General features: G+C 38.7%; 1 protein-coding gene across 4 annotated transcripts; it reads right to left on the bottom strand.

Annotated features, from left to right (window-relative positions):
* Nucleotides 1-1,534: 1,534 nt before the first annotated feature.
* FAM13C (family with sequence similarity 13 member C) lies at nucleotides 1,535-114,837 on the bottom strand (the record flags this gene model as incomplete). Of its 4 annotated transcripts, none has more annotated exons than XM_084246291.1 (14): nucleotides 1,535-1,658; nucleotides 5,075-5,176; nucleotides 6,626-6,822; nucleotides 7,515-7,610; nucleotides 15,348-15,556; nucleotides 16,865-16,946; nucleotides 21,552-21,690; nucleotides 22,879-23,089; nucleotides 38,417-38,564; nucleotides 55,477-55,540; nucleotides 74,562-74,680; nucleotides 103,581-103,782; nucleotides 108,144-108,200; nucleotides 114,776-114,837. In XM_084246291.1, the coding sequence occupies 14 exons, from the start codon at nucleotides 114,835-114,837 to the stop codon at nucleotides 1,535-1,537; spliced, it is 1,812 nt and encodes a 603-aa protein (XP_084102417.1). The 4 variants fall into 4 exon arrangements, with proteins under 4 accessions (XP_084102417.1, XP_084102418.1, XP_084102419.1 ...); XM_084246292.1 differs by having other exon boundaries at nucleotides 6,626-6,819; XM_084246293.1 differs by having other exon boundaries at nucleotides 38,417-38,501.
* Nucleotides 114,838-119,278: the final 4,441 nt, after the last annotated feature.

Raw genomic sequence — 119,278 nt, 5'->3', positions numbered from 1 at the left:
AGTGTTATTTATGTTATTTATATTAGCTAACAGGAAACAACTACTGTGTTCCAACATAATAAATACAATAGAAAAATATTTTATTTGTATTGTTGTATAAAATATTTACAGTCATATAGAATATATAGTTACATTTTAATAGCAATTGTATACATGTCACGAAACCATTTTCCTTATCAAAGATGTAGTTTGTAAACCTCAAATAGCTGTGTATCTGTCCTGTTACAAGTAGATGACTTCAATTAAACAAATATATGAAGGATATTATTCTGATTCATAAAAGTTACAAAATATCAGGTAAATACAGAGAAAACAATAAGCCTCTGAAATAGTCCACATCTGAAATAGTCAGTATTCTTTCTATCCAAATTATACGAAAATGTGAATTCTTCAACATCATGCTTAAACATTACAAAAAATAGAAATACAAACATGGTTGGTACAAGAGAGAAAATGTCAACCTTATTTTTACAAAAGCAAAATTAATAACATGTGTTTTAGTACAAAATAAGACAAAACAATATTCACTAAAACTGATGAAGCAAATAAAATATGCTGGCCTCTTTTCTAAGTATCATGGCAAACAATCTTCAAACCTTTTATTTTGACACAGAATGAAGAATAACTACAGCTCATGAGAAAGCTTTTTGACTTTACAAAGTATAGACCTTGGAACATTAAGAAAAACATGTATTCCCAATGGAAAAATAGTTATATAATCTTAGTTTTAATAAACAAAAAATTTAGCAATCATAACTCTGGTCACATTAGATTATATACTACAGACATGTATCTATCCAAAATACCTATTTTCAAATTTTAATACAATATTTTAATATAAACATCTGTCAATTTTAGACAAAGATAATTCACAAAGTACATGCTACCAGAATGAACTTTGGTAATCAGAAATGTAAAATTTCAAATAACATAAAACAATGTGCTGTTTTTATAAAGAAATAAAAAATTAGCGGGGACACATTCTAGTATATTTTAGGGTATTGAAAGCCTAGCAGACTTAAGGGACAAGGTAAGTTTTTTTTAATCACTTAAAAATCTAGTAGAAGTTTCAAATAAATTATGTTCTTGCTAGCTGCATCCTTTTCTACATAAAAATGCAGTTTCTTTTTCTCCTCTAACTGAATTTTTAAAATCATGCCCTTTTCCTTACATCAATTTAAGCAATCTTTGGACACTAAACAGACTTCCCTAACATTGAACAAGTGGATGCTATTTATTAAGCTTGCTAAAATATTAGATACTTCCTGAAATAATTATATTGACTGAGTTTTCTCCTTGGCCTGGAAGAAGCTGAATTTTTTTTTCCCAGTTGCACTCTTATTTGTTGTCCATCCCCCATTTAAATCCCTCCTGCTCATTTATAATTATACTTACCATTCCTTCTTAAAAACAGATAATACTACCACTAAAGTGCTTCCATTTTCTGTATGTCAACACTACTTAGCAAGAATAGAAGAGGAAAATTAACTTCAGTTTATCTTGGTTGAAAGTGATCACAAACAGTTCCTGAACCTCAAATAGTTTTGGCCACATCTTGTTTGCTGATAAGGACCTCTAATAGTCTCAGTTTGGCTTTTATATGCTTGTATTCATAGTACTCATCTGCCATTGGTATCCTGTCTTCCTTTTGTGGACTTCTGCAAAGCAGAAAATACAGAAAATTCATAATGAATTAAGTCATTAAAAATCCTGTTATAATTCTTACATGAAAAAATACGTGGTAGCAATTTCTTGATTTTTGCATCATATCACTTTACCATCTCTTTACCTTCATTCACTCCCTTTTTCATGTGTTCTTAAGTTTCTATATAATAGTGCATTTTGACAACTTGGAGTTCACAGGTGTTTTGCATATATATGAATCCGTGAAGATATTTAACACTGGGGCAACTGAAAGGATGTGATGAGAAAAACAAAAACCAGAACCTTCAAGTTATTCTCCCATTACTTACCATAGTTCTATGCCTAGGAGAATGTTCACTCTTTATAATGACAGTTATTTAAAAATATCAAAAAAACTATAAAAATTATGTTATAGAAATAATTTATGAATTTATGATAGAGGAAATAAATACAACAACTACCTTATAAACATGAAACATTTCCAAATTTTCTTCAAATGTGTCTCTACTAATGTGTAACAGAATTACTGAGAAGTTTCCTGATTACTTTACGGATGTAAATTGCAATGAGTCTCTCCATATTAGTCCTACCAGACGTATGACAATGCATAGATTTTTATACATATGCATTACAACCACTACATGCTTTTTCCATTTACTTTGAAAAATAATTGGGTACTTCTGTAGTTGAAGCCATTTTCCTTCCCACAAAACTATGTTCCCAGGATATGCTTTCTAAAAGGCAATATTGCCTCAGGGTCTCAGACTTGTCTTCTTTTGGTTGGTAAGATGGTCAGTTGCTTTCAAAATAGTTCCATTCATGACTTGGAAATTTAGGCATGAAAAATATGAATTGAATCACCATAGTTTTTATTGAATATAAAGAAAAATACTATCCAGTAATAGTAAGCTGAACATGGGTAAATAGCATTTAATGTTTTACATGTACCTCTTTCTATTTCCCAATACTGATAAATATCTCTCTTACAAATAAAAATAACTAATCTATAAGGATTCTCTAAGAACATATTTCTCAGCTTGAGTTGTACCACTATACATTGCCCTGTGGTTTCCAGTAAAGAACTCAAAATAGTAGACCAATCTACAGAATTCTTATTAATTTATATAATTTATATAATTCCTTTGCCTCCATTCTGCATTATGAGCTAAACTTATTACTGAGTATCTAAATACTCACCTTAATTTTTGTAAACAGTGATAAGTGAAGAAATAGTCTAATTTACAAGGAAACAATGATCAACATAATTTTCTCTGTTCCTGCATACTAATCCATTTTGACTAACAAGAATATGTTGACTAGAATGAACATTTTTGCTAATTATTTTTTTGAAGTTGGTTTCCCACTTTATAAAACATGGTAAGTTGCTTAGTATAGTTCCTGGCTCATACTTTTTAATAATATATAATACCTATATGACTGTCGTGCCTCTTGTATGGTAAATATTACCAAGAAATCACCATGCCTTCCAATTTCTAGTGAAATCATACCCATGATTATTTTATCATATGGATAGTTAAACCTTCCCAATAAAATGTCTTAAGAAAACAAGATTAAGATTCATATTTCTAGGGGAGGGGGAAAAAAGATTCATAATTTCTTAGCCATTCAACTATTTGATTTTAGTTGTAATATATCACCAATTTTGCATTTAGTTTAAATATACTACCACAAGAAGCATACAACCTCAATGAAATATAAGTATGTCTGAAGTGGGTTTAGGACTCACAGGTGCAGTAGACTACTCTTATGTAGAACATAACTAGCTTCTCTATATAGGAAACTGTATGTCGAGTACCACTGTAGATCCATTAGGCAAGACTACTGGCACTTTGGGAAGTTCTCAAACTCTTTAAAATAGACTCTTGGATTCAAATAACTAAAAATGTAAAAGTAAAATCTGTATGGAAATTTTGTTAAATAAAAAAAATGAAAGTGGAAGAGGAAAACAAATTATGTTTTATATTCTAAATTTAGCAACCACATAACAGTTCTCACTAAATTAAGTAAGAACAACAGAAACAGGAGTTTAGCTGAGCCAATCAACTTGAAAGGGAAATTCTAGTAGAGAACTAGGTGGGTTACATCTGTTATTTTGCCGAATGCCAAATGGTTTTGACTTCATAGGATCAGTCTTAGTGAATGGCCCTGGGGGACTAAGCCCTGGAAATGTTGCTAAGAGGTGAGTAGAACAAGCTTTCAAGTGGTTTTAGAAAACTTTCCTTCTCTATCAGGGCAATCCTGAGACTACTGAAATGAAAGCAGTTTAGGAAAGACATATGCCTAGATGTAGAGGAATACCAAGGAGTTAATATAGCACTAATCCCCACCTTTGCCAGTTAATAACTTTGTGATTTTTGGAAAGTTATACTTTTTAAAAAAAGACTTGCAATCCTATATGATTTGCAATCCGTCATATACCTTCCCCCAAAGTAGCCCAATCATTTCATCTTACGACATGGAAACTGAGGCACAGGATAACTGTCTTGTTTTTGTCTCTTCTAAAAGTAGATCAATAACCCTTATCTCATAATTATTTCATTTTTTTAAGATTTATTTTTATTTATTTATGCATGGATCTAGGCCAGAGGTACAGGGTATGAGAGGATTCACCAGAGACAAAATGGGGAGAATAGGAAGATCTACTGAAATACACTGCTGAAGGGAGCAAAAGGAGAGACAGGAGAGGTCTGCTGTGCCATTTGGGTTAGCTCCCTGGCTAACCCACATTGAACTCATGCTGCAGTGGCTGGTGATAGCTTGATAGCACTGTGACTTAAGCCCTTGTGCCACCAGGGAGGCCCTATCTCATAATTTTTTCAAAAAATTAGAAGAAACTAGCCGAGTGCATCAGAGACTTAGGTTGACATTGAAAAACAAAGGACAAATAGAGGCTATAGCTAAACATTTATCTAAGGGGTAGAAAGAGTACATATGAACTTTTGACCAAATCCTGAAATAAAAAAGTAAGGGACAATCCTGAAGTTTAGAACATATATTTAAAGCAAAGGAAGAACTGTGTACTGAAATAGGAAATAAGTTGTGGAACTAAGTAACCACCAACAAAAATATTATACTGTTTGGAAAATCAAATCGATTTATTAAAGGTTTAGATAAATTAAAAAGTTATCAGGAGATTTATTATGCAAAGTTAGGAATTTCTGTAAGTTATCCATAATTTTTTAAAGTTTGATATTTTATTTGATAGTATAACTTAAGTTATACTACCCACATACTATTTTTATATTCCATAAAAATCTCTAATGAGAATATTACATTAGATAAATCCTAAGACTGAATCACAGTGGAAATGGTATCTTGTATAAAGTCACTGTTACTGCAAAAAAAAATGTAGTCTAAACAATTGTTTCCTTGGAAATGTTAGCCTAAAAAGATCTCTGCCCACACTTACCTTCCTGTTTGTTTAAAAAACTGTTCTTCAAATTCTCGTAAGGCTTTCCGAAGTCTCTTCTTATCAGCCCTAGTTTCTCGGAGATGGTCAAGAAGTACAGGCCTATATCAGGTAAAATATATTTGTCATTACTGAGCTCTGGTGTAACTGATAAGTCATCATGAATAGATTTATCTGCTCAGCAAATCATTTATAATAGTATTCTATCTAAAAGACTAGCTATTGAATAAGTATGAAATACACACACATACACAGCCTGACTATAGGGAAGCATATAAGCAGAGGAAATAAAACAAGCCATAGGAATGAAGAAAGAACAAATTAAGCCCATTATTAACAATGGTGAGGGCAGTGGCATATGAATAGATGAGTAACAGGCATTATGAAGGATACTCATCAGTATTTGTTGAGGCACAAGAGGAAGAGAGTATATTGACAATGGAAAAACGCAGGGGAATAAAATTAAGACTCAAAAGAACCTATAGTTACACTGAAATTCTTCTTACTTTACTAACAGTGAAAAGTCACAATGTTAGAGTAGAAATTTTTATCTGGGAAACTTGTTTATGGTTTGAGAGACTGTAAATGCCTTAAAATTATATATGGGCACTTTCTTTAAAAAAATTCCATTACTTTAGAAAAAAATACAATGCCCCCCCCCAAGTTAATAGCTGCTTTAGAACAACCAATAAATGAATAAATAAATGAAGGGAGGGAGGGATAGAAAGAGAGAGGGAAGAAAGAAAAGGAAAATAGATTGATTTTCTGCACTCTTCTATGAGCTTGAACTGAGGTACCAAATGATTCTACAAGCACATTAAAACTCAACTCACAACTTAGTCCTTGATTTCACCTCATCTATTTGTGAGGATTCTATCCCTGTCTTGAAGCATTCATTCTCCACACTATAATACACATTAAAAGAAAATCTCATAATCTGGCCAGTAATATACAAACCAAAGAAGGCCAAATGATCCAGAGGAATTTCAACTACTAGCTAATGATACTGATAGCAGTAATGCTACTAATGAAAATCCAAATGGCTCCTCCCTGAGAAGCTATTAGGGGCCAAAGGGCAGCTCATTTACTTAAGGGCAAGGGGATTCCCAGTCTAAAGGAACCATCTCACTAAATGGAATAGACCAAAATGATCCCCCTGACAACTCTTAACCCATACAGGATCCCAATTCCTTTGGTAAGCATTTTCAAAGGCCTGCTCTACTTCACACGCTGCCAAGGTTGGGTCCTGCTGAAAAGATAAGTGACGACAGCAAACTGCACATTAGCATTTATGGCATCTTTAGGACCCTCTTGGGAGCCTTGGTTCCTCATGATTTTGTCTTCTCAATTCTCCAGTTAAGAAAACCACTAGATTATACTTTTAGGACTACTGTGATGGATTTTTTTAGTCAAAAAAGCTCTTTTAAATTTCTTTATATATAGTCTCTATATTTTTTTTATTTCTTTATATATCCTTTGAATTTATTTTGTGTGGTACCCCAAACAAAAAGGAGTGAACAGGAGACTCCTCACTTTAGGTTTCACACTCACATGGTGGCCTCATGTAAATTGGACATGGAGAGGGCTGGTTGTTTGATTTCCTTCTTTTCATCTGGTAGCAGGACCCTAACAGGCTCACTCTCGTTAGAGTAGGTGAGGTGGTCAGCAACAGGAAGGTGAGATGTTGGATCCGGCAAAGGTTGTTGACTTCCCTTTGGACACTCTTCATCAGAATCCTCTTCCTCCTGCTTACCACAGGCAGATTTAAATAAAGTCACAAAATACTAAGCACCCCTTGAAGCAAAAACAGGAAGGGGAGTCATAAATAGATACCATGAAAGTATACTTAAGTTTAATACTTCTTTCTTTTTATATGAATATCCTGGCCAAGTGACTGTTTCAATATCTATGGAGTAAGGGTTTATGGAGCTTTTCTATTTCTATATTCCTGTAAGTCATTCTTTATTAAAAGAAGTTTAATTCAATTTCAGTATTCACATTTTCTATTGAAATAAATCTACCTATAATGGTATAAAAACAATGTTGTATTATATCAAGCAACATACTGTCAATTTTCATATGAAAGGAAAAAAACAGACTAGAAAGGTTTGGTTTGATCTAGCTGCATTATAAATTAGACAATACCAAAGTGAAATACATCATTTCTTCTCATCCAAGCTATGACAGCAAATGTTAAAATTGGCTTCAAAATACAATTGTGAAATATTCTCACTATGCAATAGCTTTAATTATCAGCCACTGTTAAGTATAGTACTGGGGTTGAGGGAAACATATTTCCACTTTTAAAAAATAACAACTAGTTTTGCTAGAAGCAGAGATTTCCAAGAAGATTGCTTTATAACTCACAGCACTGCCTCCCTAAAAAATAAAAATAAAGCACAAGTGCAGATTTCTACTTAATATAAGCATTGTGACTTACAATTGTTGGAATAAGGGAAGGTGTTGACAAGATTTGCTTGATAATTCTGTATCGGTCATAAAGAGGCTTTATGAGATTCTTGTCTTGCTTAGTTTCCTGAAAAACATGATATTCATTATTGTTTCTTTCTCAGACAAGAATAAAACATGTCACTATTTTTAGCAGGTTAAAAAAAATGTTTTGAAGCTTCGAAGTAAGGCATTATAATATATAATAAAACAGTAATTAGAGCACATGCCAGTTTTCTTCTAGGAAAAGTTTCTTAAAGGATAGATCCAAGTTTAGAAAGATATTTTTAAAACTGGCTGAAGGAGTTCGTGATGTATAAATGATAATACCATATTCCTCACTTTGTTCTGAAAAAATCCAGTTAATAATCAAGACCTATTGGTATTTCTTCTGGAACATATACATATTTTATAATTATATTTACAAACACCAATCCTATCCCGGTCTTCACCACATGCTTGGGTTTTATACCTGTTTACTAGCTAGCTCTAACTATTTTGAATAAAATAATCAACTCTGAATTCACAATTTCCTACCTAACAAGGTAGTTGGAATTACAAAGTTTGTTCCAACTAAAATATTTCATAATTTCTTATTCCTCCAGTACATTCAATACCCCTCTGCTGTATGACTGGTCCCTAAGCTTTATTTTCAACAGATCACAATATCGTCTGCTTGCTTTGGTTTTCCTTCCTGCTACATGCCCTGTGTTAGTTTTCCATATTATCTACTACACACAACCCCCCTTTCACTCTAGTCCAATAGTTCTCACTTGACAGGTAGTGGAAGGAAAATGGTGGAAAGCTGCACATAGAATAATGACCCTGTTATCTTCTCAAGGTAAATATTCCCAAGTGTGCTAGCCAGCTCTGCCTCCCAAGTCCCCTATTGATAATCTCAAGGGAAGAGAAAATGGCTCCAATATGTATATTTTTAAGCTTCAGAATAATTCCTATGCTACCCTATCCCCATACCAGTTGAGAACCATTCTGTTCCAGTCTGTCTTCCTTTCTCCAAAAATCTCTTATCTTGTTATCTGGCCCTTCATTGTTTTTCTGTGTTTCAATTTCGTCTGTCCAAATAAAGTTGAAGTTTCTTGAGGACACAGATTATGTCAAATTTCTTTGAAGTCTCTCAGTTCACAACATATCCCAAATTTATACGCAAAATGACTCCAATTTTTAACAATTTTCATATAAATTCCACATTCTATAAGCTACAGCGCTCTTATTTTCAGTAGGAAGATCTCTGTAGATGCCTTCTAAGAATTGGTTAAGTAACCTCAAGAGTCTTTTGCTTCTAGCCCGATCATTCCTTAAACATTTTCTTAGTCATGACACCTTTCCATGAAAATTAAGTCCTTTCATGTATCCCAAGGGGATTTAATAGGTAATAGGAAAAAACCCTAAGTTCAGAAAATGTTGAAGTAATGTTTTTTATTGGTGCTTCTATTTCTTAGAAAATACTTCAACAAACAATGCATTTCACTATTATTGGCATCTGTCACAAAAATTTGATTTTTGTGATTTTATTCATTTTTGGTATATTCTCTGGATTCTACCAAAGCTAAATTTAGTCTAAACAAGAAAAACAGAGTAGCCAAAAAACAAGTTAGAATGAGGAATGCCATTATAGAAAATTATCTTCCACAGATGCTAGATGAAAACCAGGGAACATGTACAGTGTTTACATTCATCTTTCACTCTGATGATTTCCTTGTTTTACTCTTAGCATCATTACCAGACTGATACCCAAAGACAGCATTCAATGGTCTTAAGTATAAGACACTGTCAAAACTCTAGTTTCAGAACTGTTTATCCTCAAACAGACTTGGAAGGAAGGCTGCCTGAAAAAGTAGGGGTGAGACCGTGTCCAGGAGCTTTCCTCTACTTATAGGCCTGTGAAGAGAAGCTCTACAAGGCATGCAAAGTCAGCTCATGAAGGATACTGAGTCAAGAGATAGCTGGGCTCTGCTGAATAGGTACCCCAAAACAAAAGGGCAGATATACATTAGACTTTATTGTTCCTCTCCACTTTCTGGTAAAAATCAGTTTTCTGAATTCAACAGCTTTCAATTTCCGAAATGCCTCTTCCCTCCCTAATCCTACATATTGGTAATTGTTTTATATTCAATATATCTAACCTTTGATTTTTGTTATGAGAATGGAGGAAACAAGTACCATGTTGAATAACCTAAAATTGCCAGAGAGAGATCCAGATGACCAACTGATTGACAAGTGTGAAAGATAAACAAGGTACTAAACCTCTAAAAATACTTACTTTTCACTCCTCTATATTCTATGGTATCAGAAGGAGTGAAAATAAAAGGTATCTGAGCAACAGGGGATTGGGCATTTAACATGATTTGATATAATTTGCTGATAGCTTGACATCTTTGCCAAAGGAAAAAGAATCTTGATCCTCTATCTTGCAGGTTATTTGAATCAACAAGGTTTGAAATAGTAGCCTAAAACAACCTAGCTTTCAAGAGGCAGACTGCTTTCTGCTGAGTGGCCAGACTAAGTATATTTCTTCCTTGGAACTGCTCAGAAAATTGTTTGGGGGAAAAACTGCCATATGTCATAGCTTACATTGCCCTCTCCACCAATCCTCATGCCACTGGTCCCATGTATTCTTCCATAGTAAACCACAGAAATTTGAAATAAAATTAACAAACCATTCCCATAAATGTACTCTTCCTGAAAAAGACATAAAAGTGATTCTCTATTCTCTGGGCAGTGAGTGATGAGACTATTAGTTTTTAGTTTTAGGGACTCAAAACCTGCCAGTTGGATCCTATGTTTCCCGTATTGAGGGAGACAGTATATGTGGACTAAATCTATTTGAAATAACTGGTCAGCCAAACAGCATGAAAGTCTGTAATGAATATCATCATACAAAACAACTGCTGAAAAGAATGGTTTGGTCAGTTTAGACTTCCAAGCAGGGATTAATAATGGCCTTGAAACCAGAGACATGAATTCAGATAATTACCTTCAAAGTTTACAAGCCATTTTTGACATAGGAAATGGTGTAATCTCTGAAGCTTGGATTTTTTTTTTTAAGATTGACTTATTTTATGTATACAAGAGCTGGGGTACAGGCCAGAGGTGCAGGGGTGGTGGTGAAAGGATTCACCATAGACAGAGTGGGGGGCAGAACAGGCAGATTGACTGAAAATACACTGCTGAAGGGAGCAGCAGGCTAAACAGGAGGAGAGGTCTGCTGCACAATGTGGGTCAGCTCCCTGGCCGGGGATCCAACTTGTGCTGCAGTGGCTGTGGATAGCTTCATAATACTGAGACTTAACCCCTTGTGTCACCAGGGAGGCCGTGAAGCTTGGATGAGGATAAATTTTAATGTTACCATATGTAAGTATCCCACACAAAGTCAGGAGTACTTGAGGTTATTTAGCTATCAAACTGGTTAACTTGAGATTACTATCAATGTATAACACTAATAACAGAATGCCATGGTGCTACTACAGAATATTTTTTTTTTTTTTAATGAGAAGCTCCCTGGTGGTACAGGGGTTAAAGTCTCAGCACCATCAAGCTTTCGCCAGGCACTGCTGCATGAGTTAAATCCCAGGCCAGGGAGCTAACCCACATGGCGCAGCAGACCTCTCCTGTCTTGCCTACTACTTCCCTCAGCAGTGCATTTCAGCAGATCTGCATGTTCTGCTCCCCACTGTCTCTGGTGAATCTTCTCACCCCTTGCACCTCTGGCCTAGATCCCTATTCTTGTATGCATAAATAAAAAAAAATTTAAAAATGAGACATTATTTTTTGATATAAAAAACTATCCAAATATAAAAAGTGAAAAAATGATACATAATTGCAGAAACTGCTATCATTTACTTAAAGGAGGCAGTTAAGCATGTGTATTAATACTTTCCTATATATGCTTTATTTAGAAATTCCAAAAGGGGCCTCTCCTGATGGTGCAGCGGTTGAGTGCTGGGCTGCCTGCAGCCTCTGCAGCGCCAGTTCAATCCCCGGCCACCGGTGAGGGTCCCACATGGCGCAACAGACCTCTCCTGCTGTGCCCGCTGCTCCCCTTAGCAGTGTATTTCTTCATCTGCCTGTTCTGTTCCCCGCTCTGGCTCTGGTGAATTCTCTCACCCTCCCGTGCTTCTGACTGTACCCAGTGCTTGTATAAATAAATAAATAAAATCTTAAAAAAAAAAAAAAGAAATTCCAAAGGACACATAAATCATTAATATAATAGTTACCTGCTAGTGAATGGGAGAGCTTAGAGATGGATCTGCCAGATGAGGTTAAGGAGTCTTTTTACTGCCTTTTGCATTTTCTTATTAAACTATATGAGAAATTATCGCCTATTCAAACTAAATCTTTTTTCTTTAAAAAAAAGGGATAAGTAAGCAGAAGAATATAAAAGGATTTTTCTTTCAGTACTCTTACTTAAAAGTCTTTCTTCAACACAAACAACTCACTATTCAGTTATTAAATTTTTATTTGATATAAAAAGATAAAATGGGTAATTTTGCCTTTTAAAAAACTTGCTTCCCTCCTCAAAGATCCTACAGTTGGTGAAGGACTAGAAGTAAGTGCCATTACTCACCCACTTGTTAATTTATGTTGTGCACCTGACTCCAAACTACAGTTCCTAGAAAGGGCAAAAACATGGGTGTATGTTCCAGTGCTAATTTGGGATTTTTAAGAGAAAAGAGGACACAGATAGCTACTACAATCAGGGGATGATTCATTCATTTCCAGTGCTCTATGGATATTCCTGTGACCCAGTAATGATTATTTTCAAAAATCATCCATAGATGAGAGAAGAAAATTGCTCAGTAGCAATATCTGAACTGAGAAGGCACTGCTGTCAGATTTATCAGATTTAATATGATTTCTGACTAAATATCAAATGCAAATATTTCAGAAAGTCATAATAAAAGTCTCTCTAGAAAAGAACGAATTCTTCATTCCGGAAGTTTTAATATTTAATGAATCTTCAGCAGTAAAGCAAGGACCCCAAATGGATATCATCTGTCAATTTGAGTTTAAAGAAATGCGACCTAATAAGATCATCTCACATGCTAATGAGCTCACTGGGGAGCCAGGAATAATATGGCTCTTTTGGAAATTTACACTCCTCATTGATTCTGTTGTGATTTCTGGAATCCCTCTTAAGACTCATCTTATATCCACTTCATGGTTTCCTCTGTTAAGCTCTCTGAGGAATAATACTGCAGCTTTAGGTACTGAGGCCTGCATTTCTACTTTAGATGCTGTCTATTTAAAGGCTTTAACTTCAGCCTCCTAGAGAAATACTAAGTTTATTTGAAGGAGTTTCTGACACTTATTAAACAGTTCAACAAATACTTCATCTAAAACACAGTTGGCAGTTATATAAAGATGACTTCTAAAGAATGCAATTTGTCTCTGATCTCCAGACACTGGTTTTTATATTCCTATTTGATTCAGATGCCTCATTAGAGTGACCAACTATGCCAGTTTCCTCAGGAATAAGGCATTTTAGAAGACATTGAATTTTCAGTGATAAAACCAGAAAAGCCCAGAGAAAGTAGAATAGTCAGTCACCCTATTCCTCAAAGATCCTGAAATTAACAGACCTTCTGAGTTTTTAGCCCCGACATCTGCTCATCTAGTGTTACCCATCTCAGTAAATGTTTCCTCATTATTTTAGATTCTCCCTGTCCTCCCATTCAATGATTCAGTCCTTTGATTCTATATCTAAAATATACTTTGCATATGTCTACTTCTTTCCATTTCCCAGCTGGTCATTTCATCATCTCTTTTCCACTTTTTTTCCTTATGATTTATTCTCCATACAACCTTTTAAATGTAAATCACACCATGTCACTTTCTTGCTTATAATACTTCCATGGACTAAAGCCTCTGTGTGATGGGCCCCAAGGTATCTTCCTGACTTCATCTCCTGCCATCCTATGCTCCAGCCCTTAGACTTCCAAGTACATATAAGCTCTTCCTTAAAGACCTTTATACTTGCAGTTCATCTGTCTAGAATGCTCTTTGCTGTTCTCTTGGCCTACTGATTCTTCTTCATATATGTCACCTTATCAGCCTTCCTAATAACCCTAAAGAAAGTAGAAACCACATCCATCACTTTAATTCTTTGTATAGTACTTACTAAATTCTCTGAAGATTTTATTTATTAAGCTGTTTGTTGTATCCCCTCTCCCATGAGGGCAGTAACTCCCATGACTTCTCTATCTTATTTTTTGTATCCAGCATGTATCATAGGTTATAATATAAAGTAGCTGCTTAAATCATTTTGCAAATGAATGCCCACCAATCACCAGGCATCTCACTTTACTGTCATAATAATTATATAAGTAGATATGATCTATGTTTTATATATGAGAAAATTGAATCTCAAGCATTAATTCACTTGCCAAGTATACCGGGTTAGACAGCGGCACATTCAAGTGCTCAGTGCTGCTCTAAGTCTTACACCAATCCCAAGTGATTCCTCACTGTCCTTGTCTATTGACTAAAACATAGAATTAGGTTTTCGGTACTGGCCCTTGGGCATTATAATCAAAGTAGCTATAAAATATAGGAAATACAGCAGGATGGAAAAACCACAGTGTGCCATATGTGTGTGTGTGCATGCGCACATATGCACACTCATACATAGAAGTTATCCACTTACCCACTGGCTTTCACAAAAGTCCAGAATCTTTCAGAGGGGGAGGGGTGAATTGATCAAGTGAATAAAAATCTTATATTTACTCATCACAATGAATATTGACTATTTTCAAATCTAAAGATATTTCATAATGATGGCCAAGGACCTATTTCTACGTATACACAAATCCCAATGTAAATGACCAGTCCATGAGGCTATGAGCCTTTTATGAATTGACATATGTTGCTGCTAAGACCAGAAAATGTACAATAGAACAAGGGAAAGCAGCATTCTCCCTAAGAAAATTTCACCCCAAAGTTAAATATACTCATTTGTCTATTCATCCAGCAAACATTTATTCAGTATCTACTATGTACAGTCACTGCAAGATGATGTGCAACAAATAATCCTTCCACTCAAGAAATTTAAAGTATAGCATGAGATGGAAAATGGCATACAGCAGAGGGCAATGATAGGTTAACTACAACTCTTATTTCAGGCAAGCATACCACTCTTGCCTGGTCACTTACAGGATTACAAGGAGGTATTCTTCACGTAAGTGAAATATAAGGACAAGTATATGCAAGATGGAGGCTCACCAGGTACAGATTAATTGCCCTCACCTTCCTCCTTGTAAAATATAATATTTTCTTTGTGATCAGGGCTTATATATCTAAAATGCCTACTGACAACTCTTTCTGGGTGTCATGCAGATTTCAAAACAAAGATGTGTAAAGCTGAAGTTTTTACTTAATACTCTTCAAGAAACCCTATCTCTCTATTCTTGTCATATAAAATACTAGGCTAACTTCATTACTATTTAAACTTTAACCTTGCTTTATTATTTTTATTAAAATATATGGTAAAATAGGCTTGTAATGCTAGTCCTAATTCATTTACTAATTTATGGGATGAAAATGGGGGGAAAAGAATATGACATACCCTATTATCTTTGCCATTTGCTTCCCATCAATAGATCACACTAACCCCTAGAATGGCAACATAGCCTAGAATCGTGAGGCAATACCCCCAGGTCATGAATAACAGACCACTATGAACTAATGTGATGGAAATTTCAGAGCCAGTATCCTAAAGATGTGTATGTCACACCAGATTACTCTGACAAATTGGTCAAAACCACAATCTCTGGCAGTGTGTGGAGTATTGGGCCCTCTGGTGAGGTACCTTAGAATCCTCCTGACAGGGAAGCTGTTCTCTCTTCTTCATGCATGTCAACACCATGTCTGCAGTCTCCTCTCCAGAGGAGTTTGGCTCAGAGCCCACAGCTTCAGGCTTCCCATTCTCTCTGGGCACTGTGGGTTGCTCACAGGATAGGTTTCTAGGTGGGCCTTTGGCAGCACTCCCTTGTTCTTCTGACAGCTTCAGCTTTAGTTCTAGGAGAAAGGCATGAGTTACATGAGCATGAAGAATTCACTGATCTTAGTACAAGCAGAGAATTATTCCTTTCAGGAATCCTCTCCCCTGAGGTCAAGTCAGTAGAAATGAACACAGCTAATGATGACTTTCCATGGGGCAATGGCAGCCTTAGTAACCAGGATAAACAGGTGTGGAAACAGAGGCTCTAGAGGCTGAGGATCATGGAGGAGGAGGATCATGTGTGGGAGTAACTCAGTGGTTAAGATTTTGGAGCAGAAATTATGGAGGAAGACCACTGCTACCTGGCACTGAAATTTCCACCGCAACCAGAAAGTCTACCCTCAAAGATTCATTCACTTGAGCTTTGAAAGTTTTGCAGTCTTTAGGAGCCTCTGTGAAAAGGCAAGTACTTCTGAGAAAATACAGGAAGAATAGGAAAGAGGAGATAGGAAAGCTAGTCCCAATTGGACAGATTTCACAATTTTGTCTAATGCCAGTTTTTAAAATCCAAGATTAAGCATTATTGCAATTTGACTTTATAGAAGCCAACAAAATTAAAAATAAAAAAGTCATTGGGGACTTTTAAGGGAATTACATTTCAGAATATGCTAGGGCACTGGTCATTTGAGTGAAATAATTTATACATTGGTGTGATATTTAAACACTGCTCATTTTATAAACCTGCTACATCATTACAAAGCTATACCAGTGAATTAACATTCCCTTCCAGTTCCTTAATCATCATCCTTCTAGAAATGTGGAAAAACTCCCAAGTCTCTATGTACATAGAGATATACTGAAATGTGAGTTTGGAGAGAGGAAAATAAATTTTTATTGGTAAGCAACCAGTCTTTTTAATTGAGCTTCTGAGTTAATTAATCTCCAGAAGAGAAGTAACCCTGGATTAGGAGGCAAAAGATGGAGTTTTATATCTAGATCACCACCTCCTAGTTATGTAATCTTTCCCTCTGTCTGGGCATAAGTCCTCATCTATGTGATGGGGTACATGGAGTATTAAATGATTGCTCAGGCCACTTCTGTTTTTGACATCCAAGAATCCAGAACCCAGGGAAATTAATGCTCCACTTGTTGAAATGTTCCTGATGCTGTAGTGAATCATTCCACTGGCAAGTTGGGAGTTCCTCAATCCTTTTCTTCAAAAGTTTACTAAATAATGAAGGGAACCCAGGATCCTTTATATCAAAATGGGACCTCCAATCTAGGCAGAAAATAGTGCTAAAAGGGACACATGTGGCAAAGAATCAAATACTCTAGAGAACATTATCATTATTTTAACTGCTCTCTTCCTTAGAAAAGGCATTTACCTTTGAGTTGTTTACGACCTTTAGCTAAATCATTCATCCATTTCAGGACTTCAGGATCAGATGTCTTGTCAACATGTGAAGGCTGTAAAGGGAAGAAACGTGGGGGTGGAAGAGAGAAAAGGAGAGAGAGAATAAAGTAAAAACAAAAGTGTAACAATCAAAGCACACAAAGATAATTCAGGCACATATATAACTTGGAGAGAAATTCAAGCATTAAAACCCCAGCTGATGTAGATGCTTCTGAAAAATAGAGCAAATATTCTTGACCACCTCCCCACTGTCATCTTGTCATGGGCAATGTTTATAAACACAACAGGCAAACAGCATTTTTAACATAGCCCTGACTATGCTAGTGCCCCCAAAGCCTAAACCTCATTGACCTTTGAGCACCTCACACCTCATTTCCAGGACATTCTTGGCATTAGTGTAGATGACTGCACTGATATGAACCTGCACTTGCTCCCTTGCCTCTGCTCACATATAAGGTTTATGACCATAACCTGTCTGGGGAAAACTGGAAGATTAATTCCTATCGTCATATCCTCCAAACTAAAGAAAGGCTATCCCAGGATCTTGAAAATGTGACAGAACTCAGTATGTCAGGGGAATACCCAGATCTCCTTGCACTGTTTCAATACCCTACTGGATTAGCATTAAAATAAAACTTAATCATGTGTGTGACCTTAGGCATGTTATTTAGCTTCTCTCTCTCCGTCTCATCTATCAAGTGAAGACTGTAATATAGCAACTCCCAGTGTGAGATAAATTAATATATGTAAAACATCGAAAAGCAGTCCACACACATGCTAAACACTCTAGATGTATTAGCTAGAAAAACAAATATTATTGTTATTTTTACTGGCAGTACAGAAGATCGTAGTAGTGTAGTATACAAAGGAATATTGATTATGTCTACACTGACAACAGATGTGGAAGGGTATGTAGGTTCTGTCAAGTAGTTAATTACACTTGACTATAGCAATAAGAATATATAATTTTTATTTTAGAAGGACATGACTGCTCACATAAATGTTTCACCTTGATTTCTGTATTTATTCTCAGAGCATAAAAGTAGATTTTCTATTGAAAAAAAAAAAAAAAAAACCTAGGAACAAGTGGCAAGTATATCCCCATAAATCAGTAACAAACTTTCTTAAATGAATCAAGGCCACATTAGTGCAGGTTCAAGAAAACTACTGATTCCTTTGAATTGAGCATACTCTATAGTGTATGCTCAAGATGATATGATTATAAACATTATAATAACAGCCAGAAAATGTGTGCTTTGTTAGTGACCAAGTCCAGTGGCTCTGCCACATTTCTTTCAAGATCCTGTAAATTCATATGATGTCAGCAGGTTGTTAGTGAGAAAGAGGAATAGGAAGAGGAATGTGTTCCTCTCAAGTTCAAAACAAAATGTAGTGTTTATATGAAAGGATTTTTAATTGCCCTTGGGATTAGATTTGTTTATTGTGAAGCATAAGGCAAGGTTCCGTTGCTTCTAGAGTGATATAAAAACAATACATTTTAAAATTCTGATGGAAAAGAAGAATGAAGGAAAATAAAGAGTGCTCTTTGTCCTAGAGGCACTCAGACAAAATATTATGATTTCCACTAGGGAAACCCTCATTTCAAGAATGCGGACAGTGACACATGGGTGTGCCTCCCAAACAGCTAGCCTGGGCCTACCCAGGGGATGCTGGAATGACGGACACACTATGCGTGGTCTGGTCTACTACTCTGGCTCTTGGTAACAGTCTTGTTATATGGACAGTCAGTGTTTTACATTTGGTCTCTCAAAATCATCACAGAATTCTCTGCTCTGATCTGAAAATAAATCTTGTTCTCTGGAATACATCTTTTTCACTGGATATATGCCACATGTCATATATCATACCATCTTTTGAAATACTGTTTTAGAAAAATACCCAAACTGAGATCCTAATCCTATGAGTACCAATGAAATTCATCTTCACCATTGCCAATATGACTTAGGAGAAATTTAAGGCTGAATTTTATGAAGTGATTTTTTTTTATTTCCCTACTCTTAGGGGAGTTTTCAAACAAGGTTAAGTCCAGCTCACAAGGATGGCAGCTCTCAAGCCACATGAAAAGTTTTCATATACTAGCTATGGATCTTCAAGCTTTATAACTTCAGAACAGAAATATTTCTGTTTAATAGACCCCAAGGGCCACACACCCATAAATTACAGTGTAGATTTTGTTCAGTGCAGTAAAAATGGGCGCCTGAGTCACATAACCGATGGCAAAACTGGACCAAATTTATGGTACGCCACAAAGATTTCTTGATTAGGAATGAAAAGACCCGAGTTGTTTTCTTAGCTAAATGATCCTTTGCTGTATGATCCTAATGAAGTCACTTCCCTTCTTTGGGCCTCAGTTTCTCTCATGGTCAAAAAAGAAATAAGACTGGCTGATCCCTTCCAATTATAACATTCTCTAATTCCATGAATTGGGCCATCTCACTTTTCAATGTCCATTAATCTAACTATAGTTAAATATAAAATCAATTGTATGGAAAAACATGGTTTGGACAGAAATGTGAAGTGGTTGCATTCAAAAACAGAGGGAAAGAGGTAAGTAGTACATAAGCATCAGATTATCACAGAGGCCCAGATGGAGTATGGATTCAAAAATTAGCAGTGGGTGCCATTAGTTCCACAGTTAGGCTGCCAGGAAGGAGAGTCTTATACATAATAACCAATTAAAGGTCACTGGCATATCAAACCTCTAACCACAGCCTGGCACTCTGACAGGAAGGGCAAGGGGAAGCCCAGTTTCCTGAAACACAGAAGGTTCTGATCACACCAGACTTTTATACATTCTGAGGCTGCAGTGACCATGAAGCTTTCTTCCCCTGTTGTTCCTGAATCCATTTGTCTACATGTATGAGTGTTTCAGTGTGCGGGCATGTGTCTGCTCTGGCACTAAAGCTTCTCTGGACAAGGGCAAAAGGTTCCAGGAGAAATTCTCTTCCAAAATAGCCAACTGCCAGGAGACTGTTATAACTGAGAGAAATAATCCAGGGTCTGGGGCTACAAATAGAAAAGTCCAATGGAAAATTAGTATGTATAATTTTCTGGCAAGACAGAGACTGCTGCAGAATATCCTATTCAAATACCACTCAGATTCTAAAGTCAATCATCTCTAAACATGGGAATAAGCATTATACATGCACTCCCTCATTTAATAATCACCAATTTCAGAAAGATCTACTAATATTGACTCCCATTGAGACTCAGAAAGATAAAGTTTAAACAATCCACAGTCACAAGTTCCTTAGTGACAACTGGATTCAAATCCAGATCAGTCTGATTCCAGAAGTGCCAGTTAAGAAATAATTGACAGGTACTGGGAATGGAGCCCATAGATGCTGCTCTGCAGTTGCAAATGTGAGAGCATCACTGATGCAGTAAGATTCCACTGGCACACAGAGAAAATCAACTTCTCTTGGCTATCTGGAGTTTTCAAAATGTGGATATTAATAAATTTTACTTCCATTCTTTCTCTGAAAAACCTACTCATCTTTAATCTACCAGCCCAAGCCTGAGCTGATAGGACACAACTACCTTAGACAGTTATAAATCTTTGCCAAATATCAGTTTCCTTTTCTGAAGTCCTGGGTGGAACACCATCCCACCTATAATAAATGACCCAAATTTGGTGACTGCCTAATGAAAGGAAGACAAGAATCTTCAAAAATTTGAAGGTTGTCTTGAAAACCAATATGATACATCTTCCATTTTGCAACACTTAAAACCCCTCTTTTAGTGGAAAACACAAACAGGAAAAACGGGAGAGTAGACTATTACCCACTCTCACCTCCCTCTCGAAAACTTATCCCACACTTATACAGACCTGCCAATTGCTGCTATACCAAGTGCTTTGTGAGCCTTTAAATATTTCAAGATGTATGAGACATTATTCCTTGTTCTCTTTGATTCTAATAACAAGCTGTTCTGGGCCCTATGCCAAAGACCTGATATCTTTGTGCAATTCTACATGAATATATTTTTTCTCTATGCCATGGTCACCATTAGAGAAAATAAATAAAACTAGCATTGGTCATGAGGACACTTACCTGTGACTCTATATTGGTCTTAAATAAGACAATAAGAGCTTCCGCACAACAGCACAAAAACTGATGGAAAGGACGGATCAGGATTTGTTCTTATGAGTGACCTGAACCGATGTCACTGGGAGCACCTCATCCATCAAAAGGAAGTACTTTAGTGTTGAAAAAAACTCTCTCCCTCATTCTGTTCCACAATTAGAGATTCTGCCTTTGGGTCTTTAATTGGTTCTTATTAGAGGGTTATTAGAGAGCAAAAGAAAAAAATGAAGGCCATCATTTAAAAGTTTTCCAAAGTTGGTCCTAGGAAACACTAGTGAAGGTAAAATTTCTTGGTGAGAAAATGGGAATCAATAATCAGTTTGGAAATAAGAGCTGTAAACCGTCACTAGATTATACCTTACTGGTGATCCACTGACATGCTGTGAGATAACAACACAGTCCAGGATGGGCTCTCAATTCATGATAGATCCTAGTTTGCTGATCAAACAGAGCTGTCCACTGGCACAGAGGGGTACCCAAAAAAGGACAGAAAAGCCCACACACTTAGTATCTGACACAATCCTCTGTTGTATTCGAACTCCAGCTCCTTACCCGGTATTTCTTTTCTTGTTCAAATTTTTCTTCAAATTTCCGAATTTTCCGTTTGAGGCTCTGGATATGCTTGGTGAGTTGAGTAATGGTCTGTGGCTCCTTGCCATCACCACAGCTGCACCGTGAAGAACTTCTGGGCCTATGATGATCATAGGGAGGAGAAGATTCATCAAAAATAATCATCTTCCAGCAGTGAACACTGCTGCTGGATGACAAACCAAGCTCCCTAGATTTTCAGAGAAGTCTGGAGACATTTGGTCTATAAACCAAGCTTCCTAGACTTTCAGAGATGTTAGGAGTCAACTACAGTAGTATCTGTTCATCAATGGAGACCCACTGTTCACAGAACTCCAATTGGACAGATGTCCTCAGGGATTTTGGTATATAAATACCAGAGTATTAGCACAGGAAATGCACTAGTTAAATCTTGGGAGAAATCAATTTAGGACTGAAAACAGACAACCCTGTTATGGTGATTTCATCAATGGGTTGCATGAACTACCAACATCTTTAAGGAAAATTTAGATGACTAATAAGTTTTTCTTGACATGAAAGAGCCTCTGGGGATCTGATGACATAAAAGAGCCTCTGGGGATCTGATGACATAAAAGAGCCTCTGGGGATCTTGACATAAAAGAGCCTCTTCAGACAATGTGTACACCTCCTCACATGACACACACTTTATAAGCATTAGCAATAATTCACTAACTCCCTCAGGTCCATCAGTAGTCCAAGAGCCCAGATTTAGATAAATTCATGAATAGCAGTAGGACCTAGCTATCAAGGGGAAACTAGGAATTCCCCACACATATTTTTTTGCCAAAGCAATCTCATTTAGCTACAGATCAAAATTATTCATTAAACTTTAAAGGAAAAGAACATATACATCCACACCTTTTGGTGAGATGGAGCAGCAATTGAAAACTACTACTCTTCTCAAATCTAAGAAACTAAGGTGACCAGCTCCCAAGTATAGCAAAAATCTGTTTACTGGGGCTAAAAACAGAAAGTATATTGAGCTCATCAAGAATGATATCTGCAGGTCCATATACTAATCAGGACTCTGGTCATTTCATCAAAAATGTTCAAACATGTGAACTCTTGAGTAGCCTGTATCTCATGAGCATTTTCTACTGACACAGGAGGGGTGGAAACAGCATTCCCAACTACTGTACACTGAGTTTTGCCACTGACCTATTCAGGTCTCACAGATGCATTTGGTAGGCAAGTTTGCACTATTTCAGATACATGCTTCACTGTAGTTTATAAATGTAGTATTTGAAAGGCTGTGTGAAATGAAGATAATAGCAAAACAAGGCTTGCTTACATCATAAACTGTTGAGTACTGGGCGGAGAAGGGGCTGATTCTGGATCTAAGTTGAATCTCTGGCTTTGGCTGAAGATGGAGCACCGTGGTGACAGGAGCGGGTTGTCACCATCAGTGATGTGATAGAGCAGCCTGCTGGTCCCAACAGACTGGAGGTCTTCTGGCACGCTGTCTGCTTCATTCTGCCCATCCCTGTGGTCAGGAGCAGGGTCTGAGGAAACAAGATAAATCATCAAGACTTAGAAGTGACAGAGGGCTTGAGACTGTCATGTTTCTAAATAAATATCATAAACATTTATTATAGTGTCTGGCCTCTTTGTCATTGCTTCTTTCCGGGAATATGGAAGGCTTTCAAAATAGTGTCATGTTTGTTCTCACAGAACCTGGATAGAAAATATTACAAAGCTACTACCACTAACAACATCAACAACAAAACGGAAATATAAACTATTTTAGTATGAGTTATAAGTCAGCAGAGCCCCAAACCACCAAAATCTTGTGTTTATTCAATGCCACTGGCATTTGTTCAAGGGTTTGTTACAAAATATAAGAGCAGATAAAAAGAAAACAATAAAATGGAGCTGAAGCAAAAGATGACAGATTATGAGGAAGAAAATGGATAACAGAATTGCCAGTGGAGTGGGAAGGAAAAGAGGGGAGAGGAGTCCCCAGAGAGAAAATTATTCAGCAGTCATTAAAAATGATGGAGAACTCTGCTTATCAAAATGGAATGGTGTTCACAACAGGCTCAATGAAAAGCATAGATTTCAAAACAAAACTAATGATTCCATTTTATATAAAAAAGAACACGTTTATATGTAACAACAATTACACCGCAAGGTCAAAGAGGCTACATAGTAACTTCAAAGCATGGTAGAATTAGGAATGATTCAAACTTCACATAGCATTCTATTTTGAACAAAAACAGAAAATATAAACAAAACCTGCTCCAAACCCTCTGCCCAGCTAGGCGGCTGGCTTTGTGCCTAATTCTCATTATGCTGATTTCTCTTAAAAATCAGCTCTTAGCTCCCCAACCCAGGGTCTGTCCAGAAGGTGGGCACCCCTGTGGTACAGGTGTGGGCAGCAGAGTGAGTACCATGAGGACAGGGAGTCAGGGTGGACTAGGGAAGGGTCTCTCCGTCCTAAAGCTCTGCACTTATTCAAGAGGCAGCCAAAACAGTCCTTCCTCAATTTTTTTCCAGAAGACAAGTCAAGACAACCCTAGGCTTTCTCTTACCCCTAAAGTAAGAGGAAAACTGGTTTTCTGGGTGGACAAACATAATCTAGAAATACTCACATCTACTTTTCCAAAATAAACATTTATCATAATTGGGTACCGGATGAATTGTAATCAGGTTTACAATGGCTCATGTTCTCTAGAGCTTGAAATGCAATTTGCTTTGTGTAACATCAAAGGCCTGATTTGGTCCCTATGTGTTTTCAGTTGACTTCTTCCCTTTTGGGTTGCAGACTGGGAGGGTAGGTTACGCCTCCTATTGTGCCTCTAAAGCTCAGGGACAGCACTTCTGTCAGTGGTTGAGACTAGTCAGGAAGCATGGGGTGGTGACTGGGGAAGAGTTGGAACCAGATGAATGTCACTGCCTCGTGCCCCAGCCAGGTGTGCTGGAGTGACAGACAGCTCCCCACAGCAACACCCTTGCTATGAATAATAATCCAGGAAACACTGTGGCAGCAGCCCTCAGGAGTAACAGGAACAAGAGCTATTAACTAACCAGTCACAAATAAAGTAACAATCACTTTCCAAATTGACTAGGCTGTGTCTGGGTTCCTCATCCATGTCTTTTTCTTAAACCAGTAGGCTCTAAGAAGAAATGGATTAATTCATGTTACCTGTTTCTTGGCAGTATCTTTTGGGAAGAATGATGAAGAAAAGAATCCTTAGCAAGCACCTGGGAAGAGGATATTTATGTAGAAATAGGAAAGATCTGAGGCCTTAAACCCTTCAGCTCAGCTATGGCCCCAGGTCAAAATGAATGTGAATCCGCTGGAGCTGATTTTCAATGCCAGAAAGGAGGCACTTTGGTTCCTGGCCACCTGACTGAAGAGGAGGTGAGGAAAGAGTTCAGTTTCTGAAACTCACAGAGTCCAAAGATCTAACTTCACAGAATCACAGACCACTACGAGACCACTTCACAGACTCACAGGACCTACCTTACAGTAGTGTGCAGTGCACCGCAAACCTCCACTTACATGGCATCTGTTTTCTGTGGGTGCTCCCATAATTTACCAGTGCTGCCTAATTAACATCCTGGCCCCTCTTCACCCCCAATTCACCACTGACAGAAGCAGTAAGCTAGAATGATCCCAATGCAACCAAGTGAAAACCAACAGTCAAAACCCAGTAATTTGGTAGCTCTCCAGTTCTTTATCCAAACTCACCATCTGAATTAAGTGGTTGAATTAAATCAACAGAAACGTGTTATGTGTGTGTGTGCATTTGAACAGACAGAATTACTGACATTCTTGATCAGAACAGGCCAGTGAGTTTCAGAGCCAGCCGTCCTTGCTGCCACACTGGGAACAGAGCCCAGGCCACCTTGGACAGACCCTGTTCCCAGACAGGGAGAAGCAATATTGACCTCCAGTGGCTTTTGATGGTTCCCTGGGGGCACAAGACTTTTTTTTTCCAAAGGAAGAGGCAGCTTGCCAGGGGCTCTCATGTGCCCAGTATGTTTGAGAGGAAGGGAACCAAGGAGTCATGCGTGCCTAAACTTTCCTGTAGAGCTCAAGAGAACTCCCTGGCCTCTGTCAGTGTCCCAGTCTTACAGGGCTGCGACAGAGAAGTAAAAGGACACTGCAGTACAATATTGTACCTATAGTTAATGAAACAGTGTTCTACACTGAAAAGGTTAAGAGGGTGCATCTCATACTGTGTTCTTACCACAACAAAAAAAAATTGTTCTCCCTCTTCCTTTTTGTATTTGCTAAAATTTCTGTAACAAATGTCTTAGTTTTATGGCAAGGAAAATAAAAATTAATATAAAAATTTGGAAAAAAGAAAAAGAAAAAGCATTCTTGAGAGGGCAAGTAAGAAACAATGCCAGCTCAGCACTCTAGAGAGCAAAGGCTGTGAGACGGAATCCCAGGTCTATCACTGAACAAGAGGCAATTCAGAAACAATGGATCTTTCTAGACTTCAATTTCTTCATCAGTAAAATAGTAAGAATAATAGTGACAGCCTCACAAGGCTGTGAGGATAAAAGGAAACAACCTTTTTACAAATTTTGCCATATCTATTTTGCATAGACCTATTTTTAAAAAAATATGTACATATATGTACAGCAAACAAGTATATCATATGTATAAGTTTATATTTTTTCTACATATATTTATTAATATATATATGGATAGATACACTTCAATTTAGTTTAATTTCAGTTCCATTCTAGGCAAGGTGGCCAAGAAATCATGAATTTGATACTACATTTTTTAACTAAAGCACATTACCATAAATTGCTATTAAAACAAAAATGATCACCTGTGCTTCCTTTGTATAGCATATTTGGTGAAACACTAAGATGGAGTATAAAAACTACTAAACACGGTAATCATGAAAACCTCATTTTAATAATTATTATAATCAAATAAGGAAATAAAACATCTTTGCTTACGAGCACCAACCACACTAGAGTCCCTGTGGGGTTACTGTGGAAAATGAGAAACAATATACGCCCCCTATATTTATAAATAAGGACTGATAGGACAGAAAGTAATAATAATCATCTATCATATCTAATATTTATGGACTGGTTCACTATGTCCTCAGGGTTTATACTTGTATTTCATCTTCATAACAACTATATGAGACTGGTAGTAATAGGATATTCACTTTAAATTTAGTAGGGAAAGTGGTATGACTGTGTGAACTCCACCCAAAGAGGGCTTGCCCAGGGCCCATGGCACATCTCTGGCCCTAGGAGCTTACGAGGGTTTTCCACAGTCACTCAATGAGCAGTAGGGAATACACAGAAGAGAAATATTCATCATCCTTGGTGTGTGAGGCCATGAGACCACTTCTGAGCTCGCTATACCTCTAGGCAGAAGCAGATGCTGCACTATGGCTGTTAAATAAGTCAGTTATATTGAAAATGATATCTTCTGATGTGAATTTTTAAAGCAATTCAATATTTAAATAAGTATCACTACTTGAGCTGGACTGCTGAGATCTGAGTAATAAATAACCACCGTCTTATGGACTTAAGTTTTGCTTGAGTTTGACATCATAGTAGACTCCTAAGTGGCATTCAACATCCAAAAAGTCAAACATCAGCCTTTGTTGATTTTAAAAATGAAATGAGCCAAAAGCCTGTTGTGATTCCAATGAAGCTCAAGTCTCAGAGTTCTCAGCCTCCCTATCTGGACAGGTAACGGAAAGTTTAATAGTGACACACACAAAAGAAGCTGTGAAAACAAAAATAAAATGCAACCAACAATCATGTGGTGGATACAAGATGGGTTTGGTTTTAAGTATTTTTGACTAAGAGGTTAGCTATGGGGTCACAAAAGAACAGACATGAATAAGCCTGAAGTGATCCCGGTAACAAAGCTGGGGAAATAGATGAGCTTGCTTGAGGAGAGACCACTGTGAGGCGAGACATGACATGGCCAATGTAGCATGGGCAGGGTAGGAATGAGGGCAGATGAGGAAAAAGTCAGGTTGGCATCGATAATGAGAAACTAAGTGGGGAGAGGTAGGCACTCCAAGCAGGCTTCTGCATGCCAGCTTCTGTGGATGGGCACCTGAAATATTAGGGAGCTTGAGGGGTAGGAAACTATTTTGTGAAAACAGGCATTGAGACAGACACCCTGCCAATTCCAAGAGGTAGTTTACCAACATGAATCAAAACATGTGCTACAGTCTCAGAAACACCTAGATTCAGGCCCCACTGATGTGTGACGTGGACAAACTAATCTTTTTCAGTATCAGTGCTCTCATCTGTCACATGGAAATTCATTCATCCATTATTCAACAATGTTATTGACCATCTACTGAATGCCATGTCCTGTTTTAGGTGAGAAGGATACTAGTATCTACTTCATAAATTGTGGGGAGGATTAAACAAGATAAGGACCCTCATGCTTAGGACAGTGCTGAGGGGAATATAAAGTCTATCAACAATTGTTAATTGTAGCTTTGTATTTATGCTGGTATCTCTGACCTAGTTAGGGAACTTAGGAAGGGAGCCAGCTATGGGAAGAAAGGTAAGCTCAGTTCCGATGCACTGAGTTAAGAGACATTTTTGGTCATCCAGGTAGAGATTGTCCAACATGCCCTGGATATGTATGGTTGGGGAGCTCACAAGATCAGCTAACTAGAATCTGTTTTAGAAGCAGTTCCCCCCACCCTGCTTCTGAGTAGAAGGTAGAGCAACGAACCTCAACTTACTTTGAGAGAATCAATGAAATTCAGTGAAAATGAAAGGCAATAGATTAGGATCCTTGGTTAGTTGAGCACTGAGCAATTCCAAAACTCTTTCTGAAAACCAAAAGCTACATGGATCAAGAAACCTCCCCTCAGATCTAAACCTATTCCTTGCCTATACATTTTTTGGCTAAAATCTGTTGGGTTTCTGTCTGTAAATACAGATCCAGGTTTCAAAGTAGATCTTAAAGTAGACTTAATCCCATCATTACTGTTCCCTAGAAAATTACAAGAGGATAATGTTAGCATAGTTTTTGCCGTTATACTTAACATATGCAACATTTTTTACCAAGTAAATAAAACATTTAAATTGCAGAAATAAATAAATATTAAGTCTTCATGGTATATTGTCATTGATTATTTTAAAAGTCCAATAGTAACTTACATACACATTCCAAAAATTTGATTAGTATTTTCATTGCCTTTATATATCTGCAAAGAATAAATGACTTCCGGTTTTAAAAAAAGGTCACAGCAACAGAGGCCCAACCAAAGTAAAATCACAATGTCATTTAGCTAAAATGCTTGTTACAATATAATTCTGGGAGGTGAAAACAGTTTTAACTCACCCAACTTTTCAGTGAACTCTACCCTAAATCAGATCTGTACTGTGGGTCAAGGTAACATGACCCATGCTGAGCATAGGTAACCTGTGAGATACACAAAGGTCTGTTGTATTGGGAAAGGAAAGAATTCAATAAATTTGTGTCTAGGTAAAATTCAATAAATACCTTAAATATACTTCCATTTCACACCAAAACTAACTGTGGCAGCCTCTGCCCCTGCGGCAGCATCTGCCCCTGTGGCAGCTCCTGCTGCTGAATGCCAGTGAGTATGCTGGACAAAGGGTGGCTGTAACTCAGACACATAAAGTCAGAGTACATAAGACCCCCTTCCCCTGTGGGATGGACTGGACAGCCAATGACAGGTAAGATTGGGGGCAGACAACAGAAGGCACTGGCTGCACATGTGTCTGCGACTCCTGACAACCTAAGACAGGCACAGTCCCCGAGGGGATTCAGAAAAACCCCTTCTCAGGCCTTATAAGAAAATGGCTGCTATAGAGTAATGCCATTGTATTCCAGCTAACAATGCCCAGTTTGCTGAGACCACACCGCTAATCTTTAACTTACAATTCAATAGCTTTGTGCTTCACTGCCCAGTTGCTACTTTAAACTGGTTTGACTACTTACAGAAAATGCTTGAGAATTTAATCAAGAAAAATAGTTGTTGTGATTTTATAATAGTAAATTTAAACAACAGAACAAGTTATAAGTAATAGTAAAGAAATATCTATGTTATAAATAATACACAATGAAGATGGAAAATTAATAGTTGAATCAATGTTTAAACTAAGGTTAATAACAAAGACCTGAGGGTCAAAAAATGGTTTAGGATGAAGGAGACCTCTTGCTGAGGTCTCGGTATGTACTTGATTTATTGATGATTGTACATGATTGAAATCTAGAAACGGTGCATACTGTTTTTTGTTATGTTTCACTGCATGTAATAATTTGATGTATGATTAACCACATACTGTGAAAAATAATCTTATGTAATGGTAAAAAGATGTATAAAAAGAGAAGGTTGATTCCAGCAAATTACACTCAGATTTTCACTCCCTTAGAGTGTGTCTGGGTGTCATTTCTTTCTTTCTCTTCCACCCGAATCCTTTGACCACCTCGTGCTCGTTCTCGCTCAATCCCGGAGATTGCCTCGATCTCCCCGCCGCTGCTGGGCTGGTCCCCAGCAACTAACAAAGGATTCTTAGCAAAGGATGATTCCAAAGGGTGAAAAAGGAGGATGTAAAGACCACTAGATTGAATGGAGACAGGAAGACAAAGCAGCTAGGTAGTGGGTGAGAAAGAGAAGCAGCCAGAAAGCTGTGGGAGCAGAAGAAAAACAGAAAGACACCATGGTGGAGGGGGTGGGTGAGAAGAAAGGCAAGGCAGGATGACAAAGGTTAAGTTCGTGCAGTGGGGGTAAACTCCTCAGACCTGAGGCCTTCAGCTGTCTGTGATCTCCACCCTAGATCAGAGCTGTTCAGTGGGCTACAGTAACATCACTCACACTGAGGACAGGTGAGCTTGCCGTATTGGGAAAAGGAAGAAATCTTTTCTTTGTATTGTTTTGCAGTTGAACATCTGAGGCAAGGATAATTCATATTTTTGGAAGCACCACGCCAGAAATCCAATCTGGGGGGAAAAAAGCAATAATCTTATAGACAAATCTACAAGATTATCTGAATAATCAGAAGAAAAAGGGAAAGAATTGAGATTTATTCCTTTTTTTATATACACATTGACAAAAAATCAGCTGAGAAACAAGCAAGGGAAATAGACAGTGAGTAGTATCTAACCTCTGAAAATACCCTTTCCCCTCCCCTTATCATAAAAGTGAAGCCAAATGCTAAGAATACAGAACTCTGCCTCAGTCGTGGAGCAAGCGTCATCTGTGATCCTGTACAGGATTCAGATACATCCCCTTGGTATAAAGAGAGAGCTAATACTGTGATTCTCAGCATTTTTCAGCCTAAAGGACGCTCTAGGTGTTCTAATCAATTCCTGCACAATTGATCACCTCCCTGTACAGCTGACAGAAGTCTGCTAGTCAGATAACAAAAGCCATTTTCAAAAGGGAGCTTAATTTATGAGTAGATACATTTTGCAGAGCAGAAGGAAAATTAAATATACAATGTAAACAGGAAGACTACAGAAGGGAATTTCAAACTACAATAGGAGCTCAATCTTTATTCGGCTTATCCAATGTCAGTTAGTAAAACAAAATAAACAAAGATTTTTAAATGACCATAATAAGTGGGAATCTATGCACAGGGAAAAGGAATGCATGAGAACTCACTCTACTCTCTGCCCAAGTTCCTATAACCTTAAAACTGTATTTTGAAATAAAGTCTTAATTAAAACCACATGCACACAACTTTAATTCCATTGGTTAAAAGCCTGGGTTCTGGTCTGAGATGTCACTTCCTAGTAGATGTTATGTCCTTGGCCAGGTGAGGATTTTTAAACTCAGAATCCTGCATATGATTGCTATTACACTAGTTCACTTAAGCAAAAGGTATTTTATTTTTATTTTTTTACATCATTGTTCATTTTTTAAAAATATTTGCTTCCCCCCATCCCCTCGGGTGTAGTCCCCATAGAGTTTCCTTCACCAATGCACCCGGGCACCATCACCTCAGTCCCCTATGCTCCTCCTTCCCTTCCCCTGATTCCTCTCCCTCCTCCCCACAGGATGTCTCTGATTTATAATTCTCTGTTTTTGTTTTGTTGTGTTTGGTATTGTGATTATTTTTTTACATTGATGTCTTATTTGGCTCCCCTATATACCTCATATAAGTGAAACCATCTGATATGTTTCTTTTTCCTTCTGGCTTATTTCACTGAGCATAATTTCTTCTAGCTCCATCCATGTTGCTGAGAATGGCATGAGTTTATCTTTTTTGATAAGCAAAAGGTATTTATAACAGCAATAGTCTATTAAGCTAGTAGTTGGATAATTACATCATATTATAATTTCAGAATCCTTTCTTTAGAAAACAAGGGGTTAATGTGATATTCCCTCTTTTCAAAGACTATGAAGATGATTATAAAAGCATCATAGAAAAATTATTAACTATAAAGATCTTTTCCAGCCAAGTAATGTCATAGGTTTAGCACAGGATAGATTTTATGGTAACAAATGTAGTTTTAATTTTAATAGGAGGTAATTATCTGACCACCAGCTTTATAGACTATTATTATAAAATACCTTTTGCTTAAGGGAACTAGTATAATGTCAATCACATGCAAGGATCTTGAGATGATCTACAGAATGAACAGTACTAAATGTCATTTCTATACCTTGAAAGTAGTTTAGTAATTATGATAGAGTAGATATTTAAAAACAAAGGCAAACAATATCAACTGAAGGAAAGGCAACAGAAGCTTTGGATATGGTAAGGAAACCCAGCTTTTTAAATAATGATAGTTGACATTTATTGAGCATTTACCACAGGTGATATGCTAAGAGCATCACATATAATATGCTATGTCCCTCTCACCAGAACCTTAAAAGTAAATACTATCTTTTCCTCTATTTTGAAGAAAAGAAAACTGAGGTAGAGATAGGTCACATAAACTATCCAAGATTGCCCAACTAGCATATCAAGTTCTACAAAGAGCTATGTTTCTAAACAAGGCAGACCCAATTAATATAATTTATTTGTGTTTTCAAGAGTTTATGGCATGGTTTCCATACAAAAAGTTGTTTAAAAACAAAACCAAATGATGATTACACTAAATGTTTTGCAATCAATACAAAGTACACTTAACAATATGCAGCAAAGGGCAGGGTTGAATTAGTGTTCTTATGACGAATATGCCAGTACTAATCCTTGCAAATGGATCCTGTAGTAATCTTATTTTACATTTCAAAATGACATTGAAGAGGAAGTAGAGTTGTGAGCCTGAGTTTGCAGATGATGTTGATATTTTTCAAACAGTAAAACACTAAGCAACCACAGAAGTCACAGACCATAAGGTGGCTCCATAGTGGTAGATGACCTTCATTGGGACTCAGTAGGCAATGCAACAGGAGAAAAATTCATCTATCAATTCTTAATAATAAGCACTAAACAACTAATTTGATAAGGAATAGAATTTGGAAAACCTTATAGAACACAGTGATCTGACCAAAAGCGCCAAGAGCATGCATTTCTAGGTAGAGTTTGAAAAACAATCTTACAAACATAATATTTTTTGACTGTTTTCTAAATAAATCTTGTGCCTATATTTTCAAGTCTAATTAATTTTATTAAGATCATTGTAGTTTCACATGTAGTAGTAAGAAATTATACAGAAAAATCCCTGTGGCCCTTCCTGGTGGTGCAAGGGTTTAAGACGCAACCTATGAAGCTGTCCACAGCCTCTGTAGCAGGAGTTCGACCCCCAGCTGGCCAGGGAGCAACAAATATGGTGCAGCAGACCTCCCGCTGCTCCCCTCAGCAGGGTACTTTGGTCAATCTGCCTTTTCTGTTCCCTACTCTGTCTCTGGTGAATCCTCTCACTGCCTCCCCCCCCCACCTCTGGCCTGTATCCCAGCTCTTGTATGCATAAATAAATTGAATCTGTAAAAAAAAGAAAGAAAGATCCCTTGTACATTTGTCTAAGTTTCCCATTGGTAACACTTTATAAAACTGTAATACCTGTGCTTATAGTTAAAAAAAAATTCTGTTTGATTCTATCATGTAGGTCAGGTAAATTCATGTCAAGAAAGGTACAGGGGCCTAGAAATAATTTAGACCAGAGGAGTTGAAGTGATTGTAGGACAAAAAGGCTGTCATAAGTTAATCAATTCTAAATCTAGATCTCTTTAATGTGAAAAAGTCAGGAGTGGATAAGAAAATCATTTTCACTCTATGTATAATATACATAATGTCCAGTGTATATAGGATGGCTATGAATTTAATTTTAAATTCCAGAATAGTAAAGCAATGGAGATAAAATATTTAGGCTTGATGGCAAGTAGCATAGTGTTGAAGCACTTAGTTTATGGAGTCCTACTGAGAAAAATGCACCACTCCTCCCTTTTCCTCCCAACCCCCACCATTCAGTAGCAGCCAGTCCTTTCGCAAGTTACGTGACTCTCCAAACTTATTTCCTCATCCTAATCTGGGGATAATAAGCTTATTATTATAATCATGAAGTTCTTATGAAGGTAAGAAAATCCATGTCACAATGCCTAGTACAAATGAAAAGGTCATTGTTAGTTAATGTTATTCTTTTAAAAAAATTTCCTTAAAATCTTTCCAAATCTCAGTACTATGACATTTTGGACCAGGTAATTCTTTGGTGGAGCCATATAGTGGAAGGGTTTCCTGCATTGCCGAATGTTCTGCAGCATCCCTGGCTCCTACCAGATGCCAATAGGACTCACCCTATAACTGTGATACCAAAACTGTGCCAAAGGGTGCAAAAAAACCACTGCTTTAAAGGAACCAATGAAGGAAAAATAGCTAAAGTACTACTTTCCACAGTGGTAGCCATTAGTCAAAGCAACAGATCATTCATACTGAAAATATTAAAGTTCAAGGATTTAGAAATCATACACATAGAGAGAGACACAGACCCATAATGAATAATGTTTCCAGAAGACATCTGGAATTCTTTGCACTGCTGAGGTAGAAGTAATGGAGACTGCATTTTCTGACTTCCAAACTGTCTGGGACTACTGCCATCAAGTTGGATGAAACATCAAGTTATTGGGAGAATCAAACCCACCAAGAGGATACCTGAGATGTTCCCGTCCCTGAAATCCAATTATAAACTGTACCTGCAGCAAGAACATATTTTATGGCACTCCTAGAGGGCCACTGTGTTCCAGAAAATATTCCTGAACCTCCCTGAATATCATCCTGATATTCTGATATTCTGATATTCATGGAAATTCTTATCTCTACAATTTATTTTTCCATTGTAGGGTGGGGATCCAAGACATCTGTAAGTTTAATAAGCACTCCTAAGTAAATGGTGACTTCTGGTCAAGTGGACAGTGTCTGCAAATGAGAGAAAAGGTCAAGTTCTCTTTGACTCAGCCCCACCTGCCTCAAATTCTACATTTGAAAGAGACCTACTATGGACTATGCAGAATTCTTTAATAGGATAATTACAGATTGTAAATATGTATATTATGTTAGGGTACTGTAATAATCAACACTAGTAACAAGGCTTTTACCCAAATGGAAAGTTCAATTTGAAAATCAAGATTTTAGAATAAAAGAATTAATTAGGTACTGCTGTGGAACTATTATTTCTAGTAATAAGTCTTCATGTATCCCCAGTGACAGCTTATGCTAAAACTCCATCCCATCTATCTCTGTTCAGACAGAACAAGGGCTACTCTGCCTGTTCATGTGGAATGTCAAATGGTCCTTCTGTAACCTTTGAGAATGACAAGCAGTAGAAAAGATAATCATCGTTCCTTTTTTCCATTCCACACCAGAATAAATACTATTCCCATGAAGGAATCATCTGTTTCATCAGTAAGAGGCTGCTGATTAATGTAGAAGGATTCTGAGCCTAAGTACTCTGTGGTTTCCATTTTACTTTATGCAGTTGCAACCTACAGGTAACCTGGTCAGCTACCCTGGGTTGCCTAGGACTGAGAGCTTTCCAGAATGTTACACTTTTAGGGCTAACCTGGGATAGTCCTGGGCAAACCAGGGGAATTGGTTACCCTGTGTACAGTCCTGAGGCAGCCTAGCAGCTGGTTCTCTCTCTGTCACTTTTCCCTAAGGGCTTCTATATCCCACAAATCTGTCCTTGTCTCTGCCCCTTGTCCATGTCCCCATCTCTCCCACCCCCAGTGGACTTGGGTTCTTGAGCACCTTTCTCCTCCTAAGTAAATGGAATAATCCAACTGGCCACAGACCCTGAGTTCTAAGTCCTTAAAGTCTATGAGCTTCTTCTAAATGACAACTGAGGTGAAGTAAAATAAAAAAGATCCTGACCTTTTCTTTCCTAATCTGAGAAATTTTCCACTTAAATTGAAATTCCCAGTACTCAGGAATTTTATGAAATATACAGATTCCAGAACTGCTGCCCCAGAAACTCTAGAGACGAGGTATGAGAGATCTTGTCTAAAAAGCTTCCAGGTAATTACAATGCATAGAAATACTCAGGGGCACTTTCTAGACAATCATTTGCAAAAGTTAAGTAACTTTAATCTAATTCATATCCTAATCAAGCCTAATGTAAATTTAAAACTTCAAGTGATATAAATGTATATTTGTTTGTTTGTTTTTAATGGTTATTCAGTAGCATATTGCATATAGATATTCCTGTAAAAATCAACTTTTGTTGGCTTTTGTCCTTTTTATATTAATTAATAACATTGGCAATTAGCAATTGACTACATGATACATGTAAGACTCACAGGTAGATCCTAGGCTTTAAGGGAGAGAAACCTTTTTAAATATACAATCCTTTGTAGAATTATGGCTAACCATGTATAGTCACATTCTCATCAGGAATTCATACACCCATAAAAACTACAGTTTCAAGATGTTCAACGATCATTCTAGAAATCCATTCACAGGTCTTAAGAACTGCTAATCTAATATGAGCAAATATACCTTTCTTCAAAGGACATACTATTTTGAAATGCACAGGCTTCTTGTAAGAGTGTGTCTGGGGAACCAAGAAGACCAAACTATCTTAAAACTTAAATTGCAAAAGCCTCTTTGAAATGCCTGTCACTTTGGCAATATCCCTGCTAAATGAAGACATTCCTCACTGAAAACAATGGGTGGTTCCAAGATTGTGTCGAAGGGTTTTATTGGGAAACTAGAGAGACACATGTGTCAGTCAAAACAATACAGGTCCTATATAGGGTACTGGGCCTATATATCACATCCAAAGCAGCCATGTTAGCCAAATAAGACTCCTTATTCATAAGTTCTACAAAGGATAATGAAAACTTGCAAGAACTGTTACACAAACACACACAAACACATACACACACACACACATACACACACAGATAGAGAGAGAGAGAGCCCTCTCTTTCCCATAGACTTCCTTGATGAAGAATGATAGATTGCAAAACTATTCTTGACCTTTGGAAAAAGTCACACACACACACACACAGTCAAGATAAAAAAATACAGGTATATATATCCATATCCAAAATGCAACAAATACTTTTTTCAGCATTCTACTAGATACTTGAGTAACTATATAAAAAATCAAATAACTTCAAAGTTTGTTTTTTATTTGACTTAAGACTTCCTTACGTATTTTGTATGTTGTCTGTTTGCAGGGGGTGGGATATGGGGTTGGTAGAAGAACAAGGGCATTGTCCAGTTATAACTTAAACTCCTAGTTGGCTTGACATTGGCTTCTGTCCAATTTTCCTTGCATATCATCCAAAAACAATGGCCAACAGAGCAGACAGTGCACCAGGCAAAAAGGATAGCCAATTGTCCATCTACATCCATAGGGAAATAATTTACCACTTACCAGCTGGGACACACTAGTTCAGCATCCTTACTATGAGTAGTATTTCACAGTTTAAGGAATTAAAAGAATATACATAAAGTGCTTATAATAGTGCCTAGATCATAGAAAATCTTCAGTAGTAACTACTACTATCAGTAACAATAGCCACTACTATTGATATATAGTCAAACACTGGCCATGACTGATTAGTCTGCTTAAAACATTTGGGTCTGTTTTAAACAGCAATATATTCTGTACTATTGCTAATAGTACTGAAAAATACTTTTGTAAATCTCTCTAAGATCCCTCGATACAAAGAACATTTCATGAAGTAAACTCACCTAAGCCCATTTCTACCACCTATTCAGAAACCAGTCTGCAAACCTCTGATTCATTTGTGTTAGAAAAGAGAAACTGGCTCTCATTTCTACTCATGCAAATTGGTGTTTCTCTCCTGGCTAAGTCTTCCTGGAAGCATTAGTTTGCCTTCTGCTTGCTAGACAGCCTACCAACCCCAGGATTAAAATGAGAGAAACTAACAGACTAATGAGACCCAATTTTGAGTTTTATACATGGAAATTAATGCTAAAAGAGTGACACAGAATACGATAAAATAAGATCAGAATGAGCTACACCACTCACCTCCACTTTCCCTGTGCTAATGGATCATCTAATAAGCAGTTAATAGAAGAGAGGAATAGCAATGTAAAAAATTCCCCACCCCTAAATATGTCAAAAATGTTAAGTTTCAGGATAACAGATTATCCAGATTCAGTGATAACAAAAAAAAAAAGCACACTACTCAGTGTTCATAAGAGACCAACTAGAAAAATGAACATTTAGGAGTTATGCTTTTCACCTGACACCCACTTATATAAGTGTTACTCTCAAGCTCCAGCTAGAGATAAGGCTCTACGTTATAACACATCTTAATTCCTCCTGCTCCCTTACAACGACCCCAGTATAACTCCAGTACCTCTTTAGCTGTCTTGCTGCACCAGAGACTTTCCCTTGCCAGGTTCAGGATGAAGCAGCAAAAGATCGAGCTATCTGAAGAGTATAAATGAGGACCTTCCCCAGCCCAACCTCTTACCTGCAGCATCTGCCCCTTCAGCAGGCACACTCTGGGTTGACACTGGCGCTGGGTCCTTGACTCCATGCACCTGAGCAGCTTCTTCCTGGTTTGTCAGAAATGCAGAGCACAGATCAGTTTCAAGGGCTTGAAGCTTCAGCAAGGAATTCTGCCAGCAAAAGCAGAACATCAGGCCAGCTAAGTAGGTGCCTAACACACAACGGTGGGTCTGCAGCTCTTGTAAACACCTTCCTCCAGTGCCTGTCAGGAAGAGGGTCTCAGCCACAGCTGCTTCAGGCAGAGCTGGTTGTGCCAGGATCAGATACGCATTATTCCACATGCAGCCTCAATTTAAATCCTAACGTATATGGATTATCTGTGACACATGGAACTGGTGATTTCGTCAGCAAGAGACGCTGCACTCAGAGAACCAATCTGAGAAGGTATCTGCTTCCCGGGTGCTTGAGGCTTTACGCTTGCAAGTGTTTCATTCATTGTGCTGACATCAGGAGCTGATGACATTAGGCCCCTCCCAGGCTACCATTCATAAAAGCCAGCATCCCGCTACTGCAAAGTCTGCAGTAGACCGCAGTGCACAAAGAGTTACTGCTGCAGATGCTGCCTGGCTTCTGAGAGGCACTTGGGGGTTCCCTTTTCTACAGCTGTGGTGTGTGTGTCTGTGCACGTGTGTGCACCTTCTACAGTTACTACTAAAGGATGGCTACCGCCACCTTTTATAAACACAATACAAGAATGAGGGAGATGACCTTGGTCATTTAGTGTGATCTGCCCAGCAAGAGAGAAGCCATTTATCATCCATAGCTCTCCGCACAACCTCCCCCTCACCCCTTTCATTTGCCACTTTAAATTTCTCCACTGGTTTCTAATAAGAACCAAGTCATACACACTGACGCACATATCCTGCTATGATGCAGCTGCTCAGCAAATTCATTCCCTGACCAGGTGAAAATGAGTCATGCCTGAGTCGCTGGCTGGGAGCTCCTCCACCCACTGGGGTCCTGCAGAGGTGGCTACCTGGAGTGGAGCCATTGGACCTTTCCCCATAGTGACCTCCCTGCCCCCCCACATACTCCTACTTACTCTCTACCTTCCACATATCCTATTTACCCCAAATCCTGACACCCTGTATCTTCATCCCCTATCCTCCACACCCACACACCCAATTTCTGCCCCTTCATGCCCAATTCCACACACACACTCTACCCCTCCAATCCCCCTACCTCCACTCCATATATACTCACATTCCTAACCCTCACTGTCATCCTTTTTATCCCCTATTACACACACTGACAAAAATACCTCACATTACACACACCCCCTACCTCCACACTCACCCTCACACCTTAATTCTCATGAATGCCTACTCCAGTATCACCTCTCACCCCCACCCCTTTCCTCACGTACCACTCCCACACTCATACTCTCATCCATCCTGCTGACGTGAGTAACATGAATCCACAGCAGTGTTTGCAAAGCTGCCCACTGAGGAGCACCTTATATCTGTTGTCCCTTGAGCATTTTGAAAGAGGCGGTGCCTAGATGGGCTCAGGATATGTGCTCAGATGTGACCCCTCCTACTTTCCCCTCCCCTTCCTACTCTGCATAGTCAGACATGGGGCCAGGGTGGGCACAAGCCTCCTGGGGCCTCAGGGGCTGCTGCCTGAGAGCCCACAACTCAGATAAAACATCTACCTAAGACCAGGCCAGTTTTCACAGTGTCTTCCTCCTTTCTGGGATGTTTTCCCAGCAACTGAATGTGGAAGGAAGAGCCTGAGGCTGCTGGTGGGAGGCACACAATGACCAAGGGCTCCAAGTTTCTGGAAAGCTTTAGTAATCAAGCCTCTGGGAGGCAAAAATATCAATTCCAGGCAAACTTTCGACTGGGAAAAACTTGGAACTCATTGTGGACTCTCAAAAGAATGAAACTATGCTGAAAATTAAGAAATAATGTCATGAGGATATAAAATGGTGCAACTACTACAGAAAAGAGCATGTCAATTCCTCATAAAAATTAAAAATTGAAAGAATGATACAGCAATCCCACTTTCGGGTATACATCCAAAAAGATCCAAAAGCAGGTACAATAACAGATATTGGTACACCCACAGTCACACCATTATTCACAAGCCAAGAGGTACATTACAGAACGAATTGTGTGTGCCTCCTTCAAACTTTGTTGAAGGCCTAACCCCCAACATGACTATACTTTGAGTTAAGACCTTTAAAGAGGCAATTAAGACTTAAGGCAAGCTAAGTCTTCAGGGTGGGAACCTAATCAATATGACCGGTATCCTTATAAGGAGAGTCCAGGGATGCACAGACACAGAAAGAAAGCTTTGCCATCTGCAAAGCCTCAGGAGAAACCTGCTGGCAGGGCCTCCCCAGTGGCGCAGCGGTCGAGCGCTGGGTTGCGAAGCTGCCCGCAGCCTCTGCAATGCAGGTTCGATCCCCGGCCACTGGGTGAGGGTCCCACATGGCGCGCAGACCTCTCCTGCCGCCCGCTGCTCCCCTCAGCAGTGTACTTCGTCCATCTGCCTGTTCTGCTCCCTGCTCTGGCTCTGGTGAATTCTCTCACCCTCCCGCACTTCTGACTGTACCCAGTGCTTATATAAATAAATAAATCTTTAAAAAAAAAAAAAACACTAGCAAGAATATAAAATAATGGCACTTCAGTAACAATGAATAAAAAAGAAAGAAAGAAAGAAAGAAAAAGAAACCTGCTAGCAACTTGATGATCTTGATCTTCGAGTCTCCAGAACTGTGAGAAAATAAATGTCTGTTGTTTAAACCACCCAGTCTGTGATATCTTTTTATGGCAGCCCTACTACAGTACTAGCAGATTATTATATGGTGAAATCAACCCAACTGCCCATTGACAGATGACAATGTTAAACAACATATGATATCTACATATCATGGGGCACTATGTAAACTTAAAAGGGAAACATTCTGACACAAGCTGCAATGTGGATGAACCTTGAGTATATTATGCTAGGTGAAATAAGTAGGTCACAAAAGGACAAATATCTATAGTGATAAATTCATAGAGACAGAAAATAGAAGGGTGGTTGCCAGGGCTTGGTAGGGTGGGGAGGTGGTAGGAGATGGGAGTTAGTGTTTAATGAATACAGAGTACTAATTGGGAAAATGAAATGAGTTCTAGAAACAGATGGCGGCAATGGCTGTACAACAATGTAAAGGTACTTAATGCCACTGAATTGTATACTTAAAAAGGGCTAAAGTGGTGAATATTATGTTGTGTGTGTGTATGCATGTGTGTGTGTGTATTGCCACAACTAAATAAACAAAGTTAAGAAGTAAAGAATGCCAGTCCCTACCTACATTTAGGGTGAGGACAGAACAGGCTGCCTCCTGCAACTCCCTGCGCTGCATGGCGGCATCTTCTACACAGACGAGGATGAGGACCTGGCCTTCACACAGACCCAGAGGGCATGTCAGCATCGCTATATACTAAGCATCTGGCTTTGGGCAAGCAATTTGTCTTTGCCAAGTCTTGGCTTCTCCATCTAGAAAAAGAGAACCTACTGTGAATCCAACAGAGTCCATTTTGTGTCTTAACTGAGTGAACTGAGTGCAGCCTGACTCAGCAACTCACTGTTTTCTCCTTAGCCATGACTGTGAAAGAAACAGGAGACCATCTGCTGACTATTACAAAAGACCCCACATGGCAGCTTTCTGTTGTGTCAACCAATAATAAAGACAAATGAATTTAAGAACTAATCTGACAGTTTGAAAACAAATGACCCAAACGTAGACCATGTCCCTGCTTGACCCTTTAAAATTCCCCTGTTCCCTGACCCTAGTGACACATCTTAGAATTCCGCCCCCGAAGGCTATGGCTCTGAATCATGGTCCCAATTCTTAAATAAATGCTTTCTTGATTATTTTACGGCCTGATTATCTCTCAGTTTACAGAGACAATAATAAAAATGGCAATGGCACTTGCTCTCCAGAGCCATTCCAACTATTAAATAATGGAAAATACTTTACGCAACACCAGTCCATGGCAAGCACTCAGAGACCCAACACTGTAGTCAAGAATTAATTCCAAGCTCCAAAGGCTGCTGGGCAGAGCCCTGGTCATATGGCCAAACTCTATGCCAACTCTGAGGCCTTGACTCATCACTTTTCCTCCCAGGGCCTCTCTCTGCAGCAGCCTAGGTGTTTTCTATAGATGTCTTCATAGATGACAAGTATAAAGGAGTTTTAGAAAAGCACACATGTTCAGATACTGAGGATGGGAGCAAAGAATCTGGCACCGAGTGGGTGCTGAGTATTTGTAGACGTGATGCAAGTATTCGTGCAACACAAAGAGCAAAGCATTTCCCTGCTTAGGAGTGTATTCGTGCACATCAAAGGCTCTGAACACCCACAGAGAGTGAGGTTTAATGCTGAGACCTAATTATGCTACAAGTAGTAATACCGCGGTTTTAATCCATCTTCCACTCCCACCTTCTCCCTCATCTGTACTCACACTGAAGCAGAAGCAAGGAAGCAAAGACAGAGTGTTAAAGGAGATCTGTTTGCATGGCTGGTTTATTCCTCTCTGAGATACTAGATAGGACTAAAATAAAAGGGTTGGAGAAGAAAAGAAATGGAAAATAGAGGAGGAGAGAGATGACCTCAAAGATAAAGCAACCCCCATTTAGAAAAGAAAACAAATTGCTGTAAACTGAGGACAAGAAGGTCTATGGAAGAAACTCTACAGACCAACTGTTGTCAACTACATCCCCTCCACACCACAAACTTACCTACTACCTTAGGACAACCTGTGGTCCATAGCACAGAAAACCCAGAAGCTCTCCAGAACACAGTGTGGGTATATGGAAATACTGCGTGGAATGGGCTTACAAATGGACGCTTCTCCTGGACAGGGATGGGGAAGGTGCTCTACAGATGAGCCATCTTCTTTGCCACTGTTAGATACACAATCCTTCCAGTGCAAGAAGAAGACATCTAGCCTGTCCTGTCAGGGCTGAACCTTGCAGAGTCACCCCTGAGGGGGCTCACAGACAACTGATACCACACAAGGCGCATGCCCTCAGGCAGATGTAAGGCCACACACACAGTCCACAGGCTCTCCAGTTTTCAAAGCACAGAGCTGCACTAGGCTTGAAACTGATGTTAGCCCCTCACTCACAGGGCTTCTAGTCTAGTGGAGAGACAGCTAATAAGTCAGAAAAAACTATCATATAATAATTACTGTCATGGGTTATGCAGGAAAGAAATAGCATCTCAGGGATGCTATTTACTCCCTCAGGATACATGGAGTAAAAGCATCTATTTCACTCTCTGATCATGTCTAATATAGTGCACTTTAATATAGGAATATGCTTTTCCCCTATAGTAAAACAAAAGGTAATAAATCCTGTGTTCCTAGTGCTGTCCAATCCAGCCCTACTCCCTATGAGGCTACTCCCTATGAGGGACATTATGACATTACTCCCTATGAGGCTACCACAGTCCATCCCTTGTGATCAGCCTGCTAACATTTTTCCAGGTTTACATTCAAAGTCTCTCTGAATGAATCCCTAGGACCTGCAAAAAAAATTGACCAAAAACTGATCGGTGCTCTGAAGGACTTCCTCTCTCTTCCCCAACTCTCCCATCTCCTTAGGAAAGAAGCCTAAGAGAAGTTCATGAAACCTGGGTGTGGTTTCAAAAAAGTTAATTTTTGTCTTTTACATAATAGGAAATACGCTACTCATTTTAGAAAATACTCATTTTCTCTCCTCTACAATTACCAAGTCCCACTTTAGTTGGTTTGAAATGGAGAACACCCACACAGGCTAGATGGGTAAATACTATTTTAGGGTGCCTTCGTCTGCAGTTCACAGGTTGTGGAACAGGAACAGCTTACATTTCCTTTCTCTGAAGGGGTTCAGTGGTCCTCTCCCATCATCTTTCCCAAAACTGTGGCTTCTCCATGGTGATAAGAAACGAATGCAAGTTGTAAATCTACTCAAAACTGGGGCTATAACTGTGTCTCCAAACATCCCTATTTCTACTTACCAATCTCCTCCTATAAGTTTTCATTATCCTCCACCGCAACCACTACCACTACCTAATCACGTGCTTGTGCAGACAGGCACACTCGTGCTCACTCGCGTGTACAAACACACACACCCTGTCCTTTCCATCTGCTCCCTGCTCCCACATGCCCAGGCCTCATTCAGTTGTAGTTGCTTCACAAATTTCCATCAAATTCATGAGCAGGTTCTGGTGGCTTTATCTAAATACGGCCCCCCAATTTCTGTCGGCATCTTGCTTATTTCCTTCTGAACACATTACAATATGTAAATTTATTTGTCTACTAGTTTATTGGTTCCTTCCATCTCCAGAAGGGCTGGAATCATGCCACCATTGTTCACAGCTGTATCTCATACAATGAGCAGCACAGGAGCAACCAGTAAAAAGACTACCATTGTACATTCATTGTACATTCATTGTGTTATCCTGGACCTTGTAAGCAATATTTGGGAGTCCCTCTGAATATCCAATTACAAGCACCCCCCTCCCCTCCTGTTTAGCTAACCTAGTTCAAAGGAAGTTTAAAATGATGACCACTCATTGGGGAGATTGTTAAAGATGTGCACTCCCAGGCAGGCACCACCCCAGAGGTTCACATTTGGTAGGTCCAGGGCAGGATCCTTTAGATGCAGGCAGTCCAAGGTCCACACTGAGAAATGTTGCCCTATCCCCAATGGTTTTGGCCCACTCTAAATGTTTCCATGGTTGCCTGCTATTTCTACCTCTCCAAGGGACTATAGCTTTTCCCAGACCCCAGCCCTCTGATACACTTGTTAGCCTCCTGCCCTGCTGGACCCCAATACCAGGAGTATAAAGTGCAGAGTGCTCAGAAACAAGGAAGTATCGTCTCCTAAACTACTATTGCTGGTCTCTGGATGCTCTTGCCAAAAAAAGTGGAACTCCACATAACAGTGATATCTACAAGAAAAAGTCAGATTTACCCCACCCCTAGGGACACTGGGCCTTGCCTGTGTTGCTTATGCTTATGTTGAAGCCAAGTCTAACTGAAGGATAACACATCTCAGCTTACCCACCCAGATTCCCTCTGCTTGGGATGGGCAGCCCTCACGCTGCCACACCTCCCAAGAGAGAAATTCAATGTAAGAGAACAAGATAGTCATTTCAAGGGACACTCGGTGGACAAGAGGATTGTCATCTTTCTGCCCCTAGCAGCACTTCTTTGTAAACAAGCACAATCTCAAAACAACAATAACCCAAACCAAATTTCCTTCTGGCCAAATGATTTCAGACTAGGAAGGGGGAGATAGTTGAGCACCTCTTTGTGATATCTTTATTATGTTCACCTTATTAAATAAACAGTTAAAATAAGATATTTGGGAGAAAATAATGCAATTCTAAAAACTCACATTTTAATTCAAAACTGAGCTTTTCTAGACGATAAGACATTGATTTTCTAAAACTAGAATGGTCTCATTTTTAACACACAGAATGACTTCAATAGTTTATTTTTGGAGTTACTAGCACTTAAGCATCCAAAAGCATAGGGCATTACAGAGATACACCTAGCCCCATAAATCCCCTAAGAATCATGTTTTCCAGAAACTCAATTATATCCCAAGGAGTAAAGTTCACAAATCTAGTCTGTGTTGTAGACCACATGATTACCACTTTGTGGCTGTTTAAGTTCCAATTTCTTTCAATCCTGAAAAATATTAATAACTAAACTCAGTAAGGTGTGGGCACTGCAGAAGGTCCACCCTTTTAATTGCAAATCTACCACTGACTCCTGCTATGTCTGTGGGCAAACCATCCACCTATGCCAGGCTTCAGGTTATTTATTTTTTTTCTGATGGTATTACCTTTAAAACCCTCTCAACATCTAAAATTCAATGAATATTAGAAATCAATACCTATCCCCATCGGAGATTTCAGATGTGATATGAAATAAACAGACTACCTATGTCTTTAAAGGTCACAGTGGATAGCATTAGTCATTTATTCAAATATTAACATTTTATGAGGATAGAAGAAAATTTATCTTTTGCCTGCCTCAAAGTCTGAGTATTATAGCTCCATGAAAGCCAACAATTTCCTAAAAAGGGCAAAAGATACCAATACTAGCAACATGAGACTTCAGGATATTGAATTAATGTGTGTTTTTATATCTCCCCCAAAAGAGAGAATGAAAAAACTTCTTTCTTTTCCAATAGCCCCCACATCCTACTCTGGTATCAAACTTGGAACTGGGTACATAATTACTTCTCAATTAATACTATTGAAAAAAAGAACTACTCCCTAGGGGGAAAAAAATATCCAATAAGTCATACCTTTCAGGAAGAACTTGCTCTGAGGATCAGCAGAAATATATTTTTTTAAAGATTTATTTTATTTTATTTATTTATTTATACAAGCACTGGGTACAGTCAGAAGCGCGGGAGGGTGAGAGAATTCACCAGAGCCAGAGCGGGGAGCAGAGCAGGCAGAAGGACCAAAGTACACTGCTGAGGGGAGCAGCGGGCGGCAGGAGAGGTCTGCGCGCCATGTGGGACCCTCCTCCGGTGGCCGAGGAGCAGCCGGGGATAAAACCAGCGCTGCAGAGGCTGCGGGCAGCCTCACAACCCAGCGTTCAACCGCTGTGCCACCGGGGAGGCCCAAGCAGAAATATTTTTTAAAGTTGGTAAGGGACGGGGAGCAGAATATATATAATCAACTTTATATTTCATTCCCAAGTGAGTGCATGTGGGAAATTTAGAAAAAGAAAACCTTTTTTGTCATCTTATCACAAAATGAAATTTTAAAGAACAATATTTAAATAAAGACTTATTTGTAGAATTTGGCTTTATGAAAAACTATCTTTTTCTCCTTTTTCTACAAATTAATGAAAACTGTAACATTACAGTGTCAGTCACATGGAACCACTACCTGGATACAGTTGATTCCAGCCCTTCCATAAGGACACAGGAAGCTGATAGTGCAAAGAGGAGTAAATGAAAGTGGGAGCCACAAGGGAAAGAACTGAGACGCCACTCCAGGAAAGAGAAAGAGCTGGGCCAACAGGACAAAGCAGAGGTAAGTCAATGATGGCAAAGATGATGGGGAAAGGCAGACACAAGGTGGGGGGGAGTCAGCAATGGCCAAGTCTTGCCGCAGTGTCTCTGTTCAGTCCAACACCTCAGAAGTTCCTCCAAGTTAATCCTTAAATAAGGAAGAATATGGGATACTATTGGCAAGACTACTCTAAGGATTTCCCTGAAGGTCAGGACTACAGACCTGGTTCCCCTGGAAATAAGTCAGCCCAGAATAGTTGTCTCTGAATGACAGGGCAGAATAAGCCAGGCCTGGGTCAGGTCTGAAAATAGCTCAGAGTTTCCTTGCTGTGCAGTTCACTCACCTCGGAAGGAGGAGCAATGCTCAGAGAAATAAGCAGGGTTTTCTCTTTGATCATATTGGCTATATGATGCCCTTGCTAACATTGACTAGAAAAGTTAGCTAAAATTAAATGAGTCATGCACACTATTCTGACTGGGGGAGAAACTGGTAGAAAAGCAAGGTCACATTATCTCAATTCAGAAAACCATACCAGAAAAACACCCAATGGCATGCTGCAGTGGTCCAGCACACAGGAACACCACCTTGGAGATAAAGCTCTCAGAGAACAATGTTATGTAGCCCAGCATCCATTTATCCACCTTCGGATAACAGGATTCCCAAATCCAAAGTGGGAGATACAGTCTTCTTTGAGAAAATCAACTTATTCCAAACCCCAAGGTCATAGAGACTGGCTTAGGGTTGGTTTAGATATCCTAAATGAGTTTCAAATATGATCCTTTTTGGAGCTACAAAGGAAGAATTATTTCTGCTAAATGGTAGACAGAATTCTAAAGATGAGCCCCAAGATTCCTGTTCCCTGGTCAGTCAATTAAACTAGGATTTGCAGATGTAAATAAAATTTCAACTCAGCAGACAAAAAGATTATTTGCATGGGCCTGACTCAATAGAATGCATCCTTTAAAACCAAGGAGTTTCTTGCAGATGGTAACAGAAGACAGAGAGACATCAAAGCACCGAGGATGTGGTACACTATGGCTGACAAAAAGATAAAGAAGCCACATGTAGGAAATGTGGGAAGCCTCTAGAAGCTAAGAATTGTCACTCACTGAGAACTGGCAAGGAAATCTGGGCCGCAATCTAACAATAAGTAACTAAGTTCAGACAACAATCTCAATAAGCTTAGATGCAGTCTCTTCTCCAGAACCCCCAAAAGAGACTATCATGGACAATGCCTTGATTTCAATTTTGTGAGATCTTGAGCAGAAACTGAATTTTGTCCACCCAGATTTATGACCAATGTACCTATGAGCAAATAAATTAGTATTTGAAAACACTAAGCTTTTGGTTATTTGTTATGCTCTAATAGACAATGAATACACACTGGAATTACTTAGCTAAAAAAATCCATAAGGAGGAATCAACCAAAAGATAAAGCCAATATAGGAAACAGAACCAAGAGATGGAAAGAGGTGGAATTTATGACAATCCTAGGATCTAGTCATGCATGGAGCCTACCCTAATCCTATACTTTCAGCTACATGAGTCAGGATAATCCTGTTATTATTAAAGCTAGAATGAACTGACCATTAGTCACAAAGACAAAATGCCAGATGCTGTTAAAAAAAAAAAATCCCCAATCAATCCTGAACTAAGGCTCTATCCTGTGGACTGGGTTCAATAATAGAATATAGCTATCTATTCCTACAGAAATACCATCCAGTCAACTCAAAGGTCTAAAGAAGCCTCTTACTATATCTCTTTCTTCCAAAATTAAAACAATTTTAAAAGAGAAAAAAATCTCAAATAGTAAGTGCCATTTTGAGATCTGATATAGTTTAATGCCAAAGTATTTATATGTTAAACTATAACAATCAAACCCTTAACATGGAGACACATACACAAACACACTCATATATGGTCTAAAAGGAACATTGCAAATGTGGAAATTGATCTGCTTTTTACAAAATTAAAGTATTGGAAGATTCTTTATAGACTTTAAAGAGGAAAATGTATCTTTAATGTTGAGGCTAATGGTGAGCTATTACCACTAGCATAATTCAATAAATAAGAATAAATAATGTTAATAAAAGATGAATTTTTCATATTGGATAAATGATCTCTTTCTTGGCCAGCTAAACAAAAACACATGGCCCTTTGCAGAGTAAGAACTATGATGACAAAACCAAGGTTTCTTCTTGTTATTATTATTGAGCATTTGTTATGTGCTAATACTACATCTCTCTCTTAAAAACATAGAGCCTTCCAGAAAATTCTAATGGCATTCTTAAGGGATTGTTGCTTTGTGGTAAAATAGAGCATAAGGCTGATTCTAATTTCACTTTGAGTCCTTTGCTTCCTCTAATTCGTCACCTATCAGTGAAGGTAAGGATACCACACACAAATGTGGAAATGTCCCAGCTATTTTTGATAAAGTTAAAATAAACTTCAAAGCAGCCACACAAGAACAACACATCTCTGAGGTGCCCTGTAGGATCAGTTAATACCTAAAATATTTCAATTCTATTCTGTAAACTTAAAAGAACTTATAATGGTGTCCTCAGAATAGAACTGTACTAACATTTGTTCCATTAAAAAAGATGCTAATTATCCTCTTGGTCTAAGCAGTCATGAAGGGAGCACAAAATGGTTTCAGAAAACTTGTGAGTGTTGGCCTATTTCAGACTTACTAATTTTTATTGATTATTGGGTAAATGGCATTCTCATGAAGCAACAAATACGAATAGAAATTCTTCCAACTTCAAAAACTATTTCTTTTTTCTGCTCTCAGAGTGAGAACGGTGGGGGGGTAGCAAGATGAGAAAGGCAGTGTTAGGTCATGCTCTTCTATTCTGTGACTAGGATGTCCCTTAGTTGTGTAACTCAGTGACTTCAACTTGGAAGTCACTCCTCCATCAGTGGTTCCTTCTATATTTAGTAACTCTAAAATTAGACTGATAACGATTCTAATATCTGGCCCCATAATTCTTCACAACTTTCAACTACAATACCACTTCCATTCAGCTATGGCTGATGATCTTAGAAGTTTGCCATAAAGTTCTAGGATCTCAAACCTTCTAAAATCAACCCTCATTTTTTCCATTATACCCTAGAAGTAAACTTAGTCTATCCTCTAACTTATATTAATATTCTAGATTCCTCTATATTCTAATGATCAACCATTCCACTTACACCTTTATCTAGTGGCCATTTGATTCTGGGGACACAAAAGAAGCAAGAAATATTTCCCTCAACAGCCCCTTAAGACTAGCCACTTTGAAATCTTCACATTGACTAGAGTTGTGGGTGAAAGACTGATAGAGCATTCACTCATTTTCTCATTTCAACACTGAGTATCTGCTTCTCTGTGCTTGACACAACTCTCTTGGATAAACTTATACGGCAAGACCTCTTTTTCAGATTTATAATCTTGTTCTTTAGAAGAGAATAAACCATAGATTGGTCTATGCCATGACAAGACAGTTTCATAGCCAATAAGTCCAGGAGAGAAGGAAAATAAGGAATGCATGTAAGGGGAACCAAAGACAAATTTATCTTTCAGGTCCAGTTTACTTGAGGCTGATCTTACTCTAGAACCTTAAACTTCCAGGTGAAAAATTAAATTGAATCAAATTCTTTTTCACTCAGTCAGTACTTGCTTGGCATAGAAGTTAGGTGCAAAATACCCTCAAAGTTATTTTTTTATCGAATAAAAAAATAATTTTTTTTTCTGTTTTTTTGTTTGTTTGTTTTGAGATGGCCTTTTCCTTCGGTAGCACAAGACATAAGGGTTAGATGGGGCAAGTACAATGGCAGAAACTAGACAGAAATCTCAAATTGATCCAGTGCTTCTGTTTGTTCCTTAGGATAATGGTATTATTTTAATCGTCAAGAGACATCAATTCTTCACTCTTGATTGTACAGCCTCGCTCTCATGTAAAGTTGATTATCATGTCAAACATAAGCACAGATGTCATTTTTATAACACTGTTTATTTAGTATTTTCTCTCCATATCAGGCATTCCGTGATTGGCTTTGAGAAGGTTTTATGCCTGAACAATTCTGGGACAATGTGCCTCACCCTATCCCTGATGAAACCAATGACTAAATGTTGCAAGCCCTAGGTGAAAAGAGGCTAAACCTGAGAGGACTTAACCCACTTCAAAAACTGAGAACATAAAGTTTACAAATGAGAACATAAAGGAAGTTGATGGGATGCCTTATATATGTAATGTGGCATTTGGGAAAAAATTGTTTGAAAACCCAATATGTCATGTTGTTTCAGAGAAAGAGAGATCCATTAGTTTTTTTTTTTTTTTTTAATACACTTTTTTTTTTTAACTGAAACCAGGACTGGGATCTATTAGGTTTTAGGATATAGAAAGGGGAAACAGTTTTTTTCCCAATTTTGTCCTTTATGCATCTTTTTGATCCATTGATTGTTAATTATATGGACATGGGAGAATCACTAAGACCAAAGATTAAAGCAGATGAAACATTGACAGATCTGAAATGTAGGATATTTTCCATATAGGAACTAGGAGATCCCAACAAATAAAATCCTGTGTCACACATGTATCACCATTTGGCAATAGGAGACCACAGGTCAAGTACAAGCTTAGGGAACAAACTAGAGCTGAGCCCCATCTATCTGTGACAAAGTCAGTGGAATTAAAAAGTTCAAAAAGAAGTGAAAGATCAGATTTAAAATTGGGGGAAAGTATAAAGCACATATGTAAGCATCTTAAAGTTGGAAACATCTGAAAAATATTTGTGGATCAGGTTTCTAATGAGGCTTAGGAGACTTTTTCTCCCTCTAGACTTGCAAATTGGAGTAGAAGAGAGAAGATATGGAATCGGTGGGTTCCTTTTAGAGAACTATTAATCTGGGGATAGGATGGTGGTACATAAATAAAAGAAAGGAAGAAATCAATGAAGAGTGCTAACATAACAAAAAATTCTATGTTACATTTCCATTCAGAGATTGAAGGAATACTCCTGTAAAAAGTCAGCTGCACAAATAGACCAAACAGCTCATAAACAAATTGCAATTCTTACAAAGAAAGACAATTAATAAGAACTGATCCCATTTATAAAAAGCAGAAACAACTATACAGTGGGTTACAGGAAGGAGCATGAAACTATAAGTAATGCCAAACTTGCATGAATCTCATAAACATAATAATGACCAAATGGAGACAGACACAAGACTGCATACAGTTAATTTACAAAAAGCTCAGAAATAGACAAAATAAATCTACAGAATCTGAAAAGAAGTATTCTTTAAAAAAAAAATTATTTATTTATTTATACATGCACTGGGTACGGTCAGAAGCACGGGAGGGTGAGAGAATTCACCAGAGCCAGAGTGGGGAACAGAACAGGCAGACTAACAAAGTACACTGCTGAGAGGAGCAGTGGGCACGGCAGGAGAAGTCTGTCATGCCATGTGGGACCCTCGCAGGTGGCCGGGGATCAAACCAGCGCTGCAGAGGCTGTGGGCAGCTTTGCAGCCCAGCGCTCAACCGCTGCGCCACCAGGGGAGGCCCTGAAAAGAAGTATTCTTTATTGGGGAACAGTGATAGGAAGGAATTATAAACAGGAATCTAATGGATGTTGGTAATGTTCTGCTTCTCGATCTAGGTTACATAGTTTCTGAGAATTAATCTAGCTGTACATTTATGATATATGCACTTTTATATATTTTTTTCTATTTCCATTAAAATATTAAAGCAGTGTTTCCCATCTGTGTTCCAGAGGACTATGTTGGCTAAAGAAAGGTTATTAGGGAATTCTTTCATGAAAGATTTTGGTTTTTCTTAAGTTTGGAAAATGCTTAGAAAGACCCATTTAAACACACTAAGGCCTCACTTAACATCACCGTTATGTTCTTGAAAGTGTGGCCTTAAGCAAAACTATGTAACACAAAACCATACAAGAGTTAAGTCCTAGTGGCATATTTCTGGTCACAAAACATCTCCAAACTTCTAAACACAGACCCCCAAAACTTCTCGTGTTAAACAATAATTTGTATTCATTCATTCATTTTCCAACCTGCTTACTCTAGTTCAGCGTTGCCTATTCCATCAACTGAGGGCACAAGTCAGACACCAATGCTGGACAGGATGCCCTTCCATCACAGGACACACTCAGCTGCCCATCCACACTCACTCACTCACTCATCTTATATTCACCAGTAAACCTAATGTACACATCTTTGGGATGTGGGAGGAAACTGGAATACCCAGAGAAAACCCACACAAACATGTGGAGACCATGAAAATTCCAGACAATGGTTCCAGACAGGAATCAATCCCCTACCCCTATTCCCCTATTAACATTATAACAAAATGATAGTGAATGACCTTTAGGTTATTCAAGTATCTGCTGTACATTCTCACTTTACAGAAAGTCTCCATCAATGAGTTTGAAGACATTAACTATCCCTGTACAACCCTGGATCATTCAAGGGTTGAAACCCATTCAAGGTCTCTTGAAACCCAAACTTTGGTCACAAGAGAAATCTGCATGAAAGCTGTGGATCTGCACATACAGTTTACCCCTTGACTGGAACAAAACCACTTGTGTGCACACATTCACTGTTACTAGCCAGCCTGGATCAGCAGCAAGAGTGCATACAGTTAAATTTACAAAAAGCTCAAAAATAGGCAAAAAGCTCAAAAATAGACAGAAATATTCTTTATCAGGGAACAGTGATAGGAAGGAATTACAAACAGGAATCTAATGGATGTTGGTAATGTTCTGCTTCTCGATCTAGGTTCTCATGGAAGAGCGCACACTACACATATGGTGCTGGCTGCTCATTTAGAGGCACATTTCCAGTCAGCACCCTTGCACCCATGTAATCCCAGAGCAGTAAGCTGGCACATTTCATGGAATTAGTAAATATAATAGAATAAAGGCATCAGAAAAGAGGATTTGCAAATAGAGCTTTTTTGAAAATGTGATTTCAGAATGCTCAAGTAATCTCAGCATGCTCACAGGTTTCCAGTTCACAGATCAGAATCTCTCCCAAATGCTTCAAGCCTATCACAAGTTGACTCCTATAATCACTTCCTTTTTCTTCTAGTCACTGATGTCAAAACAAATCAGTACTTCTTTACAACCATCATTGTGCTTATACACAGGGCGGGGAGGGGGGCGCAGGCAGCAAACAGCTGTGTCCATTGATTTAGGCTCATGCCTCTTTTCTCTTAAACTCCTTTTCATTCTTGTTACTGTGAGTGAGATTGTGATGTTGAAAGTTGTCTTTGCACAGGAAAAAAAATGTGTTATTATCTTTAGGACATTTTTCCCAATTTCAACTTGGTTTAATCAGGCAGTTAGTTTATCTTTTGGCTATTCATTTCTGCCAACTTCTAAAGGGAAAAGAAAGACAATCACCTGAACTCAAATAATTTTGGGGGTGGGAGGGGGAGGAGAGATGCATCTTCAAATGACATTTTGCCTTGAAACTCGTTATTTCTCTTCCTGGCATCTGAGCATCATCATTCCTTGTGATGTTCAGCTTGGTTTGGAAAATAGGCATCAATAAAAAGCATACTACATTGCAAACACTCAATTATATCATGCTACATGGCTGACAGTGAGCATGATTATATTTGAGACTGCAAAAGTCAATAGAAAAAATACAGAGAGAGAGAAGAAGAGAAAATAAAGAGGAAATTTTACAAACGCAACTGTCACAACCAGGGTTATACAATCCTAAAGTAAAGTAGAAAAATAATTTAACAAAATGACTACTGGACTTGGTTTAGGTCCAAGACATAATGAGCAATATTGCAAAAAAGAAAAAAAAATCTTAAACATATTTGCTCCAGAATGAGGAAAAATATTAGCCAAGAACTACAGTGAGACAAGTACACTTCAGAGCAGAACACTTAAAATTTTGGTGAGAAAGAATTCCTTGTACTAGAGAAAAGAATAAATTTTGAGATTGGCTAGTTCATATTTTCATAACCAGCAATGATTGCACCTACCTCATTTAAGTCCTGCTGACTTTCAAAAGCATCCTTTGGCCAGATGACAGACCTCTGGTCTATTCTATAAGACACAAAGAAAAATTATCTCCACTTAAAAGAAACCATTCAACAATGCGCATTTGAAACTTGTAGCTACAAACCTGTTCATAGCCCTATTAAAATTCTTAAACAGTGTCCCATAGCCCACAGAATAAAATCCAGACTACTGGCAATGGTCTGAAACATATCACAGTATTTGAACCCTACAACCTCCTGCCCTCACCTCCTGTCATTCTCCCTCTTGTCCACTATACTATAGTCTCTCTGGCCTCTGCATTTCTCAAACATACAGTGGTAGTTTCTTGGCCAACCTTCACACATGCTGTCCCTGACTGCAAGACTCTTCCCCCAGATCTTCATAAAGCTTAGCACATAAGCATCAGCTCAGTTCTTATGTGACCTCCCAGCAAGGTTTTGCTGATGTCTCTAAGTAGACAGCCCTCCCCCTCAGTCTTCATTGCACTGTCCCACTGTCCTCAGAGTCTGTCCTTAGTGCTTATCATTATCTGAAATAATATTGATTTGCATTTCCACACTACAGTGTAAGTTCCAAAAAATCAATGACTATGTCTATTTCCTTAACTGTGGAATCTTTAGTACTTAGGACAAATTTAATTGTTTTTTAGGCATTAAAAAAAAATTGTTTTGGGGGCCTCCCTGATGGCACAGGCAGTTGAGTGCAGTGCTGTGAAGCTGTCCCCTCTGCATTGTGGGTTTGATCCCTGCCAGCCTCTGAGCAACCCACATGGCGAGCAGACCTCTCTTGTCTTCGCTTGCTGCTCCCCTCAGCAGTGTATTTCGTCAGTCTGCCTGTTCTGTTCCCGCTCTTTCTCTGGTGAATCCTCTCACCCTCCTGCACATTTGGCCTATACCCCGGCTCTTGTATAAATAAATAAAATCTTTAAAAATATTGTTTTGGGGGCCTCCCCTGTGGCACAGCGGTTGAGCACTGGGCTGCGAAGCTGCCCGCAGCCTCTGCAGCTCCGGTTCGATCCCTGGCCACCAGCGAGGATCCCACATGGCGCGCAGACCTCTCCTGCCGCGCCCGCTACTCCCCTCAGCAGTGAATTTTGTCATTCTGCCTGTTCTGTTTCCTGCTCTGGCTCTGGTGAATTCTCTCACCCTCCCGCGCTTCTGACTGTACCCAGTGCTTGTATAAAATAAATAAATAAATCTTTAAAAAAAATGTTTTGAATGAGTGAATGATGTTATAGAAAGATGTCATTTGTTCACTGAAGATAGTTTTTGGAAATTCCATCCTACCTTTTAACTAACACAAATGTTAAAATAATTGCTGTGTAATATGGTGAAGCTGGGTTTTGCCACTACATAGTTCCCAATAGATGAAAAGGAACTTAAAAGTAAATCGACTTGGAATCCATTTGGGGGGAGTTTTTTTTTTAAAGGTTTTTCATTTAAAAAAACAAACTTCCACTACTGGCAGACGCTTAGCTCCAAATCATGATTTGTCAAATGGTTCAATGGTATCTATTACATAACATTCAAGTTTTTCTGTAGCAATTTGCATACTATTATATAATTAAGATATTGAATTATAGTTATTATCCTGATTTAAAAAAGGGCCTGCTATGTTAATGAATAATAGATCTAGCCAGTGTTAAGTCACTTATATAAAGATTTATTTTGGGACATATTATTTACAGTTATTATTCTTCCTCACTGTGAACCAAGCATAAATGTTTTCTGAATGGTCAATAAGAGTTATGATTTCTAAAAGTTAGGATGCACATTTAGAAATGCCATGAATCTCACTTCAAAATATTCTTTTAAAAGCAAAATACTTTCGGGCCTCCCCGGTGGCGCAGCGGTTGAGCGCTGGGTTGCGAAGCTGCCCGCGGCCTCTGCGGCGCCGGTTCGATCCCCGGCTGCTCCCCGGCCACCGGAGGAGGGTCCCACATGGCGCGCAGACCTCTCCTGCCGCCCGCTGCTCCCCTCAGCAGTGTACTTCGGTCCTTCTGCCTGCTCTGCTCCCTGCTCTGGCTCTGGTGAATTCTCTCACCCTCCCGCGCTTCTGACTGTACCCAGTGCATGTATAAACAAAACAAACAAACAGACCAGCAAACAAATAAATAAAGCATGCCTCTATACAAAAAAAAAAAAAAAAAAAAAAAAGCAAAATACTTTCAGTCCACAGGTATTCCTAAGGAGATGGTAAAACAAAATTGTGACAGTCACATTGAAGGCTACCATGTCTGTGCCAACTGGCATTTCCCTCCTTGGGTGGAGAGACAATTCGAAAGGTCAACCAGGAGCTCAGGAGAAGTTATTCATGAGAGGGAAGAAAGTGAGGAAGGTGACCATGGGCACATGCAACTATGGCTATCAATTCCCTAGCCACAAACAGTGATTTTAGTCCTTCCCAAAACAAAAAATGTCTCTCCCACAAAATGGGAGAAGTCCTCTTGGGGATGGAAATGAGCCAGTCCAGTCTAGTAACATCTAAAACTTTGGCTCATAATTTGTCTGCAACCTTGAGTTGATTACCAGTTGAATATCTATAGAGTTACAGTCACACAAGAAAAACAAAGTGAGTACTTTAATGGAAAAAATATTTGCTAGTTTATACTTTTCAACCATAAATTTCTTGAGGGTTTTGGCACCAGCACAGGTTAAGACAAACAAATAGCAAACATGGATGGAAAAGCAGAAATACACTTTTTTAAAAACATTATTATATTATTGAGATGCAGAGATACTCATACAAATATAATCACATGACCTTCGAGGAAAGGTATTTGTAATCTCTAAGTAAACCTCCAAATCAAGTTTAAGAACAGTGGTCTAAGCATCAAAGATACTTTAATTTGACAATCTTCTGAATATCTCCTATGTGCCTGCTAGTAGGGGGATACTAGTCAATAAGCAAAGTCTAGGTCCTAAGAGTCTCACAGTCCAGTGGAATCTCAAGTGAAAGATAAAACAAATTAATACCCAGCTTTGGGGCTATTTCAGTAAGTGAAGGATCAGGGCCTAGGAGTCGATATTAGAACAAGGGAGAATTAGGAAAGCGCAAACAGATAAGAGGATTTTGAAGAACAAAAACAATCAAAAAGTAGTGTTGGGTATACATTGAAATTACGGAGTAAGAGATGGAGTAATCACAATTATTTCAAACTTTTATGGCTGTGACAAGAAAACTGACAGATGGTTCTTCTAAAGGAGATAGAAATATGTGTAATCTTGGTTGGGAGAGTGGGCAGCTAGCATAGGGGCAATTCGTGAATCTAGATTTAGATGTGCGAAGGTTGAGATAAGGCGGAAATAGGGAAGTGGAAATACTTGAGCAGGGCTCCCCCAGAACTGGACCCTCTACAATGAGCTCAGTAGAGTAAGGGCAGTGATAGCAACCATGACACACAGCGGTCATGAGTTTTGCATCCATTTTTGTTTGCCGTGTGCGCAGAGCCCAGCATGGTACATGCCACAAGGCACATGCTTAGTACATGCCTTTCAGATGGCTGTATTAAGAGACAGAGGAAACCAAAGAGAGGGAACAAGAATGACCTTTTGATCCACCCATCACTTAATAGGTTGTATCTTTAAGCAAGATATTATTCTCTCTAAAGCCACAGTTTCTTCATCTACAGTAAAGATAAAGCCACTTCACCATCTAATTTGTGATGTGAAGGAGAGTTTATGAATGATGCTAATTACTCACTCATGTTGGCTATATTAAAATAACAAGGATTCTATAATCATATACAAAATGCCAAAATAGAATTCTATCATGGCAATTAATGGTATATTTTATTAATAATAATTATTGAAATGTGAATAAATAAGCTGGAAGAGATAAAAGTTGGGACAGCCTTACTCAGGACCAGAGAACAGGTCCTGAATTTGGCCAGTTAGGAGACAGAAGGAAGATAAACCATGAATAAAATAAAGATACATTGCTGAGTATTTAAAAAGCAAAGCAGAATACAGAAAAGAAAGAAGTTACTAGAAAGAAGCGGGTTGAGAAGAACTTAATTTACCAGGCCATGCTATGCTAGGCTGGAAAGGCAGGCAGTTTATTTACATTATTTCATTTAATCCTCATGGTAACCATGTGATATAGCATTATTACACCTGTGTGACCTAATAGGAGATAGGGCAATTAAATAACTTTATTTCTTCATTAAATAAATATTAAATACCAACCACATGCCAGCTTGTAGGTGCTAGGAACAAAGCAGCAAATAAAGTCTCTGCCTTTGTAGGACTTACATTCTTGTGGAAAGAGAGAACCTAAAAAAAATATGCCAGACTAATAGTGTAGCAGATCCTAAGTATTATGGAGGACAAGAAAGCCAGTGCAGGGTGTGCAAGAGAAAAGCCCAAGTTCACACTGTTGGAAAATCTCAAAGTCACTTGGAGTTCATGGGGATGGAAGTGGGAGTAAGAGGCCACTGGAATGAAACAGATAAAGGTGATGGCAGGAGGGGAAACAAGAAGATGGTTCTCACGAGAGAAGTTTAGCAAACAAGATGAGAATTAGAACAGCAGCTAGGTGTTCCAAGTTCCTTTCTTTTAAAGATCTTTTAAATTGCTGCTTGCACCACTGCCTGGAAGCAAGGAAATAAAAAAATGAGTCACACAGAAACACTCTCTCCAATTCCTTTACCTCTCTTCATCCAAAACAACAGGAGAGTAGCCATCACATCTCTATCAAAACATGCTTCTGGAAGAGACAATGATGAGTAGGCCAGTCAGAGCTCTCAGGCAATGCCACCACAACCCTGCCCTCTAGTCCAGGCCCAGGTGAGGAAATGCACCCTGTGCGCCTAAGTCCCATTAGGGTTCTTAGCACCGCACAGGGTGTGATGCCTGCAAAAAACAGTACTGTGGCCACCACTGTTACTGGTAACCATTATCACTGCTGTTGCCATGACAGAATTCCAATGAAATCATTTCTCAACAGAAAAATGCAAAACGTAAATTACATGCTAACATTTAAAGAGTTTTTTCCTGAACTACAAAATCATGGGTGGCCCATTCAAATGCAACTTTGCTAAAAATTGCTGGTATTCCCACATTGCGAAACCCTAAAGCATGGGCTAAGCTAGTCCATAGGTTATGCTGCAGTGGCCTTCCCTCAGGAGGTATACTGGCATGCAAAACGGCAAAACCAACAAAGCATGAAGATATTTTTCTTGACCTAAGGCTAGTGTCAAACCACAGATGTAACAACGTATGAAGCAGTTCGTTAGTGCAGGATTTTTAATTTGTATCAACATTTCAATTATCTATAATTAAAAGAGCAGGTCAAAGTGTTTCCTATCTCAGTGAAAAAGCTTTTCCATCTAGCCAGCTGTTTCTCCAAGACATCTGAGAGTTATCTGACACTCTCCTTTCCCTCAACCAATAGCCAATCTATTACCCAAGTCCTTCAATTTTTTATCCCAGATAACTTTGGCATCGGCCCCCTTCTTCCTACCTTCACTGAAACCACCTTATGCTTTCTGGACTGCCCTCTCTGGTCCAACTAATTTGCCTTCACCCCCCCCAAACCATTCTCCTCACAACACTTTGAAAAAAAAAAATATTCTTTAGTTTTTGTTTTTTTTCTTTTTATTTATATATATTTTTTACATCATGTTCATTTTTAAACAATGTCTGCTTTCTTTTCTCAGGTGTAGTCCCCTCAGAATTTCCTTCCCCAATGCACCCGTGCACCATCACCATAATCCTCTGTGCTCCTCCCTGCCCCCCTCTGCTCCTTCTCCTTCCTCCTCCCCTGCAGGATGTTTCTGGTTTATAATTGTTTGTTTTTGTTTTGTTAAAAAAAAAAACCCAGCATTTTTAAAGCATCCTATGACACGCTGAAGGACTGAGCATCTGTCCAACTCTTCAACCTCAACTCCCATCAATCTCCCTCCCTGTGCTCTCACTGCACTGACATCCTTCAGTTCCTTAGATCCACTGTGTTCCTTCCCACCTCCCCATGTGCTTTCCTGGGCCTGTATTGCTCTCCCCTCTCTACTTCTCTCCAAATTAACTCATTCATCCTTTGGATTGCATTTAGCTCCTGATCAGGTCTCCCTTTTGCATGATCTTACTGTATTCTGATATCCGGCTTCTGCTGTGGAGCACATCTCAGTCCCTAATGCTATATTTGCATAATTATCAGATTGCCTCTTTCTCGTGATGGTAAGCTCTATGAGGCAGCCAAATGAATGTTTAACATTTTATCTCTAGGACTAATTCTGGCATTAGGCGCATAGTAGGCACTCATGTTTGTTGAAAAGGAATTGTTCTTGGGTCATGGGCAGCTGCTAATTCAGGTAAATTCCTGAGTGTGTGCAATGATCATGTTAAAACTCATGCTCCCTCCTCCACCTGCAGCAGGCCAGCAGGACTTGCAGCATGAGGTGGCTCATTCTGAAAAGCAATATTTTTCCCCAGACCTGCTAAAGATTAGCCAGTGGGGCTTTCTAATCTACACTTTGGAAAACTTGGGCAGAGAGTAAAAGGAGAGTATCCAGCACACTTCCTAGTGCATCGCAGAGAGTCAGAACATTAAAGCTGAACAGTGCCTACCATGGATCACATTCTAAGAGTCCAAGATACTCCAACCACATCAAGTGTTGATCCTTTATATTAGAAAGCAACAGGGGAGGCACTCATGTATACCTGGAAGAATGCTGGCTGGCTGTGTGACTGCTGCTTCCTGAAACTCTTTTGAAAACAAAAGGTATATCCCAAGAGGACAACCTTCTGAGCAAAACATTCTTTATGTATAAACAATAGCTCTATATGCAGACACAGAGACGATGCCAATAAATTCCAGTAATATTAGCAACAATAATAATCCTCAATACCAGTAAAGATCAGGTTCCCTTCTCTGGGAAAGGACATTATTTTATTGGTTTTTACCAAAGTACTATGTTAAAGGACTTAGGTCAAATACTGAACTTTAAACTTTATTTATTTTTTTAAAGATTTATTTATTTATACAAGAACTGGGGTACAGGCCAGCTGTGGGGGAGGGTGACAGGATTCACCAGAGACAGAATAGGCAGACTGACAAAATACACTGCTGAGGGGAGCAGTGGGCAAGACAGGAGAGGTCTGTTTTGCCATGTAGGACTCTGGCCGGTCGGGATTGAACAGGCGCTGCAGAGGCTGCGGACAGCTTCACAGTGCGGTGCTCAACCGCCTGCGCCACCAGGGGAGGCCCTGAGCTTCAAACTTTAAAGAAATGGAGACCCAGTTTAAAATGACTCCTCAAGGGACCACTGACAGAAAACAGAATTAGAAGCCAACAAATGTTCGTCAACTATCTATTTGTGCAGGTCAATGAACTCCTCTAGAGGAAGAAGGATGCCCTGTTCATGAGCAGAGCATGGATTCATCATAACCTGCTTTCCCACCTCCCACCTTATTCTCAGAAGATTAGACTCAACCAGTGTTATTAAAGAGTCTTAACCCCACACATACTGAATTGGAATTTCCAGAGAAGTAGGTTGCTAACATGTATTCAACAAACATGCTAGAGGATTCCCAGTTGGGAAGTATAACTCTGAAAATCCAGGTGTAACAAAAACTAAGAGCAAACCAATGGCTAAAGGGCACAGGTAGGGGACTTCTGTGAGAACAGAGCCCTGGCCTCTCAGGGGACACATTTCTGAAAGGCTATATACCGAGAGGCTGTATGAGAAACTACAAATACAAGATCACCCAGGACACTGGAATAGATACCACTTTTCACAAAAACTCATGGGGCTGAAACTGAGCCCCCAAACAGCCAGATCCATGCCAATTCTCAGACAATGGTGAGCCAGGGAAACTTCAAGATATGGGGAGAGAGAAAAGGTGGGAGAGTACTCATCTTGTAGGGCAAACACCCCATGAACAAAAAATAAACAGTTTGGTATAGGACCTTGAGGGTAAAGGATCTTCTAGCAGCGGAAGTCCTAATAATGCTCTCATAAATAATGATGATAGCAGTGCCTGGGTTGCTGAGCAGGTGACAAAGCACTTTGCTTGCATCATCTCATTTATTCCATTCACTTAATAAATAATTGCTAGACACCTGCTCTCCGTGCCAGGTAGGCCTCACCCAGGAGACAGTGTTGTAGACAGTTGTACTCTCTCTCAGTATCTCCCCTCGAGTATCAAGTTTCTTCATTTTTCTGTCTCAAGGTTTTTACAAAGCAAAGCTGCTCCTTCAGCTCAGAAGTGAGAGAGTTATTGCTCTAGAGTTATCTCCTCTCTTAGTCAACAGTAAAGGGATTGTGTGGATACACACTGAAAACCTCAATTTTCAGAGGGATATCATCTGAGGAGTCTCTATGTGATTCCTCAGTGGCCCCAGGGAATCTCTAATGGGCAATAGTGGTAACCTCAGCTGTGCACCTGCTGTGGACTCCTTCTCCTTCCTGGAATCACCTCCCTAGGCCTCCTATTAGGCTCTCCTTTCAGGAGGAACCAAACATAAGAAATTAAGCGATGTGACAAAACAGACAAAATCTGTGTATGTATGGAATTGGGGAGAGAGGTAATAGACATAATTCTGCAATTGAAAATTTAGTTCAGAAACAGATATGGTGAAGGGCACAGGACATTACAAGTGGTATACAAGGGGTGCTAATTTAAATGACAGGTCAATACTTGATGAATATTAAATACTAATTACATTAGGAACGGTGATACCCAATCTTCCAACATTCTTCTTAATTATGAATCAGGATAGCTCTAGGAGTGAAAAAGGCACAGAGCACTTGATTGGAAATAAACAAGCCTAAGTACTACCTGTTCCTAATTAAGGGTTTTGTTTCTTTCCCAAAAGGAAAGTCTTTCACTTGTCCCCTTTCCTCTGTCTTCATTGCCACCCTCACCTCCCATATGGATGTAGTAAGCTTGAAAATGTCTCTGCTTCCCATAACACACACTACCCAGAGTGGTCTCTGTAAAATGTAAATCTGAGAAAGTTACTCTCCTGTTTATAACTTCTAATGACTTCCGTTTGGACTTGGATAGAATCCACGCCTGGCTACCAGACCTGTGCAGTCTGGTGATTGCCAGGTTTTCTAAAGCCATCTATTCTCTCTTTGTAGAACTTGTGTATTGAGTAAACCAGCACCTCTGGTTCTGCTGTAGTGCTGGTTTATAGTAAGAAATAAGTATTTAGCCCTTGTCCCATTCATGGCATAGAGCTCCTAAAACCTTTGGGATTTCTAAGTGATGAACACCATAAAGGTACATTTCATTTTGGGCCAAACCTAAGGATGGGGGCTAGTTGCCAGGAGAACCAACTTTGTGATTAAAGGGTTGCAATTCTCAGTCCCAACCCTCCTGACCTCAAGGGAAGGAGAGAGGTGCTGGAAGCTAATTCACCACTGACGGCCAATGATTTAATCAACCATGTCTGTATAGTGGAGCCTCCATAAAAACCCCAAAGTATAAAGTTGAGAGTGCTTCTGTGTTGTTGAGCACAGGAGCATTCATGGAGAATGGTGTGTTATACCTGCCAAACTTTCTCCATACCTTGCTCTATGCAGCTCTTCTTTTTTTTTTTTTTTAAAGATTTATTTATTTATACAAGAACTAATGTACATCAGAGGCACAGGAAGGTGAGAGAATTCACCAGAGACAGTGCAGGGGGCAGAACAGGCAGACGGACTGAAGACACTGCTGAGGGGAGCAGCGAGCGAGACAGGAGAGGTCTGCCATGCCATCTGGGTTTCTCCTTGGCTGGCTGGGAATTGAACCCCACTGCAGAGGCTGCAGACAGCTTCACAGAGTGGCGCTCAACCCTCTGCACCACCACAGAGGCCCTATGCACAGAGGCCCTGAGTGTTGTCATGCTATAATAAACTACTAATCTAGTAAGTAAAATGTTTGAGTCCTATGAGCTACTCTAGCAAATCAATCAAACCCGGAGGGTTATGGGAAACCCTGATGTATAGCCAATTAATCAGACACGCATTATGGAACTGTGATTGGCAGGGGGCAGTCTTATAGGACTGAACTCTTGTGGGATCTGACAGTATCTCCAGTTAGATGGTGTCAGAACTGAGTTCAACTATAGGACACCCAGCTGGTATTAGAGAATTGCCTAGTGGTGTGCAGAACTCACCCGCACATAACCCGCCCATCAGAACTGGGAGCAGAATAGGGCCAATTTTCCTCCAGAAAAAGTTTGTGTTAAGATTCTCATTCTCATTCCACTTTAAAGCAAACAACAAATCCTATACATGCCTTCAACACAAAACCATCCTTACGGATGGGGTCTTGGCACAATGTGAGTAAAACTTGGATCAGTGTCCATCTGAGGGAAAAAGGGTGAGTTAATGAGCAGAGAGGCAAGTCAGGGAAACACTAGTTCCCTTCATGTTTTTGTCTCATGAAGGCTGACCTTTTTGCAAATTACCTTAGAGGTGGTTCTTCCCCCATCAGTTCCAACTTCTGCCCAGGTCCCCAAGTCACTCCAGCACTATACTGATATTTCTGCCCAGCACTTTTCATTTTCAAACCACTTCTGAAAACAACCTTCCTTTTCCTAAGGGAATCAGTGCTCAGCATACACATCCCAGGGGCTCTAGAAAGTGTGTTTGGATTGATTCAATAGGCTGGGTGTGGCCAAACTTGTTTGCTTATGTTTGTGTTCAATTCAATGAAGACTTTGTAGAAAAACACTTTCAAATCTGACCTTACTCTAACTTCCACCCTTTCGGAAACCCTTCTCTTGGACACCTTCCCCATTTGAATGAGCCTTGGAATTTCCTTTGTCCCTGGCATCCACAGGTTAACAGGGTTCCCTTGGTAGGAACTCTATGCTAATGGACCCTGAGAGGCTTATGCTGCTCAAAGTATATGAAGAGATTTTCTTCTGCTGTTACTCACAGAGTAAAACATTCAAAGAGGTATCTAGAACACAAATTCTGGTTTAAAGCATGACCAGACCTTCTAAAAATCACCTTTAATATTTTCATTATAGTCCCAACTGGTCCAAACCATAAAAGTCACAGGTAACTTTAAAGGTTCCCAGAGCTAACAAAAAATATATACTCTCTCCTAACACTCTATTATTCCTAACTACCTTACACAAAGATATGACAGTTCAAAAAACGCTTATTTTAATGTGATTGTAAAGACCTTAACAAATTAACTGTGGGTCCATGTTCTGTGCAGTGCCTATTATTTTTTCATTTATAAACAATTTCCCAAATTTCAAATGTAACAGGGTCTACACAGGGGGAAATATTGGAAATCAAAACCACAAAGAATATTTTTTAAATCACCCCCAGTCATCCTACCTAAAAGTTACCACCAACAAAATACTGGTTTATGTTTTCCAGTATTTGTTTCTGTGTACAATTCTATTTTAAACAAAAATAAGATCATATTGTAATATTGTTGTGTAATTGCTATTTTCCCCATCTATAAATAGATCATGAACATGTGCCCATGTTAATACTTTTGTAAAAAACAATAAAAACAAAAACAAAAACAAAAAAACATAGCTTTAAATATCCATCATGCAGATTAGCATTTTTTAAGGGGAAGATTAGGAGTTAGTAAGCCCCCTAAGGAGCATTTAGAAAATTGGGGGCTATTTTGTGATTGGCACAGAGTCTGGAGGTACCACTGGCATTCTGTGAACTAAAGTCAAAGATGCCAGAGCCGTGGGAAGTGTGGGCCAGTTCCATCAACACAGCAGGACTGCCACATGTCCTCTGGGAATGTTACAACCAGAGGCACTCATCCCTCAGTACAATTTGAACTAGTAAACTATGAGGGTTAGTGGATAAAATATAAACAAATATTTAGAATATACAAGTATGAAGGAAGATATTGAATTGAATTGTCTCAAATACTGTACCCAGAGGTCCTATCCTATGATTCCATCACATTCAGAAATTTAGCCATGTGACTTTCTCTCTAGTTCTCTCAAGTTATAAATTGTTCATTATATTCTCTGCTGCCATGGTCAGATAAAAATTTATATCCCATGTCTCATTTCAGTTAATCATTTCAAATCTTATGCCTAAACAGCTTTCATCATCGCTCACAAAACAAGGAACTACAATGGTTACACATTAAAATATATACAAATACAAATCCTAGAAGCTATCAAAATATCAAATGCTTTGGAGTTAAATGAATGATATCACTACAGAATGGAATAATTCATAGTCATTAATATTTTAGAATATTTTTCTGGTTAAATACAATATTAAGACAAACAAGTTACACAGAAATGTGTGTTTCAGATTTTATACATTTCACGTATATGTGAAAATATATGTACAATAATAAATGTAAAAAATTCACAGTACCATTATATGTGGCATGCATGTGTGTATGTACACTTGTGCAGACTATTTAACATAAGTCTTGTAAGGGAATAATCCTGTTGATGAACTGAAACAAAAACACTGGAGTAGCCACTGCCGCACTGGGAAGATGAAGAGTAAGTTAAAGAATAGCCTCATTCCCTTGGCCTCGGAAACAATGAACACTTAACCAGCTGGCCAAAGTTCTAAATTAGGGATAAGTTTATACACTGTCTGTTATAATTATTATTAAAATTTCCCTCTTAAATCTATTCCATGTTAGGCCAAAAAGCTTTTCAAGATGCTGAGATAGTAAGGATGGTTTCTTACTTGAACGCCTAGAAATATTTCCAACACTGGGAAATAACAAAACCAAAGTTTGTGAAACATGTTTCTAATAGAAAATTGCATGTTAGAGTATTTGTTATGAAAAATACAATTTGTTAACTTTAGCCATAAATTAACTCAACAGCCATGTGATAATTAACCCACGACTTTATTACTCAGCCTCTGTGAAAAGATTATGTAGTCAGAATGCATTCTGAACTAGTTTTATACTCTGGCATGAAATAGTGCTTTTAACAGATTCTAATTCTAATACATCAGGAAGCCCTTCTCATACACAATTCTTTTTTATGCCAACATGAAAACAATAACAAAAACACTTTTAAAATATACACTATAATGGTGATAATGGTTTTATCTAGGTGGTTACGTCTACAAGAAATTATTTTCTTGGAATTTTCTATATTTACCAATATATCTGTGTTTCACTTTCTTTATTGTTATTTTTTGAATGAGAAAAGAGGATAAAGGTCTCCCTTTTATCTTTATGCCTAACCAGTGTCCAGAGAAAAGGCTATCAACTTATCAAATGACCAAGGGCAAACCCCCTTTTAAAAGAAAGAGGGTCTTATTGCCAGAATAATTAAATATAGACTGATTCAGTAGTTCAAAGCTTTCGTGTATGATTTTTTGTTACTCTGCAGCAAGGGGGAATATTATTTTTCATCAGTGACTATAAGAGTAATAAGTCATTCCATGTCTAATCCTTTGAACATCTAGACTGTTGAGCATTTTCAATGTTGGAGCCAGAATGGGCCTTGGAAATTCTCTGGCCTAAATTCCTGCGAGGGGAGCAGATTCAGGGATTTCAGTGAAGTTAACCAATGTCACCTGATAGATACAATAGATGACCCTGCATTTCTTAATTTAAATGTTCTTTTCAGTCTACCAGATTTTATTTTCTGTACTGTGGAGCTGAAGGCAGGATGCAGAGGTGGTTTGGAGATGGTGGGGGTGAACACTGAAGGACTGCCTTTGGTATGTGACCCCTATATTACCCAACCATATACCAGACTCTCAAAACATTGTCAGGACAAGCTTTTATTTTTTAAATCATTACCCTACTCATGCCCATCCCCCCCTTAAAAAATTTGAGCTATGAGCACATAAATGAGAAAGAACATGCTAACAACATGTACTCCTGGTCTGGTAGAGTCCACAGTTCAAGAAAGCAGAGCATGTTTTCTGTATTATTAAAATTCTCTGGATGGTCAGTCTCTTACTAGATCTTTCTCTTTTTAGCAGCTCTCATTAAAACTCTGCTTTACTTCTATGAATTACATTTAAATAATAAACAATTAGCTATTAAGACACACAGGAGTTGTCGCAAAAACAAAAGATGAAAGGACCTGTCTCCCGCGAAAAAGTTGTAGCCAACAAAACTTCCTCTTTCCATAAAGCAACAAAGCTTCTCTTTCATATGGAATGCTGCAAATATAGTTCTAACCATCAATGGCCATTATCCTTGCTAATACCCCAATCTTTAACTCCCTGTAAGTGGGGACTTTCAGATGAAGAGACTAATGAACTCCACTTTGCAAATGAAACCACCAACTTAATTAGTAGTAGCACAATGCTATGGAATAGCTCCCATTTATACAGACACAGTTTTTAATGACATTAAAGGTTTAATGCTGTCATAAATTTTAATACAGTATCTTAAACACAAGTGAGCTAATCACTCTCAAAAGTAAATTTACATAGCGGGTAAGAAATCCCCGACTTCATTAGTATTCTCTACATTCATAAATTCACTTTTGTCATATCTAAGGGTTTACAGTAATGGCACTGGCATACGCTATAAAAATCAATCAAACTGATGCATATTCATCAAGTGGCTCCTCTAAACAGATTGATGGTGCTTGTCTAGGTTCTATTACCAGGGAAGTGAGGTCTTAGCATATCACAACTTTTCTGGATATCAAAGTATAAAATGAAAGTTGATGAAAAGATTACGAAGGCTTCATTCTTGCTCTAACTATACACAGTTCTATAATTTTACATATTTTGAAAAACTCCCAAGTATTGAGGAGCATGCCAGAGTAGTATAATATATAACCCTTCCACAGAGATGCACTGAAAATCCAAGTTAAAATATAAACAAGTCATCTCTGCAAAGGAGACAATTAAGACTTTATGAGCCATCACCTTATTAGGGCTTAGTGCCAGGCAGCTTGAGTCCCCAAGAAGAGCAGTTGCTGGGGAAGAAAAGGATTGAAGCAGGCATTATAAATCAAATACCTAAAAGAGCCTGGCAAAGAATGTAAGTCAAGTCAATGAGGAGATCTGAAGGGGAACTGTGAAAATTAGAGAGGTTCTCCTTAGCTCCAGCTAATAATTGCCTCTTAAGAATGTAGCCCGTGGGGTTTCTACACCTTCAGATTATTCTGATTTTTAAATATTAAATCAAAGTTTTTGAAAACACTGTATGAGTCAAATATACGTGTTGATACTGTACATAGACACAGACATATAAATATTTATATAGCTAAACACACACACACAGATATACTAGATATACCTGCAAGACACCAAGTGTGAGCTCTCTGATGTGGGGGGAATTGTACTGCCAAGGGATATAATGTAGCAATGAGGAGAACACAGGGAATGGGAGAAAGAGTATAATGAAAGGATCAAGGGGGCTAAAATGGTATCTGTTTGCTCTGTTCAGAGAATTCCTTACAGCAAGCAAATGCATAGGTAAGAGGAGATCAAGAGAGTAGTTTCATACCACATATAGTCCTAAATACTGTCTGTAATTGTGATATATGTTTTAGAGGTTTTCCCTGGGAAAAGAAAGGTATATGTGTGTGTACTAGGAGTAATAATGTCCTCATCCCTTGTGTCCCTCCCCCACAGGATTCTGCAGATGTAAATTAAGGACCTTGAAATGGAGAGATTATTATGGAATATCTAAGTCACCCCCATCTAATCACAGGAATTCATAGGAAATCCTTTCTGGATAGGATCAAAGGGAAATATACCTGTAGAATGCTCAGAAAAATGCAACATTGCTTACTTTGGGGAAAAGGCTATGTTAAGCCAAGGAATGCAGGCAGCCTCTGGCAGCTGGAAAAGACAAGAAAATGAACAGACTCTCCCCTAGAGTCTGTAGAAAGGAATAAAAGTCTGTCCTTGATTTTAAACTAGTGAGGTTTATGGTGGACATGATATAGAACTATAAATTAATTAAGTCTGCACTGTTTAAAGTCACAGCTTTGCCTTTTTTATAGTAGCAACATGAAAACAATGTCACCTATATAAATCCAAACTTTGGCAAAAACATTCATAAGCCTTCCTGAAAACCATTCACAGACACAATAAAGGCTCTTGATATTAGAAGGAGCCAAAGACACAGAAGACACAGGTTCTGAGAACTGAAGGTATGAAACTGTTTTTCCTTGTCATGCCCACCCCATGGCACAATCAGCTCAAAAATATCACTTCTACAAGGATGGAGTCATCCTCTGAAAACTACTCAAATGACATGTGACTCCTGAAGGCTCCTTGCTTCAGAAAGGTCTTTCCTCTTTTTCTGGAAATGTTCATTATGCCAGTAACGTTTTCCTGTGATAGCCAAGAAGAGGGCATTTTATTTTGTTTTTAATTGTATCATTTATTTATGGACATAACATCGGTTTACAACACTGCACATGACTTGGACCTTCCCCCTCCCTACAAATCTTTTCTCAGACAAAGAAACTTCCCCCGCCCTACAAACTTTTTCCCACCTTACGAATCCATTCTCCCACCTGACCTCTCCTCACCCTATAAAAGCCTGCATCCCCCTGACAACATGCGCAGCTTCACTGACCCCCACCTTGGGTCCATGAGGTCTGCCTAGGGTGCAAAAAATTTTCCCTTCCTTTGAGAAATTTAGCCTGGCTCTCCTTTTATTTACCTCACCAAACTTTTCATCATGGAGGGGTCGAAACCTGCTTCACTTTGAGCTAGACCCAGGGGTATCAGTTACAGTATCAGGTCTCTATCAAGATCCTATTGGGCACATTATGCCTAAACCTGGTCATTTGCTGGCTTAAAATGGAAGGGGGTTGTTATCAAGATTGTGAATACCTGACTCAAAGTTGTTTTTAGCCTCAGCTCTCATTTCACCAGTTCATCAAGTTTCACAATCCCTGTAATATTTTGAAATTTTTTTTTTAAGTTCTACTAGAATGTCCTTAAGTGACATCACCATGACTGTGAAAAGTATATCTGTACTCTGAAGGTTACCAGCCCAATCTAAACACTAATCCTATTATACCAGGCATAACTGACCTAACATCACTCCTGACTGTGACTTAACCCCGGATCCTGTGATTGCCAACACTAGTGCATGGAATATTTCAAAATGCTGCCTGTTCTGAAAGTTAGGTCCTGCAAAAGTAGAAAATGGAGGCGAACAGGGATAAGGGAGAAAAGGACAAGTTATTTGGGATTATATGGAGATTACTAAGATATAGAAGAAGAAAGATCTGTTTTACACGGAGAAGTGGACAATCTGCTGGGAAGACACACGTGACTTTGTAAGGAAGGCTGCCCAGTGACTCTGATCTGATTCTTTTTCCTGACATCCATTTTATACAAACACAAGCAATTTTACATAACTCCCCACACCCAAATATAAGAATGCAGTTCTATATGTTTTCTCATCTGGATGACTCTCATTCAATATATACTCTCAGCTCTTCACTAGTCATATATGACTGAGTCCCACCACAGGGTGCTTTAAATTTCTGGCTTGCCCTGTGATAATAAGAGTATTACCACTTAACCTTTTCCATCATAAATGAGATATAAAGTGGTTTTATGTTTACTGAATATCAAGCATCTTTGAGGTGATTAATTACTAATATAATTTCTCCCTATCAGCCTCTGTGGAATATCTACCCCAAAGGGCTACCATTTATTCTCTAGAAAAGTATGATTTAGGTTTTTTTCCCATTTTTGCTTTTTCACTGTTTTGAAATATGCATGGGAACACAGCTCTGTTCTTGCTGAAAGAGACAGTGACCAGTCTGGGGTAGAGAGAGCGGTTACTGCCTAAATTGGTGTTAGTCAGTCTAAAAGAGCTTAACCCAATAAGCCCTCAAATAGAAGAATATCCTTCTCAGAAGAGAAATGACCAGGTTGAATCTTACCTGACCTGAGCTCAAGGACAATCACACACACAGGAGCTAGTAACTCCTGAGGAACTGTCATCAGAAAAGAGTGGTCACAGGTGTCCATGAATCCAACTGCATAGTAGATCACCTTACTTCTAGGGTGTTATGCTTCTAAATATAGTATGCAGAATACTATATTTTTTAAGATATTAAAACATTATTTTAATTTTTTGAGAAATTAAAGTTTTTAAATAAATGTATTTTTGTGATGGTGCTTTCAAATGTAAAAATATTAATTTATTACTTTAAGGAGATGCTTATAAGTGTGTCTTTAAATTTATTATTGAGATACCATTGTTTTATAAAACTATGTAAGTTTCAGGAGTATGTTGGATATTTTAAAGCACAATTACATAGTACAGAGAATCATCTTGTCGTTTTTAATTCATTAAGACTCTGCTGCCTTAGAAAAACTTTCTAAAGGTCATGCTCTGAAACACAGCATTCTCTTTCCCCTGAGAGAAAGCTATGATTACACTGTACACAAGATCCTACAAAGACAGCTGACACAACTAGTGGTTGAATTCTGTTTATTTCCAGAAGAGACTTTCCATAGACAGCTGCAATGCAAGGCTCCCATCAGAATGCCATGCCAACTGTGCTTCAGACAGCTTTCCACCCATGTCCTTGCTCAGGACTCACTCTGCCTGAAACAGGGTCTAGTAGACCGGAAATTCTAGCCCTGGGGCTACTTCCAGCCATAAGAACACACTTGGATCAGCAACAGAGCCACACCTGCTATGCTGCAATCCAGGCATTTGTCCATTGAAACTCTGGCTCAGCCTTTTCCCTTGTGCAACATCAGGCCTTAATGTCTCAGGCCTCTGCTCCACCTCCCTAAGATTAGGCTGTGAGTACTCACTTAATGAGGAAGTGGTGAAGACGAAATGAGATCTATGTGAAAAGTAATTGGCTTGATGTCTACACTGTCATCACTAATTATTATTATCACAGAGGAAAACCTAATCATCTCTAGCATAGAATAAAGAGGACAAAATGAAATCAGCCTTTCTCTCCAAGGGCATACTGTTTCAACCCTGTGAGCCTGAAGGCCAATTATCTTCAACCTAAAGACAAAATGGGTTATTTAAAATTCTGTTAAACTCAGATTCAATGACTCTTCAGTAACTTCTTTGACTCTATGGGATACCAACAAAAATCAGAAACCTTGACTCTTTGTGGGGCACAGGCAAAGCATTTGGGAAATAAATCCCAGGCACAGTTTAACTTCTGCCAACAAAGGGCCCACCTGGGTTGAAGCCGCACTGTTTCTTGGCACCTAAAGGTTTGGTTTTGTGGACTCTGCTGAGCTGGTGTCCCCGCTCTCCCCCGACACTCCGACTGGCCAGGCAACACATGCTCTGTTTCCTGCAAGAAGAAACAACAAAAGCGCATGAGTTATCAGCTATCAGTTCCACAGAATTCTCCAGGTGGGGCTTGGGTCTTAGGCAGAGCGGCAGCACACTTAACCCTCTACCACTGTGGTCACTGAAGGGTCCCAATGAGTGACCCCAAACTTGAAAAATCTATCAGTCAGTTTGCTGCAAGATGACAGAACAAAGGGGAAAAAAAGCCTAATGTTCAAAAGATATGATACATTCATACCATAAAAGCCTTAGATATTAAAATTTTTATAGAATAGAATGAATATATCTGAAAATATAATTTCTAGAACAATGTTCATGGTGCAAGTTCATTTTTTCAAGATGAATCATATGTATGAATGTATATACACACACACAAATTGGAATAACATCAACCAAAATCTCAACAGTGACTAATTCTGAGATATCATTTCTTTAGGTAACTCATCTGTAATAGGAAATTTAAGTTAGCCTAAAAACTAAGAAACAAATCGCTTTTATAAATTCCAAATCCACTGTATCCAAAGAAATCACTACATTAGTAATCCTGTGATGCAAACTACTTATTAATTTTGAAAAATTCCAAGATGCTAAATTCTCTAGAGGATATCATAAATACACTAACACTCTTCCCAAGCAAAAATGAATCTGGGTTCAATACAAGGACACACATACCAAAATGAAAGACATATGTATATTCAGCACTGAATTACCAATTGGCACAGGCAAATTTTCTGTAAAATAAAATAACCCCTCTTTACCTGATAAGAACTACTAAAACCACAATCATTGAGAAATTTAGTAAATCCAGATGGTTATTGTTAAGCATTAAAATATTCAAGTGATATGGTGAATTTGGCTCTGATTGTGTCATATATTGTGAAAGCTATGTAGATCAAGCCCCTCCATTAGGGGTGTGGGCTGAATTCAGTACAAGTGCCAGTTGAGGGTATATCAGAAGGTGATTTTTGAAATACTAGAATAATTTAGTGGGGCTATTCACCTAGTAGACAACACGAGCTTCGACAACAAAATCATATAAATGCTGTAGGGTCAGGACTGGACATGGAGCAGATTTTCTGATCCAGCAGACCGGGTAAAGGAGGAGTCAGAGTCCCTAGAGCCCTCAGTGAGTTTTCAGGGGTTTATTGGGGTTTACCGGGTACACAGGAGACAGGGATGCTGGGGGGGGGGGGGGGGCGGGAGGCTGACAGGCCTCCCAGCCCCCAGCAAGTCTTCACTCTGTCTGGGCTCTCTGGTGATCTCTGCTGCTCTGCTCTCTCATGGTTCTGCTTCTGAGCTTCTGCTGCCTCTTTCTCGGCTTCTCTTTCGGCTTCTACTGGTGTCCCCGTGACGCCGCCCTTAAAAGCCCAGTCTTAGCCCAGGTGAATCCCATCTACCTATGCCCACACCCTATTCCAGGTGTCCGCCATCAGGCATGCATTCAGGACCTCTAGGATCCATCATCTATCCTGATGGCAGGAGGGCAGAAAAGTCTGACATTTTTTTTCTTTACCCTACATAAAATGCCATCCTATAGAAACAATAAAGTGGGAAGGGAAAGTAGAGTTGAGGAAAAGAATAGTTCCAGTGACATACAAGTTCCCAAGACTTGATAGTTATTTGTGAAAAATTCTACATCTATCCAAACACTGGCCACATTTTCCTCAACAATGGTTTTCAAGAATGGTTTTCAAGTGTGACAGCTCTACATGTTACTTGCTAGGTGTGTGAATGTAGGCAAATATATCAATTATCTGGACCTCAGCTTTCTTGTCTATGAAATGAGGGTAATACACTAAGTTCACAAGGTTGTTGACCAACTTGTCATTAGAACCTCTTTTAGAGACAACTAGCAGCACATGGTGGATAGAAACAACTGATGATGATACTATTCTTCTTGAAATTTCCTCAAAGCTCAATTTCTGAAACTAGTAATAATCACAACTTTGGAGATTTAACACAAATGAATTCAGTCAAAACAAAATCTATTTTTGTGGTGGAATGCTTGTGTAGGGTAAGGTAAAAAGTATCAGGCTTTTCTGCCCTCCCGCCATTAGGATGGATGACAGAACCCTGTGGTCCCGAATGCATGCCTGATGGTGGGCACCTGGAGTAGGGTGTGGGCATATGCAGATGGGATTCACCTGGGCTAAGACTGGGCTTTTAAGGGCAGTGTCGTGGGGACGCCAGCAGAAGCCAAGAAAGAAACAGAGGAGCAGAGAAGCCAAGAGGGAAACAGAGCCATGAGAAGAGTAGAGAGAATTTGAGAGAAGGCTGGAGAGCACAGAGTGAGGACTTGCTGGGGGCTGGGCGGCTTGCTAGCCTCCCAGGCCCCCAGCACTCCTGCCTGCTGTGTACCTGGTAATCCCAATGAAAGCCTGAAAACCCACCGAGGTCTCTAGAACTCTCTCCTCCTTTACCCCATCTGCATGGGATCATAGAAAACCTGCTCCATGGCCATTCCTGACCTCACAGCTTCTTTCATGTTTCTATACTAACATACTACAATTATAGTATTTTAAATATCATAAACATCTTAATGCATTTAGGACTGAAGAATCCTCTAAATCTTCTAAGGTCAACCAAAACAATATTTTTTTCCATCTCTTCACACAAGATTTTATCTACGTCCAATGCTGATAAAATTTTATTTTCTTCAACTGCTGGCTTAAATTTTAAATTAAAAGTTTTGATAACTAATCACTCCATTCCTAACAGCATATACAAGAGCACGTAATTCCAGCTCTAATCACTGCATGATTAACTAGTCAGGTCACACCATAGTCTGCAAAAGCATTATATATTCAGCTCTAAGACTGAACAAGAAAAAGCAGTATAAATCAATCCTATACCACCCTAGAGTTCCTTTTATCTTACCTGGTACACCTGTGTGAAAGTAACTTAAAGTCATTTTGAATAACTGGGAATTTAAAAAATTTTTACCCTTGATTAAAAGAACTATTGGATTATCACATTTATTTCATAATTGGAGGAAAGGATGCCCTAGTGGAGCAGATTTGAATTTCCACTTAACAATGTGTATCTGAGGAACATACCTCAACATCATAAAGGCCATATACAACAAGCCAACAGCCAGTATCATTCTCAATGGTGAAAAGCTGAAAGCATTTCCATTAAGATCTGGAACAAGACAAGGATGTCCACTCTCACCACTGCTTTTCAATATACTACTGGAAGTCCTAGCCAGAGCAATAAGACAAGAGAAAGACATACAAGGAATCCAAATAGGAAAAGAAGAAGTCAAACTATCACTATTTGCAGATGATATGATAATATACATAGAGAACCCCAAAAACTCCACAGAAAAACTAATTGAACTCATCAATCAGTTCAGCAAAGTGGCAGGATACAAAATCAACATGCAAAAGTCAGAAGCCTTCCTATACACTAACAATAAATCTGAAGAAGAAGAAGAAATGAAAAAACCATCCCCTTTATTATCGAAACAAAAAAAATCAAATACTTGGGAATAAATCTAACAAAAGAGGTAAAGGACCTTTACAAAGAAAACTATAAAACACTGTTAAAAGAAATAGAAGAAGACGCAAAGAAATGGAAAGATATCCCCTGCTCATGGATTGGAAGAATAAACATTATTAAAATGGCCATCCTACCAAAAGCAATATACCAATTCAATGCTATTCCAATAAAAATTTCAATGTTATTCTTCAAAGAAATAGAACAATTATTGATGAAATTCATATGGAATCACCAAAAACCCTGAATAGCCAAAGCTCTCCTGAAAAAAAAAGAAGGGAATGGAGGCATCACACTCCCAGACTTCAAACTATACTACAAAGCCATAATCATCAAAACTGCATGGTATTGGAACAAGAACAGACACACGGACCAATGGAATCGAATAGAAAATCCAGAAATAAACCCACAGATTTATGGTCAACTCATCTTTGACAAAGGAGCAAAGACTATGCATTGGACAAAGAAAGTCTGTTCAATAAATGGTGCTGGGAAAACTGGGCCGCTACATGCAAAAGAATGAAGCTTGACCACTACCTCACACCATACACAAAAATCAACTCAAAATGGATTAAAGAACTAGACATAAAACCTGAAACCATAAAATAAATAGAAGGAAATATACGCGAAACACTACGGGATATGCACATCAAAGACATCTTTACAGACACATCACCCAAAGCAGTGATAGTGAAGGCAAAGATAAACAGCTGGGACTACATCAAATTAAAGAGCTTCTGCACAGCAAAAAAGACAATAACAAAAACAAAGAGAAACCCCACCAACTGGGAGAACATTTTTGCACACAACACTAATGATAAAGCATTGATCACAAAAATCTGCAAAGAGCTGATGAGACTCAACAACAACAAAGAAAAGAATCCAGTCAAAAAATGGGCAGAAGAGCTAAAAAGAAACTTCTCTGAAGAGGAAATGCAAATGGCCAACAGGCATATGAAAAAATGTTCAACATCACTTGTAATCAGGGAAATGCAAATCAAAACTACCATGAGATACCATCTTACACCAGTGAGAATGGCACATATTAAAAAAACTAGCAACAACAAATGTTGGCGAGGGTGTGGAGAAAAAGGAACTCTTCTGCACTGTTGGTGGGAGTGCAAACTGGTCCAACCACTATGGAGAGCTGTGTGGAGATTTCTGGACCTACTAAACATAGAGCTTCCATATGATCCAGCAATTCCACTCCTAGGTATTTACCCAAAGGACACAGAAACATCAATTCCAAAGAGCACCTGCACCCCTATGTTTATAGCAGCACTATTTACAATAGCTAAGCTTTGGAAACAGCCCAAATGCCCAAAAATAGATAACTGGATCAAGAAGATGTGGTACATATATACCATGGAATATTACTCAGCATTCAAAAAAGATAAACACATGCAATTTGCAGCAACATGGATGGCGCTGGAAGGGATCATGCTCAGCGAAATAAGCCAGAAAGAAAAAGAAAAATACCGGATGGTCTCACTCATAGCAGGAATCTAGAAAACTTAAATAAGGGAGCAGGAAAATGAATAACTATAAGAAAGTGAAAATCAAAATCAACAAAAATCTATGAACCAGAGACACTTTTGGGGAGGTGGGTGGAGGGAGGGGAGGGATTGGGGTCAAAATGGGGGGGTTGAAATTGTATGGGGAATATAAAAATAAAATTTATTATAAAAAATTTAAAAAATAAAAAAAATAATAAAATGTAATATAAAATGCCAAAAAAAGAAAAAAATGTGTATCTGATATTATTTTAAATATTCTGGACCTTTAAGAAACAGGCAACTTGGGGCCTCCCTGGTGGCACAAGGGCTTAAGATGCAATCTATTACTACTATGAGATACCATCTTACACCAGAGAGAATGGCACATATTAAAAAAAAAACTAGCAACAACAAATGTTGGCGAGGGTGTGGAGAAAAGGGAACTCTCCTGCACTGTTGATGGGAGTGCAAAGTGGTCCAACCACTATGGAGAGCTGTGTGGAGTTTTCTTGACCTACTAAACATAGAGCTTCCATGTGATCCAGCTATTCCACTCCTAGGTATTTACCCAAAGGACACAGAAACATCAATTCCAAAGAGCACCTGCTCCCCTATGTTTATAGCAGCACTATTTACAATAGCTAAGCTTTGGAAACAACCCAAATGTCCAAAAATAGATGACTGGATCAAGAAGATGTGGTGCATATACACCATGGAATATTACTCAGCATTCAAAAAAGATAAACACATGCAATTTGCAGCAACATGGATGGCGCTGGAAGGGATGATGCTCAGCAAAATAAGCCAGAAAGAAAAAGAAAAATACTGGATGGTCTCACTCATAGCAGGAATCTAGAAAACTTAAATAAGGGACCAGGAAAAAGAATAACTATAAGAAAGAAAATATCAAAATCAACAAACAACTATGGGGAAAGGAGGGCTTGAGGTCAAAATAAGGGGGTTGTAATTGTATGGGGAATATAAAAATAAAATTTAAATAAAAAATAAATTTAAAGTTAATAGACTAGAAGAGAATTTAAAAAAAAAAGAAAAAAAAAAGAAACAACTTTGGGTGCAGCACAAATTTAAAAAAAGATCCCCATACATTCAAAATACATATTGTAGGGCCTCCCCGGTGGCGCAGCGGTTGAGCGCTGGGTTGCGAAGCTCCCCGCGACCTCCACGGCGCTGGTTCAATCCCCGGCTGCTCCCAGGCCACCGGAGGAGCATCCCACATGGCGCGCAGACCTCTCCTGCCGCCCGCTGCTCCCCTCAGCAGTGTGCTTCGGTCCTTCTGCCTGCTCTGCTCCCCGCTCTGGCTCTGGTGAATTCTCTCACCCTCCCGCACTTCTGACTGTACCCAGTGCATGTATAAACAAACAAACAAATAATAAATAAATAAAATACGTACCTCTTTAAAAAAAAAAACAAAAAAAAATACATATTGTACATACAACTCATAAAAAAAAATGCAATCTATGAAGCTATTAGCAGCCCTGCAGCATGAGTTCAATCCCCAGCCAGGGAGCTACCCACATGGCATAGCAGACCTCTCCTGTCTTGCCCGCTGCTCCCCTCAGCAGTGTATTTCAGTCAGTCTGCCTGTTCTGTTCCCCACTCTGTCTCTGGTGAATCCTCTCACCTGCCACACCTCTGGCCTGTACCCCAGTTCTTATATGCATAAATAAATAAATCTTTAAAATAAAGAAACAGGCAACTTAGAGAACTATTTATTCAGACTACTTTTTAAATAATTTCAACCTCCCATATCACAATTTCTACACAGAAATAAAATAAAATCATGAAAGACAGGTCTAGGTTCAAAATTCACACGCATACACAAAGTAGGATCTTCTCTGATCCCGTTTTTACCTGTAATGCAAAGATATCACCCAACTCACTGTGTACAGTTTTAAAAAATTCTAGTACAAAAAAGACATTGAAATAACTCAAAAGATGTCTTCTATCTTATCCACTTTTCAGATCAAATGGCATTCACTGAGTACCTGATCTGCATGTACCAGATACAATACAGTCACTTTTAACTTACATTTCCTCACTTAAAGCTGGACAATGGATTTTAGTTTTCCAGGTTTCCTCAGTGAGAATAATCAAGTGAAGACATAACAGAAGACTTACCAAGCCAGAAAGATGATCTTTTATACAAGAGATGCTGATTTAGTAATGAGTTTAATGTTCTTTATTCAATGGAAAATGATGCATGGGTGGGGAGTTCAAAGTCTGTAAAGTGGTAGAGCAATTTCCAGAGGCATTTTGGGCAAGAGCAACCTTTCCAGAGCATTAGAAAAGGAAAGTAGAAACAGGACATGATTGGCTAAGAGATCCAGGATTTCCTTATAAGGCTAGCAGGTCCTATTTTCTGGGTATGGTAAATAATCTAAAGCTGTGTTGGAGGACTGTGATTGGTGTATCCTTGACAGATGTTTCCCATAAGTGCAGGCTGACTTGTTTGTATTTAGATGTAGATTTAGATCTATAATGTGGGTCACGCCATTGGGAGAGCGTCCGTTTGGTGGGTGCCAATATAGGAATTAAGTTTATCACCATAGCTGAGAAGTATCCCATGCGAATCAGCATGAACACAGTCACATTTAACAAAATGTAACAGCTGGGGTGGATGGTATTCAAGTGTAAAATCAATAAAGCATACACAGTGCATAGAGAGTCACAAGGCATCTGGGTCCTCAGTGGTATTTATTTTTTCTCCTCTACAGCATGTGCCTAAAGGACACAGGGACTCAGAAGTGAGAAAAATTCATAAGGAAATGAAGACTTTCCTTTAGTGAGTTTGCACAGACTGGGAGCTGAGACAGGCAGTAATTAACCAGCTCTGTGAGAAGCAAGATGAGCCAACTTTGTTGTGAATTCCCAAAATCTAAGTACCTAGCTCCAGGAATCCTCATACGCTACTCCTGTGTCATTGAGGAGTCAGGCCTTGAATAAGTCTCCAACTTTGCTGTTCACTTGCAACATGTCACTGAGTCCATACAGGACAAAGCTCTCAGGAAAGCAGGAGGCAAGCAGATTATGGTTGTATGTGACCACTTTGCTTTACTCCCTGATAGCACTGGTATCTTAAAGGGACAAGCTCAGGCCCTAAAAAATGCTTACTGGTTCAAAAATGCTTTGAACCAGCCACATCCCTCAAGGCTTGGGAAGCTCCTCACTTAGGTAGTGTAACTCATTCAGGAATAAGTCATCTTTTCAAGTTTTTGGGATTCCTGATTTCTGAATACATTTATTGTCATTGAAATATGCAGTTCCATATTTGCAAATATGCAAAATATGCAGTTCAAGCAGGTGCTATGTCCTGTGCCTTTCCTAGATCCTGCCACCAGGAAGCTCACAATCAAGTAGTAATGACTGACAGTGGTGGTTGTGGGGGAGGTGTAATTTAGGGGAGGGAGTGTGTGTGACACAAAACATAGAGAGACAATTACATTGGAGAATGATGAATTGCATGACACGATAAAGGTAAGTGTAAGATGCTCTGGGAACAAGTCCAACTCATGGACAATGCATCACTCAAGTGACTTAAAGGACATAGGGACACAGAATGTACCAGGGCAAACATGTAAGTAAGATATTACTTGATCAAGAAACTCAGAGAGGTTGACTGTGTTTGAGTTAGAGTTTCGCATAGTTGGGGATGGTGACCAATGAGGCAGGCGAGGCAGAGGCAGGGGCCAGAGCCTAGGAACTCTATAGGTCTTGAAAAATTTGGGCTTTATTCTGAAGGAATTAGTAAGTTACTGAATATGCAAATAAGACATTTTTAGGTTTGCACTGAAGAAAGGTCATCTGGGCCCTGTGGGGCACCTGGATTAGAAGGAGGGAAAGTGGAAGAAGGAAGGACAGTGAGACAGAGGACCACAAACAAGAGCTGACTGTCACTCAACATACAAATTGGTATTCAGAAAAACTGGTTGGCTTACAAGAGATTAAAGAGGTAGAGACAATAGCTCTGGTGATTGAAAGGATGCAGTTGAATGAGAAAGAGGAAAGAGTAAGAAGAATCTCTGATTTGGAAAATGGGATAATATTGTTCTCCCTGAGATGGAAACAGGAAGAGAAACAGTGATCACTAAGAGGTGGCTATTAGTGCCTAGGAGGCATCCAGGAAGGCAATGATAAATAGAAGAATTAAAATCCCAGAGACAGATCAGGGCCAGGAATATACATTTTGGGATGAGCATGAAGATAACTAAAACTAGGGCCTCCCTGGTAGCACAAGGGGTTAAGCATCAGCACTATGAAGCTATACGCAGCCACTGCAGCATGAATTCAAGGTAGTGCCAGGGAGCTACCCACATGGCACAGCAGACCTCTCCTGTCTCACCCACTGCTCCCCTCAGCAGTATATTTCAGTCACTCTGCCTGTTCTGTTCCCCACTCTGTCTCTGGTGAATCCTCTCACCCCCGGCACCTCTGGCCTGTACCCCAGTTCTTGAATGCATAAATAAATCTTTAAAAAAAAGATAACTAATACTAAAAATGGTATTCCACCATTCAGCAGGTACAGAGACCAGAGAACACCTGGAAGAGAACCCTGAGAAACACCAATATTTGCAGGACTGATTATATATTAAGTTAAAAAGCAAGCTGCAAAATTACATACACAATAAGAGTCCTGGGGAAAGGAGAGGAAGAACAAGTGCATGTATGTTATCATGTACTTTTTTATATGGGACATGCTAATTTACAAACTATTCTATTACTTAAGCTGGTTAATGAATATATATTACTTTTATAATTTAGAATAAAACTATTTAATTTTAAAAACATTTAAGAGACAGGTGGGTGGAAAAACAACTGCAAAGTAGACCAAGAAATAGAGACGTGAAGAAAATGCAGAGAGAAACCTTATTGCTTGATTCTACTTATGTCTTATTTCAATGGAATGCTATAGGATTTTAAGTCTATGTAGAAAATCAGGGTAAAGCAATAAAAATTATTATAAAGGCACTCAGCAATATGAATTCTCTCTGAAGATGTTATAAATAGTGGTCTTGAAAATAGGTGCCACTGTTACAATCTACTTATGTAAATTTTTTAAAAAGACATGTAATTTTCATCAGCAAGAAATGAAAAATCATGAGCAAATGAGACAACTGGAGCAGTGAGTCAGCACCTATAAAAATAGCAACACAAGCTTAAGCATTTCTACTAGAATTTGGTCACATCCACAGGCAAAGGCATGAAGGAAAGACAAAATAGCCCCTTTGTCAAGTCTCACTCATTCTCAGACATGGCCTCTCATGCCTATTACAGAAGTTAGTGGCTTATTTTGACTTCAAAAGACTACTGTAATTTTAAGAATCAGAAATGCCAAATTATGTGATTTTAATGTAAGTTAAATATTTTTGTATATTTTAAATCATCTCCCTTTGAGTTTAGATGTAAGTCCCTTTAAGTACCTCTGATATATAGTCCATTACCTTTCCAGGAAAAAACCTTTTTTTCCCACTGAAAATATGAACAGCCTGTTGATATGGAATCTCTACCATGTTATTTTCTGAAATTATTAAAATGTATCTGTTATTCTTTGCTTTCAAATATCCCCAATGTTTCATTTCACAAGCTCCCTTTTTTATTTCATTTAGTTGAGCAGGAATCAAATTATTCTTCTACTCCCAAAGCAGCCATGTGAAAAATGCAAAATTACTATCACAAATATTACCTGAGTTCTTCAAACTTCTCAACTAACATCAAACACAAGGAGAATTCAGAGAAGTGCCATACTCAATGAGCACAGGGGCGAATGTGGGTTTCTTATTATTAATAAACTCTGGTTCAATGGTGGCTACTAATCAAACATTTGTTGAATACTTTCTGCAGTGCCAGGGACAGTTCTAGTTGTGAGACTGAAATAGTAAGTGAAATGGACCATCACTCAGGAAAACAACAACAAAAAGTCAAAAGTTCTAGACTTTTGTTAAGTTCTAGACTTTTGTTCTAGACTGCAGATACATGCCTACTTCCCACCTCTACAACAATTATTGATAATCACACCAATAAGTCTAAGAACACCATGTAATGGATGTAGAATAACTTGGGGTGCTAGCTCTCCTGAGCTCCCTTCCATTCACACCTTTCACTCTCTCAGGACAGTTTCTTCATTACAGGGAAGGCTGCCTCATTCCCTTCCTATTTATATCCTACCTCTGTTCAAAGTGCTATAATAAAAATACCATAGACTGGGTGACTTTAACAGCAGAAATTTATTTCCTAAATTCTGGAGTCCAATTTTAGAGTCCAAAACAAAGGTTCCCGGAAATTCATTTCCTGATGAAAGCCCTCTTCCCAGTTTGCAGATAAACGCCTTGTTGAAGCTGTACATGGCAGAGAGAAGAAGCATGTTCTCATGTTCTCTCTTCTTACAAGGGGACTAATCCATCTCCCAAAGGTCCCATTTCTAAATACTATCACATTGGAGATTAGATTTCAACACATGAACTTGGCAGGTAGGGGGCACACAAACATGTCCCATGGATCCTGGGTGATCTACCCCAAATTCTTTCTCCTCCAATGGCTTGGAGCCACATCAGCAGCAGTATCTCTCCTGGATTCTCCTCTCCTTCACTGTTGTCTTTAAACCTGTACAGCCTTGCTGCGCAGTATGTGCAAAATCTGTGTGCTTGCCTTACGTCCCCCAAGTTAAAATGTAAGCACTGCAAGGGAGGATATCTGAATGTCATATTTCTTTCACTCTCTCAAGCTGCTTCAGCACCTTACAAAGTATTTGTTAATTCATTCATTTAGTTAAAACATGCTCACTGAGTGCCACTGACTGACACCAAGAAGCAGTTGTGGATTTGGAAAACCTAATCACATGCACACACGTGCACACACACAAACCCCACATTTGCACAAATGTGTGCACACATAAGCCACAATCTAAAAACTCTAGAATTTGGGACTAAATTAAGGGAAATGCCATTTGAATTTCTGAAAAGTTGGAGCCACAAAATATTTGCATTGAAATGTCAGTTTCTCGGGCCTCCCCGGTGGCGCAGCGGTTGAGCGCTGGGTTGCGAAGCTGCCCGCAGCCTCTACAGCGCCGGTTCGATCCCCAGCTGCTCCCTGGCCACCAGAGGAGGGTCCCACGTGGCGCGCAGACCTCTCCTGCCGCCCGCTGCTCCCCTCAGCAGTGTACTTCGGTCCTTCTGCCTGCTCTGCTCCCTGATCTGGCTCTGGTGAATTCTCTCACCCTCCCGCGCTTCTGACTGTACCCAGTGCTTGTATGTATGTATGTATCAATCAATCAATAAATAAATCTTTAAAAAAAAAAAAAGAAATGTCAGTTTCTCACTGCTAGCTTGCTAATTTCTGTACGTGGAATGAGGCTAGAGAGTTTGGCCTGATAAAGGGCCTTGAACATCTGTTTTACTGAATAAATAAACTGCCAAATACTAACAGCAGCTTACATTTACAGTGTGTAAACTTTCCAAACTGCTTTCCCAGCCATTAACATAACTTAACAAATATGTTTTTTAAATGAGACCATTTATGCACTAGTAAAAAATCAGTTTTAAGTGTTTCACCTGTTACATTATTAAACTGTTTAACCATTTTTCATAGATGATGGTCATGTAAAATTCAATCCAGATTTTTCTCACAAATTCTGAATAAATGAAAGCTTCAAACACTGATCTTCATCCAAGTGCTGAACATAACACAACATTAAACAAGGCATTCCATAACTTTCAATACTGGGCTCAAAACAGGTTTCTATAGGACATATGTCTTCTATTCTGTGGAACCAGTCACTGAGGATTTGAAAGAAAGTCTAAACGTTCTCACAAATGTCGAGGAGTTCACATAAAGAAGGAGTGTGTCATTCCAACATTCTCCTTTTAAAGACTTTGTAGAACCATCAGATCTTCCCATCTTTGAAATAAATGGTTCTGTTTTGGTTTATTATTGTTGTTGTTGTTGTTGTTGTTACTCTCTTTCTAAGGAGGTTATAGAAAGCAGTGGAAGAAGGAGGGATAATATTGTCTCAGAAACTAGAAATGCTAAATAGACTTCAAAAAAACGTTTGTTTTTTTTTTAAAGATTTTATTTATATAAAAACCAGGGTACAGGCCAGATGTGCAGGAGGTGAGAGGATTCACCAGAGACAGAGTGGGGAACAGAACAGGCAGACTGACGAAATACACTGCTGAGGGGAGCAGCAGGCGAGACAGGAGAGGTCTGCCGCGCCATGTGGGACCCTCGCCGACTGGCCGGGATCGAACCGGCACTGCAGAGGCTGTGGACAGCTTCACAGCTCGGCGCTCAACCACTGCGCCACCAGGGGAAGCCAAAAAAAAAACCAAGTTTTTTAAAAAGAATTTTATATCTCGAATTAAACTGGTGTGAAAATGGAATATTATATATTGTACTATCATAACTTAAAGGTAAATAACAGGAGTAAAAAAGTAAATCCTGATAAGAAAATGTTTGTAAGGTGTCTAAAGAAAGTGGACTTAATGAAAATACTGCTATCTTGTGAATGCCCAATAGTCATTTGTATTTATGGCTTCTCTCCCATTTTAAAGTAGTTAAAAGAAACCAAGTAAATCTTTGATGTTAGGTTCCCTTGGTCATATCCCAGATACTAGGCTCTGGAAGATTTTACAAAGGTTAAAAATTCAAGCTTCCTCTTTTAAAAATCTCAATTCATAATGTTAGCACAAAGTAGGACCAGCTCTCCAGAGAGTGTTGCTGTAAGTTCCTATTTCTAAATTTCAATTAACAGTTATTAGAACTGTTCATCTCTAAGTCTTTTACTGGATTCTTCAGCCACAGGAGAATATGGAAAGCAGTTGTTTCAAGAGGGTCTCTATTTAGAAGCATGCTTCTTTGTATACCATCAGATCAGCTGACAAATGTAGACTGAACTGAATGTTCCAAGTAAAGGTAAAACATGAAAAAGATTTTATGTGGACCTAGGAAAAGTCTTAGAAGGATCTATCAAACCCAAATACTAACTGTAGCACTACTCATGCAGAGGACATTTTCAATTTGGAAACCTTGCAATTAACTGGAATGAGGAAAGAGCTTACCAGCCACCATATCTGAACTCACAAGTATTTGAAGTTCAACCAACATCTGGAGTCTCAAACCCTCAAGTGACAGACAGAGCCCCTGCTCCACACTAGTTTCCATAGAGCTTCAAGATACACAGATAACCCTGACAGGAGACAGGATTCTACCAAATGAGTGATGATGAGAACACCTGAAGAAAGACATTACAAGTAATTCTGAAAATCAGGTTAAATCACTTTCTTAAAAGTCTTACTGTCCTAAGAGTCTACAACTCCCCATGGCCTACTCTACACTTCTTAACCTGCGGTCAAGTCCCTAGTGATAGGGCAGATGTTAGGTGCTGTGCTGGGGGGATGCAAACACACAAGATAGATGTTGGAATGCAAGCTTCATTAGGGCCATTGTCTCCTTGGACTCACTCTCTGTAATATCCTATGGATACTTGTTGAATGAGGAGCTATTAACATGGCATAGTTTCTTGAGATAACACATTTAGGTAGAGATTTAGAAGGAGAAAAATATATCTCTATTAAAGTAGTTATATCCATAAACCAGATTCTCAAAACTTTTTAAGATGCCATGCATGTACCAGTCAGGTTTCTTGGCTTCAAACAATAGAAACAAACTAATTTAAGCAAAGAATGAAAATGTGTTTGGAGGTTTACAGAATAACCCAGGGGGCTGAAGAACCAGACCTGGAACAAGGCTAAGACTGTTTGTTCTCAGACCTGAGCCCATATGTATACTTCCGCTACCGCCAAGCACTCTGCATCTCTAATGTAGCTGACCCTAGGACATCTGTCATTATTTTATTTTTTAAGAAAAAAATTTGTTAATTTGTTTTCCAAATTCTATCACAACATACATGAAGGAACACCCAGATTGTAGCAATGTTAAAACACTGGGAACATGTGAGTCTTAGGAATGAGGAAGAGCCCAATTCTGCAATGTGCACCACTTATGCCACACCTCACAGTGGGCACAGCTACCACCTCCCTGACCTCTGCACAGAGGAATTCAGGTCTCCTCTCTTGCCACATCTACTTCCACCCCAGGTGGTGTCCACATCCTCACTGACAGGGAGACTGGACAAGCAAATACTATCATTTTTCTGCTTCCATAGTGGGGAGGTGAGGAAGATTCTGCCTTTTCCCCTCTTATAGGAAATTTGTCAAAACCAAGAACAGAGTTCAGATGCTGGGCAGCCAAAATAGAATGACAAATATTTCCCGTAGGGAAATATTTTTAAAAAACCCTCTATGGAAAACATCTCCTGTGGTTAAAATTTGGAAACCTAGTAAAATGTTTAAGCACCAGAACAGGGAAAACACCCTAGGATTGAGTCCAAGAAGCCCCTATACACTGTTTCACTTTAGTTTCTACCACTCCATGTTGTGCAAATCCTATGGCCAGAGAGAACCAATTAGCTGGCAACTCTTGAACTGCCATTTTCATGTCTTCACTCACGGTATTAGAAAACCTACCTCCCACTGCAATTTTTCTTGATTTAAATCACCCCCAGGTCATGCAGCCCCATCTCTTGTGATCCCTTAGCACTTTATACACATCTTTATTGTTGAAGGAAGAAGTTTCTATTCAATATCTGAACAAAACATTGAGTTTATTGCTTGCTAAAGCAAGGGAGAGCTGCACTCTAAAGGATAGTCTCCCTGGGCAAAGCAGAGAGTGTTGGTCTTATATAGGTTTTGGAGACCCTTCCAGTTCAGGGTCTTGGAGACTTCTAGAACTTGGAATAGTTTGGCATTAGTTGATTGATACATGCAGAAGCTGAAGTGAGAATATTATTGACTAAGTGACCTGTACGAATGTGCTCAACAGGGTGAAAATGTTGCTGATTGTCTGGATTTATAATTGTTTACATTGATGTGCTTTGTTGTCACTGATAGATTAGCTTATAGAAGCATGAATGATTCCTGTTATTGATAAATGGGAATAAAACAGTTTCTGTTATTTAGTGGTAGCCATGGTCACAGAACAATCAGTCTGTTCCTAAGAGCCTAGCAACTTTTTATTCCCACTACTATTGACCACATATTAGGATGTGATAACCATATGAATTAACCACACAAATTCTAAAATGCATTGCGTGTTTACCATGCACCAGGCATTACAGTTAAGTATTTTGCAAAGATTGTTTCACTTAATCCTTGCAACAAACTTACATGTGGCTACTACTGTCCCTCATTTCAGACAGGTAACCCCGGGGCCTCACTGTGGTCCTGGTACAAAGAGAATGATGACAGAGGCTGCATGATAAGACTCTGTTGATGATCCAGTTGCTGCCTCTCTGGGACACACCTCTCAGAGCAAGCACCACAACTCCTCTTTCTCAGTGCCCACAACTACACTGGCAGTATACCCTCATTCAGTGGCTCCCTCAATGTCTACTGTTACAAGAAGCAAGAATGGGTCCTGAATCACTCCATCAGTTCAAAGTCCGATCTGAGTGTCATCTTGTGGTCCAAGCATGGCTAACGCCAACAATACAATCAACATCCTGTGCTGTCAATTACACCTGTGGTTTGAAGACAGTTGGGCCTTAAGATGATATAGTCCACCTGCTTTCCAATTACCCTGCAACCCATTCTCCACCCTCTGATGCAAGAACTAAGCCTAAAAGTTTGGTCATCAGTCTGCCCCAACTTTCCCAATTGGCAGGATTCTAGAAGCCTAAAGCCAAATAGCAACACCAGCTGAATAAAATCAAAACTAAGTTATTTTGCCACTGTTTGCCTATGTGCACACACCCAAATTGCTCCACTCACCAATCTGAAAGAAAAGCCCTCCGCTACTACCTTAACATATCAAACCGCATCCACTCAGATCCAGCAAAAGTCCCATCATTAATGACAAAGGTGTGTCGTTAAAACATCTCTATTTCCTCCCATCGCTCCCTAGTTAGTGCCATAATCCCTCTGCAATTTATTCCTTTACTAAAAACTATATATTCTTGTTATCCATAACATATAAGAATATTGTGTCCTTCTCTTGATCTCAGCTCAGTCTTATCCTCTAAAGCCCTGGACACATTCAAAATGTGTGGTAACCTATTTGGTGTATATATTGCAGGACCCACATATGTTTAATCTACCTCCCAAATCAATAAAAAGCATAAGTCAATTGTAATACAACAACAAGCATAATACCTATACTACCATTCAGTTAGTCATTCAATTTGTGTAGACTTGAGCAAGTTATTTAACTTCTCTGGGCCTCAGTTTCCTTATCTGTAAGAAGAATGAGAGTGGTTGTAGGAATTAAGTGAATTATTACATAAAAAGCATTTGAGACAAGGCTGAATATAGTTAATAACATGTCGCTGTATATTTAAAAGCTGCTTAGAGTAGATCTTAAGCATTGTCTCCAAACACACACATACACTCACAGAGAGAGAGAGAGAAAGCGCTATGGTGAGTAGATATATGTTAATTATCTTGATCTTAGCAATAATTCCCCAATGTTTATGAATATCCAGTGAAAGTGTATAAGATTATATTTTTCAATTTCTCCTCAATAAAGTTAAAAAAATAAAAGACCAGGCTGTGCATGGTCTTTACGGAAGAAGCAATGTTTTCATAATTATTACAGCCCTCCAAGTATAATCTGGCCTGAACTAGGGCTGCAGCAATAATATTGACAAAGGAAAAATACCTGGGAGAGGTATTTTAAGATCAATTATGAAAGCCTTCAACTCATCCACTATCCATGTCTAAAAAATACAAACTGAATCCACGTGGTATTACAAAAGTGCACGAATAGTAAATACTTCGTGTGCATACAGAGACTTTCAATTATCCAACTATTCTGTGTCATGAACCACCTGCCACCCTCCCTTGCTCTACCTTTAGCAGAGTCATCTGACCTTTACCTGTTTTAAGGTTCAGCTCTACAGGATCTGAGCTGATTCTGTCCTCTGTCAAAAAAAAAGGGTAAAGCACCAATAGATGTGTCTTGTTGCAATTGCCCTTCTGAATTTTTATTCCTAGTGTCTGTTTGTCCCTGCCGCCTAGCCTCCACTCTGTGCCCCACTCTAGTAACTGGATCCCAGCGGAAACACCCTAGACCACATGTCTTAGCCCTGCCAGTATGCTAATGCTCCACATCTCCTGCACAGGAATTCCACTGGACTCTGGCCAGTCCCCCTAAAACATGGAGACGCCAGCCATACCAACTTCGGGAGCATATTGTATTTGTTTCTTAGGGCTACGCAATCAAATGACCATAACTTGGTGGCTTAAAACAGACATTTATTCTCTCACAGTTACAGAAGCCAGAAAATCAAGGTGTCAGCAAGTATTACACACTCTCTAAAGGCTCTCGGGAAGAATCCTTCCTTCCTTGGCCAGGCCCAGAATGCTCCAGGCATTTCTGGGGTTGTGGCAGTGTTATTCCAACCTCTGCCTCTAACTTCACATGGCCTTTCTCCCTGCTATCTCTCTGTATCCTCTCCTCTTCCTACAAGAACATGAGTCATTGGCTCTAGAGCCCACTCTAAGTCCATGATGATCTTATCTGAATTCTTACCCTCTGCAAAGACCATACTTCTCAGTAAAGCAATGCCCACAACAATGCCACATTCTGAGGTTCTAAATGGATATCAATTTTGGGGGAGACACTATTCAATCAATATACTCCTTAAATTTTTGTTCCTGGTTACTTACAAAAAGAGACCGGCACACTCAATTTAATATTACTAATGAAGCACCTGCTGCAAGCCTGCTTAGGCAAAACTGATGGATGGTTTTGCCCACAAAGGGATTATTAGTGAAACTATAATTTGGGAAGTGGAAGAAAAGGCCAGTATGCATAGGATGGACTGTCTTCCAAACGTAATGTAGGTACCTAAATCCCAAAAGCTAAAAAGATGACGTTAAATCATCCACTTTGAATACAGAGACAGGTGATAATTTGCATTTGTGTTAAAGACACACTCTTTAATCTTGTTTGTGATGAAAAACCCTTTTAAAGAATACAACATGAAAAGGTTCTGAGATAAATCACATTCAGCAATTAGCTCAAGAGAAAGAGGAAACCAAATGAAACCAGCTTCAAAGGGACCAAAATGTATTCAGAGTAACATAACTGCAGTCAGACACAGTAATAAAATCTAGATGTGACATTTTGGAAATTTTAGCCAAATAATAACCATTCCAATGATGAAAAAATAATGCTCAAGTACAGTTGCAGCTATTACAATTTCTGACTTTGAAAAATATTTTAAAATTGTGTCTTTAAACCCATTTGTTATTTTGTAAATTAGAATTTTATCTGCACCATACAGAGATTATATCCTTGTTTCCTTTCCAGTGTGAGCTCCGCTGCCAGCCCCTCACTGTGAGGCCTAACTCAGCCCACTTCACTATCTGCATAGAGTCGATTACCTTTTGAGGGACTTTGTGTGTGCATGGCCCAGGGATCACTCACATCTAGTGCCTGATTCTCTAGACTCTTCAGCACATTAACAATCAGTCCCTGAGATCCCACTCTATACTTTAGCATAAGGTGGAAGTGGGAGAGTTAAAGTTTTAATAGGGTGTTATCTTTTGAATTTTTTAACACCCTCTGTTTCCATCTTTATGTTTCATTTCAGGTAGAAAAGGGAAACACTATCAGTCCTTACTAAGTAACCAGTAAAAAAATAAAGTGAAAAGGATCCTGAAAATAGGGCCTCCCTGGTGGCGCAGCGGTTGAGCGCTGGGCTGCGAAGCTGCCCGCAGCCTCTGCAGCACCGGTTCGATCCCTGGCCGCCATGGAGGGTCCCACATGGCGCACAGAACTCTCCTGCCATGCCCACTGCTCCCCTCAGCAGTGTACCTCAGTGTACCTCATCAGTCTGCCTGTTCTGCTCCCCGCTCTGGCTCTGGTGAATTCTCTCACCCTCCCGTGCTTCTAACTGTACCCAGTGCTTGTATAAATAAATAAATAAATCTTTTTTTTTTTTAAAAGGATCCTGAAATAACTAGTATTTGCTTGTTTTTTCACATAGCGTGAAATGAAATCTCTTTTTCAATCCTCTTGTTTTACAGAGACCAATATTCAGAGTACCAGCCTTTGTGGGTTTCTAAATCAAATGTCAGTTTCAATGTGTCTAAGAAGACAGCAGGGAGAAAGAAACTCATAGAGGGAAGAAGAGGGAATAATGCCCTCCTGTGGATCCATAAGATCAACATCAAGGACTTTTTCCTCTTAGTTTTTAAATCTGGTAGGTCATACCTTAGTATAGTTAACATTTCCTGGATTAAAACAAACTAAAAGTCAACCACTCTCCCCAACACATGGGCAGACTGGTCAAGAAAGCTTTAAGTCTTGACATTATGCCTTTGGTTATTTAATGTTAGTTGCAGCTGAAAAGTCCAAAAATAATGATGGGATGACCTTTCCTTTGGAAATTTCCCTGGAACATGTAACATTACCAAGCTAAGCAACCACAATATTGTAGTTCAGCATGTTAAGGAACAAAGAAGCAGGGTTGAACATCTTTGTTCCTGCAAGAAATCCCTTAATTGTGATTACACTTATTAGGTAGGCAGTAATGCTGCAGAGGACTCAACTGTTAAAAAAAAATAAAAGTCATGAAAAATCAAGCAGGGCTTTATTGGGGGAGAGGGAAGGCAAATTCTATCCAGAGGCAAAGACCACCAGTTACCTGTGCCTGGAGTCAATTACACATTAAATGTTTAAAAAGTAAAAAGTAAAGCCTCTTCACATGCTACCCTACCTTCTAGAGCAGCAGTTTTCAAGGCAGCAATCCAGTCTGGATGTTTCTCCTGTAAAATTAATGCTAAATACAATGCTATTGTTCTGTTTGGCATCACTTGTGTTGTTTTTGATCATTTTAACACAGAAATTGACTCATCAAGTCAGCCTTCTATTGACTTCATGATGGTCACAGCTCATGGCACAGAGATGTGAGTGGGATGGTCAGAAGACTTAGAGGGTAGATTTTCAAATTTTCGTGTGCTTCTACCCAATTTTTAAGGCTTTATCATCCCCAAAGAGTGGGTTGCTTTTCCCAGGATGTTTCATGCTGTTCACACAACTATGTAAAATAAATACTGTACTAAAACCCCCAGACCTTGACAGGATATTCACTTCCCTTCCCATGCCTTCTTTAACTAGTCAAGAAGGATTGAAATGGGGAGCGGGGGGAGAAACGTGTAATGGGGGGGCAGAATCCTATTCTCTCAGGCTACAATGAAGGAAAAGGTGAGTGAGGTTAAATGTTCACATCATTCATTCTTGATACAGTTCTATTCCTAATAAATATGACGTCTAGTTAAATTTGAATTTCAGAAACACAACAAATAATTTTGAAGTTTAAGTATGCACCATGTAGATGTTTTGAATAGGAATGGGAGTCTCATTCAAGCATATATCTACATGGAACATACTAATATTACAAAATTATTTGTTGTTTATCTGAAATTCAAATTTAATCAAACATCCCATATTTTACCTGTCAACTACAAAATATGGAATCAAAAATTGCAGGCTTGGGGTTGGTATGTTAGTCTCACTCCCCAAGTGATATTTAACCATGTTTGATAAAGTTTAGATTGGCAATTCTTAGTTACCCAAAATGTCATCTCATTATGTTTCTGCTATCCAGACATCCAAACAGCTTTGCTTCCAAGCATCAAAACAGGCTGCCTAAGTCCTTGCTAAATTGTTTTCTTTGCCTAAAGAACACCCTGCTCTTGGATAAATATCACCAAGTACATGAGGCTATGAATTTGCATATTTGTGTGTATACAGAAACTCAGATCACATACCTGACAACATCTAAATTATCAAATCCATTTTCTATAGGAAGTATTATTTTTTAAAAGATTTATTTATTTATTTATACAAGCACTGGGTACAGACAGAAGCACGGGAGGGTGAGAGAATTCACCAGAGCCAGAGCGGGGAACAGAACAGGCAGACTGACGAAATACACTGCTGAGGGGATCAGCAGGCGGCAGGAGAGGTCTGCGCACCATGTGGGACCCTCCCTAGCGACCGAGGATGGAACCGGTGCTGCAGGGGCTGCGGGCAGCTTTGCAGCCCAGCGCTCAACTGCTGCGCCAGCGGGGGAGGCCCAGAAGCATTATTTTTAATCAAATTTTAAAACACTTCCTAATCACATCACACATTTAAGCAGGGAGAATCCATAGTCACTACAATCAATCTGGTAAGAGTAAGACTATAGTTACTCCTAAGTAAAATAAGAAAATTAATCAACTCAAGTTTCATGTTAAGGGAAGAAATTAAAAACCAAATAAACCTTTGTCCTGGTAATAATACAACAGGTGTTTAGCTTAACAGATGCTTATACAAAACAATGATACAATGACATGTATATCTTTTGATGATACTTAATTAGTCTAATTAATGTCTTTTTTTAATAGTCCTTGACATTAATAATCTTAATCATTCAGGATTATGATGGACTAGATTGAGCAAAAGACCAATTAACACCTCACTTTATATTATATGCTACTTTGAGTAGGCGATGTAGAAGTCATTAGTGCTGTTGGCTAGTATTTCATTCCCCCACCTAGGACACACTGCATGACACTCGTCATGGTTCTGGTGTTATGGGGTTGTAGTTAGAGAAGGAAACACATGACCCACTCTGGTCAATTAGCTCACAATGGAAATACTAGGAAATGCTTCAGTCTTAGACCTTCTAATTATTGGGCAGAACCCCCAGAGCTTTCTTTTCTCTCTGACTCAAAACCAGCAACATTCAAGAATTACTGCTTCCTTAGCCTGGGTCCTTAATTGACCACAAGGAAAAGACACTTCCTTGTGACAGACATGTACCATGATAGATATGTAAGAAGTGCACATTTGTTGGTTTGAACTACGTAGGTTTTGGGTTATTTGTTACTGCAGCAGAGCCCAGCCCAGCCTCTATCTCAGGGAATATGCAATTAATGAGGTTTTCTTTGTTGACCTCAAACAAAAGCAATCATTTATTCTAACAACATGAATTAAAGACTAATAACACATGGAAGTGCACATGGGATCTCTAGGATCACCCTGTTCAATATACCTTATTTTATGTTGTTTTGTTTCCTTTTCCACAGGATGAGGGAAAACAAGACAATTTTAAGAGTAATCCTACATGAGAGCCATACGCATCTCTTTAGATATTGCAGGCAGCAATAGATAGACTGATACCAATCCTGTAGACAGATACCAATCCTGTATCTGTAGACAGATACCAATCCTGGCCATCTTACACTATTATACTAAAAAGAACTAATGCCATCAATATGTTCTTGGTAATTTTATTTTTTTTTCAGCAATAGCACCTTAAATTTATTTTTTAAGATTTTTTAATATTAATTTTTTTACATCATTGTTCATTTTTAAACAATTTTAAAAGAATTTGTGTGCAACTTCCATCACAGATGAAATATTAATTAAATAATGTGACCCAGATCACTATTATACCAGTTTCAAATTATTCAAATTATTCATTGCTTGTAAAGTTGCCTTAAACTAGTTATATTGGGGCCTCCCCGGTGGCGCAGCGGTTGAGCGCTGGGTTGCGAAGCTGGGTTGCGAAGCTGCACGCGGCCTCTGCGGCGCCGGTTCGATCCCTGGCTGCTCCCCGGCCACCAGAGGAGGGTCCCACATGGCGCGCAGACCTCTCCTGCCGCCCGCTGCTCCCCTCAGCAGTGTACTTCGGTCCTTCTGCCTGCTCTGCTCCCCGCTCTGGTTCTGGTGAATTCTCTCACCCTCCCGCGCTTCTGACTGTACCCAGTGCATGTATAAACAAAACAAACAAATAAAGAAAGAAAGAAAACATGCCTCTATTAAAAAAAAAAAAACTAGTTATATTGTTTGAACACAAACTTCTAATAGTTTCTATCTCTAAAAGATTTTTGAGATTAATGCACAGATTAACAAGGCATATCACCTAATTTAATCTAAACATAGTTGGTTGTTTCCCCCAAAAAGGTAATAAAGTTATGTACAGTCATTCCAGTTTCCGTCTCCCCCTTTAAAAAATTAACAAAATCATTTAAAGACATGTTGGTCGTTAATTTCAAGAGGAGTATTATCAGAATACCCTGTGGAAAAAAACAATTAATCTAAACATGGATTCAGGTGGTCTCATTTTCAAAAACCCTGAACTTCTCAGTGACCTCGCACTCTGAATCTCAACCACTTTCCTCTTGGAGGAGGAAAGAGGATCTGAATAACAAATCCAGAAAAAGCTTCTAAACAGTAACAATTTTTTAAAAATTCATACTGAAACAGGAATTGATGTAAAACTTCTAAAACAGAGATGAAAAATCACTGCAGAGAAATAATACAACACAGATGTATCAAAACAATTATGTAAGACCAACTGTTAGAAACACCGTGGGTTCATGCTTTTGACACACTATAAGTAGTAAGCTCTCAAACACATATTCAGAACTTAAAGGTTTTCCTCTCACTGAAAAGCAAATAAATTTCTATTTGAAGTTCATTTTCGTTTGCAGTACTTTCAATTTCAAAGTCAATCAGCTGTACTGATTTTCTTACTTTTACCATTTGCACTTGCTCAGTGGTTCAATAATATATCAAGAAAAACAAACATTAAGTAGATATATAATTGGAACCAAAATCTTAGGTCCTTTTCAGAGAAAATATGAACCAGAATTAACTACTCTCTTTTTTAAAAATTCATAACGTAACACAATAAAAGAGAATTATACCCTCCCCACCAGAAACATAGTAAATACTTCATAGTTAGGTTATTTTGTCTGAAAAGTATTTGGGGATTTTCAGTTCTATAAAAAGAAAAAAAAATGAAAATTTCACAATCAGACCTAGATTCCTTTCCAGTCTCTTAACACATCCACTGGAGCCAAGTAGAATCGATTGAGTGCTAATATACACTAGATATGACAGCTGGTCTCCCCCAGGAAGTAGATTAACACCTGATCACAGTACACAGCTCACTGTAGAAAAGTTCTCTATATAGCCTTCCACTTTTTGTCTTCTGCTAAAATAGCCACCAGAGTGGAGCACAGAAGGATGTTGCATAAACTTAGGCCAGCTGGTAGGGAATGAAGATGGTTAAGACTTAATCTACCAATGCTAAATCTAAACACCGTCTGGACAGTTATGAGGTCCAACACTGGAAGACGGTTTTATTACTCATGCAAAATCATCCCCAAATCAGGTTTGTAGGAATTAATACTATAGCAATAGAGAATCACTTTCAATTTTTGACAAAATACTATGAGATATTCTATTGTTTTTTTCTTAACCAGGATATGTTCATTTTAACCAATAGAGGAATGTCAATAATTATGATTTCATTATTAAATAGTAGGTTTATACATTTTTTGTCTGTTACCAGGAAAATATGAATGTAAGAAATTAATGTGAGAAAAACAGTTCTAGATAAAAGTAGATAATGTAAAAACAACAGGAAATAATAATCAAGACCACAGTAATAACAAACAGAAAATGCATGTGTTGTGGGGGGAGAGATATGCAGATCTCACAGTTGATCAAATCCAAAGTTTTCCAAGATGAAGAAATACCCAAATATTCTAAAGGGGTGAAATGAAACCTATAAGTCTCACTGTTTTTCATGAGATACAACAAGACACACAAGCACTTTTAACTGAGATATCACTGACATCAAACATTATATTAATTTCAGGTGTATAACGAGATTATATATATATACAGAAGAATGATCAATCACCATAATAAATCTAGTTAATGTTCATCACCACACATAGTTACAATTTTTTTTTCTTATGAGAACTTTTAAGATCTATACTCTTAGCAACTTTCAAATACGCAATATTGTTTTAACTATTGTCACCACGTTGTACATAACATCCCAGGATTTATTTATTTTATATCTGGAAGTTCATACCTTCTGACTACCTTCATCCATTTTACCCATCTCCCATACTTTGGGTAATATTTCACAACTATTACAACATAAATAATCTATTGTCTTTAATCAGTATCCTATGTAAATAATCAAGTCAAACCTAATGAGACCAGATTTATTTTGTGTCAAGAATGATATAATGATCACAAGGGAGAAAGGGAGTGAAGAGAAGAATGTAAGGAGAAATTATAAAAGACTTTGAAATTTCATAGATGTCCTGGCTAACTCAATCATCTGGAAATCTATGCTTCTGTCTGTCTACGCCTAGGTTATTTCACAAGGCTATAGAGACAGAAGTGAGCATGAAAAAACCAATGACAGGGAATTCCTTTCCAAAGAAAAGCAAATTGTGTCTAAATTAAATAAACATCACCCTATATATATTGTAAGTTTTGCCAATTTTTTATCCATTTGTAAATTCACTTCAACATTTCTTGTTAGTATATAAAGTGTGAAATACTTTGTATCTCTTTTGAACTGGTTAGGCCATATTATTCTCTCATTAAATAGTGATTTAATAAGTTCTATGACAGGTCTTCATTTTATATCTGTATGAAAGTCATGATTATATCCTCTTAGAAAATATAACTTTTTACAAATGACTAAATATATCATGCTTAGATTTTAGCACAACAAAAAAGACACCAATCATATGTATCTCTTACCTGTTTTGAGTCATTCAACAAATAATACTGAGTGCTGGAGATCTACAGACAGGCAAGCAGGTCCAAACCATCAATCTTAAGAAACTTACATCCAGTAGAGCTAATATTCATATCATCAGCAGTTTCCTACCTTTAGTGACTAATATCACAAAGTCTTAAGGCAGAAAAGAAAAACACAATAAAATTCTCTCCAATCTTGTCCTTTCTAGGGAAGTAATTGCTGCTTAGCAACACAAAATATCAAGATAGGGAGAGCATTCCAGAAAGAAATCACAGGTTTCATATAAAAATTAAGGTGTGAGTATTATAATAGGCTGCTAAATCAGTAGACTCATAGTTGGAAGATCTGGATTACCTCTTACTAGAAACACTGTACTTTTTGGAAAAGATTACACCCAAAATCTTCCAAATCTGATAAAAGAGGTTTTCCATTGGTACCAAGATAATAATACTCCTTCCATGGATTATATTATAACATGACACACAGCATTTTCTGCATGTGTGTTGATTGTAAATACATACTGTATTCTCTACCCTATTTACCAAAACATGGGAAATGCTCATATAAGAGTTAGCTGATTTTATTTTATGATACTACAGATGTTCAACCAATATTAATTATTGCATCCTAAAGAAAATAGGAAGAATGAAATATGTTTTAAACTTTTTCCACATATGTAAGACCTAAAATAAAATAATATCAAATTTCTCTTAGACATTAAGGAAACAATCCCATCGTGCAGTTAGAGATGTTAGGGAAAAAACTAGAAATTTTCTGGAACAAACTGGGAATCCATCAATCTAGATTCCAATGTTGTATTATAAGCAAATACTATAATAGCATCTCTCTCTCTCTCCTGTAATCTTTCTGTGTATGAGAAATACCTTGGGAATTACATACCCCATTAGCATCTTATTAAAAGTAATGATTTGGTAATTTCTGTAAGGCCAGGTTACAGGATGATAAGAAAAAGGGCATTCTGGGAGATATGACTGATTATCTAAAGCCCCTATGTCATGGATGATGGTTAGGTGGAGATGTTCAAGGTCCTGTCCGATTCTGAGGGCAGCTGTTAAGATACCAGTATCCTCCCCAATACCACAGTCCTAATCAAATATGTTCTGGGTGCATCCAGTGATAAGCAAGGTCTCAAGTTTATCGTAACTCAAATGATATTTCACACTTACCTCTCTCTGCAACCCAAGTCAGTTTAAAATAATCACAATACAGCTCACGAATGCAGAGAGCATTTTCATTTCAATGAAAAATTAACTGACTAAACAAGAGATCATGAATCCAAGTAAGAAATGAGATAAAAATCACAAAGCAAATAAAATTACAAGGTCAAATAAACTTCCCAGCCCGAGTTGGCCTAACAAGCAAAACACTGATGCCTATTTGCTAAACAGGACTGGACTTAAAGATATTATATAATTAACCTATTACACTTAGAGCCTCTCATGTTGTTTTTAAGGTTAACAGTGAAGTGTTAACACAAAGTCAGTTAACATTAATGGCGCATCTACGTCTCTAAAATTGAGTTAGGTACATTACAAGTATAACCTCAACACTGGGACCATTAACCTCCTAGGAAAATTAAAGTAGATTATAATCACTTAATATCTTTTGAAAGCATCATAAATTATTTGAGGGGTTTTTAAGTTTAAAAAAAATGACATTCTCTGCTATGTCCTTCTACAACTAAAACAAGCTTTAAAAAAGTATTATAAAATGTAAATTTAATACATTAATCTAGTTGGAAAGATGCTTCATTCATTCATTTAAATGCATGTTGACCTCAGTGGCCCAGAGGCTGCACACATACACATGCACACACGCACACACACACACACACACTTGAGTTTTTTCCAGGCTGCTAAAGGATAATGGCTACAGGTAACTCTGGGATTTACAATTTGCAGAGAGTAATCTCTAAATTTCTATGTCACATGTACTAGCGATATGCCCTGAGCAAGTGAGGATAGTTGGAGCTCCTCCACTCTCCCTATAAAGAACATAGGAGCTCCTCTAAATCAATGTGTCAGACCATATTTTAGAATATCAATCTGGATGGGCACTACATAGTTAGCCTGTCCAGACCACTCCAACAGGAGCACCCACATCTGGGTTCTGCAATAAGCATAGTAAGTCACACTAAAGAGCTCTAACTGTGTCCAAAGCAACCCGCTCCAGCTGTCTGTCATACTAAGCTTCCCCTTAGGAGTGCCCATCTCAGCCAAGGCTGGAGTTGTAGAGCCTGCTACCTGACTTTCTCCGTGGCTCCTCCCGTTCTCGGCTTTGAAGATGGACTTGGGCTTCCGGGACTTGAAGTTGCCCATGGTGGGTCTTAGCACGCCATCCAACAGCAACGACTGCTCTACATGCTGCTGAGGCTCGCAGGAGGGCAGCTCTGGCTCCTCTAGGAGAGCCCCTGTGTCAGGGTAATTTTCTTTATTGTCTTCATCTCTAAAACAGCAAAGACCCCATTTAGAATGTACCAAAAAAAAAAACCCATTATACACAGCTGCCAAAAAGAGGGGCTGTCTATATTCCTTGCTGCTGTATTTATGTGATACATAGCAAAATTATTAGTGCAGACTTAGATAATTTCACAGGAATCAGAACTTAAGTAACATGAATTTCACTCTTTAGATCACTCCATATTCCCTTCCGATCTTTGCTAATGGATATGTTTTTTTGGAGTTGTACTTTTATATAATACTAACATTGTTTCCAATCTTTCACTTCAAGATACTTTCATGCATCTTGAAATATATTTTTCTCTCACAGTATTATGAGATAATCAGGTTAGATATTGTCATCCCAATGTTATAAATTGAGTCCAATGCCAAAAATATTAAATAAGACTAACAGAGTGTTAGTGCACCCTTCTGCTAATGTGGGTATCCAGCCTCTCATGCTTGTGTCCTTGGTTAAAGCAAACCATTGCCATTATCAATGTATAATCTTCAAGGGTATTTAAACATGCCAGCCAGGTCTCCCTGGTGGCGCAGGGGGTTAAGCACCGTACTATGAAGCAATCCGCAGCCTCTGCAGTACGAATTCCATCCCCGGCCGGCCGCCAGGGAGCAACCCACATAGTGAGGCGGACCTCTCCTGTCTCGCCCGCTGCTCCCCTCGGCAATGTATTTCAGTAGATCTGCCTGTTCTCCTCCCCACTCTGTCTCTGGTGAATCCTCTCACCCGTCTGCATCTCTGGCCTGTATCTAGCTCTTGTATGCATAAATAAATCAATCTTAAAAAAAAAAAAAATGCCATCCAAACTGTGCCTTCTCTGAATGCAAAGTGAAATCAGAAGTGAAAAATCTGGTGTGTGGGTTCTATCAATGAGAAATTGCCGGAGACCAAATGGCTAGTGTTACCTTCACACAGTCAGTGCTGGATGGCACTTCTAATTTTTATTCACCAATCAAATTCAGTATACCATTTCTTCAAAAATCACATAACACTCATATGTGAAGTCATTTGTGCCACTTAAATCTGGTGCATTTGTATTTTCCTGTTTTGCTAAGAATCCAGCAAGCAGCCTAAACATAACTAAAGGGGTATTTTCTTTATATGTTCCATATCATCACCTTAACTCATGGCAATCACTAAGATCATACAATTCTCCAAGTGGCCACTTCTCCCAGGTGGCTCCCTGACCAGAGCACCCATAAAAGGTCTTGGCAACATCAGCTAAAAGCAATTCCTTGTGACTTAAGAACACATAAAACCAAGACACAGTACCATGAAGAAAAGATTGCTATGCCCACAACTCAAGAAAGAGAGATTAAGCTGTTATCAGGGAAGGATGAGCTACAATAAGCCCCTGGAAAAAAAGACAAAAGCTAACATGAGAATAGGAGGTGTAGAGCATGATTAGGGTGCAGCTGCGTTACAGAATGCATCTCTACAGGAGAGTGGACATTATCACAGAGCAGCACACCCAAGATCAGGCAGCATTTTTCCCATTTCTATTTACAAGGAACTGCCTCGGACTACAATTCCCAGCATGCTGTGAACCAGACTTCCTGAATGAGAGAGGGCAGATAAAAAGGGTGAGGTGGATATGTAAATGTAGGTTGAAGCAAGGAGGATGGAGGGACATGTGGAAGAGAGATAGTTGGAAAAGAGACACGTAGAGGGGCTGCTCTTACACTTTAACATTTTGGCAGAGACAACAGCAGGCATTATCTTCAACTCATAATAGATTTTATGATACATTTTCAATTTTAAATCTCTAGGTCCTGCCTAACTCTTTCTTTATAGCTCCTGCTGGTATGTGCTTTGTACTTGTGGTGCTCCTAGGTCTTAACTGCCCTGCCTTAGGCGAAGACTATTTTTCCATGAGGGGATGGGTAATTTTCAAAGTTTGGTTGGGAATCTGTTATTTGAAATCCTTTCTTCTTTCTCTCCTTTTCTCTCCAAACCCTTTTAGAACATGTACCCCTTATCAGTTTTTGGTTCCAGGGTATACCTTGTTCATACAGTTACAGTTGGGCAAGATGTGGAAATAAAACTATGTGGAGCTGTCAAACTCAAGACTCAGGACAAACTTAGAGCTACCTGGTAAAGGAGGTACCAACTAGCAAAATAATTCTTCAATGTTAGTAACTGAGGGGGGGAAAATCAATGCCAAAGACACTAGTTAACTTTTTCCCTTAATATCATTTTTGATTTAAAAAAATCTCTAAGTCACTAGTGGATTTGGAAATCACTATCATAGCATGAATTGGAAACTGCACTAGTTTGTTTGAAGTGCATTTCTCTCACAGAAACAATACTTATCCATGATTTCTGTGTTCCTGGGTGAGAAACAAAAGGAAGAACAGCTGCCTAAATATTCCTCATTGATGGAGGACTCTAGAGCACTCAAGAATAAGGGAAGAAATGTTTTAAAGACTCACCCCAAAATAATGCCTTAATACTATTTTCAAATCACATTTTCAAATCACATTTTCAAGGCACCCAAAATGTATAAACAGCTTGTTTACCTCCTTATGTTGAAGGTCATGAAAAATGGAAAAAAACAAAATGAACCTTTCTCTCATTATACAAACATAAAACCTATATGACAGTCGTCTTTAGAAATATTTTAAATCTATGACTGATTCCTTAGAATTTCCCAAACAAAAAAAATACAGGATATATATAATTTATGCCACTATTCATTGAAATAAATCATAACTGAGAATGAGCATGGTGTCCTAAAGAGAACAAAAGTTCAAATGATCCTTTCTCTCGATGGTTGTATAGCCTGGGTCACAACAACTCTCTCTGCTCTCATCCATAAAACAGATGCCATCTCTACCTCGCAGTGATCACACAGTGTCTGTGAAATGTCTACCATAGCAAACAGACTCAAGGCCACCAACCAATCAATGGAAGCTATTGTTACTCTCACAGAGGGACCTTAGGCATCTGGTTATATGCAAAGAAACAACCGAGTGCTCTTTTTAAGTCTCCCCAATACCTCCAGGAAAAATTCCAAATTCTTCAGTAGCAAAGTTCACAAATCCTTCAGAAACTGGTCTTTTTTTTATTTTGGAACTTCATTTATTATTACCCTTTGCCCCCTCACTCCAACTTGATGCTCTAGATTTCTGCCATCCTGAAGTAGCTGATAGAATCATTTTATCGTCTATAGGTTTTCCATAAATTGGCCCCTCTGCTTGGTGGAATCATTTTTAAAAAAAATCATGTGTAAAAAGAAAAAAATCAGCATAAATTTCTTCAAGAATCCATCCCAGAAAACTCTCTAGGTATTTGGTCTTGCTAAATGAATCCTATGTTTTCCTCTAATATAATAGCACTTAAAGCAATGTAGCAGCATCATCTATTTCATGCCTATTTCTTTTAGTAGGCTGAATGTCTGAGAGCAAAGCTTGTTTTTTTTTTTCCTAATCCCATATTTTGACAGGTTTCTTGGCACATAAAACAGACATGCAACATATATTTGTTATCCAATAACTGGACTTTTTAATCAGGGAGACCTGAGTCCCAATTCTGCCTCATAAAGCCTATGTTATCTTGAACCTCTGTTTCTCCATTTACCCTTAAGTTATTTAGATTAAAAAATAAAATGTACTGGGCCTCCCCGGTGGCGCAGCGGTTGAGCGCTGGGTTGCGAAGCTGCCCGCGGCCTCTGCGGCGCCGGTTCGATCCCCGGCTGCTCCCCAGCCACCGGAGGAGGGTCCCGCATGGCGCGCAGACCTCTCCTGCCGCCCGCTGCTCCCCTCAGCAGTGTACTTCGGTCCTTCTGCCTGCTCTGCTCCCCGCTCTGGCTCTGGTGAATTCTCTCACCGTCCCTCGCTTCTGACTGTACCCAGTGCATGTATAAACAAAACAAACAAACAAATAAAATAAATAAATAAATAAAACATGCCTCTATTAAAAAAAATAATAGAAAAATAAATAAATAAAAAATAAAATGTACAAAGTAAGTGTGAAAGAAATGGTTAACCAAGAAGATTTTGCCACTATACAATGAACCCCTTAATAACCAATACCATACTCTAGATAATCAATGATGTGTTTGGTAAATATATCTAGAACTTCTTCCTTCAGCTCTATGATGGGAACATGGGGATGGGCTGATGAATTTTAATTCAATAGGTATTTATTATGAATTCTCCACATGTAATGATCTGTCCTGGTTGCTAAAGAAAGTGCAAACATGAAGACAAGGTTTGCCTCAAGAGCTGATAATCTATTGGAAGAAATAAAACATGGTAACACGTGATTAAAATTCAAAGAAGAAACTCAGACACCAGACCCTGGTGGTTTCTGTCCTTCATAGTAACCTAGCAATGGTGGGGGCCTACCTGAGACTGGAGCAATCAGTCTGATCTTCATGTAGAGAGACTGTGTCTTCGTCACACCTGGAAAGAGGGAACAAAACCATATCACATCCAACTGTTTGCTGCAGCAGAAGCAGAAGTCTACAGTTATCTCAAGATTGGTGTGGTAAACTAAATACTAGAACAATTCTCACCACTGACTCCCACACCAGCTCCAAACTCCAATATGTCTACCAAGTGACACCAATGTTGCCATGTCATGTGAGTCTAAAAACTCAAAACCAGAAGCTCAAAACCTTTTCTTCCACTGCTTTACATCACCTAAGCTAATAACATCTTAGCAAAGACCTAAGTATTCAAAGTACTTGACAAGACATCTGACACCAGGGTTGGTGGATTGTGTTGACTCAAAAGACCCCATTACATGCCTCTTGTCTTTATTCTACTGCACACCATCCTACACCACACCATCTCCCATCTGAACTACTCCATTACCGCTGGTCTTTCTGACCCCCTTCTTTTTCACAACACTTCTGGACCTACTTTGTGAAAAATACTTGACTTTTCTAGATTGAAAAATCACCACACTCCCAAAGGAAATCTGGAATAGGATGTTTCCCTCACTCTAGTGTAGGAGGCAGCCTTTGTTCCTGTTCTTAGTCATTCTCACCTTATCTCACCCCACCTGACTCCAGCCTGGAATACCTTTCCATCTTCAAATGCTATGCATGCTTCACTGCCCAAGTCAAGTCTCATAAGCTTCATGAATCTTCCCAGCCAAGTTCACCCACGTATCTACTTTATACTTAACATACAAATATTTATTCTTCATTCTGAAGTTACAGTAACCAACTATGTCTTGACTCACACTGCTATGTAATTCCCCTGTACCTCTAAGAACTTTTTAACTAGTTGTTAATTACATTGAAAAAAATAGTTATAATTTCTTTTTCTAGGTACACACTGTGTATCTGCCACAATAGACATGCAATAAATGCTAGAATTGAATCACTAACACTGGCCCTCAGCAGATCCAGTCCCAGAAGTAATATAACAAATATTTATTATGTATTTATTGCCTTCCAAGTACTGCATTAGACATTAGAACACTGCTTTTCAATTTCTTTGAAATTCAGAATCGACCCATTTGTTTTCTGTTTCCACCCCCCTGTGCATACTTTGGTAAAAATGTCACAGGAATGTCAAATTCCTATAGCAGTTCTTAAATGCCGAATTCCTAGTTATGTACTTTTCTAGTCTTAGACAGGTTATGAACATTTTGGGGACCCACGCTTTGAGAAGCACTGCTTCTAAAGAAAACAAAGTTCTGCCCTGAGAAATTCACAATGTAATGAGTAGAAAAAAATACATTTGTGAATACCTGCATAGTAAATATAACCATAATATGGTATTTTTACTATACTTAATCATTTAAAATTTTAAATATTCCGTACCAGCAGTGGTGTGTAATTTGCCCATAGAACAAACTGATGAAAGCTCTAGTCATCCATTCTTAATATACATTTTAAAATACGGGTTTGTAATAAATTAAACAAAGGTCACCTATGAATTTGAACTCTTGTAGCTGCTGAAATACCCTATTTTCTCTTGTAGTTAAAAAAAAATACCCTTAATAAAATGAATGAAATTTACTTGCTTTCTCATGTTTTTGACTATTAGAGGCCCATTCTGTCCATCTCATGGAAAACAATTAAATGCACAAGTACTGCTTTGCTCACCACCATCAGAGACATTCGCTTAAATAGAACATCTGAACTTTGTAATATGAATAAAAATGTTTCCCCATAAAAGAAACCTATATAAGTAGAAAAATCAAAGAAAAACAAATCTAGAATTGTTGCCTCCAAAGAACTAGGATTCAACTAGAGGTTCAACTCTGGAGCTCAACAATACCTATTGTTTGGGGATTTGGAAAGAATTTAATTTCCCCCCTCATTTGACTTATTAATCTTTCTTCTCAAAGTACAATTAAAAAATGGAAACTCAGTACCAGAACCTACAGAGTGGCAGACGCTTTCTGAAGTCTGAGGCCGAACCTAATTAACTGATCCAATTTTCAATCTTACCAAACAATTCTAGTGCTCACTCAAGGAATCACAATTTCAAATGAAGATACAGCAATGAAAGAGATCACCTACTTGTTCACATGGCACGCACACACAAGCTCTTTAAGTTCAGTTGGATTTTCATTTGCTTTGATGAAGATTATCAAGTTCTGCTTAATTAACATCTCCTTTCTGCTTGTTCTACTGATTCCTTGCCCAGAAGCCCTCTATACAATATTGACCCAGTTATAAAACTGGATTCTACAGTGGCAACTCATCTCCAGACATCCCCACTCTTGGAAGATAATCAACTCAGACCAAGTGCCTTCAATAGCCCAAAGCAGAAATTCAAAAACCAAGCTATTTAGTAAAGCTCTCAAATATTCAAAAAGGGTTCTTCAGGTGCAATGTTTTCAAACTAAATTTATGACCTCTTAGTGAATTTTCAAATTAGACAGAAGTTACCAGCATTCGGTTATTATTATTAGACACAATGGAAAATGTTAATATAGAAAAGGTTAAATGTTACTTTATAAAATTTGTTTAAATTACGAATTTGCAGGCTTACCCCAGCCCCCTAGAAAAGTAGAGTTTTGTGAAAACTTTCCTAATCTGAAATGGTTTAAAGCAAAGCAATTACCAGTAATTTATATGGAAAAAACTGAGCATTCCTAGACCGAAAAAATTACTTACAACACATACCAAATAACATTTAAAACCTAAAGCAATATTCATATATAGCAAAAGCAGAAAGTAAATGATAAATACACAGAATGTACAAAATAGTTCCTGGTTCAGGAGTTTGGTGGCCCAACTCTAACTGCCTGAGGTACATCCTGCCTCTGAAACAGTTACTATAAAACAAATCTGAATGCTGTTTTCACTTTTGTAGTAAAAGCAGAAATCCTCTTCAGATTTCTTCCTATTAGCAATTCCTGTTAGCACTTTTTTAAAAGTGAAGTCGCATAACTCAAACTACAAGCAGTGGGGTATACCTGTATACGTGCTCTAGATTGCAATATAATTTTTTTTTAAAAAAACTGCTGTTTATAGAAAAAAAAATGTGAAAGGCACCTCTTAAATTACTTCCACTGAGGTTCTCATCCACTAGATTCTAAACCCCACAAGTCTCAATTTGTGGTGGTTGCCCAGACAATTTACAGATAATTTGTCCTTACAATCATTTCTTTGTGAAATATTCAGGGTCATTACTTTTTTATCTATTTAAACTTTGGTTCCCTCCATCAACCACAAACAAGAAAATGTATGGTACTTCACAGGTCACCTTCAACTTCACCTCATCTCAATTAAGCCTGACAGTGCTGTGAGGTAGGAATTATCTTCACACAGAGGTTAAGGAATTGCCCAAGATTCTAAGGTGTAAAGCAATGAAACCTGAGTCCCACACACTAGTATGTCACACTGCTTTATCCCACTAACCCCAGAAAGGCAGGAGTCAAATAGTTCCTTCAGTATCTATTCCCTGAGGCTCCCAAGAGAGGGAGAATGAATTGTTTCTTAGAATAATGATGGTAAAAGAAGTGTCCATGAAAGAGTCTCTTTTTTTGACTTGGTATAAATAAGAGTGATTATTAAGTACAGTGTAGTTGTGTCTGGGAAGGGACTTCCATTCTCCCTAGAGTGATGAAGCTGCAAAAGCAAAATTGCAGGAGCACAGCCTCCTGTGGGATTTCTCAAAGTATGTCTCCAGAACCACCTGCATTAGCATTACCTGGGATGGCTGATCAAGACAGCAGGGTCCAATCCCACACCCAGCTCAGTTCCAAGATCGACTCTGACAGCGGGACCAGGGACATGAATTTTTAAGGCAGACTGCCCTTCCCCCCACAGAACAATAATGCTTCTGAAAAGTTCAACACTGATCTAAAAGTTTACAAAACCCAGACCAACACTGGATTGACTCTGCCCATAATCACCCTTTCTGGGTTCCCACTTTTGGATAAAGTCTGTGAAACAGTTTTTTTCACAAGCCCCAACCCCTCCTTCTCCAGAGATCTTGATAATTAGTTGGTTTTGAGAACTAGTGCTTTTGGATGATAACGAATCTGTTCAATAATTGATTGTTTCATTTCAAATAGCAAGTTAACCAGGGCAACGTAGGAAATGACTATGGGAACGTAACAGATGAAAGAACACCACATACGCATAAAGGATGGCTAAGTCCATTCTGATACTGGAAAAACTTGGGTAGAAAAAGAAACTGAACTGGTCCAGAGCTGCACAGATAGTGCCAGGTCTGGGAAAATCTGAGAAGAAAATAAAATCTGTCCTTAAGTCTCTCCCAATCCCTCTTTGCTTGGATCTTACAAGACCCCACCCACCCCAGCTAACCAAGCAGAACCCTATTCGGCTAGAATGTCTGATATCATTTATATTAAAGTATTAATGATGACTTAAATCCACCTCCCAGGGGCACAGACTTTTTAATTTCCATTTTAATAAGGATAGCCACCAGAGGCCTTAATCTTAAAAAAAAATATATATATAGGCGTAATTTCACACACTGAAAAATAATAAATGCACACGGTTAGCTGGAAGTAGGAGTGAGGTGAGAACAGAAATAAGACGACATTTTCTTGTATCCAAAACATGTGCGAGGCAAATTCCTCTGCTGCACTTGCCAAGACCACTCCCAGACATTTAGTGAGCACCTGCTATATCTCTGGATCAGGACAGTGCATCCTGATTCTGCTGGTTTTGGGTCATGTTCAGAGCACCAAAGAAAATGGCTCATATTATTGAGGAGAGGAGAAAATGTTACATTAGACAATGGTTAGTTTTAAATGACCCCAGTCTTTGGGTTACACCTATGAAGCTTCTGGTATGTTTTCAATACGTTCTTTAGATTTTCAGATTAGCCAGATGGCATTCTAATTGTCACTGAGTCTTTTCAAATAAATCACTGTCACTTCTCTGAAAGCAACAATAGGATCTTATGCAATCAGAGCCCCTTGGGGAGTGTCCAGAGATGAGACACCAGACTTTCCCCAGCACTTAACTCTAAAACCTTTAAATAAATAAATAAATAAATAAATAAATAAATAAATAAATAAATAACTGTCCATGTGAAATCTGGAAGTAAGTGTCTCCATTTTGAAGCTGCTGTGTTTGGGACTGACTCTGGGGATTCAGTCAGACAGGGGTCTAGAAAATGTGCACAGAAGGCAGTTGGTGCTTGTAAGCACCACAAAGACAATAAGGCAGTAGCAGTGTGCCTGAACCAGGAAGGGAGGTCTCAAGTCCTACCTGTGTCTTTAGAAGTGCATCTCTCCTCCTCTCTGTTTTTCAAGAACTCAAAAGTTGTAACACAGTTACCATCTCATTCACAGATTTTGAGTGCCAAGGAATATTATATATTGTATCTTCTAAAGTCAACCCTAGGTTTTTTTTTAAAAGTAACTCTACTTTAGTGAGTCCAAAGTCAAATATTAAGAAAGTAGCATATCCAAACAGAAACAAAAGAATATGGAAAACAAGAGAACCCTGAGAATTAGACACCCCATCATCAAGTTGTTTGACTTGAAACGCACAAAATAACTATTTCTACACGTTTAGGGAACTTTGGCAAACAGCTCCAAAGTTGAGCTTTCTATATCAAATTTGCAGCATTTTTTATATGTAGTTAAGCATACAAACTTACATATCGTTTTTCACTGAAAGAGCTGTTTAATGTGACTTCTAATGAATGCCCCAGAAGTGAACATAAGTTAGCCTGGAGAAAAAGTGCTAGATGAAGAACATATAGTTCATACATACATGTAAATAATATATTAATTAGCATAGCATAATAGTCACATAATATACTCTTAATTTTTAACATCTACATAACATGATAGGAAAGAAAACACATTAAAGAAGGGATGACAAAGAATCAAGTCATGAACTATAAATATCTGATAAAAAATACTGTGACTGCAGGCATTGAGAAAAACATTACACCCCTTCATTCCACGTTTAAATGATGTTAGTTGCCCAAATCAACAGCTTTAACCATAGGACAAGATGACTCATTTCTCAGATCGCCAGATCTCTGAGGTCAGAAAACAGAAATGACAAAGGGCACATAACAGAAGTTTACTCTTCTGTGTCTTAAAAATCTGTAGACAAGAGAGGGTAAGGATAAGTTTAGCCTGTTTATCACATGCTGGAATTCAACTCATTTCACATTCATCTCCTATTTGCTGTATACAGCGTGTTCCATGAAAACTGACGCCAATGTTGGCAAAACACAACAAAGCTTCCTTTCTGACATGTGAAATCGATTTAAAAAAAAAAATATCTGAGCTCCAAGAACACAAATCTTTGCGCACCGAGCTCCCTCAAGCAATCAGCTTGTTTTAATATCTCTCCCGTAGCTGCTAAAGAAAAAAAAAAAGGTGGGGGTGATTTAAACCTGTAAAGAATTCTGGGCCCCATCAGTCAGCACATCTCGCGGTCTTCACAGCCCCAGATTACAGGAGACAATGCATCTAATTCGGAGAGCCGCTGGGGACGGGGTAGGATACCTTCACGACAGTTGCTTCCACAGAAAGGCATGCAAGTCTTATTTTAAAAGCAGGAATCACTTACTCTGTTACAGCGGTGCTGCTGAAGGAATTATCCTGAAGGCTGAAACAGAAACAAGAAAACATCAGCCAAGTCCGGCCGGGGAGCCGTCTCCCTGATTGCTCTCCGGGAGTTAGAGCACATACACAAACATGGCATTGCAAGGCAAGTCTCAGGGCTCTCCCGGCACGCTCGCTCTACCTTGGGCTGCTGTCTGCACATGCTCGTAACGACACCCCCAGCAGGGGCCCAGCGCACGGGCGAACCACAAAGCCCGGCAACCCGCAAGGCTGCAGGGACAGAGCTGGGCGGGGCGCGGCGGCGGGGCCGGGACCCCGGGACTCCGGGATCCCGGCAGGCAGCACCTGGAGAGTCCTCGCAGGACCCCAACCCCGGCGCTGCGTTTAAACCCTTCTCGGTGGCAGTCACCGCCAAGGCTGGCAATTAGAATGCCCAACTGTTTCTGCCTAGGTGCTGAAATCCTCAGGAGACTTGCTTTCTTCCTAGGCATCTCCTACCAATTTTACAGAGCCACTTCCCCCTCCTCCCACTGAGATGGAGACTCGCAGAAATTCATCCATATTCGGAAAACCGAGAGGAACCGAGAACAGGGAGGGAGACGTTGCTTCTGATTTTTATATTGTTTGCTGAGATTTGTTTGTCTGTCTGTTTTTTAATTGCCTACGAAAAATAAGACTTCCCGAGGAGGGTTCACTTCATCACACCTGAGCTCTTGTTATTTCAGTCCCTAAGAGGAAGCACCCAGCCCTGGACCGCACAGCTGTGAATGAGCCCACGCAGGGCGAGTGAATTTAGCCCAGGCTTTAGCTGGTGACTGGGGGGCGCTGCAAGAGGTGGGGCTTTCTGTATCTAGAGCAGCCAGCCTCAGCTCCATTCCCAAGCACCTTTACAAAGGATGAGAGATGGAGCCCACAAATGCTATCCCCTTTAAAAAAAAAAAAAAAAAAGCCAGCTTTGTGGGGGGAGGGGAAGGCTGCCAGCCCCTACTTGCTTCACTCCCCTGGGGATGTTTGTCCTGCCCTCTTTCCATTGTTCATTTCTCCAGTCAAGTTGACCTTGATATAGAATAAATAGTTATCTGTGAAAGAAGCTTATTTCAAATTTTGAATGAAGAAGATCCCAGCCTACCCCTCTTTTTTATCTCTACACCTCCAGAAGCATCTGAGATGGTAGTTTTCAGTCCAAACTATATAAACTGATAAATTAATTTATAACCAAAAATCTCACAATTTTTTTTATTTTTGCATAATTAAAAAATTTGGTAGAGCTTTTCAGTGTCATGTTGAGACATTATTTCACAAAGCCACACAAGGACTGCTTAATTCTTTTGGAAAATGTACCTGTTTGACTAGGCTATTCACTGTGGGTGGATCCCACAGGGAATTTAACATGTTAAAGTGCACATTTTATCCAATCGGCCCAGGAAATATAACCTCAACATTTATGGTTTTATTGAATTGTATGCCTTTAACCAATATTGTATCTATCCTAATAATCGTATACTGACATTCTAAATGCCTCTAAATATTCAGATCCTCAAAATGCTATAGGTACCAAGAATATCACCATCCTATAGATTCCCTCATTAACAAGTTAATACATCTTTGATATATGCCTATATATGTATGGCTCATGTTTTTAACTTTTATATTATACTTTGGAAAATTAAAATTGAGTTTTCAAAGAAAAACAGGTTTCACTGAGGTTCTTTGCCATTTTACTCTCTCCAAATATTTAATAAATAGTTGAATAATGGTCTTAGACCAGAACTCTTTGACTAAACTAAATTAGAAACATTCACCATTCACCCTTTAAAGGATTCCATTCTCTCTCTCCACCATCCCACCCCACCCACACCCACATCCACCCAGCTTTTGCTTCATATGAGTTAGGTTAAGGAGTATCAGACATGGCCTGATACTACGTATGTGTTTTCATTATTTAGACATCACAAACTGAGGTCTATTCTTTCTACTTTATTGAGACTCATAAAGTTAAATCTACATTCTGTCTTCTTGACTCAAAAGATTCAAAGGCTTTCACAACCCCTTTTTACTCAATGATGCTGATTCCAAAGTTCAAATGCACAAAGAAAAAAATCATACTTTTCTCATTTATGTGTTCCCATTGATCCATCTGGAATGGAAAAATATAATTTTCTTTCAACTTTGAAGTAGGACTTGGACAAATATATAAAATAATGTGGGCCCTTTGAAAATAACATGAAATAAAAACTTATAAAATAAATGCAGTTATTCAATAACATCCACAGAAAATAAGAATTCTCAGCAGCTCATGAATCATATATACTCAAATTAGATTTTAGTAGTACTCTTGCATAATGATAATAATCTGTTGATATATTTTATTACATTTAAAAACAAAAATGTCCCGGAAATAAGCAGTCATTTGGCAGTATGTAAGAAAATAAATCATTAACATTTTTAATTCTCAACCAATTCTGACATTTTTATCGGAAATGTTGTTTAGAAGTTATCTAAAGAAACTGTGGCATATCTACTCAACGGAACACTACTCAGCTATTAAAAAAAAAAAAAGATGATAGTCTCTTTTGGAACAAAATGGATGAATCTTTTGGAAATTATGCTAAGTGAAATAAATCAGGAAGTAAAAGATGGTTACTAAATAGTCACTTACTTGTGAAATAGCCAAAGAAAACAAACTGGCAAAACACAATAACTCAACTCTTAGACTCAGTGAAAAATACAGTGGGTGGGGGATGGTAGGGTAATGTGATTGTCTATTGGCACTAGAGCTTTGGTGAAGGATTAATAAAATGTGCACATGTTAAAGTGTGAAGCTGTACTCCTAAAATTACAGTTATTTAATGAATGGCAAATCAATAAAATTTAAGAAAGAAGTAATCTATATAGTGTTGGGGGTTTTAATTTAATATTTTGTACTACTCAATGTAGAACTGGACAATAGTGATGAATAATCATTCAACATGTGGTTATTTTAGAGGCTCTTTTTGACAAAACAGCAATTCAAAAAGAATTCAAAAAGGGAAGAGAAAAACTAATATTGGAATTCTGGAAGAAGTGAGTTCTAGACCAGTGTTTCCCAATACGTCTTTAGACTAGTGGAATTTTAGTCTCACAGATGGCCCAAGAAAAGAAAAAAGTTACATAGTTAAAAATAAGTTTTTGAAAGAATGTATGTTATAAACTAACAAGGCACATTAGGCAGTAAAGTGTTTCACATTTTTAAATTCAGTGTTTCTCACATTCATTGAAGACAAACAGTTTTTATTAAATATTTATTAACATTTAATTGAAATAGGAATTTTGATAAGAGAGCGCCTCAGGAGAAAAAAACGCAAAACAGATTGACTGGTGTAATTGTTCTTTTAACGAATGAATGAGCAAATGATGCTACATGCTTGTCACTGTTCTACAGCTATGAACAAGACAGACGCAGTCTTTGTCATATGTTTTGAGAGTAAATATATATTGTGTGTATATATGCAAATATAAATACATATATACATATGTATGTGTGATGAAAATATATCTTGTAGGGCCTCCCCTGGTGGCGCAGGCGGTTGAGCATTGTGCTGTGAAGCTGCCCGCGGCCTCTGCAGTGCTGGTTCGATCCCGGCCAACCGGCCTGCGAGACTCCCACATGGCACGGCAGACCTCTCGTGTCTTGCCTGCTGCTCCCCTCAGCAGTGTATTTCATCAGTCTGCCTGTTCTGCTCCCCGCTCTGTCTCCAGTGAATCCTCTCACCCTCCCGCAAATCTGGCCTATACCCCAGTTCTTGTATAATAAATAAATCTTTTTTTAAAAAAGAAAATATATCTTGTATATGTATGATTATGTGTATATTATATATACAACTCTATTTCTGAAAACAACTAAAGGCTCAAAAAATGCTAGTTAGCAGCAGCAGCATTATTACAATAAATAGGGTATATTAAAAAACTTGTAAAAGGATGAATAAACTGTGTTGTTTGCATAGTAGGCTTACAGACAATATTTTTTTCTTTCCCATAATGTCACAGTGTTAACATGTTTTTTTCTTTTAAAAAGAACAATGAAAATAAAACTGTACTAAATGTGGATGGGCTGTTCTTAAAAAGAAATGAATTCCAACCAGAGTGGCTTTGTGCTCATTTTACAGCTCTTTGATTTAAAATACTTACATATCCTTGGAGGAACAGACAATTCTGAGAAATCACTTTCTGCAAGATGTTCTGGCAAGGAGCCAGAATCTTTACAATGCCAGGAAGTTAACAGAGTCCTGCTCTACTGGCCTGGACACAGTAACTTGCAGCTTCCTGCCAAGACCCAGGGGAATAACCAAGCTTCTCTGTGGAATGAGAGGACTCTTGCCTGAAAAGATAATTTTCCATAAAGAAAATTTTCTGTGACTCCTTATGCTCAAATTCTTATCCACAACAGTCCCAATACCTAAGGCTTAATAAGAAAGGCCTCATCTGATTTGTCAATATCTGAATTCCTGTAGATTCAAAATGCCCAGGA

The sequence above is a fragment of the Talpa europaea genome, assembly GCF_964194135.1.
Source record: "Talpa europaea genome assembly, chromosome: 10".
Lineage (NCBI taxonomy): Eukaryota > Metazoa > Chordata > Mammalia > Eulipotyphla > Talpidae > Talpa > Talpa europaea.
Note: the sequence above shows the minus strand (reverse complement) of the source record. Positions and strands in the feature narration are given on the sequence as shown.